At 33.2% G+C, this 144179-nt stretch overlaps 2 protein-coding genes across 2 annotated transcripts; both read right to left on the bottom strand.

Annotated features, from left to right (window-relative positions):
• Window positions 1-26584: 26584 nt before the first annotated feature.
• Window positions 26585-46095, bottom strand: LOC137398473 (sulfotransferase 1E1-like). Its single transcript, XM_068084593.1, has 8 exons — window positions 45986-46095; window positions 35577-35762; window positions 34373-34579; window positions 30767-30822; window positions 29879-30061; window positions 28753-28905; window positions 27686-27740; window positions 26585-26856 (listed from the first exon to the last, which is right to left on the bottom strand). Exons 2-8 carry the CDS (start codon window positions 35758-35760, stop codon window positions 26747-26749), a joined length of 948 nt encoding a protein of 315 aa, XP_067940694.1. The 5' UTR covers window positions 35761-35762; window positions 45986-46095; the 3' UTR covers window positions 26585-26746.
• Window positions 46096-60881: 14786 nt separating this feature from the next.
• Window positions 60882-97875, bottom strand: LOC137398474 (sulfotransferase 1C2A-like). Its single transcript, XM_068084594.1, has 8 exons — window positions 97817-97875; window positions 77092-77297; window positions 74506-74712; window positions 71514-71569; window positions 67234-67413; window positions 65971-66123; window positions 63487-63541; window positions 60882-61396 (listed from the first exon to the last, which is right to left on the bottom strand). The coding sequence occupies exons 2-8, from the start codon at window positions 77273-77275 to the stop codon at window positions 61287-61289; spliced, it is 945 nt and encodes a 314-aa protein (XP_067940695.1). The 5' UTR covers window positions 77276-77297; window positions 97817-97875; the 3' UTR covers window positions 60882-61286.
• Window positions 97876-144179: the final 46304 nt, after the last annotated feature.

Raw genomic sequence — 144179 nt, 5'->3', positions numbered from 1 at the left:
GGCTGCGATTAACTGTTGGTTTTTGAGCTTTGAGAGCTTGTAATCCAATTTCCACATGTTTTGCACCTACAACACACCAGAGTAAGGCATGGTGAATCTTTTTATACTAAATAACTGTAATATGAATTTTGTTGCAAGTCAACCTTTAAAGCAAGCACAAGGAGGAGCTTACGACTGACAACTTGAAGGAGTTGAAGGCCATGCACGAGATCAGCATTAAAGAGAAACAACCATTTAGTGGTGGAGAGGAAGTAGAAGAGACAAAAAATTTTTTTAAATGTTTAATTTACTGATGTGGACTGGTACATAAAAACAATGCTGTAGACTACATCTACATCTACAATGTATATCATTATTTATCTTCTTTGTATGGCGTGTTTTTTGTGTTTAATTCATTTCATTTTAAGTTTCGTTTTATTTAATGTTTATTTATTTCATTTTGATTTTTTGTTTTATTTTCTTGTTTAATCATGTCTTTGCAGGCGGGCCTGTTTTCTACTGCGTACATACAAATCATCGTATGTATGTAACTCATATATAACTAGCTACTCAAGATAGTTTACGCATCCACATTACTTTCTAGAACTTGCTAAAGCCCTTCCCTCTGGAGTATAAATACGTATAAACTTCTGTATGTCTGGTTACATTGCGTCTTGTACACATTTCATACAAGACTAACTACTGTACAAGCTTTTCTGGATATTTTTATAAGCACTAGCTAGCTAGCAATTGTCTGCATTGCACCAGCATTTACAGTACACCAGCAAGCACCATCCTCAATAAGTGATCAAGTAGGCTATCTTCTATATTGCAGCAAGTTAGTTTGTTTTCCTAGAGCACTTTCAACTAGCAAGAAAACTGTGTCTTTTTGGCTATTTCTGCTTTTTGGAACCCAAAAGTGGTAAATTTTACTTTTAAAACCAGTCGAAAAATTGGACAGGATTCAACCACTTCTTTTAGCCTGCTAAAAAATTCCATTTCTTTACATATTAAATTTATTTTTAATTGTTCAGTAACATAATTGCATTGATATGTCTTTGCCACTTTTCTGCTCTACTCGCTACATGTACCAGCTCAAATCATGTTACTCCAAAAGTATGTATGTCCTGTATAGTAAATAAAAAAATTTTTCGATGGCCATCAAACGGTCAAGTGTGCGAGAGACAGCTTTCAATAACTGCATCGCTCCGCCTTTCTTGTTGAATTAGATTGAAAAAGGTTTTAACAAGACACGTTATATCTTATAGTAAAAGTGAAGGCAAAACTGATGAAAGATAAAATATTTCTGATAAAAAATTGAAATTCAGTAAAATAGATAAAATACATACTAAAACTTAGTTTTAAGTGTGAGTTTAGTAAGGTAAACTTAATTGAAGTAAATTCAAAGTTTATATGTACGTCTTGAAGGTAAGAACTCCTTACCGTACCTTACTGAATTTTGTACACACATTACAATGTTGCATTTTATTGCAGTTCATAACCACTAAAAACAATACAGTTATTGTTACACAGTAGGTAACTATATTTACTAAAATTAACAGACTATTTTGTTACTAATTTTAAATATGTACACATGGTTACAAAGTTTTGACGATTTTTACCAGGGAGAAGTTTGCATTGTATAATTACAATGGTTTCTATACCCCTACATATGAATTTTTCATCGTACGATGCCAACTCTGGAACGGATCAACATTGTATCCTGAGGGTGCACTGTAGTTTATTGGTTTAAATAAAAAGATGTTCAAATTTGGTGGTAGACATTTTGCACCTTTATATTTGGTGATAATCGGTACGAGAAGAATACAAAACACTGTGTGTGAAGAGTAGTGTGTCTGTTTTGTTGCTGCAAGCATTTAATTGTTTCAGTTAGCTGATTATTGACATTTTCTCCCTTGAATACGTCATGAATAACTTTATTCTAATTTATTTCAACTCTGACAACATGTAAAATAAGTCCATGATTAACTTTGAAATAAGCGAAAAGCCTCATTTTTTGAACAAGCAAAGTCTATTTCTCAACTTGCGATTGACAAGCACATACATGTACATGTAGTTAAAAATAAGGAAAAAGTCTCAACTTTTTTTTAAATTTGGTTGCGACACAATCAGCTTGGGTAAGTGTACTAAATTTAAAAAATAAACATATCAATAATCAGAACATATGGCTTATAATAAATTTTGTCAAACAATACAATAAACAATACAATATTTACGGAAGACATAGCCCAGAAGAGATACAACATGCAGATTTTAAATAATAATCTATATTGCCACTTTACTTTCCAGGCTCAAGATTTTATTAAACAAAAAATACTCAATACATTCACAAAAGCTGCTACTATCCGTGACAATTTTAAGCAAGTTGGAAACCAGAAACCTCTATGCCAACGGTCCTCACACTGGTCATGGGAGAAAGCTTTGTAACATGAACATATTGTCCAATCATCGGTCTGATGCAGTCAAACACATGACTGCTGTTGCGTGGGATAACTCCGCTGTAGTGGTTGCAAAGCTTGGCATGATAAGTTAGAGAGAAATTCTGTATAAACAGGTCAGAGAAGTCTGACGTTTTCTCGCCAACAAGAACATGCATGTTTTTAGTTTCATGATCTGGAAAGAAAAACAATTACGAATGCTCTTAAAACTATGAAACTAACAGCTTTTCAATAATTTGCTTCAGTAAGAAAATGTTAGCAGAATAATCATTCCAGCAATCTTTTACTTTTTAGTAGATTTTAGCTTTTTTGCAATTGACTACTTTTATTGTTTTTTGCAAACTATCATGACTATTTTTTATGCTACATATCCCAACTCCTCTCTCATTTTCCATTCTCTTTGGAACTCATTCATATATAGTAGTTTAACTTATCTCTTGTTCACCCAAATTTTTTTTCATTTATTTTACTCATTCTGTAAGACTTTGGATTTTTTTGCTTAAATTCTTTTTCAATTTTATGTATATACTAGCTGTACTACCCGACATTGCTCGGGAAATAAATTTTTTTGATATTTTCAGACATAAGCCATTTCCACACCACCCAGGAGGCAGACAAATAGCGCATCACTCACTTTTTTAAGGTGGCGGGTTCTCCAGTAGGCATATAAACTACCAAAAATGTATACATTTTCATTGTAGTTTTATTAATCTTCATACGCAGTACATAGAGGCTACCTAGATGTTGTCTCAGTGATCAGAAATCATTCAAGCATATTTGACTTTTATCTAACACGCTTCCTGCGGAGTCAACCTTGCTCATGGAATGTTCTATTGTTGTATTAATCTTTTCCCTTCAATATTACCTTTTCCCTTTACTGTTTGGACTTTGTTTTATCTGTTTTTTTCTATCTGTTATAATAAAGAAGTGTTCGCAAACAGATAAGTGATAAAATTAGAGTAAAAAGATGTTAAAACAAAGATTTAAAATAAACATTAGATTAAAAAAAATTAAAAATATCTATACAAAAAAAGAGAACTTTTTTTAAATAGGACTGATTAAAATAGTTATTTCAATTCAAAGAAATAATGTAAAAATCATGGATGAAATTAGAGTTTTGTAATATTTTTGAATATGTCATTTCCACACCACCCAAGAGGTAGAAAAATGGCACATTAACAATTTTTTGAGGTAGCTGGTTCCCCAGTAGGCATATAAATCACCGAAGATGTATACAGTATTTAATATCTCAAGAATTTTATTGTTGTACACAAAGTTTAATACATGACAATGAGAATATAAATTCTCTAAAACATTTCACGAGCAAGGCAGTTTGTGCCAATCCAAAAAGCTTACAGAATAGATAAGACATCAGTAAAGGTGTTTAAACGTGATACATGTATAATTAGCAAGTAATGGTTAAATGTAGTTTGTTCTACTACAATTATTGCAAAAAATATAAATTGATAGAAATATGATATACAAAATGAAAAACCAAAATATCATGAATAATAACAATGAAAGGTTACTGTTGCTGCGGGGAATATTCTTCAAAGTTTGATGAGCATACCGCTAGTGTATCACTGAAGTGCTTGAGGGTAAACAATGTTCTTTGTCTGACCGAATGGTGAGAGAATGTATAGGCTATTTTTCCTGCCTACTCGGGATAGCGCAACATACAACTGTCCATGTAAAAAGCAAGGTGTTAGGAAGTGAATGCTGACAGTTTTGAGTGTTTGACCTTGGGATTTGTTAATAGCCAAGACAAGTGACAGTCGAACAGGAAATTGAATACGTTTAAATTGAAACGACACATTTGTCGGAGTTAGTGGTATTTTAGGGATAAACACTTTTTCACCCATCACAGCTCCGGCAAGCGCAGTAGCACAAATAAGATTTGGTGATAGATTTTTGATGATCAATTTTGTTCCATTACAAAGTCTAGGTAAATCTAAATTTTGAAGAAGCATAACTGGGGCACCAACACGTAATTGAAGATTATGAGGAGGCATACTGGCAGGCTGTTAAGAGTTTAAGAATTCTGTAGAATAATTGACAGACTCATTCTCTTCAACAACACAGTCTATGCTAAGGAATGAAATCGTAGTCCCAGGAATTTTTTCAAGAAATAGTTGATTGATGTGGTTAACAGTGTCATTTTTAGGTGCCAGAGCTACCCTTTCTTTCAGCCATTGGTGCTGAAGATAGTTTTCGTGAATATTGGGGTACACTTTTTGTAGTAAATTTTCTTCTTTGTCTACAATAAATTTGCAATTTTTAGGAAAAGCGATTAGCCCATTGTTAACTGATAGCTTTCCCTCACCAATATTTAAAAGTTGTGCAGAAAACTCCCCCAAAGCATCATCCCTTCCCAGATGCACTCTCATATTTGTCGTTAGTTTACAAACTTCTACACAGTGCCATATATAAGAATCCTTTAAGCAAGCTTTGAGTTCATCAGCTGGAGTTCTTCTAGGTATGACCGATAGGGTTGGACAAAAATTGCCAGCAAGAAGTACACATACACCACCCATAAGTTTGTCACTGTTCTAAAGGTCTTTGAGTAGGCGGTCCAGAGCTTCCAATGTTGCTTTATGTGCCATTGTGCACTCATCCCAGACAATTAATTTTGTGGTCTTTAGTAATTGAGCCAATCCAGTACCTTTACGGATGTTGCAAACAGGAGTCTCCATGCGTCCTATATCCAATGGTAGTTTAAACATGGAATGAGACATTTTTCCACCTTCCGGCAACGGAGTGGCTATACCTGAAGATGCGACTGCCAGTGTGACTTGTCGGTTAGATCTGATTTCAGCAAGCAAAAGATTGAGCAAGAATGTTTTACCAGTTCCACCGTGAGCTTTCAAGAAAAAGATCGCTTCACGTTCATCATCCACACCTTTTAAAACTTTTCCATAAACTAAAGTCTGATCAAATTTAAGGTTTGGTTTTGGCTGCTAACAAATCTATCTAAATTTGCCCTGTCATAGTTGGTTTCTCTTAGCAATTCTGTCTGTGGAAGCAGGTCTAAATCTCTGCATAGTGATGTGAATCTGATTTGCTCTAGTCTCTTACCAGAAATGTTAATGATTTTGTTTTGTAACAAAATCAAAGTTTTGTTGAAAATTTCGGCTGAACAATCTCAAGAGATCTACGGTTGAAGTTGATTTAATGGTTGACGTACATCATCACTCATGCTTTCTTTATGATTTAGCAATAATTGTTTAGGATCCGAAAGATTGCAGCTAATAAGATTAACAGTAAAAATGTTGCACAACTGAAAAGGTGAATCTGAAACTGAAGCTTCCTGAAGAGGGTTGCGTCACTGTCTGTCATCTTCTAGTAATCCTCGTTTGAGACATGTCTCCTTGAATGTTGAGCAAATGATTCCGTTGACAGTTCAAAGCTATTGAAACAAAATAGGTCCCATAAGAAGTGAAAACACTCAAGTGAAAACACTCAAGTGTTTTCACTTGAGTGTTTTCACTCAAGTGAAAACACTCTACGTTTTTTGGATGAACGGTATATGCTCTTCCCAGCGCATCTGATGCGTGTATGTGAGGGCGGTTTTTCTTGTTTTATAGATTGCCACTTTTTCTGTGCTGTCCACGTGTAGTAAGTAGGCATTTGATGATATAGTAGAGTTTGAGGAAACTCATCGTTTTGGCATGCTTTAAAAAATTTTGTTAAAGTAGTCCTTGGTGGTTCCTGTGCACGTTGTTCGATGTTGTCCTCATTGAAGTATACTTGCTGTCTATCTTCCAGATACACGCTAAGCTGTGTGTTACTGTAGGATGTCTCTGATGAATCGGCAAACCTAAAATTTTCCAAACTGCCTCAGTGCTGGAAATATATTTACCACTTTAAAAGGTTGTAACTTCATTCCTGTTATTTTCTATAACAAAAGCTGCTTGATCACTACCTTTGTGAATGTATTTGCAAATGTATTTTATGGATTTAACCAAATGACAGTATTCCACATTGAGATGGGTGTTGAAAATTTTCGATAGAATAGGGCAGTATGGCACAATCCATCTGTTGTCAATTTCTATTTCTGTGCCACACTGTTGAGTTATTGCAAAATGTCCTCCCATCCCTGGCAGCAGAGTGTCATGGATAAGTGCTTTTGGGTATTTTTGGTGCATTTTTTGTCTTTCATACAGGGAGAAAGGCGATTGAGGTTGCCACAATTTTTATGCATCATTTGATTGGTAACAATGCTGTACAGAGTTGGGTCTTCTTCTTTATCTGGAATTTTTGCGGATATTATTGTGTCGACCTAAATTGAGCGTATTTTTTCTACCAGCCATAGAAGAAGATAACAATGAGGCAGACCTTGTTTTTGCTATTCAAATGAATAAAGGAAACATTGAGAACCGCCAAAAAATTTTCCCTTTGTTAGCAAGTTGAGCAGTAGTTTCACTTTTAGCCCAAACACTCTAGCTACAATGTCATATCTGTCATGAACTGCTTGTCCATCTAGGAGAGCTTTTTTGATATCCGTCCATTTGGATTGCACGTTAATGTTATAAATAGATTCGGCCTTCCAAGTTGTCTGACATAGGTCATAGCATCCTGGACATACTCATGCATATATCGAGAGCTACCAGTAAAGGAAAAATGAAGAATGACTAATTGGCCAATGTTCTGTGCATCATCGTTTAGCATAGCGCCTCTTAGGTGAATGTAACTGCCAGTTCTAAGTCTTCTTTAGTTATGTCTAATAATAGCCAATCTTTTACTTTTAATTTTTGCTTACATGTCTGTTAGAAATTGATGGAGCAGGTGTTTGCATCTGTGTAACTGGTTTGATCCTGTGTTTCTTATCCCTATTCTAAAAGCGTAAAAATCCATGGCAGACACTGCTTCCTCTGTACTTCATTACCTGTGTTTGGGTCCACCTGCCCAATTGTAAGATGATATCCATCTTGTTCTTGCCAGTATATGATTGGGTACTGTAGCGCATCGTAAGATATATGCGTTTCAGAAACTCTTATAAGTCCAAATTGTCACTTGTGCAACACGATATCTCTCTTATCAAAGCCCTGTCCTACAATAACAATCGCTGGTTCGTCTAATTCGGGTGCTTTATATCTTCGTGCATGTTCTCCAGCTGGCCGCCTATCTGCATAAATTACCATTTTCAAACTTTCATCCGTTAAATTTTCCATAGATGTTTTGAATTCCTGAAAGTAGTTGTCGTAGCGGGAAAAAAGTCTGGCAAATCATGAACAATTCTACGTCTGACACCTAAGACATTTGGACATCTTTGATTTACTTTGTCATCAGAATTGCCCATGAAGAAAATTTGCAAAAACTTGTTGCTTTTGTTTTCAGCTGGCAAAAGCAACCACTGCAAATGATAAATCCGTCTTTGCACTTTGAACATGGGCATAAAACCTTGATCGCGGCTTTCTCTTGAAGCTCCAAAAGATTTCATCTGAAAACACTTGTTATATTCGCAAATATTAGATAGAAAGTGGCAAGAATATGCACTATCTCCAATCATTAAACTTTGCAATGGTTCAGGGGGTGCAGTAATGACTGGTATTTTGACTTTTCCATTAGCGAAACACATGCCTGGAGCTTCGTCCTTCCACTTGAGAGCTTGGCAACAGTGACAAATTTTATTTATATTTCCCATTAATCCAAAAGAATCCCTCTCATAGTTAAAAGATCAGTCATAAAAAATGTTGTGTTAGACTGTTCTTGCCAAGATGTACATCTTCTTTCAGCAATCCTTTTCCGATTACACGCTTGCCTTTGTGCACGTTGTTCATCAGTCTCTAGGGAATTTTTTGCTGCAATGCTCTTTCGGTCATTTGCTCGTCTTAGTGGACATTCCTGATCAGTCTTTGATGCTTGGAGTTTAGCTGTCCTTTCTCTGGCCTTTGCTAAGCGTTCATTTCTTTGCTATTCAGTTTCCAAAGCTCTAGCAGCGGCTTTCCTCCACCTGTCTATTCTAAGTCTTTCTTCTCTTTTCTTTGATGATTCATTGCAGGTTCTTTTCTTTGGAGACATTAGAAAATGGGTAACTTTATTAGATAACTTGAAAATACATGTATTTAACAGATTAATTAAAAAAAGACAGAATATGGTATTGTTTTGTAGTTTAAACTTTATTAGAACAATGTCTGCAAAACTAGTTAGATGAATAATTAGTATTAATAATAAAAATTGGAAACTAAGTAATAGTAAAAGTGATAGGAGAGTTAACAATCTTTTAACTTTATTGTAATTTAAAAACACAATATTCAAATTATGTTTAAACAAACACAAATCTGAAATGATAACGATAATGAAACAAACTTTAAAAGCATATATTATAAACTTCAAAAGTTATAAGAAATTTTATAAACGTAATAAGAGAATGTAAATATCTATTTATAAATGTAAATAAAGAGAGCAAGAAATAACTGATACTTGTTATATTACACAATAGTAGGCCTAGAGTAAATCTCACAGATAATCTAACAGTTAATCTTACTCTTACAGTAATCGTAGAGACGTTTGTTATAAAATGTGAAATTAATCATGAATTACTAATTTGTTAGGTTTGGAAGGAATTATGTGTAAGCTATTATACAGTGCGAGCACAGTAATGAACTTTCGCGGTTAACGAACGCAGTATTGTCTGTTGAGAAAAGGAAATTGCGCAGGTTAATATACTGGCTTGCTGTCTGTCTCTTTTGACAATTACTTGCATGTTCGAGATGCATGCTTGGGTCGAGCAGTATAGCAGAGAAGAGGTGACCCAGTTCTCATTATCTACCACTTCCGGGATTGTCAGACTAATCTGAAGGGATGCCAGTGCAACACGTCCAGTCTGACAGAGCCAGGTACCCATTTCACTTGCCCAGTGTGTGAAGGACAGAGGTGGATCTTTAACGTGCCCGCATTGTCAGTGTGGTACATGGGCCCTCCAAATTATGGTCTAATTCAAACAGGTTAATATACTATCTCGATATTAAAACAAATGTTAAATTAAAATTCGAAAATGTTCATACAAACAAAGATTTTTTAAATAGAACTGATTAAATAAGTTATTTTTTATTAAAAGAAATATTTCATATTTAATGATTGTGGATCGGAATATGAGCGTCAAGAAATACTTATAAATTAATTCGCTATCATCATAATTAAGGAAACGCTGTGTTGCTGAGAAAAGTCTGCGGAGCAACTTAAATAAATTAGAAAAGCAGCAAAACGTAGATGTGAAATAAATAGGAAGTATGTAAACTACTAAACATATATGATTTTGAAATGAGACAACTAATATAAACAGAGAAACCCAATAAAATTAGTAATTTTGTCTTAATCGGTACAACAATTGCCAAGTTTTAATTTCGAAAGAATCTATTGTTGATATACAATCGAGAATCGTTGCTAATATGGCGAGGACCAAAAAAAGCATCGCATTTCATGAAGCTAAAAGAGTTCATAGAGTTGTAATTAATACGTCACTTTGGTGTGACAACGGAAAATGATATACATGTATATGTTATGTATAAAGAGTAAGCAATTGTATGTGCTTCCGTGGTCTTGCAAATGCGAATGCGATCTTTGAGTGTTGTAGTCCAGCAAAACGTGGAATTTTAAATCCAAAATGTAATAGCTGTAGCTGGACATATCAAAAACAGACATACTTTGAGAAATATATATATAGAATTCTATTTTCATGTCATCTTTAATTTTTTTGTTCTCTCTTTCTCATTAGTTTTTTTAATAGCTCCTTGCTGTTTTGCTTTTCTGTTTAATTTTTTATTCATTCTCTTGCTTTCTACTTCTATCCCAATCTTCTCCAAATTTTAACTTATTTTTTTTCTTCATTTGCTGACATTAATAATTCTCAAAAGTATCCAGTGAAACAAAAAAACTTGGGTGTCATGAAAAAACATTGGACTAAAGCATGGCCAGTTGTGGAGTAATCCCCTTCAAGCACCAAATAGCCCAAAGCAGCATGAACACTGTGTCATTATTTTCTACATGTGATTTTTAGAGACAATCCAATCTCCTTGACATTGTTCATTGTGTGAGATAAACTGGAATAGAGCTCCATGCATAAGACCGAGAAGTACCTATACCATACTGTACTATTAGTAACTACTTCATAGTTACTAATAGCACAGTTTGGCCTGTCATGTGCTTCATTTGCTTGAATTGTTAAACAAAATAAGCTAAGAGACATCATGGAGTAATATTTTTTATATAAAAAAATTGGTAATTTTTTTCATTTATGCTTTTGATTACCACCGTGTGTAATTTTACTCTTTTCCGTCCTCCCTCATCTCCTTCCCAACATACCCATAATTTTTCTCGTTCAGAAATCCAAATTTGTTTTTCTCTGTTTTCCACTTTTTCCTTTTTCATTTTTTGCACAACTCATGTTTTTCTTTTCTGCCGATGTGTATTGCAGTAATAGAAGTACAGGTAGTGAGCTGATGTATCGGCTTCTCAATAAGGTTTCACTTTTCTTTTCATTATGAAGCCTACACATTAGTTAGACCGATCAAATTTTGATTCAAACGAAATAACCTTGTTTCCAATCACAAGCAATCAATTAAAAATATTTTTGCTGAGCGATTTCACTTTTAATCATTTTCAAAATGGGAAAATCAGATCACTATTGTCATGGCATTAAGAAACTCATAGCATTCGATCAATGCAAAAAAGCATCAAAAATTTTGTGAGAGGTAGATTCACTAAACAATTTAGACTTATCTTGTAGCAAACTTTGTTCTGAATAATATGCATTTTACAGTATCCTAGTATTTTACAGTAAATCCTAGCGATATATCAATTTTTCGAAAACCTGTTGAAAATATTTTGCTCAAACTAGCATTTTGCGCAGTAGTGAAAGAGTTAATCTTTTTACTTGTACTTCCATTATTCTTTTGATCTTCCTTCCTCTCTTTTCCTTCTATTATTTGGCTTTCAATAAGACAATTGTTCAACTGTTTTTGTCTGTTATTATTGATCACTCGCTGTTTATTTCTTAGTATCCACCATCCCTGTTAACATTTTATCTAAATCAGTTTTATTAATTTATTTTACTTCTTACTGTCAGCTGTTCTGGCATTTTTAGTTCATTTTTTCTTTTTTGATTGATTTGTTTTTATTAAAATACCTTTAGTTTTAGAAAGTATAAGGTTGACTCTATTAATGCAAAAAGCTCTTCTTAGTCAAGTAAAAGTGGTTTAAACAAAAAATAACCCATGCAATCTAACCTGCATTAAAGATTTGAGTGAAGAATTCAACACATATAATCACATAAGTTTCTTCCAAATTGATGTTCACCCACGGGTTATCTTTAAGATTTGTCCAGAAATATCCATTATGCGGGTAAGGAGTCCTATGAGTAACTAGATCAGCAAAACTGCCTTTGTATCTACTTGAAGATGTTGCCGTCTTCCCTATAAAAAGTCAGTACCTAGCATTCAAAGTGTAGTTACGATTTGTTTTATCCAAGTTCTCCTAATCTGTAAGTTGTTGTTTGCTGAAACATAACAACAACTACAGAAGTTTATAACTGTAATCATAGCAGTAATATCTTTGTATATCCAAGTCCTCCTCATCTGTAGCATGTTGTTATATCATACATAATAATAACCATATTTTTTGTAACCATGGTATTTTGACTCAGTAGGAACTCGGGAAAGAATTGGACAAGCGCAAAGGGATATACTTACAGTAAATGTAAGAGCTTCTTACCAAATGAGATGATTGTCTTTTGACCAGAGATGATCCCTTTTCCTCTGGAGTAGAGAGGCCTGGCCCAAAACGAGCTGTTGGTACTCGAACAGAGGTCAAGTCTTCCAATTGGCAGCACTGTACATTGGTGAGATGATTCATATTGACAGTACAACTGGCAGAACTCCAGGCATCTCAGAGTACATTCAATGAGTGACCTTGCAGTGAATACTTCTACAACCCTCCATGATGTGACACAAACAGAGGAGTTCAAGGCTGTAAATTGTTGTTTTTCTACAAATAAAAACATAACACTTGCCTCCAAACAATTATCATATTATTAAAAACTGATAACACTGTTTATTATAAACTATTGAGAGCTGTTTATTGAATGGCTAATATTTTTTATTCTACTGAAAACTTAAACCTTGCATAGATGAGTCATCATAAAGACCTATAAATTCTAAAATATCTACTGAGTCAATCAATTAGAAGCCGGGCTGCACTTTGAGAAGTCTTTATTACTTTTAGTATAACGTCTAACAACCCACCTTATAATTAATCAAGCCTATGCTCAAATCAGACAAATGATTTCTACCTAACATAGTTTATAAATAGTGTTTATATTCCTTACCGGGTATTAGAGCAAGCATGGTAAACATCATTGCAGATAGCAATTGCATCATAGCCACTTGCATTACGTCAGACTTTACGCTGAAATGTAAATATGGGCTATTATAGTAAAACATTATTACATCAATTAACAAAAATTACCATTTTTTTACCAAAAGGTTACCATCTTTTGATTCAGATTTTATTACAAATTTATGTAGTGTTGAAACATTATTTGAACGAGTATAAATTTGGTGAATCATCCGGAGTATGTGAAATTTAGTTTAAATTAACTTGTACATCATTGATTAAACTATTGATTAAACTATTGATTAAACTATTGATTAAACTATTGATTAAACTATTGATTAAACTATTGATTAAACTATTGAAGATATCTCCAGCTTGAAACTTTTGTCACAGCAACAGAAACAAACATTTTTTCTCAGCATCGCAGATACTTATCGGTCATACCACTATAGTTGATATTCTAAATTCATGTTTTGTAAGATCAGAAGCAGAAGAATACTTATAAATGAACTAGCATTTAACCATCAAAGCATATATTGCTTACCAAACTCCGGGAAGATTTTCAAAAGAAAATCCACAGAGCAGAGAAATTGTAACATTCTTTATATTATATATTCTTATGTAGGAACTAATTGTCGCTACCATTGCTTTTATAAACACATTTTGTTTGCTGTCTGATTATTTACAGTTTGGTCAAAATATATGTGCTGTGTTGGCTGGTGTTGTTGTTCACTGAAGTTGCTATTATAATTGGTCAGTTTTGATAAAACAATTACTGCAGCATATATAAATTAGGACAAATACACAGTCTGATATTAGTAAAAATAGCAGATATGCTAGTTGAAAATGCCTTTTGAAAAACGTTTGAAGATGAAAAGTAAAAATTTTCAAAGGAAGCTGTAGATCATTGGAGTTTCTAAATTATAAGTGTATTTACTTGGTTTTCTATATGCACTGTGATATTACATAGTTGAACATATGTTAGCTATATATACATATATAAATATATATATATATATCTAAGCAATGTGCTGGAGAAGACTCAATATGGGTACCAGTTTAAGAGTGGCACCAAGATAAACCACCTCTTCTACATGGATGACATCAAGCTGTATGCTAACAAAGAAAGGGACATTGATTCTCTAATACACCTCACTCAGGTATACAGCAAGAACATCGGAATGACCTTTGGTATTGAGAAATGTGGAAGGCTAATTCTTAAGAAAGGTCATTCTATGCTCACAGATGGCCTAAGAATGCTAAATGGTACCATCAAAGATATAGAAGAAGGGTACAAGTACTTGGGGATTATGCAGAGTAACATCAACCACGAAGCCGAGGTACGTCACAAAGCCATTACCAAATACAAGAGACGCCTTCAGCAGGTCCTACGGAGCCAACTCAATGCCAAGAACCAAGTCATGGCAATAAATACCTACGCACTGCCAGTAATAAGATATCTAGCAGGCATAATAAAGTGGACTGAGGAAGCCATCAAGAAAACAAATATAGCAACTCGTAAACTGCTGACCATGCATGGAGCACTCCACCCAAAATCTGATACTACTAGATTGTATCTTGATAGGAAAGATGGCGGTAGGGGACTCAAAAGTGTACAGCAGACCGTGAAAGAGGAAGAGCAAAGCATCAAAACCTATGCAGCCTCCATGGCCACTTCAGATAAGTTGCTAGCTGAAATTCAATCGGCTGCTCTGACAATGGAGCTTCACAGTGATGACGAGGAAACTGACTGGCACATAAAACCTCTTCATGGTGCCTACCACCGACAAATATCTAAGGTTGGTGATCTTTACCAGAAATATATGTGGGTGAACAGAAGAAACCTAATGGCCAATACAGAGTCGCTAATCATGGCAGCCCAGGAGCAAGTGCTCCCAACAAGGCAACTCCAAACAAAAATCTATCACACTAAAGACGATCCTAGATGCAGACTGTGCAAAGATGCACCTGAGACTATCCAAAAAATCATCAGTGGATGCAAGCAACTAGCAGGAAGCGCATACACTGAGCGGCATAATCATGTCGCAAGTGTTGTATATAGAAGTCTATGTGATAAGTATGGCCTTAATAAACCACAACACTGGTGGGAAGCTCTTTGTAAGGTCAATGAAAATGACCGCGCTAAGATTCTCTGGGACTTCTACATCTGGACTGACAAGCATGTGCTAGCAAACCAACCAGATATAGTAGTGGTGAACAAGGAGACCAAGAGGGCTACTATAATAGATATATCAGTACCCAATGACTACAATATAGCCAGCAAAGAAAAAGAAAAAGTAGAGAAATATCTCCCTCTTGGAGAAGAGATTGAAAAATGCTGGAATGTAAGAACAACGGTAATCCCAGTAGTCGTTGGGGCACTGGGCACAATAACACCGGCGCATAAAATGTGGCTTGACCAAATACCGACAGCAACCAACTCAAGGTGAGTTGCAGAAAAGTGCGCTATTGGGAACAGCTAAGATCTTGAGGCGAATGCTCAAACTCCCAGGTCTCTGGTAGGAGACCCGAGTTAGAGCAGAGATTACCACCCACACGGGTTAACCGCGGGTAAGGAAACAATTTATATATATATATATATATATATATACTGTATATATACTGTATATTTGATCAAATCTTTTTAATCTGCGTATATAAATCTCAAAAGTTTGTGTATCAGTTTTTCTGTTTTTCTGTCCTTCGGAATGTACAGCTATAGCTGGCAAAGTTTTGGAAATAAAACCTTGCATCCTGCTAGATTTGAACCCACGCAGATTGTGACCGCAGTTTTATAATTCAATTGTTTAACCGTGAGTCTACGAAGAAGCTAAAAATCATAGCTCTTACTATAAATGTATACATCCTTTTCACGATTTCACACCCTAAAGGCTTTATTAGTTGAAACTCTATTGAAATCTATTAACTATTTTGTTACTGAATTTATTTCTAGCTCTGCCCAAATTTTTTTCTGTTCACACAAATGTTGACATAATGTCATTAATTTTGTAGTAACTTTAGAAAGAATGAAGATATTCACTTAATTTAAAAAACAGATGGTTGAAAAGTAAATACTCTATTGTAATGAATTTGTTAAGCTCAGCTATTTCTAATAGCCATATGCATCAAGCTATTCTAGAAAGCTTTCATGAAAAGCCGATGGACTATCACATAACTTTGTATATAAGAAGCTGTAAGCCGGTGTTTAACTGGAGGGGTAAGAATATGCAACAAGAAAAGATACCCTAGTAAAATGGAGAACAAAGAGCACAGAGCAAAGAATACGGACTAAACTACAAGACTGAGGATTACGTTCTGAATCATCATTAAGATCAGGGTGGTAACATTAACTTACCTCTGTGTAGCTTTGTGTATGCGTATGTATTTTGATATTCTAACATTTTACAAGTGTAACTGTTTGAGTATTTATTTGTAAACTCATTTCAGCATTACGGTTGATTGTATGGAACTGTATGTAATTGTTGTCTGTTCATGCTTATACATGTAGATCTTGTGTGATAAAGAACCATACTCATTCACGAGTCGCCTTGCTTGCAACAATTACAGTTTTGTAGGAGAGCTATTACTCATTCAGTATAAGACAACTTGTACGCAGAACCCATTTGCAAGTGGCATAGTCATCGCAGACTTCGACAATACTATTAGGAAGTAGATAAAAATTTCAAATTAACTTTATTAAAAAACGACAGATATTTTACAAACTTTACCAACAATATTGTGCTAGAAATTTTGATAAGTCATATTTAGACTGTCACCCTAACATTCAGTTACTATTACAATTTTTCTCATGAAATACATACAGCAGAAGAGTCGGAATCACTCTATATATAGTTACTAGAGTTCTAATGGTTAAGAATTTTAGAAGATTCTACAGCTGTAAACGATTGCGGTATACCTTCTTGTCCGTGCTTTTTTCGAGGTGAACTTTTGGTTTGATTATCAGTGAACCGTAGCTAATCGCTGATTAGTCTATATCGTTAGCAACAGGTTTGTTTTCATAGAGACCAAATCTTATTTGTATATTTAAAGTGGAAGCCGAGTAATTATAAATAAACTAACGCGCTGTCTAAAAGCCGATGTATCAGCTTCCGGCCACAAAGAGAAAATAACCCGAGCCAATACATCGGCTTGCGGTAGTGAAAGGGTCAACTCTATGAAACACAATGCTTTCCCACAAATTTCTATTTCTGGTTTTCCGTAAGGTTCAATTGCTAAATCACGATCAAGACCAATAATTTTCTTGCGGACTATGGTACTATCTTGAGCAGGAATAGCCTCTACATTCTCTTTGTTCCGTCAGGCAAACACAGTCCAATATCTCATTTGTACCAGTTTTGAGAGGTACTAGTCTTGTTGAGTTCAAAGTTTGATTGAGTAGCTTCTGCTAGAACCGCAACCTTTTTATACACATGCACATTTCTATGCACAAATATTATTAATTCGTCATGTTAAGGAATTTTATTTTGTTTTCTCAGTTTGTATTAATTGTACCAAATCATATTTTATTGTAATCGTAGCAAAACAGACTTAATTTTGTTTTTACTTGTTGGTTATTTTGCATTTACTTTAAACAGTTCTATAGTTTTAATTTCTTCCTTAAATTTTGTGACTTGGGCAAAGCATTTTCTCCATAATAAAAAGTTTGAAAGTTATACTTGTTTGACAAAGTTTGAAGATCTTTAAGGTTGTTTTATTTTTTTTTTTAGATGGTTTAAATTTCACAAAAAACTTTTCCCATGATGTAAAGTTTAAAAGTGAGATTAGTAACTGTTGTTATATGTTGAACAAAAATAAATTTTTTGCACGAAGACTTTTATCACCTGAGGAGCATCAGGCATTCAGTAGTCAGTCTAATATAATGAACAGAGCACAAGGAGAATAAAAACAGGGCTTTAGAGTAAAGAGATTTATATCTCATCACTCAAACATCATGACGCACATTCCATACATTGATTATTCAACATAAAATAAAGAATTCAAACTTGACTGTGAGCTATATTACCACTGAGACTTCACTAGTTCTTATTATCTCAGTTGTGGCAGCTTACATATATTTAGTTTTGTACAACGCACGCTTGAATGATCAATTATTCATGGAAATTTTTCATTATTCATTTTTCAATTCATTATTATTATTGTGAGATGACCTGCTGGTGGTGCTTGAATATTGACTCATGAAGTCATAGAAAACTTAAATGAGGCAGAGTTTTCTTCAAATAGTCTCAGCTGACAACATAGAGTTTGATGTTTAATGGTGGCAGGGAATCGTCTACAAAAACTCTGCTGGAGTGAAATAAATGAAAATCTAAAAATTATTTTAGCAAATATTTTCTGTCATTTACAAATTTTCAAGGCAATGTGTGTTTATGTGTGTATATTTGATTTCATCAATTAGTAGAAATATAATATCAAGCAAAATGAAAATGTGGTTATAATATTAGGTTAAATAAAGTAAATGAAAGCTTAGTTCCATTTGTTAAGGTAAGATGAGGCCCACATGCGCAGTAGAACTGCAGCTAGTAGAGGCGCTAGACCCAAATGTGTAGGTGTGGAGTTATAAATGAAAGGTTAAGATTATTGCCATTTCTTTACCTAATCAAAGACATTGGATCAATAATGTCCAAAGATACCACCAGCTAATTCGAAAACTAGCCAAATTAAAAATGTCAGATCATCTTATTAAAATAGGTCAGATCATGATTTTTCATGAAAACACACTTTGTCGTTAAATCTTATGGAAATATCTCATGTCATGAATTTTCATAATGTTATGCTTAGTCATGAAGTCTTAATAAAATATTTCAGATCAATAGATTTCATGAAATGATTCTTGGTCGGAAAATATTATTAAAATATGTTAGATCAATAAATTTCATAACAAAACTAAAGATTGTAAGCTTTGGTTGTGTTAGGGAAAAAATCCAACTTCATTTCCTCCTTTGATTCAACTAACGGTGAGTACAGAGCTTACAAAAAGGCCAGTGGCTGTATTTAAATATAAAAAAGAAAAGCTAGCGCATAAGAAAATTAAAAATAAGATCTTGACTGCAAAACAGGTATTAAAAACAATATTCACTGAATGTTTCTTGATGTAAACATTGCAAATGTTTATTGTAGATTGTTAATTGTAGATTGTTAAATTGATAGTATATTTTTTTAATATTAAATCTTAAATATTAAAAAAAATTTTAATAGTAAATCTTGTTTTATTTCATGTTTTTATTTCTTGCTTTTTAATCTTTTTGACCCTAAAACTTAATTAAACATGATTTTGCTGCAAAAGTTTAAATTGATTTTATATTGCTTTTTAATTTGTTACAATTTAATTTATTGGTCGCAACCTTAATTATTATTGCAGCATGTATAACTCAACATACAATGTTATTTGTTTCATTTATTTATTTGTTAAATGTTCCATTTTTTATTATGAGTGAGTTGACTCCAGCGCAAATGCTACTTGACTTTTTAGGTTAATATTTTTTGTTTCAAAATAGTCAGCTAACATGTAATTATTTTCTGCATGTTACAGCAAACATAAAACTATAACTATGAAACTAAACTATAACTATAACTATGGTCCCATGCAAATGTAGGCTCAAACCGAGGAAGTGTTAGCATTAGTTTTCTGAGGTTTATTTTATAGGAAGGAAAAAAGGGGCCGCTGTGGTTTAGTGGTTAGTGTGCTGGCATGTAATCAATAGGTCAAAGGTTCAAATCTCAGAGGGACCATTAGTGGTGCTAGGAAGGGCATCCAGTCTCAATTACTCCTGTCCCAAACCCCATTCACAGATGTTGACAGTGTATTTAGTTCCAGGATAAATCTGGTTTGGAACAAAGTGCCATACAGCAGAGAGGAAATAAATCTTGGTTATGAGATAAACAAGTCCGAAGCTTTGATTTAAATTTACATATAGAGTTTTCACCAATGCAAAGCAAAGAATTTTATTGAGGAGAAGACGATCCACTTTTATCTCTGAACCAATTATCCCAAGCAGACGCAATTACCACAAATGGGCCTTGGCACAATTCTCACAAGCCTATGAAGTTTTAGTCTTTTTGACATCAGAAAAGAGAACATGTTATGATTTCAAGGGACTTCTGTGTGCTAAAAATAACACTAGCTATGGCTGTGCTAAATAATCCAAGTAGTCTTGTGTGATTGGCTTGTTTAACTTGGTTTCAGCCAACCAAATATTTGCGTACGAATAATCACTATGGTTGTAATGGCGACATATACAACCTCAAAATTGTGCTTAGCACAATGTTAATGTACCTTGAATTTTCGAGACAATTTTCAAAAATGTCTCGTTCAAAATTCCATGAGCAAATGGTCACAACATACACTATACCAAAATATACCATTTGCGGTTGGAACCCTTAGATGGGAAAGCTAAAAGAAGTTTTTCTAAGGAAAGCTTTATGATGAAAATTATTAGCTACTAACTTTTACAGGCGGTGAGCTTTTCTGGAGCTACAGTACATGTTTTAAACTATCAAAGACTAAAATTTGAAATGCTGTAGACACGGGTGCTAATAAAGTAAATGCTGTAGAACTGTAATCCTTTAATAAAACTTACTTATATTTATTTTTAATATATATTTTATATATATATTTTTATATATATTTATTTTTAATTTTTTTCAAGGCGCATGCAATACATAACATAATAATGTAAACAGATATATTTTGGAATAAAAAACAAGCCTGGCTATAAGGTCTATAAAATGAAACAAAGCAGGTTGATAGGTTAGATTTTATTCAAATTGAATTCAAACTCACAATGACTGTCAATATTACACAAACTATGCTCACGTTTCGAGCACTACTGTTCTTTCAATACATCAAGTTCCAATTGTTCTGTGTCAGAATTTAATAGTGATAGCAACACTAATCAAACACAGATCTCGGTTATCATCATCTGATCCAGTTTTATTGCTGCAGTTGGCTTTTGTGACAGTTAGCTCGAATAACAGTTGAAGTAATACATTAGATGCATCAACGATGGATTTGCAGATGGTGGCGTAACTAGTTTGATGTTGCTTGTTTACCTGTCAGGGTCAATCTGTAATCAATTTCTGTTCAACTTTGGTGTTCACACATAAAAAGTACCAGAGTGCTAAGTACCGGAGTACTAGGTACCAGAGTACTAAGTACCGGAATACTAGGTACCAGAGTACTAAGTACCAGGGTACTAGGTACCAGAGTACTTGATACCAGAGTACTAGGTATCAGAGTACCTAGTACTCTGGTACCGGAGTACTAGGTACCGGAGTACTAGGTACCGAAGTACTAGGTACCGGAGTACTAGGTACCGGAGTACTAGGTACCGGAGTACTAGGTACCGGAGCACTAGGTACCGGAGTACTAGGTACCGGAGTACTATGTAACGGAGTACTAGGTACCGGAGTACTAAGTACCGGAGTACTAGGTACCGGAATACTAGGTACCGGAGTACTAGGTACCGGAGTACTAGGTACCGGAGTACTAGCAAAAAACTAGCATTAAACTCGGCGACAACCAGAACTTCTTTCATTTTGAATCAGACAAGGAGAACAATCAGAACAGATGTGGTTTGTAAGAGCTCATTCTTAGGAACCAGGTGAAGTTTTGAAATCAAAAACTTTGGTGAAACAGTGAAAGGCAAGGAGCACAAGCGTGTAAAAATTGAATAAAATTGGCCAAAAAATGTGGAGGCACATAGCATTTAGGTGAAACTACAGTCACACACTAAAAAAGTGGTGTTTATTAACATGGATATATAGATTTTATGTGTGTCTTGTACTCGAAAAAATAAATTGGAGTATTATTTATTTTTCAATAATAATTATTATTTAAATATTTATTTTTAAATATTTAAAAACAAATTTTTAAATTTACTTAAAGATTCCTTAATTGCCCTTTTAAATAAACATCATGCTTTCAGTTAACTCAATTGCTTAATTTGTAAGACAATCAAATGATTTTGCTGATTGGTTTAATGCTTAAGCATTGGTAAAAAGCTACTTTGAGGGACTCTGGGTATGCTTTGGTCTAACACTTCCCAGACTTGCTAGTCTATGTGCTTGACAACTTTATTCAAGATGATGCTGTGCATCTAAACTTTGTTTTAAAGTTTTTCAGCAAAAGAAACTTGCTCTTGAGAAAGTAGTAAAATTATTATCTGATGCAGAGACATCATCTCTATCTAGACTTACGCATTCAAAACAAACAAATTTTTGAGAACATACATTTAGCTCTAAGGAAAATTTTTATGAACAATGCTAATCCGTCTAACAAATGTTTGAATACAAAATTGTCAAAATGCAACACAAAACTAACAAGCAAAATTAATAATTTGTTAGTTGATTAACAAATAGTATAAGTGTTTTCTATGATGACAGAAACAGGCTTTGATAAACAACAAATTTACAGTTTTTTTTAATGTTGTTGCAGCCAAATCTTTGCAATCTAATTGATCTAGATCGTTGATTTCAAAAAAAACTTGTCACTGATAAATTTTTTGTTGGTGTTGCTAAATGCCCATTGTCCTTTAAGCTTTCACTTGAATAATGTTCCTTAGAAAAATGCAGCACTTTTACTGCAATCACTACTGAATGCTCGACGTTGTTCAGGTGATAAAAGTCTTTGCATAGAAAGTTTATTTTTAGTTAACATATACAACATTTACCATTCTAACTTTTAAACTTCATGTGATCAGAAAAGTGTTTTGTGCAGTTCAGAATTTAGAAAAAATAAACAACTGTGAAGGTGTTTAGATGTGAAATAATTAGCAAGTCATGGATAAATAGCCTTTTCTACTACAATGAACAATTATTTGATACTGATAGAATTAATGCCAACGAAAAAAATCAAAATGAAAATCTTGAATATGTTAAATTAATAATAACAATTCTTGCATAGAAGTGTGTGTATAAAAAGGTTACTGTTTTACCAGAAGCTATCCATCAAAACTTTGAATACGACCATACTGGTACCTCACGGTACTGGTACAAACAAATAGCAATGAAGCGCGAGGGTGTGACCAAATGGAGAGAGAATGTAAAGGCAATTCCCACTCGAGATAACGCAACATACAACTGTCCATGTAAAAGGTTTTTAACTTTTAATGTTTTTAGCGATTGCCATAGAAAGAACCAAAAATTGAAGGCATGTGACGGCACATTTAAATTAAAATAAATAAAATTAAAATTAAAATTAAAATTACATTAAAATTAAAATTAAATTAAATTAAAATTAATACTAAAATTAAAATTAAAATTGAATTAAAATAAAAATAAAAATTAAAATTGAAATTAAATGACAAATTAGAATAATAAGTAATGGATAAAAGGCTTTTAAAAAACTTTTGAAAAAAATGCATAAGGTATTTACGAATAATAAAAAGTACATATTTAGCTTGAAACCTGCAACCGCGATAAGGATAGTTGAGATAAACAAGAATGATAAAGATGGCTTAGCTTAATGGTTAGGCGCGCCTGTTTGTGAACTTGAAAGTTGAAGGTTGTGTGTTCAAATCCAGTGCAATGCAGATTTATCATTCTCAGATTGTAATCGCTATAATAGTTGGATATAACGATGACAAAAAGAAGACAACATTGAGATTTACTTATATAGGTAAAACTAGTGAATGCCTGGCATTGCTCAATGGTTCAATGGCTCATTGCATGGTTTAGTGATTAGTGCGCTGACAAACACGCAGTAGGTCAGTGGTTCGAAACACAGCAGAGCCATTGATGGGTCTAGGAAGGGCATTCAGCCACAATTGTTCGTGTACCAATTCTTGTGAGCAAATGGTCTTCACACACTCTGTACCAGAATAGGTTGTTTGTGCTACCTACCTCTAAATGGAAAAGGCCGAAAAAAGAAGACCTTTTTAGGTAAGTAAATACCATTTGTCCGTAATAGAAGTTCAGGCTATATATTTTTATAGCCAAAGTTAGGGAAGCCTTGTAGCTTTTGGATCCTCATTTCTTTTGCGATTTGCTGCCATTCTAAAGAAAGGCTGAAATAGGATCTATTCATTATTTGCTGAATTAACTCTATGGATGGATTGAGGAAAAATCATCTCAAAAGTCTGGAAATGATATCCATTGGTGCTGACCGAACCCGGTTATTCATTGTCACAATTAGATGAACCAACATGACCTAGAAAGTAACCAGCACATCAATAGCTATAACTAATATTTGTCCACTGTGTGCCATAAGTTGTTACTGATCATGGTGGGTATGTTGTGTGTGAGAGATGCCAGACAACACCTGCTTGCTAATGCAACTAGATGCATATATTCATTTCTAGAACATTCTATGCTTGCTGCTAAACCTTGGATGCTAAAGTTATGAAGCTATAGTTTTTGGTGTTCCAAACTATGCAAGACTATAGCCTTAGATGACCCAAATTATGCAGAGCAAAGATTTGATGTTAACCTTTTGAACTTTGGCTTTCCTCGTTTATGTATGACAGTGTCCTTCGGAAATTTGTCAAAAAGTAGGCCATTTTGAAACATTTTATTAAATATTATATCTAAATCGGCTCATAATAAAATGATGTTTAATGAAAGAAAGTCCAGAAGAACACTGTGTATAAATAATGTTACCAAATATAAAAAATTGACATTTTTTGGGCTATAACTGTCCAATTGCAACACATTTCCAACAAAATCTAAAATGTTTGCAGTATCATCATGTTCTTCCAGAACATGTCCATCATCGTTTTCCGACTCAAAATAATCAGCGAAATTATAGTTAGTATCACATAATTTTGTATTTGCATCACAATCCTTTATTGGATATAAGCCAGAGTCGTACCAAATATTTTCCGAATATCGTCCCACATAAACTGTTATAATAACAAAGGTAGTTGGTAAAGAGATTCAAAACATTTGTTTAATGCATGTTTAAAATCTTTTATATTGTTTAATTTAAAACATTAAACAACGACAGAATACCGTTTTCCAGGGTTCAAAAGGTTACAAGTTACAAAGAGCTATAGCCTTGAATATTCAGTGCTATGTTGAATCTAATAGTCTTAGAGGCATGGAGCTATACAGTACTACAGCCTTTGATTTCTAAAGCTACATGCAGCCATGGTGTTGCATTTTTAACATAAGAACTAAGCTACTTTTTACCACTATCGGTAAAACTCCAAAAAGAACAAGGAGTTGTCTGACCTAGCAATGTACATGCTGCAAGAGAGTTGTGGCCACTTGTTAGTATACAGTCTTCCTTGCATTTATTCAAAATTGTACAGATTTAGCTACTGTAAACATGCATTTCAACAAGCAAGTGTTTGTTTTTTGTATTTTTTACAATTTAGGTTTGCTAACAATTTAAAAAATTTCTGAAAAACATAATATAAACATATAAAAGGTGTGCAAACTTTGTGATGGGCATCAGCAGTCAGCGACAGTTTGTAATAATTGTAAGTGTTATCAATATAGCTTGTTTATACAGGTTTCAGTTATGTTGGTATTGTTTTGCATCACTCTTATTATTATCACTATTATTATTAATAATAATATTATTATACATTATTAATAATAATTATAATAATAAATATTATTACTATTTAATATTACTAACAGTTTATATTGTTTAATAATAATTATTATTACAAAATAATAATAATTATTATAATAATAATTATTATTGTTTTATAATAATATTATTATAGTGTTTATTATTGTAATTTTATAATAACTATTATTATTATTAAATAATAATAGTTTTTATTCAGTATATATTTGATAACAATAATAATAATTATAATTATTATAGAAACTGTCTTCATAGCTAAGTGGTTGGTAGTAAGTCAGCCCAGGCCATAGCTTAAAGACAAAGTGCTATCACTTTAATGGTTCCTTCTACTGAAGAGCCTTTTTTAGAATTGGGACAGTTCCTAGAAGCGGTGTTTTCTGAATTATTTCAAAAGACAGTTTAGCGCCGACCTCAGAGAGATATGAGATAAGCTGGGTGGATATCATCCCAAGCACTCCAGTCACTATAGGTATCACTTTTAGTTGGACCTTCCACAGCCTTCGAAGCTCAAATTACCGCTCTTTTTAATAGTAACATTAATAACAATAATACTAATAACAATATTAATTATAATAATATTGTAATATTGTAATTATTATTAATAACATTAATAACAATTACAATAATAACAATAATAATATTAATAATAATTATTATTATTTTTTTTATTATAATTACTATTATTAATAACAATAACAATAATAATTATTATTATTATTAAATGGTTTCAACACAACATTAGCCACCATCCCCACTATTAGGTTGGAAACTAGTAGTGGGAATGGTGACTAATGCTAGTGCACCATCTACTAGGTTGTTCATCCTAACCTAGTTGATGGTGCACTAGTTGTACACCTTCAACAATACCTTCTACGGTACATTAGCTGATCTGGGCAATGCAGCTTGTTGCACTACACTGAATTTCTTTTCCTCAACACTCAAGAGTGGTATCTAATCTTTACTATAATAAGAGCCGTGTCCATCTATCCGAAGCCCGGACCAAGAGTGGCAGGAAGAAGAACTGCCTCACACAGGAGTTGAATGCACATAATCCATTTTGCAGCCAAACACCCTACCATCTGCACTATTCAGCCACTTTGCTACATCAAGCAATAATTGTGTACATAATCATTACACATGACAATCTCTCACAGCACACAGGATTATCCGCGTATGAGTCGGTCTAATCTAAGCTTTCATTCTCCACCTCCAGGTTATCATTATTATTACTTTTATTATAACATTAAATACATTTATATTTATACCTCATTCTTTATTTTAAAACAAGTTTATATTTTGAAGTATTTTTCCTATCTAATTATAACAACAAAGTGAGTTCACAACAAGGATATCAAAGCATATTATCTTCCAATAAAATCCTCACAAAAATATGCTATAAAGTATGAGAGTACAATTTGATTCACTCATATTTAAATGGAATATCTTTTCCTTTGGTCCACTCTTCTAAAAATGCATCAAAAAGCTCATTTTCAGCAACCGTGAACCCATTCTTCCAGTCTCCGACTTTCCCTGCAAATATCCCAAAATGCATGATATTCAAAGAACAGACAACTCTCCAACTTTATGCTAATTTCCTGTTTGTCCACACTATTGACTTATAAGCAAAAGGTTTGGTTACAGCTTTGGGAAACTATAAACATTCTAGTAACTTCAGCGCTTTGGGAATTGTAATATTAGACGACTTAAGTGATTATATAACCCTTTGAAATATATTATGTCTGTGTATATATGCATGAAGTTGAAAAGCAGATTACAAGAAAAGGCAGAAAACAGAGCTGCGTGGGAGAAAGTACTGAGAAAAAATGTGTATATGCATGTATATAACACATAAAATAAACACAGAAATAAACAAATTCTTTATTTAATTTACTATGTTCATATAATAGTCAGAATAGTAAATGTTTTATATGTTGATTAAACCAAAATTATCTGTGCAAAAACATTTTTCTTACCAGCGCAACGCTGTGTATTCAGTAGGATTTACTACAACAAGAGCGGTGTCAATCTAGTCAGCCACATCAAGAACGATAAAAAAAGGATTGCCTCACATGAGGATGAAACTTGGATAAGAATAGTTGTGCACATAGTTAATACAACTACCAGCGTGCTTGCTTGAATAAGTTTCATAGTTTCCAGTGTAAGTTAACAGTTTCCAGAGTGCATCGATGACTAGGACATGGCAGGGAGGACAACAAACAATAATATAATAAACTTTTAAAGATATTCCACAGTTGTTAGTCAGACCTTTGTGAAAAGGTTCTTATTACATTCTATATACACTTTTAGATACAAACAACCAAGTAGCATAAGTGCTATTCATTGCTTGGAGTCGTCTCACCTTTTCTGAACATGAGTTTGAGGGTCTTCTTCATAGTGTCTTTGTCAGTTCTCAGCTAAAATAATAGAGTGGTGTATGACGGTATTTGACATTTTGCTTATATGCTGTAATGATTATGTAATAATGGGATCTACGCTTATTGCATTATCGCTTATTGCAAACATTTTATAAAAGTATCATATACTAATTAAATATGACACAATATTGAAGTTTAGTAGTATTACTTATACTACTAATCGTGATTATAATAATAAGACTAAAAATGATAACAATAGTAAAACTGTTCTAATCATGTTAACTTGATACTTCCTTATTATTTTGCATTCGACTAAAAATTTTCTGTTTTGCTGTACCCAATATTTATGGCTCAAGTCTGATGTATCTCACTATCTACATCTACATATATATATACAAACCAGGCTAAACCTAGCTGAACCAGTTAATTGCTTTAAAAAATTAGTTTCTTGTTATGAATGTACTTTTAGTGAACCCTAATTACTATAAAACCTTTATTCGAACGCCGCCCTTAGAGAAGAGTTGAAAAACAGAGCGCCACACTTTAATTGAACGTCACCTCTAATAAAGTGTCGCTCTAAGAGAAGAGTTGAAAAACAGAGCGCCACACTTTAATTGAATGTTACCTCTAATAAAGTGTCGCTCTAAGAGAAGAGTTGAAAAATAGAGTGTCCTATTTATTAAAGGTTTTACGGTAAATAAAAGTCTTAAATAGGGTGAGTTCCAATTCTTGTCTTTGCGTTGTGTACTCAACCAAAATTTGTTCCAACTTCAGAACTTACGTTACACCAATAAAATATCTTTAAAAAGTTGAAGTCCTTTTAAATTCAGACAAGTTGATTATTTCTGTTAATCAGTTGACAGCTGATTAACAGAAATAGTTCACTCACAGAAACTTTAAAACAATTCTCAAATGGAAAACCGGTGTCTGCTCCAAACACTTTCAGTCAAAGATTAAAGTAATCTTAGTGAAATTTTAAAACTTGACAGCAAAGAAAGGTAAACTTAAGGTGGCTGCAAAGGCAGCAATTACAGGTAGGTGTATATCTAACCATCTTTAGAAGTGCCATATTGTCATATCCTTGATCTGATTTTCCTTGCTGCATCTTGTCGAAGCTGGTGACATCAGCGATCTGCTGGATCAGCTCTGGAGATCTTTTCGTGTCCATGAAGTCATTCAGTTTCTGAATCGTCTCCACAGGATTCTGAAAAAAATGATCAGTTAATTTTTACTTTGCTGATATAAAATCATTTTAATTATCTGAAAATTAAACATTTGAAGAGTAACAAAACAGTTTAGTTCCAAAAGGTTATTCTCTAGTTAATTTTATTGTTAATGTCTTTACGTGGGACCCTATGTAGTAACAGCAGTTTCTCTGTAACATCATACAATCGAGTTTCTTAGTTTTGCACTTATTGGTTAGTAAAACATTACATACAGTCTATAGTCTGCATAGAGTATTTCTTATCTGTATATTTTATATTGCAGCGTGTTAGCACTTGAAGCTGCTCTAGTTTGATGGCATTGTGTTGCTTCATGTCCACATTGGCTCAAGTTTAATTATTGATTTATTTATATATCTATTTATTTGTTAGTTGTAGATTCTTTTATGTTATTTTTTATATACTTATTTTAGGTTTTTCCCTTATTTAGCTTTTAACTATTCAATTACTAATAAATGTTTATTTATTACATTGTTTATTATATTTAAATATTTATTGAGTTGTTTGACTTTATTTCTGTGTGATTTGTTTATATTTATTTATTCATTTATTTATCAATTAATTTGTGTATTTAGCACTTCAGTTGTTTTAATCATTTGCTCATTTATTTATTGAATTTTAATTTTTTTTATATTTTATATTTATATTCATATACAATTGTAAATAAATATTGTGTTGCTTTGTTTTTAAAACTAGCTGCATTTATTTTAATATTGTTAGTAAATCTTTGATATTTTCTTTTTTATATTTGTTTTTATATTTATTTACTTTTGTATAACTTTTCATCTTTAAATATTTTAGGTTAATTATAACGTGTGATATTTTATTGCACAGAAGTTATTATGTGTGTTATAATTTTATCACTTAGCTTAAAATAATAATTTAAATTATTTAAACATGTAAAGGATTTTTGTGAACGTAAATTGGACTTTTCTAGATAAACATAAAACGTACCAGCACCAGGTCTTCATAAAAAACAACGTGTACATTTGGATTGTCTCGGAGGCTCCACATGTACTCCAAGTAGGCAAAGAAGTTGCCAAAAGGTACATCCTGTCCATACAGAAATATCTTCATGTAGTCGGACAGGTTCATTGTCTTGAATGAGCCATCCACATTTCCAACCTTCTCCCACATCTAAAACATGGTCACAATCAGCGTTCTAACCAGTTAAACTGAATTTTGTTTAAGATATTCTGAATATCAACACAAAATGAAAGAAACAAACAACAAAATATGCTAAAAACTATTTCAGCTTTAATTCAGGTAACTTCAGTACAAAATATCTTGGTTTGTTTTTAGGTTGTTTTGTGGTATTTTGATAAAACTGCATGCAAAAGATATTAAGATATGCAAGAGTATTAGCTTTTGCATTACTCAAGTCCCTTTTTTGGCAAGTAAAAATGTAATCCAGCAGACAGGAAAAGGTCCAGGCATACTGGCATCTTTGGTCTGCTGTGGTGGTTAGCCAGATTATAAGTTTATTTTTTCCAGTTTAGATAGTGGCTACAGCACACTTTCTGGAAAGTCTAGTCAAAGTCTTTGTTGAATAATTCACTTCATTCCAACAGGATGCTTAGCTTAGCCCCCCTCCCTCCCCCCTCCCCAGAACTGATGTTTCCAGTTTAGTTACCAGCGATTCGGCTCATGTTGCTGGCTGTATCGATCTTCATGGTTATCCGATAGCAGGTACAAGTACTTGACATACTATGCCTTTGTAAAGCAGGCTAGTTTGCAAGTGTTTGTTAAGTAATCTGGCAGAGATCTTAAGTCATAACATAACATGACTTGAAGTTAAGTTGAAGGTAGTAAAACAGGAAGAGACTAGTTTTAGTATCTTACCAGTCTAGATTCCATATGATAGTAAGAGAGGCAAACATCCTTTGGGTTTCGAAGAACTAAAAAAACAAATTTTATATAGCACAGAACAAAGAATTCATAATAATAAAGTGATATGCATGTAGAAAGAAAATCTACAATTTAACTATCAAATATTTTCCCTAATGTTTAACATAGATAGTTTTGCCAACAAATGTCTAGCTTTTTCATAGAATTTCATTTAAAAAAATCTTAGGGTTCATCTCCTTTGCATATAGCTGAGTTTAGCTTTATGCAGCATAGTTGCACACAATTTACACATTTACTTGTAACACCTTTTCTGTGTTCTCTCTTTGTTTGGTTTTGCACAATTGCTTACGCATTTTAATTGTTTTCTTAGTTATATGTTATTTCACACTATTTTAATATCACAAGTATATTTAGTTGAACATTCGTTGTTCATCTAGATTAGCAGCCTAAATAAGATAATGTAAAAATGGGTAAGGCCACAGTTATATCCAACTGTGCTTCAAGGGAGCAGATGAGCCTTGCACTGACCAGCCAGTAGCTCACAGTCTTAGAGACAAGCTGTAAACAGATTTACTGTAACACATCTCATGACACTGAGGAATGTGTACATAGTGGACATATGTATTAATGTTGCAATGTTCTGAGATGTGTTTGAAGCTATTGCTAGCACAATAGTGATGATGTTGGATTAATCCAATAACCCTTTTGTGTTGTTGTTGTTGTTTATGGCATAAACCCATAACCGCTCTGTCCGCTCTAACCGCTTTGTCTGCCACCAAAAGTATGCTCAAGAATTATAATATATTTATAATATATTTATAATAATATATGCCTGCATATATTATTCCAACAAATGATCTTTCCAAATCTCTGCGTCTTCTTACTCTGCCTATGCTAAATATTTATTTTACTTCAATTCAATGTTTCAAGATTTTTCATGGTTTGTGTTCTCGTTTTTTACATGACAATTACAAGTTCTCAACTCATTTCAACTTACGTGATATGAACAAATTGCATACAATCACTAACAATCATTTTGAAAATGCCATTGCCAGCTGCTTTAACAATCTTCCATCAAATATCCGTTCTCTTAGCAGAGAAAAGCATTTTAAACACTATTTGTCAGACTATTTATTCAATTTTAATGGCTAACTGTTGCTTTTTTCCCTTTTTTTTTGTTTTACTATTGTTGTATGGCCTAATTTGAAAAACATTTTTATTTGTGAAATGAAATTATTGCCAATAAAGTACTATATATATATATATATATATATATATATATATATATATTATCGGGCACACATTTTACCCTATTCTTTAACTAACAGTAAGGGCTAACCAACTAAATATGAGATGCTACTACTACACAAAACGTCACCAATCTCCTTGCACATAGCTAAATGTACCATAGGTTTTCAAAAACCATGTGCCAATGTTTTACACGTATACAAACTTTATTTTTATCGGATTTTTGTCGTAATGAGCATATATAAAAATTTTACACCAAAACCTAACTAAAAAGGCAGATATCAGTTGCTATTTATTAGTAATCATGTGCAGATTTTTTCCAGTTTTCCATAGATGATTATTGTCATAATTCATCTAATTATCACTTAAAAACTATGAATTATTAATAGATAACACGTTAATTTTAAATCTTCCCATAATTACGATCACACCTCTACATGATAGGACAAATAAATTAGTACAACATTTCACAATGGTAGACACTTAGTTAGTTGTTGGTACTTTTAATTATTTTAATAGCTAACTTTTGTATGTTTTCGAAAGCTACAAAAACATGCTCACCTTCAAACAGGCCTGAACTTTTACCCTAATAACTGACAAAAAACTATGTTTTTAATATGTCCAACTTCACCAGGTTTGAATGAGTAAGTGTGCATATTTGTCTTAGAAAGAGAAATAAAAACGTTTGTATATGTGCTCATAAAAACTGATGCTGACTAAAAAATACATGAATAAAATAAAAATGTAAAATGATAAAAATCATATTACTTAGTAAAAATGTGATTAAGATACGATATACACTTAGATCTAAAACAGTGTTTGCGTAGGTTCACTCTAAATTTTATTGTAGACAGACATTCTGATAGTAGTTTTTTCAAAACTAAGATTGGTGGGGTTTCTGATGTTATTAACTTCAAGCTTTATAACTGGTAAAGATGAACATCATTTTAGTATTTCTTGTCCAAATTTCTTTTGCATTTATGACACCATATTTCATTACCTTTCGTTTTATGCAATTTTTTGTGGTACATATATACTCAAAACATTTATATAAAAGTATTATGAACTGCCCAATAAAATTATATATATTTATTATAAATATATATATTACATATATATTGCATGTATGTTATATATAATAATTATTTATAAATAATACATATATGTATATATACTAGCTGTGCTACTCGGTGTTGCCCGAGTATTAAAAATCAGCTTATAAACAATGAGAGGTAATGAGAGTTGCCTGCTACTTGCTATTAGCATGACACACTGCCAATCAATAATTTGAGTAAGCCTACTAATAAGAGCTACCCCTCTCCGTGACATTATGCCATGACGTTGTGTCGTGACCGAAAGCAATAGCCTATTTGCTCCCATATACCGACATATATCACCTAGTGAATCTATCAAGCTCGTGTGGCTAAGTTGGTTAGATGTCGAACTGGCTTTCGGGAGATCCTGATATCAAATCTTCTGCTTTATGAATTTTTTATTCTAAAATTTCAATAGCTATAGATGGAAATATACAACGACGAACGGATGACCAACTTTGTGAAATATATACCCGTGAAACCTCTAATTGAACGCCACTTCTATTTGAATGCCACCTCCATTTGACCGCCACCCTGAGAGAAAGGTTGAAAAATAGACTGCCACTCTCCAACTGAACGCCACCTCTATTTGACCACCACTTTGACATTATTTGATCTTTACAAGCCTATAATATCAACTGATCAGTAGAAAAGTGCCCACAAAATTGTTTTAATTATAAATTGTTTACATCGATAACAAGCAATTATCAAACAGCACCAACAAACTTTGAGAAATATATCTATAGATAAATATATATATATATATATATATAAATCTATATATATATTCATATGAATATACATACATGTATATAATATATGCGTATATAATATACAGTACATGTATTTAGCCACTTATAATATATTTATCGGGCACACATTTTACCCTATTCTTTAACTAACAGTAAGGGCTAACCAACTAAATATGAGATGCTACTACTACACAAAACGTCACCAATCTACTTGCACATACCTAAATGTACCATAGGTTTTCAAAAACTATGTGCCAATGTTTTACACGTATACAATACATACAGTGATAACACATACAATACATGTACATATAATATACAGTACATATATGTATTTATGTATGTATTTATGTATATATATATGCAATTACATATATACATCCATACATATATATGTATGTACAGTTTTATATATTTATTCGTATATGTATATTTATTCATATATTTATATATATATTTATGTATATACATATGTTTGTATATATTTAGATGTATAATATCATTACCCATGACTGTCTTCCTGCCACTGAACTCTGCTGGTAGTCCTTCGAGTCTATAGTGAGTGTTCAAGACTTTCGGAGACCGAAACAGACCTTCTGATTCAAGTTTAGTCACAGGAAAGAGATCGACCATACAAAGAGTTTTGAAATCTTTTATGTACTCAGATGTACCTCGAAGTAGCATGGTCATTATCTCCCACATGAAGTTGGTTCCTACAAGTTGGAACATATTGCATAAAATGGGCTTTGCTTCAAGATTTTTGGGTGTGCGCTAAAAATAACTTCAATGACTGAGTTACTGGATAACAGGTTTCCAGCTTATTTCAGCTGTCTGTGATAATAACAACTTGCATAAAACCTCTAACAATTATTTTGGAAATATAATTGCTAGTTTCTTTAACAATGTTCCACATAATATCAGTCTGTTCTCTTAACAGAGAAGGGTATTTTAAATGTTATATTTCAAACCATTATTTTGATTTTACTGACTAACTGTTGCTCTTATAACTCTTGCATAGCATAATTTAAAAAACATTTTGATTTGAACTGAAATTATAACCAATGAAGCAATAATAAATACATTGGAAAGAATGAAGTTTAGCATATTCTTTTAGAAACTTTGGGTGTATTTACAAGAATAGGTTTTTAGTGTTCTAAGATCATTAAACCATTTCTATAACTTAGTATTAGTCTTAAAATAAACTAATAAATATAGTTCCATAATATATGTTGCTTTCTTTGACCAAGTTTTTTCTGATGAAAAACAAAACTGTGGTGTACTTTATTTTACGTATTTGGCTATCAGGAGATAAGTTCCATATCAACCTTGTACAGAGTGCCAAGTAGTGTGGCAGGCTAACATGAAAATAGAATTATTTGATTCATTGCACACTTTTGTTTAAATTTTCTGTCTTCTGACACTGAGTTTCAATCAAACTTCAAATAATTCTAAAATTTGGACATGAGCCAAAATAAAAACTAACAAACTTACAAACCTATCATAAAATCAACTGGAAAGCGTAACAAAGTATCTGCAAGACCTCGCAAAAGATTTTACAGCAATTATTATTTAACAGGAGCAAAGATAGAACAGCTGAAACTGGTATTAAAAGATTTAAAAGGTAAAATCAAGTAAATTAAATCAAAAATTAAGTTGGCTGCATAAACAAAAATTAAAAAATTAAACCTGAATGAATTAAATTTTTTTCACCATTCTTAGGATATGTTGACAAGAGAAAATCTTCATCATTCCACTTGTAGGTTTTGATTGCTTTTTTCACTTCATGGAATCCCTCCTCCTTTACTATCATAGCTGGTATTTTAATAGACTCGTCATCATTACTCATGTAGAGTCCATGAGCCTTAGCTCCTCGGGGATGTGCGGGTATTTCCATTTCTATAACATAAATCATTAGCTACCATGCAGAGATCTGGCTAGAACTCTTCCGAAAAAAAGATATAAAATATATATACATGTAATATACTATGTATTATGTATTACTGTATTATTTTATATGTATACATTGCAAACACATAAAGAAATGTTATAAATAAATATAATACAAATGTAACAATCAATATATGTATAAATATATATTAGGAATCAGATGCAGTGTTTACAGTCTCTTGCATAAAAGTATAAAAGTATAAAAACATAAAAGTGGTCAATATTAAAATTGAGCAATGTAAAATAAAATAAGAAAAAAGTTTAAAATTAAATAAGATATTTTTTTTTATATTATTTATTTTTGATGATTGTTACTTTGCAATATGAAACTATTAGTAATAAAATTGTTTTAAAGTTGACTTAAACTTTTATCTTATTTATTTTTATAAATATATAATCTATATTCATATATAGGTCTAATATATATTTAGAAAACTACATATAACATTCATAAGCCTTAGATCCTCGGGAATATGCAGGGATCTCTATTTCTGTAACGAGTATTTTAGAAGTGAATGTTTGAGTATTTATCAAACAGAAAGTGGTTGCAAACAAGCGCTTCACCAAATAGCAATTATGTGACTGAAAGTTTCGAGGTTTTTTTAGAGTTCACTGCCGGTAAAAGGGATGAGAATGAGGTAGGAAACTTTCAGCTCTTGTACCATACCCTTCACAATTTTAAAAGAATTATGTTATTATCCTATGCTTGTATTACAGGGGACACAGGATAACTTTGTCCAAATTCACTTTTGAATAAAATAAGGTTTTTTTACAGAAGAGCGCATCACAATTTGTGTGTAATTTACAAACGATACCACCTTGTTTTTTACCATCTAAAGTTTTTGTATAGAATAGTGGATGCTCTCCCACAGCCAGATATGTTAACTTATTTGACTAACACTGTTAGATTCATTATACTGAATAGTTTTACTCCGTCATGCATCATTGATATGTCTCAATTCTCATGTACCAGTTATTCATGATTTTATTTCGTACTGCTAAAATATGAACTCAACGAATGTATTTCTTATTATTTTAATATTTTTTCAAAAGAGATAAGATGTATACCCAAACCTAATTTTTTTTTCTACAGTGTAGCCTATCTTGTTTTATTAATGTTTACAGTTTATTTATTTGTATTACATATTTTTTCAACTTTTTCAAGTCCATTATTGACTATATCAATTTCATTATTAAAACTGTTAGACTCAAAAAATGAATTTTTATTGTCAGCATATAGAATTGATTTTAAATTATTAGTAGATGACACAAGATCGTTTATTAATAATGAGGTTGAACCCAAAATAGAACTTTGAGGAATGCCGCAATTTATAGTTGAAAAGCTAGATTTATAGTTTTCTATAGAGGTTACCTGTTTTTTATATTCTAAGTAGTTTTTTATCCAGAAGGTGATGAAAAGTGCATAAATTTGAACAATCTGTTTTAGAAACATTTACGTCATACGAACATCTGTTTTGTAGGCACATGTGATGATTTATCACGATAAACCACATAGATAATAGATATACAGCTCTATGTACATCGTTTTTTCTCTCACAAGTGCAGCAAGATATGTTATCTTTCAAACCGAGTTTGGAAAGTTGCCCATTTTTGACACTTTATGTTATTTGAAAATTTTTTATGTAGTACAAAGCATAAACTTAGCATATTTTTTGTTTTATTTGTAATTTACATTATAAAAGTGTCGACTGTAGTTTCAAGTCTTCCTCATTTAAATTTTAATTTTATTTTTTCAATTATGACTGACAACACCTTTTTAATTATTGATTTTATTATTTTAGTTTTGATGCATCATATTTCAAACAATGTTTTATAAAAATGATGATGGATTGCCCAAGAACAGTGTAAATATGTATAACTGAGCAGGGTTACTGCCAGTTTATCATCACAGTGTATATTAAGAGCAATAGCCCAAGTTTTTCACAAATATTTTATTGTTCCAAGTCTTTGAAATCCGAACATTTATTTTTATTTGACGCATACAAACATATTTTATTAGGTTAATTTGAGAGTCATCAATAGAGTAGTTGTCATGTAGATTGCATAACACTGAAAGCGACTAGTAAAGGACAACTCCAATTTCAAGGATACAAGCTGGACTAAATGGATGCTTATAATTGGTAACCTATTCCATGACAGATATTTATTTTGTATGTTGTAACGCTAATGTTTTAAGCTGTATGAAAAATCTAAAAAGGTATTAAATTGACAAGCTACCTTGAACTTGTGCAAGTGTAAGCAAAGTACTTACATAATCAATAGTAAACCATATTTATTCATTAATTCCAAAATTTTTATCATTTACCCACATGTATTACAAGAGTTTCTTATTTTAATTTTTCTAAAGTTTTCTAAATTTTGCAACTTTCTAAGGTTACTTAGTCTAGACCAGTTTAAGAATTGGGTCACTAAATTTAAAGCCCTTTTTGTAAGCCAAAGCACTATATAACTTGGCAAGTGTTTTTCTACACCAGATTAAACCTGGATATGTAGCTTTGTTTTCTTTTTCTATACTTTCAGTTTATATGTTTTAGTTCAATAAGTTTCAAGCATACTTACAAAATATTGAGCTGGTTGGACTATTAATTCTTGAGATATCAACAAAATAACGAGGGTATTTATTACAAAGCGAGAAATAAAAAATGGCTGCCCGACAGGACATAAGTTACTAATGGCACAATTATTGAAATTCTTGATAATGGAGGATCAGAAATAGACAAATCTAGAAAGCTGCTTTTTTTCAGCAACAAAATCTTTACACTACAACTATTTGCTTCTCGTTTCATAAAAATGTATTACGTTTCTTCAGTTTCCTCTTAAACATCACATCTATAAAAGAGTGGAAAAACAACTGACTCTATTTGATTTCTGTTTTTTTAGTTTGAGTTCTCCAAGCTTGGAGCTTCCAATGATATTCAGTTCAAAAGGAATTGTGCAACTCTCATTGCTCTGCCAGTTGATAAAAAGTTGTAAATACTGTCTGGGAACAGGGAACTTGCTGGTATGCACAATGTTAGGCTTCAAAGTATTAAAATATTTTGACAGTTTCTTTAACACATGGCAGTTTATCTAGACGAGCCTTTGCGTGTGTTGGTAGACATGGTGCTAGTTTTATTTTTTAGCTGCATAAAGTTTTTATGCTAGAGTCAGCATTAAGTTTTTTGTATCAGCTAATTTAAAAAACTGTCATAAATAATTTTGATTTTAAAAACATGTAGATGATCCTTTACTTTTGCTACCACCTATCGATGAAAACCATGTTCAAACATTGAAATGCGTCAGGGAAAAACAGCAGATTTTAAGTTAAGCCAAAAATTTACTTAAATCTTACAAAACAGGAGCCACTCTTAAACTTTATTAAAGATGATTGATTAACTTAAAGCCATTCCAAACGGAAAAATGAGCATTGTATTGCAATAATAGAGCATTCTTAATTTAACTATTTGCTGACAGTAAACCGATTTTATTTTTGTTGCAAATAAGCACAGAAATTGTATGCAATTTTGCTATTTTAAATGCTTTCACAGTCAATTCAAAGCTTTTAATATACTCTAAGATCAAAGACCTGCATGTGTATGCAAGATTAGGCCTCGAAGAGTTAGAATTTCAACACCAGAATTCTTTTTTTTGTGGTTATACTTATTTTTTACAGAGCGTTGACCTCAAAACTTTGTTGAATTAAAATGTGGAAAAGTATAAAAAACACATCTAAGTTTCAGACAGATTGTTTAATTAGAAGTTAGTTGCTATAAAAGACAAACAGACAGACAAATGAAGGCAAATCTGTTTATAGATAGAACCATAAAATTGAAAATGATATATGATAATTAATGTATCTCTTAGTTTGGTAACAAAGCAGTTAAGTTTATCAGTTAGTTTTTTATTGTTTCAATGCTTTCAGTTTCATATGCTTTTCCTTACTCATCCAGTAGAACTATTGAATGTAAATCACCCTATTTTAGTAACAACCTTAACTGGCAATTCTATTTTAAATTACGGGATGATTTTAAATTATTTTATTAAATATATGTGCACTGTTCAAACTAAAATTTACATGTATGTTAATATAAACGAAAACTTCTTTTTGCTTTCTCAATCTTACGAGGAGGTGATTTAGTAGTTAAAAATGCAAGCAATGAGATAAATTGAAACAAATTAATATTTGGACTATATTTGTTATAAGCTACGTGTAATGATGAACCTACACAAAATTTTAAATATTTATTTTACCTGTCAGCACACTTTATGAGCTCATTAGGCAGCTTCAATGGATGACTGTTACTAATAGCTTAACATCAACTCAAAAAAATGTCTGCAGGCTACAGTACCAATGCTAGAGACTTATAGATGCCAGCATGTTAGTTTTTAGTTTTCCTTATTTGAAGCGTTTTAGACATTCACAATAATGTATCTGTAGCTGGATTTAAAATTTTATTCTAGACAGCATGAGCGAATACAAAATAAAATATATGCCAATAGAGCCACGTAGGACTAGACTTTTATCGCAATAGCCGATGTGAATACGAGAGATAGAGACAGGTTGTATCACTCGTTACATCATTTTGGGTAAGTCTGGGCATGTTTTTTTTGGCCTGAGCGCTTTTACTGCGATCGATTTTTTTCGATTTTAATCTACAAATATCTTGACAATGAGATCACTTAACACAACAAACAACATATCAACTGTTAGACAAAAAAATACTTTCTTTTATAATCAACTCAAGTTGGACGCAACCACATCTTTAAAAACTAACTTTCAAAGAGTTTTAGTAGATTTTATCAGAAAGTATCAGTATTTTTCTATCATTTAGAATCAGTTTTTTATGTTTGAGGTGATCTGATTGCCAGGATGTTTCAAGATTAAATTTAATAAAATTTTATCACAATTACAGCGATAAAAAAACTTGCAAAATGATGTAACTAGTTCTTATCATTGTAATAGTTGATATCGGCTATTCATTCAAGGTGCAGTGTTATGCATCTGTATTCTGTCGATCTCTTTGTAACTATAGGTGTCATAATAGTACTTATGCTTGATTTGAGCATTTTTATCACAATCAAGTTTTATTGATGTTAATCTTGAAACATCCTGCTAGACAGTTACCTCAAACATACAAAACAATCAGAAATGATAGAAAAACACTGATACTTTCTGATAAACCCTACTAAAATTTTGTGCACATTTTATCTTTAATCATGCTTTCTTTAGTTACGCTGTTTATAGATTCTAATTTTACTACCATGTAGTTTATGAAGAAAAGCTTTCAAGTTACCTGGGAGTTATCTTTCCTTATAATAGTAATTACACAAATTTCTGCTACTTTTGAGTCATTTTTAATTGATTAAAGGATACTGAGTTTACAATAGCTGGTAAAATCACGTTTTCTTTTGAACATTTATTTAATAGTTTCATTTATTAATTTATTAACTATCATCAAGGCAATGAAAAGCAATCCTAAAGATTTACCCAGGTCGATAGTGTTGATACAGCTATAGGCAAACATTTTATAGAGAAGACAACTTTATTTTCCCTGTACTTTTTCAAAAACTCCCAATATTTTATGCATCACCAGAATGTAGCCAACTTTAATAGCAACTTTAGTGTGCAAGGCTTTTTTACTAAAGGTTTTAGAAAGAAGACAACTTCTTATGAGACTGCTACTCCTAGCAAGGTAATATGATAATTATGCCACATTAGTTAAGCATAGACATCAATAGTTATGTTTTAGCATGAACTGTTTGCATAATTATTATAGGTTCATAAATGCAAAAACTATAAGGAGGCATTCTATATAAAAATTCCATAAAAACTCCATAAAAGTTACTAACAATCACGGTAATTGGCTAAAATAGCTATTAATTTTGCCCCTTTCACTGGGCAGACACCTAGTTGTGTTTTCAGCTTGCAATATTTCTGGTAGGCACTATCAGTACTGCGTATTATTATTATTGCACTATTGCATTAATTTTTTTTTAATATTATTATTAATGCGTATTATTGACCTACTGAACAATTTTCCAAGTCTCAATGGTGTTAGCTCAGTATTACTGCTGAAATAGTGTACCATGTAATTGCTCTACAATCAGCTCAACCAGGGAATGTTTATACTAGCAATAGTGTTTCAGCAAGTATGTGACCTTTGACCCACATGCAAAAGCGCTGAGTCATTCATGATCTGTTTAGTTGCTTTTACAATTTACTGATCTGATATTGATAAGATAAATGAGAATTTGGGCATTTATTGATTGTATAGTTGCTACTTTTGTAGTTGTGCTCCTCACTTTTTACACAGAATGCTTTTGGGTGAAATAAATAGGTGAGAAACTGTAGTCAATACTGCTCATAAAATAATGGATTACATTCAGCCCTCTTCTCATTCCCTTTGGTAGGTGTTAAATCTATATATATATAAATATCTGTGTTTGTCTATCGTCTATCATTCTTCTGTCCAGTTGTAGCAACAAGAAATTACCTTCATAGTAAATGTCAACTCAGAACCTTTAAATCGTAAGGCGCGCATAACCACAAGACTAATCCATCTTTATTATCTCCACCACTCTTATTATATACAGTACATGTATGTCCTTTTCAGATTGCACATGCTGAATGCGCACTTTTTTGTTATTAATTAATATTACCTTATGCGTTTGTTATTTTATTTAACGTTTTTGAAAGCTAACTTTTAATCATTCTATCCATTTTTTTAATTTGTAATTTTCAAATTTGCCTTTTCAATGTCAAATGTTTCAATTACACTCGTATTTTCAGTTTCGGTAAGCCTGTGAAAGCTAAATACTTTTCTGTGAGCAATTGTATTATCTAGAGTAGGAGTTGTCTCTACATTCTCTCTCCATTCGGCCAGACAAAGTATCAGACTAAAAAATCCTATATATCATTTTATGTTTGTACCAGTATCGGGAGGTACCAGTATCGTCTATCAAAACTATGAATACAATGAGCTTCTGCTGCAACAGCAAATTTTCTTTATACACACACTTCTATGTACTCATTGTTATTTTTCCTAATTTATTTGAACTGCACAAAAACACTTTTCTCATGATATGAAGTCTAAAATTTAGAATGGTAACTGTCGTATATGTCAAATAAAAATAAGTTTTCTGTGAAAAAACTTTTTTATCCAGGCAACGCCAGGCCTTCACTAGTTTTAATTATACTAAGAAGCGCATCCCTTTGTCAGTCTGAAGCCAGGGTTAAAGGTCAAGATAAAAGACTGCTTTGTTTGTACAAGACTCAAACTCATAACATTTAGCATGGTTAATCAACACTCTAACACCTGCTCTAATCAACAGTTTTATTTCACTTTGCAATAAATGCATAGATAATTTATCTTGATGCGCAAACACAAGGATACAGATAAATAAAATATTAACTTGTGAGTGAAGAGTGAAAATGTATTACATGACACGTAAAAGCTTCTAGCAGTATGGTGATAAGGCAGCTCACGGAATAGGACTTATTTGATGCAGACGTACCGGTGCAAGATGTTTTGGCGATGGTTACAAGTTTAGAAATTTATCCATTTTTTGTTGTGACTTATGGCCCAACAAATTTTAAGTAAAAACAGTAAAAAAATATTTAAATTACGGCTACATTTATGCATTTGACAAATACAGTTCACGAGATCTTTCAATCAAATTTTAAGCAATACGAATAAAAAAAATTTCAACTATTTCAAAAAAAAGTTTTATATGTCAGGATTCCTAAAAAAATGTTTTTGCATTTTTTTATAGCCATTGTGTTAATTATTTACTGTATATAAACGTAAATAATTTTTTGCTGTAAAAATAGCAGTGCTAAAAAGTCTGGCACCAAAAGCTCTTGTGTCAAAAAGTCCCAAGGTCAGTCCAAGGTCAACTGCCAGTCAGCTCAAGGTAAATTGATTATCAAAGAGCAGAAGTACAAAGAGTATGTTTTTCTGTTGTCCCTATGAATATCTTATCTCAAGTCTCAGTGTTATGATTATAAGTTCATAAAAGAGATATCGTGTCTGATAAGGAACTGAACAAGTCTGACAAATAACAAAATGGTGTACACATGTAAGAAAAACTTGAAGTCAAAAATTTGTTGATCACTCAAAATATAAATCTCTGCTACGATAAAAGTTGCGACTGTCTGCCAAAAGCCACAGTTGGGGTATGGAAAAACAATTGCATGTTGTGGTATTCGATCTTGGACAATTCAGCTAAGCATCCTGACACTCTAACACTTCTGCCAATTAATAAGACAATATTGTGCAACACACACAGGTGTTGCACAATAAGTTTGCGGATGGGGATTATCCGCACACCTGACAATCTCTCACAGCACATTAAACTGCTAGAAAACTATTAATAGCAATAACAATTTCTGTATTATTTCTCCCAGTCTGTACATCTATGCTGTTAAGTAATGGTTGGCACATTAGTAAAAGCTTAGCAAAAACCTCGTCCTTCTCAAGCTAGCTGGGTATAAAAGTAGACTTTTTAAACTACCCTTCATTTTATTATGTCATCAATTTTTCTGCACATACGCTCATTCACAGAAACGCCGCCATATTTGTAGACAAACAATCGTCATTCTCGTTCACTTTACGCTATAGAATAGTATTTTTAGTGTTATTTTGAGTTTATATCAGGATTCTCTCGAAAAAGTTTTTAACTTTGCTGAACAATATTATGAACAACAGCATCATTTGCAAAACTAATTGCAGAAGCTTTGTGTTTTCAACGGTAAAAGTTGTCTACAAAGATGGCAGATCATGATAATTCACAGTCCCGCACTCATGGAATGACGTCCCGAAACAAAACGCAGGGTAGTGGTGAGCATTAATATGTTACTGCATGTAACAACCTTGTGTGATGATTTAAAAGAGGTGTGATGATTTAAAAGAGGCGTGAGATTTGGCAGTTACACACATGAAGTTCATACTTACTGTGTTTCCATGCTTCAAATGGATTTGGAGTTGCTTCCACTCCAAATCATGAAACAGTAAAATCCGATCAGATTCGACACCATTCTGCTTCGGGAAAATTGTCCGAAGGCATTCGCAGTGAAACTACTAATCGATGTCACAGAAACGATAATATCCAGTGAAGCTCTCTCCACTGGAGGTAAAAAATTCAGCATTTTATCACACTACCATGCGGATATTTTCTAACTACTATTGCCGACAATAGATTATCATGCAACGATGATTAGGAAATTACTTTGTACTTATTTTATTATGGTTTGTAGTTGCAACATTCGGCGATATCTTTTTTGTTTTGACTAAATTATTTGTGTTGTTTACATCACACTTTCATCTTGCTCTTCCTATTCAATTAAATATAGAACTCATCATCATAAAAGAGACTATCGTTCATGCGACCTCTGAACTGTATAACAAGTAGTGAATTCTGTTGCTCTTTTGTAATGTAGAGGGCAGCAATAAGAAAACAGAAGAAAATACTCAAGATATAGCAACAAATGTACGAAACGTGAGTTGAAAAGCGACCGTGACCCGAAAGCAATTCGACATCAACTGTTTCTGTTTGATGAGTACATCACTAGTCTGGGAAAAATCGATAAAGTGCAACTACGAATTGTTGGAAAGGTGAGGTGGGAATTTATTAGCAGAAATCAACTTCGAATCAATTCAAAGCGTAGAAACGCATTGAATGAAAACAAATTTTTGCCTGTAAAATGTGTTGAATTGTTTGGTTGTAAGTTAAAAAACATTAAATGTTGGCAGTATCTTTGTTTATACTGACAAGTTTCTTGAGATAACAAAGTCGGATGATCAAAACAATAGCTTTTTTATGATAAGAACATTGACCCTCTTTCTGTCTGTCTGCCAGTCAGTTTGTCTATAGCCAGGATCAAAAAATAAGATTAAATATTACTTCGAGCGTGACTTGAATTCACAACTTTCACCTTTGATGACTAACACTTTACTACTGGTGCTGATCAACCACCTTCCAAAATTATAAAATTGTTATGCACATACTTATACTCTGCGTATTATTGTCACACCTGATGATCTCTCACAACACTCGAGACTGCCAGGGCACTCAATCCAATTAAAAACAAAAAATAAAATGAAATATAGCTTAAAATATGAAATAATTATAATTTATGACAACTTCTGAAACTTGTAAAATCAAGATGTTACCTTTATATGTAGGAAGACTGCAGATGATTTACACACACTAAGGCTTCAGTTCCTCTAGCTTGACTGCATTGTCCTCCACTTGTTTTGGTGGAAGGTGGGCGGAGCATATAAAATTGTTAGTGGGCGGAGTCTACAAAACTATTTGTGGGAGGAATCTATAAAACTGTTAGTGGGCGGAGTCTACACAGCTAATAGTTAGAAAAGTCTACAAAAGTTTTAGTGGGCGGAGTCTACAAAAGTCTTAGTAGGCAGAATTTAGAACGCTGCTTCAATCATGAATAATTGTTTTGTAATCAACATGGCAGCAGTAATTAATACCAGTTGAGAAAGAGCTGTCATTTTATTTAAGTATTCCCAGAGCAGTTACAGCTAATAGCAAATTGTCACCAGATCGCTACAATGTAAACTAATCCCATACAATGAGCACTTTTAGGCGCTGTAACTAGGTAGAGTGTATCTTCTGTACCACACGGTTTGAGGTCGAGTGTCGATGCAAGAGGCAGCATTATGTTTAGCACACTTTTTAATGAAATTGAAAATTGGTGCAATAAGTTGGTTTTGTTTTAGAATATTTTGCATTAGACGTGTCACATCGACAAGTAATGATAGAGACGGAAAAGCTTTTTAAAATTTTTAAAGGTTACTAGAATTATAAGCCCACCATTATACTCATTCCTTTTATGACAAATAATATAATAACATTGGCAATGATATAATAATATAATATATATAATAGTACAACAAATAATTTATAATATAGGGGTAACTGGTAAAACTATATATATAATATTACATTGAATTATTGATAATATACAGTGGAACCTCAGTTCTCAAACATAATCCATTCTAGAAGGTTGTTCGAAAACCGAGTTGTTCTAGATCCAAAACATTTATTTCTATTAGAATTAGTGTATATAAATATTAATCTGTTCCAAGCTGAAATAACAACATTGGTAAAGTACTCTTTGTACATTTTACAACATAAACTGTACTGTATACTACATACTACAAAGAACAGCGATTAAATCTCGATCACTTTTATTTTTAATAAAAAAAATTTCTTTCTAATTTGATGAAAACATAAAACAAAAAGTAAACATTTTATATGTTGTGCTCTTACAACATTGAAAACATTCTAGGTTAAGATACAATACTAAAAACTGCAGGAGTTGATAATGAAACAGCAAAAAATGCAACAGATCAGTTACATCAAAAATTTTGTGAAAAAAAATACATGTATAATCAGAAATGGCACTTTTACTTCACATATTTGAAGAAGAATCCTCCAAAACAATTTAGGGTAACTCGACTAGAGTAGTTGTCGCCCTAGCAAATCTCTTCGATAGAGGCATGTCGTCTTACATTGTTCCTTTCTTTTTGTAAAAAATTCATGAAGCGTAACTTCCTTCTCCCTCTGTTAACAAATGTTTCCATGCTGTTTCTGGAGCTGTTCCGAACGTTTAATTCCAATGCGCATGCTCCGGTTTGGTCGAGAATTAAATTTATGTTCGAGACCCGAGACGAAAAAATTTCAATTTTTTTGGTCGAAAACCGAATTGGTCGAGAACTGAAGCATTCGAGAACCTCGGTTCTACTGTAATGGTAAATAATAAAATAATGTATATAATATTACAACGAGTAATTAATAATATAATGGTAACAAAAATTAATAGCATAATTGATAGCATTATATAATATAGAATGTTATATAATATTATAATGTGATGTAATATATTATTATGTAATAATATTATTATATTATTATGTGTAACATATATCTTTATTACTCATATCATTGGTCAAATTAAAAGAGTAGAGAACAGGTAAAGCTTTTTCTTTAAAAACATGATTGAACAGACAATAAAACCTTAGCATTGTATCCATGTCAAACATTGATGTTTGGAACTAGCATTCTATGTAGCTGCTCTTCCAGTACAATGGTATATTTACTATACATCATGTTATAATGCTTAGACTTGGGTAACCAAATGCCATATGTAGGGTAGTCAAAATAGCAGTGTTCAACTAAACATAATATGCATGTATTCGAGTCCAACTTATTCTCAGAGAGACAAATCATGGCAAGTGATGCCAAACTTTAAATACTTTAGATATGATATAATTTTTGTGCCTTCGATCAGCAAGGATGTCTTAGGCGTTGTGTGAACAAGTCCTCGGAGATCAAGTATTATATCTGCTTAGCTTACTGCATGCAGAGGCTGTGTGTGTTTTAAAGAGAATTGTTGTACGAACAATATGTCTGTGATCTTGATATGTCTGAGTCCAAGGGCAAAAGAAACCTTGACGATTGGAGCCATGCCCAGTTGCTATTTAAGGATGAATTTCATTCCTGTCACCACCAGTGCCTCTGTTAGGAATTGAACCCTGACCTGTTGTTTGTAGGTCAAGGGTTTTAGACCACTAGGCTACCGCTTTAAATGTACCCTGGAAAGACATGTGTCACAAATAGCCAAAGTATATCTATCTCTAAATAGGCTATGTGATAAGCATTTAGTCAGTTCTACACGTGTTCATAAGCTTGGAGTTATCACCTATTGACTGCTTTAAGCGATGTTAACCTGACAGGGTAATTACGTTATGTGTCAGTTATTTGGAACAATTCCAATAACATATTTTATTACTTACCAAGCTTATTAGTTATAAAGCATGCTGTCCTTTGTTGAGCCATTACAAGACTTCGTGTCATGACTTTAAACGATACATTGCCACACATACGACTCTTAACATACCTTTACGTTTTCTATTGTTGTATACCCTCACGTACCGTAGTAACACAAAAATTCCTCTATTTTTCCTAAAACTGTGAGAGGTATGCCCATGGAATCCGAATGTTTGAATAGTTACCACTTGTTTAACTACTACAAATATGACATCCAAAAGGTCTGTAAGGGTTCATCTCTTATTACGCTAACCTGCTAATTCATTATGCTAGGTGATGATAGGGTAAATGTGTTAGACAACCTGAACTGTATCGACCAGCCTCTCTTAGCTGATTGGCTCAGTTTCAATGCTATTCTGTGACTCAATGACATCATAGTAAATTAAGCAATAGTAGATTTCTGTCTTTGGAAAAAAATTCAGTTGTGTAAAACATGCTGAATTTGTGAAAAGCGAGAATTGTGAAAAAAAGTGAAAATTTGTTATTTTGTTAGTTCAGCATTTTGAAAGCATCTCCAACGTTTGCTCGTAAGTTTTTTATGTTGACAAAAATGCCAAACTACAATTTTACTATGACTAAAGAAATATTTTTTTGCTCTCACAACTTTCACCTTTGATAACCAACACTTTACCACCGGCACCGATCAACCACCTTTCAGAATTGTAGAATGATTGTGCACATATTTATTCTCTGTGATGTATCTCTCGCAGCACACTAGACTGCCAGTTTATTTGTACTAATTAAAGACAAAACATAAAAATATAGTCTAAACTATAAAATTAATAGAATTTATCCACGATCTCCTTTCGAACATCTCACGAATATTTTTGAAAACCATCAAACGAGCCGCAGAAAAATTCTATAATCAGGATAATTCTAATTTTTCTATAAATATCTGCGAGGCCAAGGAAAAACATCTCAATTATTTTCCTTAAATCAGAAAAAAACTATATTTATATTAAGAAACCTAATAGCCATTTATTCAATTGGCATTGTCTGTCTGGTAGTTGATATAAACGCTATGAATTTCCCCATATTCAGCTAATTTCATGCAAGTTTCATGTGCATATATATCCTTTGTGCGTTCCAGCAGGTCGGTAAACATATTTGGTTTGAAAACTCTGTCTGATTTTTGATAACCAGCATCTTAAACACTCACCTGCAGACTATCTAATTGACAATGAAAACATTTCCAGAATCACTTATTGCCACTTCTCTCTAAAATTGTTAGTTTCCCATTCAAACAAGGCTTAACCAGTTACAGAGTAATTGTTATAACATCTTTCATCTATATAAATCTCAAATTTATCATCTTTCCAGTCATAGCTACATGTATTTAAATTTGGGAATGAAAAATCTGCATCATAGATGAATTGATCTCAGAACTTCCTGTTCACCAGACCAGCAATCTAATTCATTACACTACCATAGCCTAGCTGTTAGCACATTCATTACATCGGTTAAAATAAACCAGCTTAAAGCTATTGGGGTCATTAACTAGCAAGGTTGACAGTTAATAGTAATGATTGAGCTGTCAGCAATCACGGTAATTGTTTTAGTATAGGTAAACTGGCTGACCAGACAAGTTACTCAATTCAATAGGTAATTGTTTTATAAATTGGGCGTTCACCTAGTAATAATATAATATCTTCATCCAAAATTTTTCGTCAATCTTTCCAGTAAGGCTACTTGCCATACAGCCTTCCTTTGAGCATGAAAAGCTTATTTGATGATGATATGGCAAATAACGCAAGGAAGAACTTGTCAAGTCATGTCACTGGTATGCATAGAGAATTTGCACTTCATTTTTGCAGCGTCATCTCTACTGCTCCACAAATGTTTATATGTGATACTGTAACTATATTCCTACTCACTGTTCTTTATTGGCATACCTGATGATCCCTTGCTGCACACAAGACAGCCATAGTACTAGTTTATATGATAATAGATATCATGCTAATTATCAGCTCTCCTTCATTTGATAAACGCTTATGACCAGCTTGGCTCATGTACGACGCAGCATCAAATTGAATTAATTAATCTAGTCAGCTTCTAAATTTCTGATGTAATTTAGAAATGGGAAGAATAATAAAAATCATTACGATTTGGAAATTTCTCACATGCGAATGCCTTTAAAGAAAGCGTGACACGTGATTTTATTAATAGTTTAACAGTGATAATTTGATCATATTGTTTTTAATAAAACTTAATTTATATGGACCTATTCTGATCTGTTTCATTTTCATTTCATTAGCAATTCGTAACTGTTGAATAATTAGTCTAAAAAAAAAATATATAGTTATGATAATCTGTAGAGTCGCATGTGTAAGTGTTTTAATGGTAAGAGCTTCTAGATCAACATAAAGCTACCGATTGCTTCTAGAACATTCCATGAGACTCTCAGCATTTGATTATTCAAAAAAATGCTTGGTTCTGTATTTAGGTAAATTTTTATTTGCAACAAATGTGATTTGATAGTTTCAATTCAGTTATTTCAGACCTTGAAGATTTTCAATTTGCTGATTCTAGCGGCTTTGTCACAAAATGCGAAAAATGCGGAGAGCTACACCAACAGATGGCAATTTTTCTAGTTACACAGTTTAGCTTATTTTAAGTTACGGTGCTCTGTTTACACACGTGTATAAATGCTGTCACTCTCTATGCTGTCAGCAGTGCTATGTTGGGCAGCAGTGAGATGCTGACCAACATAAACTTACTTTCACCTACTAACAGACAATTACCAATTTGCCATAAAGGGATAGTATTCTAACGATTTGAACTTTGGAGAGTAACTTGAGGTGCTGCCAGTGCTGATGGTTGAAACAGCAGCTTGAGCTTAAATAGAGCTCGGCTTATTATGCGCAAGAACATTAGGAACAAAAACTGTCTATATAAAACATACAAATTATTTTAATACTTCTCACAGAATGTCATTTTTCCCTCTCTAAATGGTGAGAGTTCAGCAAAAGACTAAAGTCATATTTATTATGTCTAGTGCATTTATGGTATACTAATTGTAAGCCCGGCACTGATAGTGATTTTTAATGTTTTCAATCATAGCCGCAGCAAGCTTCAAGTAACCTACACTACTTTTGTAACAACAATATAGGAAACCGATCATTGAGGGCAATTGTCCTTAATGAAAGGAATACGTTAGGTCAAAAGTGCTAATAGCACAGAAATTATCGATTAAGCGTAGCCAGTGATTGGCAAATAAACGAAAGAATTATATTATTATTTCAACGGCGGTGTGAGTCATCACTAATAAATAGCAAAACAATGGTGATAATTCATTGTAATAGTTGATTAACTCGATGTGAACAGCAAAAATAATGTTAATATTGATATCATAGCCTATCGTGATTAAAATGACTTACTACAACAATTCTTACCAGTGTCAGCTCAAGAATTTGTTTCGAGGTAAAACAACATAAACATCGATACTGATGATAAGTCTATGAATATTGGTAAATAGCTTGCGATGTGTATTAGTGAACGTTACTTGGGTTTGTTGTTGTGTTTTTAATTTGTAAACATGAGGTGCACTGCATACATAATGATTTAGTTGAGTGTTCGTTGCTACGTTCTCCACAGCAATCTCCTTCACTTCAGTTCTGTCATTCTACTTCATCCATGCATTTGAAGATTTACTTTTTATTTTATAATCAGACGGGGAAGAACCAAAAGTTTGAGCTGACAATAGGAGATTTGAAATTTGAATGTCATAATTGAAAATAACAAATTAAAAGATTATGTGATTAATTTGGAAATGACTTTCAAAATTTTGTAAAAAGCAAAATGAACACAAAAGGTAATATTAATCAGTAATAAATGGTTTATATCCATTTAGCAATTAAAATACCATGAATAAAATAGCCAAGAATCTTATGAATGGCTTAGGCTTGTGGTTAGGTTTGTGTACAAACTTGTAGTATCCATCTGGCACAAACCACATTTGTCATTGCTAAAATCTTGTTGCTTTAACTGGACAGATGACAAACTGAGGTATTTACACATGCAGGTGAGTGTTTAAAAGGCTGGTTCTGAAAAACTAGCTTGAGTTTTAAAATCTAATATTTTGGTGACCTGTAGCCTCGGCATGGAACAAAATTATGCGTTTGAAGTTTGGAGGAAATTGGCAAAAAAATGTGAAAATGCAGTGTTTACGCAGACAAACAGACAGAAACAATGATAAAGTGTATTGGTGTTTAAAGTATGGGTATATGGTATAAAGTATATGGGTGTTTAAAATATGGGTATATGGTATAAAGTATATGGGTATTTAAAATATGGGTATATGGTATAAAGTATATGGGTGTTTAAAATATGGGTATATGGTATGAAGTATATGAGTGTTTAAAATATGGGTATATGGTATAAAGTATATGGGTGTTTAAAATATGGTATATGGTATAAAGTATATGGGTGTTTAAAATATGGGTATATGGTATAAAGTATACGGGTGTTTAAAATATGGGTATATGGTATAAAGTATATGGGTGTTTAAAATATGGGTATATGGTATAAAGTATATGGGTGTTTAAAATATGGTATATGGTATAAAGTATACGGGTGTTTAAAATATGGGTATATGGTATAAAGTATATGGGTGTTTAAAATATGGGTATATGGTATAAAGTATATGGGTGTTTAAAATATGGGTATATGGTATAAAGTATATGGGTGTTTAAAATATGGGTATATGGTATAAAGTATATGGGTGTTTAAAATATGGGTATATGGTATAAAGTATACGGGTGTTTAAAATATGGGTATATGGTATAAAGTATATTGGTGTTTAAAATATGGGTATATGGTATAAAGTATATGAGTGTTTAAAATATGGGTATATGGTATAAAGTATATGGGTGTTTAAAATATGGGTATATGGTATAAAGTATATGGGTGTTTAAAATATGGGTATATGGTATAAAGTATATGAGTGTTTAAAATATGGGTATATGGTATAAAGTATATGGGTGTTTAAAATATGGGTATATGGTATAAAGTATATGGGTGTTTAAAATATGGGTATATGGTATAAAGTATATGGGTGTTTAAAATATGGGTATATGGTATAAAGTATATGGGTGTTTAAAATATGGGTATATGGTATAAAGTATATGGGTGTTTAAGATATGGGTATATGGTATAAAGTATATGGGTGTTTAAAATATGGGTATATGGTATAAAGTATATGGGTGTTTAAAATATGGGTATATGGTATAAAGTATATGGGTGTTTAAAATATGGGTATATGGTATAAAGTATATGGGTGTTTAAAATATGGGTATATGGTATAAAGTATATGAGTGTTTAAAATATGGGAATATGGTATAAAGTATATGGGTGTTTAAAATATGGGTATATAGTATAAAGTATATGGGTGTTTAAAATATGGATATATGGTATAAAGTATATGGGTGTTTAAAATATGGGTATATGGTATAAAGTATATGGGTGTTTAAAATATGGGTATATGGTATAAAGTATATGGGTGTTTAAAATATGGGTATATGGTATAAAGTATATGGGTGTTTAAAATATGGGTATATGGTATAAAGTATACGGGTGTTTAAAATATGGGTATATGGTATAAAGTATATTGGTGTTTAAAATATGGGTATATGGTATAAAGTATATGGGTGTTAAATATGGGTATATGGTATAAAGTATATGAGTGTTTAAAATATGGGTATATGGTATAAAGTATATGGGTGTTTAAAATATGGGTATATGGTATAAAGTATATGGGTGTTTAAAATATGGGTATATGGTATAAAGTATATGGGTGTTTAAAATATGGGTATATGGTGTAAAGTATATGGGTGTTTAAAATATGGTTATATGGTATAAAGTATATGGGTGTTTAAAATATGGGTATATGGTATAAAGTATATGAGTGTTTAAAATATGGGTATATGGTATAAAGTATATGGGTGTTTAAAATATGGGTATATGGTATAAAGTATATGGGTGTTTAAAGTATGGGTATATGGTGTAAAGTATATGGGTGTTTAAAATATGGTTATATGGTATAAAGTATATGGGTGTTTAAAATATGGGTATATGATGTAAAGTATATGAGTGTTTAAAATATGGGTATATGGTATAAAGTATATGGGTGTTTAAAATATGGGTATATGGTATAAAGTATATGGGTGTTTAAAATATGGGTATATGGTATAAAGTATATGGGTGTTTAAAATATGGGTATATGGTATAAAGTATATGGGTGTTTAAAATATGGGTATATGGTATAAAGTATATGAGTGTTTAAAATATGGGTATATGGTATAAAGTATATGGGTGTTTAAAATATGGGTATATGGTATAAAGTATATGAGTGTTTAAAATATGGGTATATGGTATAAAGTATATGGGTGTTTAAAATATGGGTATATGGTATAAAGTATATGGGTGTTTAAAATATGGGTATATGGTATAAAGTATATGAGTGTTTAAAATATGGGTATATGGTATAAAGTATATGAGTGTTTAAAATATGGGTATATGGTATAAAGTATATGGGTGTTTAAAATATGGGTATATGGTATAAAGTATATGAGTGTTTAAAATATGGGTATATGGTATAAAGTATATGGGTGTTTAAAATATGGGTATATGGTATAAAGTATATGGGTGTTTAAAATATGGGTATATGGTATAAAGTATATGGGTGTTTAAAATATGGGTATATGGTATAAAGTATATGAGTGTTTAAAATATGGGTATATGGTATAAAGTATATGGGTGTTTAAAATATGGGTATATGGTATAAAGTATATGAGTGTTTAAAATATGGGTATATGGTATAAAGTATATGGGTGTTTAAAATATGGGTATATGGTATAAAGTATATGGGTGTTTAAAATATGGGTATATGGTATAAAGTATATGGGTGTTTAAAATATGGGTATATGGTATAAAGTATATGGGTGTTTAAAATATGGGTATATGGTATAAAGTATACGGGTGTTTAAAATATGGGTATATGGTATAAAGTATATTGGTGTTTAAAATATGGGTATATGGTATAAAGTATATGGGTGTTTAAAATATGGGTATATGGTATAAAGTATATGGGTGTTTAAAATATGGGTATATGGTATAAAGTATATGGGTGTTTAAAATATGGGTATATGGTATAAAGTATATGGGTGTTTAAAATATGGGTATATGGTATAAAGTATATGAGTGTTTAAAATATGGGTATATGGTATAAAGTATATGAGTGTTTAAAATATGGGTATATGGTATAAAGTATATGGGTGTTTAAAATATGGGTATATGGTATAAAGTATATGAGTGTTTAAAATATGGGTATATGGTATAAAGTATATGGGTGTTTAAAATATGGGTATATGGTATAAAGTATATGGGTGTTTAAAATATGGGTATATGGTATAAAGTATATGGGTGTTTAAAATATGGGTATATGGTATAAAGTATATGAGTGTTTAAAATATGGGTATATGGTATAAAGTATATGGGTGTTTAAAATATGGGTATATGGTATAAAGTATATGAGTGTTTAAAATATGGGTATATGGTATAAAGTATATGGGTGTTTAAAATATGGGTATATGGTATAAAGTATATGGGTGTTTAAAATATGGGTATATGGTATAAAGTATATGGGTGTTTAAAATATGGGTATATGGTATAAAGTATATGGGTGTTTAAAATATGGGTATATGGTATAAAGTATATGGGTGTTTAAAATATGGGTATATGGTATAAAGTATATGGGTGTTTAAAATATGGGTATATGGTATAAAGTATACGGGTGTTTAAAATATGGGTATATGGTATAAAGTATATTGGTGTTTAAAATATGGGTATATGGTATAAAGTATATGGGTGTTAAATATGGGTATATGGTATAAAGTATATGAGTGTTTAAAATATGGGTATATGGTATAAAGTATATGGGTGTTTAAAATATGGGTATATGGTATAAAGTATATGGGTGTTTAAAATATGGGTATATGGTATAAAGTATATGGGTGTTTAAAATATGGGTATATGGTGTAAAGTATATGGGTGTTTAAAATATGGTTATATGGTATAAAGTATATGGGTGTTTAAAATATGAGTATATGGTATAAAGTATATGAGTGTTTAAAATATGGGTATATGGTATAAAGTATATGGGTGTTTAAAATATGGGTATATGGTATAAAGTATATGGGTGTTTAAAGTATGGGTATATGGTGTAAAGTATATGGGTGTTTAAAATATGGTTATATGGTATAAAGTATATGGGTGTTTAAAATATGGGTATATGATGTAAAGTATATGAGTGTTTAAAATATGGGTATATGGTATAAAGTATATGGGTGTTTAAAATATGGGTATATGGTATAAAGTATATGGGTGTTTAAAATATGGGTATATGGTATAAAGTATATGGGTGTTTAAAATATGGGTATATGGTATAAAGTATATGGGTGTTTAAAATATGGGTATATGGTGTAAAGTATATGGGTGTTTAAAATATGGTTATATGGTATAAAGTATATGAGTGTTTAAAATATGGGTATATGGTATAAAGTATACGGGTGTTTAAAATATGGTTATATGGTATAAAGTATATGGGTGTTTAAAATATGGGTATATGATATAAAGTATATGGGTATTTAAAATATGGGTATATGGTATAAAGTATATGGGTGTTTAAAATATGGGTATATGGTATAAAGTATATGGGTGTTTAAAATATGGGTATATGGTATAAAGTATATGGGTGTTTAAAATATGGGTATATGGTATAAAGTATATGGGTGTTTAAAATATGGGTCTATGGTATAAAGTATATGGGTGTTTAAAATATGGGTATATGGTATAAAGTATTTGGGTGTTTAAAATGACGGTTCTCAAGAGTGAGGTAGAACTATGAGACCAACTATTTTGGCAACCTGTAAGAAGGCGCAGAGCACGTGCGTGTGAAGTTTAGTTATATCAGTTATAACGCCAGCTTTATATACAGTTGATCAAGCTCAAGGAGTTAGAGAGATCATCTAGTTGTATATTACAATTCTGTTCCAGACTTATACATTAAACCTGAGAATGTACATGTATCTACAACATAACAAAACCTAAGCTTGTGACCATAATCCTAGTTTACATTAAACGTATTATTTTGTAACTGGTTAAGACTTTTTGAAGGAAAAACTAACACTTTTAGAAAAAAACTTCCCATGATTCCGGAAATGTCTTTCATTTTCAGTTAGATAGTCTGCAGGTGTGTGTCTTACAGATGCTGATTATCAGAAACCAGGTGGAGTTTTAATACCAAATATGTTTGCCGAGCTGGTGGAACGTACGAAAGATATGTACACAAAGTTTTCATGAAATCGGTTGAATATATGAATCGTAAACCCTAAACCTAGTTTAGGTTCGCAAAATATGCTTAAAATGCATCAACAATATTGATGATGATAAGAATAAACAAGTATTCACTTTTAGAGTCTTAGGGAATATTATTGAGCTTAAAACACATACAAACTGGATAAAAACCCTGTAATTATTACAAGAGTATGGAATCACAACTCCGAATACAAAGTAGCAATTATGAAGGAGAATATAATTCTTAATTGTATTACATTCTCACTAGACTTTTATGTTTATTATTAACATAGATTTCAAAAATTCAAATCTATCATATAAACAAACCTACATGTATGTGCAAAAACTTGACCTTTAAAACTATATTTATTTTAATAAATCTTATTTCGTTGTGTGTTTGTGTGTGCGTGCACATTTGTCTCTGTGTGTAAAGTTTGCATTGCCACTTTTTTGGTTTATTTTATTCAAACTTCATGAACATATATTCTGTGCCTTCTGCCAGGTCACTAAATTGTTTGGTTTTAAAACGCATCTAGTTCCAAAGAACGAGTCTCTTAATCAACCACTTGCTGTTTATCTTATAAAAAATAAAAAAACTTTTAGTCAATGTCGGGTTATCCTCCAGCTGTATGTAGAAAAGCTAAATGAGTATGCATTTTTTGCATATTCATGCAAAAAATGTTATGCACCAATTTTATGAATTTATGCACCAAAATGTTTTTTTTTTGCAAGTTTATTTTAGAGTTTACTTTAGTTTTATTTTGTGAAAAGTAGTTTAGGTTGGACTGTTCATAAGCAAAAAGGTGGAGAGGGTGATAGATATACATGATATGGTTTACTTTTGCTAAAGGCTTGTTTACATTATGTTGTTGTTAATACATCTATACATTCTGAGTAGAGGTTTTACAGTAGTTGCGGTCCATGATAGTGCAGACAACTTCATAGTATTAATACAGTCACTTTTTTATAGACACTTGAGCTGATATAAAATATATAAAAATTACTGCGTCAAAGTGATTCTACAGCTGTATTCTGTGGTAGTACACACAACTCCATCTCCAACTCTTTAGACCAGCCAGTCTTCCATGAATATTAAAGTTGGTGTAAGGTATTAGTGACCTGAGATCTATTGGTAAGTACACGATCAATACAATCAATAAAATATTAGTACACTTGCAGCCTAGTGTAATAATTAGCTGCATTACTATTTTCCAATATTGCAAGGTGGTTGAATGGTACATTATTGTAAAAGCAAACCAAGGGCTCAGAGTTCAAAACCTGTTAAACGCAATCTTTTTTCCAATACTCTCAGTGTGGCTTCGGATGAACGGACGCAGCTCTTATTATCGTAAAGATTAAAAATGTTGCTTGTAAATCTCCTATAAAAACGTCACAACTAGAATAGCTTCCATAGAATCAATTGATTTGCAAGCTCGATGCTCAAATCTTGTGATGAACCGCTTGACCAGTTTGGATTTCTGCCGAGAAAGCAACACATGCTGATGCAATCCTTTTGACCAGGTCTGTTGAAAGACAAACACTTGTTTTGTCTTCTTCTCTTATTATTCGCTCTATACATTGGAAAGACAAGCTAGAGTTTGTCTACATAGAGACAACAAGGTACCGTTTGGGAGTTACCGTAAAACCTCTAATTGAACACCGTGGGACTTTATTTTTTCAACCATTTCTCTCTAGTGACGGTCAGTTGGAGGTAGCGTTCATTTTTAGGTAGTTAGAGATTTTAAGGTATTCTTAAATATTTTCCTGCTGTATACTTAGCCATGAATGAAATAAGTTGCAACTTTTGCGTGTTTTGAAAATAGGTGTTTGTTCTAGCCTTAGTGATGAAAAATCAGAAACTTTGACCATCTGATCAGCAGTGATACCACAAGCAAAAACAAACTAAAAAAACACAGTGCTAAACACAATCTTCCAGGATAGGATAAGCCATTTCTTTCTAAAAGTTCGAGCGTCTATGAAAATTTTGCTGTTCCCCAATGTTGGAGATGGAGTCATCTGTCCAACCATACAATGAAAGCTTTACTTGGAGTACTTTTTAAAAAAACTTTTCACCAATGGATGCAAAATTTGGGCAAATTCTAGAATTTACTCACTGAAGTCGGTTTTAGCATGCAACATTTTTAAAATAAACAACATGGTACTTCAAAGAGACCTTCTATTATTCACTTCTCTTTATATCAGCTCATGCGTCTATGAAGATTTCGGTAATGTAAGATGTTGGATACGGAGTTGTCTGCACTACCATGAAACTGAGCATCAATTTGAAGATGAACTTACACAAAATTTTAGTAGATTTTATCAGAACATATCGCTATTTTTTATCATTTACAGTAATTTTTTTAATTCGAGGTGATTTGACTGCCAGGATTTTTCAAGATTAATATGGTAAAAAATTAATAGCGGTTAAAAACAATCGAAAAGCGCGATTAAAATGGCTATAGTTGCAAAGAGACCAGCAAAATCGAGAGGCATAACTCTGCAACTTCAACGCAATGGCTGATATCAACTACAGCAATGATAGCAACTAGCGACTTCACTTCACACGTATTTGTCTTCTGACTGTTTTAACTGCGAATAAAATTCGTCAGTTTTTATCTATAAACATCCTGCCAATCAGATCCCCTCTAATATAAAAAACAATCGCCAGTGACAGAAAAATACCAATACTTTGTGATAAAATCTACTAAAATTTTGTGCAAGATTGATCACTTTTTCACAAAATTTTCAACATCGAATATAAATAGAGTAAAACTTTAGCACATTCTAGAGTTCACACGCTGAAATAAATTCTGAAGCGCAATATTCTCAGAACAACGCTGTAAACGAGGAAGTAATAGGAACAACGCTTGTGAGAATAGCATCTATATTTCTCTATAAATATCAATCAGGAAGAATAAACAGTCAAATGTTGCATAGACAGTAAACCACTACCACAGGGTGTGCTAGTAACAGATAGAATACCAGAGGTTAGTATTTTAGTCAACTAGTATGCTGCATGCATATGTTCAAGTGTTGGTCAACAGCTTACAGTATATCTATAAACACCAGAGAGTTAACTACTCTATATTGCTATTAACTACATGTTAACATATGTTAACTATATGTTAACTATATGTTAACATCACAGAGTTGATAATATTCTGCGTATAAACATCAAAGTATAGATCAACAACTTGCTGTATACGAAAATTAGTTTGCCAGTCAGTGTTCCAAAAAATGTCAAGGTCAAAATGATGATAGAATAAGTGTTTAAACATAGATAAAAGGTATATCTTTTCCGCCGGTCCACTGCTCCAAAAAGGCATCGAAGAGCTCATTGTCAGCGACAGTAAATTGGTCCTTCCAGTCACCAACTTTTCCTGTAATAATTGTCAAATCATCTGCATGAGTGTCGTAATGGTTAGAGCTTTGAAATCAACATGATGCTACAGCATGTTTCTAGAACATTCCATTAGACTCGCAGCGAAGGAAGGTTTTTGGTAAGCATTTCTAGAACATTCTGTAAAACTAGCAGTAAAAAATTTGTTAGTAAACGCTTCTAGAACATTCCACTAGACTGGCAGAAAAATTCAAACGATTGGTAAATGGTCCCAACATTCACTCTGCACCCGGCCCTATGCATATTGAAACCTAAACGAATGTTGGCATGTTTTGTTATGTAAGGTGACAATACATACCTCTATTCACTTTACTCCATTGTTTTTAAATTTAAATTCGTAAATTCTAAGTTTTTGCTCTTTAGAATATAATGCATTCATTTCTATTTTCTATAATTATTACATGTATTACATTGGTCTTTTGAGCTGGCGAATAGATTAAAAAAATACATTGTAATCTCGTAGGACCATTTTCTCTAACATATGAATTTTGGTATGCAAAGCAAATAGTAAACTACCATAAAACCTGTATTTGAACGCCCCCTCTATTTGAGCGTCATGGCGTCCAAATAAAGGTCTTACAATAGTTTATGTTTTACATTTGGCTAGTTCATACAATAGCTTCCTACCTCTTGATGGCAGAAACAAGAAATAATTGTGTTACTGTTCGTCTGCAAACATGACAACCTTAAACTATTGGCCACTTCTATGGATACACGGAAAATAATTTACAACTTTTTCATTACAAACTTTTTAGCAAATATACTTATCAGTTTGGTGAACTTGCTAAAAATAGTTGTAGATTACTGGTTGGAGATAAATTAGGAATTGTCTTCTATTGATTAAACAACTGAAAATAATACTGTACAACTTACTATTACGAACCATGCAACTGCTTGCCTTGACACTATTTTTTAATAATAATTTTATTAAAAGGTTAACTCATTCACTTTTATAGCAATAACATTACTGATTAATTGCAGTTTCAATAATATTTTGTGTAATTTCGACCGAATACCAGGTTTTTATCAATATTTCAAAGTGCTGAAAATAAACAAAAATACTCGTGAGCTTCATATTGACCCGAAACAACCACAATGCAATATAATTATATTATAATCGACCATTTTTTAAACTAGACTATCTAAAATTGTCTGTTCAAAATCTTTGATTCGGGAGGTAGGGCTTATGTAAACCAATGGCTTCCGACAAGAGGTAATTTTTATGGACAACTTTTCTAATTTCCTAATTGTGTGGAAGCAGAATTTCTACATCGTGCATTCCACAAGGTGTGCACAACTCCCACTCCACAGTGTGCACAAGCCAATTGGTGTAATTTATAACCAGCGTTCAAACGTTAACGAGATGTGCATAAAATATAATGTAATTTTTGGGGGTCTGGAATCTGCTTCGACCTTGCGTTACATTTATCTGCCATGATGGGTACCCGTAACATAGAGAATAGATTAAAATTGTATTAGAATGGCGGCCAACAGAAGTGCTTTTGTTTCGTGTTCATGCATTAGCTAATCCTCGGCCAATCGTTGACACCATAATTTATGTCTATTTTACTGAGAAAAGACCGCCTTCTGTCACAACTTGAAGCTTGAATCGGGTGTGTTTTGCCTTCAAAACCAGTTTTGGTTCCAACTTCAAATGCATTACTGAAAAACTAAATACCTGATTATATTATATTGGTGTGAATCTTTACTATAATGAGGGTCGAGTCTGTCTGTCTGTCTAAAGCCCAATGCTGAGTAGGTTAGAAATAACAATTGCTGCAGGTGGGAATCAAACTCAGATGTTTGGATTTCAAGCCAAGCGCTCTACCATCTGCACCACTCAACCACCTTTACCATCTGAGAATAACTGCGCACATAGTTATTACATACGATGTTCTCTCACAGCACACAGGACTGTCAGCGTACTAGCAGACGGAATTTTAATTTAAATGCTGTCAGTCAATCATGAAGTGGTTTACAAATAGGTTTCAACTAGTCGTGAAAAACATTTTTGAAATCTAAAAAAAATTGTGTAATCAAAACTCTCCAAGTGAAGAGAAGACGACTCACCTTTCCTGAACATAAGGGATAAGGTCTTCTTCATCGCTGTAGCATCCACTCTCAACTGAAGAACAAAATAAAATAGTTTTTGTTACTCATCGTAAATACCAGTCTACAAAATTAGACTGACTGTTAAAACACCCTCACAAGCACACACTGGTATTGGCCAACACGGTAGACAAAAAACGTGAATTTTTGTGTTGCTACTTTCAAATAATTATTCAACATGAAAATATAGGTAATAGAATAGTAGTCTTTAGTATAATAGCCACAGAGGTTGGGAAACATTCAGCTCTGCCAGCGGGAACAAAGGAAAAAGCCTTTACTGTAAACCACAGTTAAGGCCCATGCACACTATCGCTCAAATCAACGTTTAGCTGTGTGATGGACAGCAACAATGAGCGGTTGGCTGTAGGTGATCGCTAATCAGCAACCAATTAGAAATTATGAAACTGCATTAATGATATCTTTGTTATCTGTAATTATCTGATTATGTAATTCATCACATAGTTCTTCGCCGTTTTTTGCAATGTGATTTTATACTAATCTTCAGAACGGTTGAAATTGAATCCGATGCGGTCAACAAACAGCCAATCATGATGCTAACAGTTGTGGCCATCGGTGTCAAAAGTTCAACATGTTGAAAGTCCGATCATCGCTGTTAAGGCCGTTTATCAGCGTTTCGTTTTCAGCATTCATCATCGATTATGTGAACCGTGAATTGATGGCATCGACGAAGCATCGCGGACATGTCGGAAAAGTTTGCAGCTGTCAAACATTTCCGATATTTCGCCGAGCATCAACGACCGCCTTTCAAATGTGGACTATTTTTTTATTCCAGCCCACGAAAACAAAGAGGTTTCTTCGTGAAAATATAAAAAGATAAATAAAACATTACATCATGGAGTAATATCATCGACGATCACTGAAGTATTGTGGCATCAACGCCGAAATACGGCGATATAGTGTGAACCCGCATTTAGCAACGATTACATTGGCCACTCATCGCAAATTATGTCATAGCAGCCTATCGTTGAGGTCCATCACAAAGCAGCTAATCAGCAATTTGAGTGATGGTGTGCAGTGAGCACGGCCTTTACAGTAAAATCACATTAGCTTGTTCCACCAAAGTAAAATGAGAAAATCTGATAGCTGCATCCGCTCAACTTTCTTTCGAAAAGTATAAACAAAACCATGAACTGAATTCCTAGTAGCACTTTCTTTGTATCCAAGGCTAACATTTAATCTCTGATTTTTTCCTACACGCTGTAGTGGAAGCATGCCAAGGTTTTTGGCCTATCAAGGATCAAAAGGCCTTTGTAAAATGTTAGAGTCGTCTTGTCCTACTCCTTATCAGAATTCAATAAAACTGGTTTAAATTCACCCCTGAAAATATGAATGCAGACAGCAATGACTTGAAAGGGATGCTAAAGTTGTAGTTGTCTCATCTTACTTATGATTACCAGCTAACTCAAACAATAAGTACAAAGAAGGCGATATATAAGTCTACATGCTGCGTTAGAAAATGACTTAATCTAGCAACTGAAGTTGTTAAGTGTTCAGTCAATTTGGGTTGTCAAGTCTACCGCGTCCTTTCTGTGTCTCTAAGATAAAATAACACAAACATTTTTATTATTGATTGCTACCTTAGTTTTAAAATATAATTTGAGTTTTTGCAGTTATTCTTCACATAGGTACATAAAAATCATTCATTTTAGTGCTCTGTGATTAAAGAATTTCTTTCTTTGGTTTTTGGCTCTGGAGTAAAATCAACACAATGTATATTTATAAAATACATTTCATCTAATTCAAAACTTGAATTTGTTTGACCTTGGACATGGAAAAGAAGCTTGTGAAAGTCTAAACGTGTTACTCACTAATAATCACATAAAAGGAAATTTTCTTGTTACGTAAACCTACTTTTAAACTTTTTAACATCTATATAATTATGTAAATCTCAAAATTTGTCGTCGTCTGTCTAGCAATGAAAAGTCTGTATCGAAGAAGATTTGATCTCAGAACCTTCCGTTGAGCTAACCTCCAAGCTAACCCATTTTGCTACACAGGATGCAATGGATTCATTGAGTGATATGAGTCATTATCTGGGTTAAATTATCATAACAGCCCTGCGTAAAGCACAATGTCACTAAAGCTTGATCTCACGGTTCTTATTAGTAGGTTTAACTATACTATAATAGCTTACTCAAATTAGCCAGTGGCAACTACATTACCTGATACTGTTTATAAGCTGTTTATTAATACCCTCGCAAAGCCGTACATTCTGCTAGCTCAGAACTCAAATACTCAAAGGTAAATAGCTAATACAAGACACTAGCGTCTCAAAGTTTATCTTCAATAAACTTATCTTTAAAATCAATAATATCGTTATTAATAAAATAATAATAACGATATTGGTTCATCAATAAACCAATATCTTCAATAAAAGAGATTTGCAGAAAAAGCACCTATTTGAACAAAAGAAAGACAACTCACCACATTCAGCAGAGCTGTGTTGTCATGACCTTGTTGCGATTTTCCCTGCTGCATCTTAGAAAAGGTCGTAGCGTCAGCAATTTGAGCAATCAGCTCTGGAGATCTTTCAGTGCCCATAAACTCATTGACTTTGGTGATAGCACCAATTGGGTCCTGCCAAGGTGAAACAACACTTAGTATAGTCTCTGGGTATCTTGAGATGACTTAAGATAAAAATCTCGACTGCAGAACAGGCTACTAGATAGTAACAATGGTTTGACAAGTACCGTAAAGCCTTTATTTTAATGCTATGGCGCTTTATTTTTCAACTTTTCTCCTATAGTGGTGTTTTATTAGAAGGAAAGTTAAAATTATAAAGGATGGCACTGTATTTTTCAACTAGCTCATCCGAACTTTGGGAAGATAAATTTAACTGCTTTACATACGAAGCGATGCTAATGTCGCCTATATTATGCACTCTCCTTCTGACGAAGTGAGATTATTGCCGTCGGCCTCAGCATTTGAGCTAAACAAATTTACATATACAGTGGACTCCCGTCATACAAATTTAATTTGTTTCATCGTTGTTGGCATCGTAAGGCGAAAATATTGTGTAGAGAGGTATCAAAGCCCATAGCGAATATCTAATGCAAACATCCCCTGGTAAAAATCATCAAAATTTTATATATATATATATGTGCTTTACATATTAGTAACAACATAGTACATTAACCTTATTAACCTTAGTTATATTATGCACTCTGACATAACAAGATTAATGCTTTTGGCCTAAACGTCTTGCTAAACAGAAAATTAAACAAGAAACTACTTTGTGTAAAACTTATTAGCCAGATACAGTTATTAATTATTTTGATGGTATTGCTTTCAAAGTTGTAACAATAACCATAATATTTTGGAGATAAAAAACAGACATTGATAAGTCATAACAAAGGCTTCTATTACGTTATGCGGTGTTCCTGAAGTGTAATCACATCATTCATCAAAATGCTTTAGAGTCTTGTGGTCAGTGTGTAAATCATACAAAAATGGTATTATGGACAAATCTAAAACAAACCATAAAAATATACCTAAAATGTTACTCAGCGCCGAGTTTGTGGGTAATCCTTCAATAATACTGTAAAATACAACTACCCTCTACGATGGTCTGCACAACAAAAAGTCCTGGCATGCATAACAAACACTTTTTACAAGTAAACACAACTCCCACATAGCCTAAGTCCCCTAAACATAGCTCTCTTATTCTTCATTCTACTGCATAATTACCTTTATCAGTTCCTCATAGAAGACAAAGTGGACATTTGGCTTGTCCTTCAGGGTCCACATGTACTCGCAGTACTTGAAGAAGTTACCAAATGGCATATCTTGTCCGTAGAGAAAGATTCTCATGTACTCTGGGAAGGTCATCTGTACCACATTACCTTCCTCTCCGGCTTTCTCAAACTTCTACAGAATACACCGATATGACAGTCTAGTGGTACTAGCATGCCTTCTGTAACCATGAGTTAATAAAAGTGGTTGCACTTTGAAAGGTCAGGGTTATCGGAGGTTAGAATTGTCCATTTCTAGTGGCAATCGACTGTAGCATCGATCAATCATACATATGTATGGTGATGGTTTTTTCTAGCCCAACATCTGACAAACCGTTACATCAAAAGTACATTTGTTTTCTCTTTGAACCTATTTATTCTATTTATGACTACCTTACGATACCAATTCTATTTACAACTACATCAGGATACAGATTCTATTTATGACTATTTCAGCATACAAATTATATCTATGACTACCTCAGCATACAAATTCTATATATGACTACCTCAGGATACAAATACTATTTATAACTACCTCAGGATACAAATTCTATTTACAACTAACTCAGGATACAAATTCTATTTACAACTACCTTGGCATGCGAATTTCCAACATTCCATGTAAAACTTAAAGGTTGACTTGCAACAAAATTCACACTACCGTTATTTGATATGAAAAAAGTCACCATGTCTTACTCTGTTGTGTTATAGATGCAAAATATGTGGAAAGGTGATTACAAGCTTTTAAAAGCTAAAAAACGAACAGTTAATCGCAGCCACACGAGACCGCCGTAGTTTGGATTCTCTTTCCAAAACGGCTCAAATGTGATGTAGTTGTGGGATATGGTTTCTGTTTACACTTTCATGCAACCTCATTCGTCAAAATATTTTCACAAATACACTTCACGCATTCAACAAAACCATGTCTATTGTTCTTAAGCGTCTGTTTTATCGTCATTGTAATGCTGTCACTTTTAGCACTGATATCTTATAACTTACCGTAAAAATTTGTTTAACTTTTTAACCTTAGCTCGAAGGAGTACATATCATTGTCTGATAATCATGACGAGCCTGTTAGTCACCTGTGATAATCAAAAAGTGCTACAAAAATTATTTGCGAAGTATTGGGTCACATGATCAGATTATGACTTGACGATTAAATCAAGCCGAAACAAAACTGTAAAGTAGCGAGCATATATATTTGATATGGGGTCTTCGGTAAAACCCCAAGTGTTTGTCATAAACTAGTGGTACGATAAGTTTTATTATATTGAGTTTTTTATTGGCCTTTCAATTCACATGAGAACATCACGTGACAAGGCAATAATCAACTGTAATGACTACGTCAGAGAAATAACCAGATTCCAATCTACGGTGGCTTTTCGTTTTTGAGCTTTTAAGAGCTTGTAATCACTTTTCTGCATATTTTGCACTTACAACACAACAGAGTAAGACATGGTGAATATTTTCATATCAAATAACTGTAATTTGAATTTTGTTGCAAGTCAAACTTTAAGTGCCATAATTGCACCATTAAGTGATTTACAAAATGGCAGAACCCAACAAATAAAGAGGTTTTGTAAGCACCCAAAAAATTTAAAGTTTAATCCAACCATTTTGCTTTTCGTATGTCTATCTTCACAGTTGCTAGGTACCAGCTGACGAAAACCAATCAAAACAGTTGAAGCTCAAACAGGCCTCAAGTAGCAAACATATTTTTAGAATAATAAAATAAAATAAGTCATAAAATAAATACTACTGGATAAATAATGCTGCCTCACTTAGTTACAAAATATTATTTCAAGGACTTTCGAGAAATGCCGCTTGTTAGAAATTACTTCGGGCCAAATATTTGGTTAAATGTCACCTCGAATGCTGGAAATTGATATGCTGAGATAATTTTAAATAGAATTTTAACAGAATTTTCAATTTATGATTTTATATTCCATTTTAAAACAAACCAAGAAATATTAATTTTATACTTAAAATGTTAAATTTTAATGTTAGAGTCTAATCTAAAAATATCTTAAAATTAAATTTAACAAATGTTAAAATAACTACATGTTTCTAAAACCAGATACATACAGAAATTTTCAGTTGACTGGGTAGCAATAAAAACCATTGCATGGCCTGTAAAAATTAACTTCCTTCATGATTTAAACCCAAAAGGCTATTCTAACACAACATAATTCAATTCTTCTTTTCTTAAAGCTAATACGAGGTTTTTATTTTTCAAAGCCAGAAACACCAGTTTAACTGCTATATTCACTATAGCCTTAGGAGATTTCACTCAAGAAGTTAGCTTCCCCTTACAATTACACCAATTTGCATGCGCCTTTCCTTGATATCGCTTCCATGGCCACCAAGTTATACCGTGTAACATAAAAATAGGAGCAAGTTTCACCTACTTTAGCCTAATTATTATAATGTTTGACATTAGTCAAGGAGGGGGTTGACACAGCCTCAACAGCACGGTGAACAATAAGATGAATGAGCTATTCATTCACAGTAAAACTAGATGTGGGAACTAAACATTACTGGATTAAACTTAAATTCTAATTTAAATTTTAAATTCAACATTGCTGAATTAACTTGCTGCATTATAAAGACTGAAGGCAATTTACAAGAACTCTTTCAACCATATTATTAGTGCCGCACGATAAAACGATATCATTTGAAGTGACGATGTATTTCAGCAGATGATTTTATATTTAATCTGTTTTCAAATTGACATGAATATCAAAACTGATATTTTATCAAAATACCGGCTTACTTTATTTTGCAAAACTGGAGTTGTCTATTCTCCTTATTGGGAAGAGGGGACAACTCCTATGTTTCAACCGATATTAGCCAATATTTTTTTATATCGTTCTTGTTAAAGCCTAACACTATATATCGATAGAAGACAACTCTGATGTTGGATAGTTTTCGATATTCAATATATTTAGAGACCAAATAATCAAATGTACATGCAAAGATATTGTGCAGCACTACACATATCTGGCCACAAGCTTTTTCTTAATATTGAAAAGATCATCAATCATGTCTAAACATGTTTTACTGATAAAGCATTATAGGGAGACGAATATTTTAATTAACATTTTCTAACATTTAATTAACATAATTTTTAATTTCAAAATGACTCACAAAATATTACGGGCTCCTACACCCCTTTATATGACATTTTCGCCTTATGATGCCAGCACTGGAACAATTTGATACAATATGGCGGTGGTCAACTGCATATGATTATTTTCAAACTATAGTTAGTTCTAATACATGCCTACAATTTATGACAGCTTCTTTAGATAAACTATCGACAATACTTGCATCTATACAGTGGACCGTCGCCATATGATTTTAATTCATTTAAGTTTTGGCATCACAAGGCAAACATTTTGTATAGAAGGGTATTGAAATTCACATTAAATAAATAATGCAAAAACACCCTGGTAAAAATCATCAAAATTTTATATATGCACGGTACATTTTAAAAATTAGTAACAAAATAATATGTTAACCTTTGAAACTATAGTTACCTACAGTAACTTACAGTAACTTACAGTAACTTACAGTAACTTACAGTAGGTAGATTTAGTGGTTATGATAAAATGTAACATTACTATGTACTATGTACAGTATGGACTGTAGAACTGTATGAACTAACTCTTACCTTCAAGAAGGACATAAACGTAGGACGTGTAACATAAACGTTGAATTTAACTTAAATTAATTTACCTTACTAAACATTTACTTAAAGCTAAGTTTTATTATGTATTTTCAACTATTTTTATCACTAAAGTTTTATCACCTATCTGTTTCCGGTTTTATTTTCACAGTATCTAATAACGGCAAACTGAGCGAGATAGAGCTCATTGTAAAAGGAAGTTCGGTGGATCGCAGAGTGGCAGATTAGCAGATTATTGTTATTCCAATGTGATCAGCACACCAAGCGCCAAACTTGAATTTCAAGTGAAATTTTGTTCATGTCGTATGGAGAGAGCAAAAAACCATCGTGTTCTACATCGTAGGGCAAAAAATCGTATAACAGGGTGATCATGACCCGAGGAGGACACACTGATGACACGAGGGCACACTGTAGGTATGAACTGTTCTTATAACCTCACATGTTATTGAAGTTCGAACAATCTCAATGTTTAAGAGTAACTTCAAAAGTTTCTACTAGTCTGGGTACCTCACTGCACACGAACTTGTAACATAATCCCCACTTACCAGCTTAGACTCCTGATGAAAATAAGAAACGCAGACATCCTTTGGGTTCCTCATCACTAAAACAAACCGAAACCCGGGCTATAAAATCAGCTAAAGAAGACCAAACATTTGAGTGCACTTCTTGACATCCTCAGGCTAGATGTTTGCAGGACTCGGTTAATCCACAAAATGGAAATGACAAAAACCGGCGAGTCAAGCGAGTTTTGTTACTCACAAATTTCTATCAAATGTTTACTCTTTTCTATTAAATGCTTGCGTACGATTGGAATGGAACTTACGAATGATGTGCAAAAAATGCCAGGCAAGCTACTCCATTTTAAACATTTTTCATACTTCAGTTATTCCTATTCTGATTTGAGCAATTCGCTATCACCGCTGGCATAGAACTACCTATCTTGTTTGACAAAGAGACAATGTTAACCCTTTGCCTGGGGAAACGACAAAAATGTCGTTCATCGGTTTCGTGGAGAAATGACTTTTAAGCCGCTTTCGGTAAACATTTATAAAGCTGTCGCCTAGTAACATCAAACAAAGGATATGAACTCTAGACAGTTTTAAATATCATCAGCAAGATATTAGTCGACGAATTACAATATAAAACGAGTATCTGAGAGGCGTTGCCTTATGCTAAAAGCTAAAGAAATTGCGACTCTTTAGAAAAAAAATGGAAGTTGGAAAAACCAGTCAACATCGACTCGACATTCCAAACGCTACAATAAAAATGTATTTAATCCTGCAATCCTTTGTGATCTTTTGTCTGATCAGTATAAAAAATAATTCAGATGATAGAAGTGATGTAAACTTTTAGGACTTTTGAATATACAGAGAAAAGTGATCGTTATGGTAGCTAGCACGGCTACGATGTAGCGTTGGGACATTCCCGAAAGGAATGATTCCAAGCATTTCATACAGAGAAAATTGTACATAGTTTTAGCTTATTTGTATTAGTACATATGTAAATGAATGTTTACATATAAAAGATTTTGTTAAAGGTTGACTTGCAACAAAATTTACATTACAGTTATTTGCTATCAAAAGATTCACCATGTCTTATTCTGCTGTGTTGTAGGTGCAAAATATGTGGAAATGTGATTACAAGCTCCTAACTCTTTCGCTACTGTAAGCCGATGTATCTACTTTCGCAGTAATAGAAGTACAGACCGTAAGTCGATGTATCGGATTATCAATAGGGTTTCATTTTTCTTTTCATTACGAAGCCCCCACATAAACTAGACCAATCAAGATTTGTCTCCAGTGAAACAACCTTATTGCTAATCACGTGCACCTAAAAAACCTTCTGGCTCAATGTTTCCATTTCTAATTGTTTTTCAAAACGGGAAAACCACATCGTTTTCATCATGGCAAGGAAAAACACATCGCGTTCGATCACCGCAAATAAAACGTAAGAGATTGTACAAGAGTGGAATTCACTTTATACTTATCTTGTAGAGAATTTTGTTTTGAATAAGATGCACTTTACAGTAACACGATATCTGCTTTTATTCTCGAGATATTGCTTAAATACTAGCGCTATATAGGTTTTCCACAAAAAAATTCGTTTCAATTAATTCGGGCAGAATATTCATTCGGTGAGATTTTAATGCGATAGTGAAAGAGTTAAAAGCTCAAAAACGAACAGTTAATCGCCGCCATCATGAAACTGCCATAGATTAGAATCGCTTTCCAAAACGGCTCAAATGAGACGTAATTGAACAAGATGGCTTCTGTTTACACTTTCATGCAACCTCATTCGTCGAAATATTTTCACAAATATACTTCACGCATTCAATAAAACCATTTCTATTGTCCTTACGCGTCTTTTACATCATCATTGTAATGTTGTCACTTTTAGCACTGATATCTTAAAACCTACCATGAAAATTCGTTTAATTGTTTAACCTTAGCTCGACGGAGTGCATATCATACTCTGATAAACATGAGGAGCCTGTTGGTCACCTGTGATAGTTGAAAATTGCTGCAGAAATTATTCACGCTGTTTGGCAGGAAGTATGGTTCACATGATCAGATTGGGACTAGGCAATTAGACCAAGCCGAAACAAAACTGTTAAGTAGCGAGTATCTATATTTGATACGGGCTCTTCGGTAAAACCCTAAGTGTTTGTCATAAACTAGTGCTATGAGAAGTTTTACATTGAGCCTTTTATTGGTGTTTCAATTTATGTGAGACCATCACGTGACAAAACAATAACTAAATGTAATGACTACATCAAAGAAATAAACTGATTCCGATCTACGGCGGTTTTGTGATGGCTGCGATCAACTGTTCGTTTTTTAACTTTTAAGAGCTTGTAATCACATTCCCACATATTTTGTACCTACAACGCAGCAGAGTAAGACATAGTGAATCTTTTGATACCAAATAACTGTAATGTGAATTTTGTTGCAAGTCAACCTTTAAGCAGCTTTGAAATCCAAAAAACTTGCATATTGAGACTGGCTTTATCTACATGTAGATGTAGATCGTTTTAGGAATTGCCTCCCTTGAGTGTGGCTAATAAAAATTAATTATAGTACCTTTATGTATTTTGTCTTTTTCTTTGTGTTCTAAGCATTTTTGTTGTTTTTTTATTTAAATTAAACATAATCATTAAATTAAACATGATTAAACCTTCAATAGAAATAAGATTCAGTTTGAGATTCAGTTCAATGTATGTCCATAGAATATGTATGTCCATAGAATATGTATGTCCATAGAATATGTATGTCCATAGAATATGTATGTCCATAGAATATGTATGTCCATAGAATATGTATGTCCATAGAATATGTATGTCCATAGAATATCGATTTTATTGAATTTTCAAAAATAAATTACACGACTTTCGGGTGTTTTTGCGGAGCTTTAACTCAGCCAGAGGGTTAACCCATAACATGCGAATGTCCGTTAGAACACTTATCACACAGAAAATCCAGGTGTGCGCAACTCCAAATACACACCATGCCCGTCATGGAAACAGTGAGACACACATACCCAGAACAGTTTTCTTGCCATGGAACGCAGCTGGCAGAGCCTCTAATCTGTAATGAGTGTTGAGGACTCTGGGGGAGGGGAACAGGTTGTCGGTATCCAGTTTCGTCACAGGAAACAAGTCCATCATACAAAGAGCTTTGAAATCCTGGATGTAATCTGAGGTGCCTCGGAGCAGCATAGTCATGATCTCCCACAGGAAGTTGGTTCCTATGAATTTATGGGCGTTTTAAAGAGCACACAACTTCCGCATATTCCATGATTCTTTATATTAACTATCTACAGTGGGCTTGAATCAGATAAAGCAGTTCACTTTTAAGCTATATGAGATTATGACCATAGCTCTCAACAAAGTTTTACTGATTTATGATTTTGTCATCAACTATTTAGGCACAATTTATTGATCAGCTTTGTTAAGTTCAATGTCAAAGGTCACACCACTGGTTCCTTCAGTATCTGCAGGCAGCATCCCTGGGCTAGAATGTAAAGTACTGCAAATTTAAACTTCTGAGCTACCATGCAAATTTAGTCTCAAAAAGGTAGATTTTAACACATAGCCGGAAAACCAAGAAGAAGATTAAAACCGTGGATGACTTTGGAAAACAAATCAGCTGCCCCAATAATGTCTTTTGTGATGGAGCAAACGGACAAAATGGCCAAACAGCTAATGAACCGCACTACCTTTCAGTTCAACTACAAGCTTTTAAGAGAATACTCAATTGAGATACAGGTGAGGATCTCAATTTTAATTATATACCCCTTCCAATTTTTGAGAAAGTGCAGCAGTGTTTGCCCTAAACAGGTACACAAAGGTACATGATAACAAAGTCGAGTCTATTGTTGGTGAATACATGCGTGCCTCGTGATAGATCATGAAAAGATATAGCATGAGAGCTTCATAAATAATATGTTTTCAAGCTATGATAAAAAATGCTTACTTTATAACAAAGCGTTCGGTTAATGCTAAAAATAGTTTTTTTATATTTCTTCGTGGGCCTTCAATAGAATGATTAGCATGTCAGTAACATTGTTTTGAAGCAGCACAAAGAGGACAACTCCAAATTAATAAATAAGTGACACAACCAAAAATGACCCAAACAGTAGAACAAGGAAAAGTTTTGTGAGTCGATGTTAGCCTTTCACGCAAATACTAGCTGAGACACTACTATAACAAAATACTTGCATTATAATAAACACGTTTTATCACAATCAATAAAGCAATTATCGCGTTGGTCACTAAAAGCGATAGTAAAGATAACTCCAAGTTTTGAATATGTGTAAGATTATACTTATGGACATATCGCATCCCAATAAGCAAAAGATGTGTTTTCAGTATTTTATAACCAAATAAGAAATATGAAAGTGGCTTCCCTATATATACTGGTCCAAGTTTGTTTGTCTAGGGTATGATTCTTGTTTTGGGTACGGGAAGTGTCGGGTTCAAATCCCAATCAAACCAACAAAATCTTTAAGACAGATCTGAAATTGCATTTCAATATACAGTCAAACATGGATAACTCGAACTTCACGGGGCCGAGCAAAAGTGTTCGAGTTATCAGAGCGTCCAATTTATCAGAACACTGTCACAAGTCCATGTATTTATTTATTAGTAGATACATGTACATATACAAACTATAATGTAAATCAAAAGCGTAAATGGCTTGTTTCAACTTAAATGCTTCTAATGTAAAGTTTAAAACTTTTTATCAAAAAAATATAGAGATTTTTCTATCACTTGAGACTGGTTTGTTGTTTGAGGTGATGCTATTGCCAGAACGTTTTTTTAGATTAAAATTGACAAAACTTGATCGTTGTTGAAATGCTCAGAAGAAAATACATCTTTTTATTTTGAGCGTTTTAACCAAGGATCAATTTTGCCGATTTTTCTTGAAGTTTATGCGAAAGTTACCTCACTTTTCCTTGCTTCCGATGAGCCATCGCTAAGCGGATGTTTGTTAAAAATCAAATTTCACCAAACCTTTAGAAAAGTCATTGACAAAAAATATTTTGCCGATTGTGGTAATAACGACACCTATGAATTAAGAAAAGTTGAGGTTTACCTCTATGGCATGGAATAAAGTGATTTTCTAAAGCGATAACAACCGCTTCGGTAGCCGGTGGGCAAAAAATTGTTCGAGTTAACCGAGTTAAGGTCGAGTTATCTAAAGCAATTTATCATTACGTGGGAACGGACCAAAGAAACCGTTCGAGTTAACCATGTGTTCGAGCTATCCGAGGGCGAGTTATCCATGTTTGACTGTATATGCTTTGTTGTTTGGGAAACACCGCTAAAAAGTCAGATTTCGTGTTATATAAAATTTTTTTTTGGCTTGAGCGGGATTTGAACACCAGACCTCTAGCACCAAAATCAAGAATCATACCCAAGACCATCAAGCAACAAATTATGTACATAAAACTGATTTGTTGAATGTAGCCTATACCAAGCAACAATAAAGCATATGCTGAAACACACTTTTAGAACCTTCCCAATGGAATTTTTTTGCTTGACTGGGATTCGAACCTGGGACCTCGCGCATTCAAACAATTATTGAAACAAGAACTTGTTTCAAATTTTGCATCAACTTTTACCATTCTTAGGATAACTAGCAAGAAGGAAATCTTCATCTTTCCACTCGTAAGTCTTCACAGCATTCACGACGGCCTTGAACCCTTCCTCTTTCACGACGAGAGCAGAGATCTTTACGGATTCATCTTCGCTGACCATATAGCAGTTGGTGACGGTGCCTCCTCGTGGATGTGGTGGTACCTCCATGTCTACGTGACTTGTTTACTCTCTAAGGAAGACAAGTCATTGCATGTGAGTGAGATCAAAATGATGGTCTGCATAGTTAGGTTAGCGAATCACTATGTTTCCATTGTGCACATGATGCAAATCATGATTTGTGCACTTGTTGAGTTACATCACCATGTGTATCAACGGACATTCCCGTTACCGCGGACTAATGAGGGCTAATTTGTTAAAAATGATAAGGATTCTATGCCAGAGATCATAGCTGTGCACTCCGACCTCGTCAAATCGACATTGGAATGATTGAAGTGTAAAAAATATTTAAAATAGAATAATAGCTTGCGCGGCATTTTCTTCGCAACAGCGGTTTCCATCTTTCGCAAGCAGGAAATATTCCATAAAGATTTGCGAAGAACTTACTTGACTTGCGCATTTTTACCATTTCCGTCTTGCTAATGACGCAAAGTTGCAGATTAATCCCATCATGGAAACATAGCGTTTTTGAGCCTCATTTCATTTCCTCAAAAAATATGGGAGTAAGAATTTTATTAATAGAAACAACTGTATTTTACACTGTATGACTTTCTAATTATTAACACTACACATTTATGTAACTATTTCAGCAGTTTACCTCAATCTGCAGACGATGTTTCAAACAAATGATGGCAAGCCTGAGCAAATTTTCGACCCTGCACCTGAAATCGCTTTTCAACAGGAAAGGATTTGTACATGGTTAAAGTTTCATGAGTGAAAATAGATGTAACAGCACCTGATCACTACAACAGAGACAGCAAAGAGAAGGAAAAAGTGGAGAAATATCTCCTACTCAGCGAAGATATTAAAAAATGCTGGCATGTAAGAGTAACTGTAACTTCAGTAGTCGTTGGAGCGTTGGGTGTAATAACATCTGGACATGAGATGTGGCTTGGTCAAATACTGGCGCCAATCAACACAAGTGAGTTGCATGAAAGTTGCACTATTGGGAACGGCTATGAATCGTGAGCCAAGTGCTCACACTCCCAGGTCTCTGGTAGGAGACCAGAGCTCAATGAGACATTACCACCTACTTGGGTTAACAGAGTGCGGAAATAATTTTATATGTATTTATATAATAATATATTTCAGAGTCCAAACTACCTAGAGAAATAATTAATCCTTTCGCAGGCAAGTTGTTTGGGGCTATTTGAGACCCCCCTGGGCAAATTAATTTTTCAAAATCGATTTTAAAAAATCATTGATACACTCTTATTTATGATATTGTATACATGTATTATGTTTTTTTGATACAGGTAAATAAAAATAAACATGTTCAAGTCAACTCTTCATATAACTGTTTCTCTAGCTATGGTACTTTTGGAAGCATTTGACCTTGTAGAGACCTAAACCGCAGTCTTGACACCATATGCTTATTCGCGTTCCTCTAATAATAGCCTTGCCTTTGCCTATAGCTTTTGGAGGACGCCATGACAGTAAAAAAAAGTTTTTGCACACTGAGAAAACATTTAGAAAGCAAAAACAAAAGCAGAAACAAACAAAATTTCCCTATTTTATTAAAATAAGTTTTTCTTTTGGATTTTTCATTCGTTTAGTATTGCAACAACTATCGTTTTTTCTTCTTGAAACGGCTTATTTTTTATTGCTAACAAAAGTCAATTATTGTAGTTTATTATTGGTAAAAAATTAAACAAAAAGGCAACTAGCTAACCAGAAATCATTTTATAAAAAACGTTTGTGAGGCAACATAATAGTCGCTCTGCCCACTAGCGTTAGTATCGCAAAATGACAAAAATGTCGCAATGCCCGCAAAAGGGTTAACGAGATAGGCCTTATAATTGTAGTTTCTAAATATAAATGGAAATACTTGTTGTTACACTTTAGTAAGAGTTCAGTAGATCGCACGCCTAGAGCCCAAGTAGCGAGAGATTGGTTTAAACTTCACCTAGTCTATGTTACACCGCATATTGCTATCCCAATATCTACCTCTAGCTCTGCATTTATGTACAATTTATTAAACTGCTTTATCAAGTTCTTTGTCATAAGTTACATTAGTGGACCCTTCGGTATCTGTGGGCAGCATCCCTGGTTGCTACGAACCCAGCAACCAGTCGATGCCATCGACTGAACCAAAAAAAATTATATAGCGATTTTATTTTTAAATGTTACAATTTTAGGAGGTGAATACAACAAACCGCAAACACATATTTTGCACGATAATTACTCTAAGAGTCTGTCGTCCATCAATTTCACTTGGTTGTTTGTTACGCTCAATAAATCCAGAATTATTATGTGACTAAAATAATATGTTGTTGTCGATTTACATCAGTTGGGGAAGACAAATAGGTATTGTAGTTGAAGGTTGACTTGCAACAAAATTCACATTACAGTATTTGATATCAAAAGATTCACCATGTCTTACTCTGTTGTGTTGTAGGTGCAAAATATGTGGAAATGTGATTACAAGCTCTTAAAAGCTCAAAAACAAACAGTTAATTGCAGCCACACGAGACCGCCGTCGTTTGGATTCTCCTTCCAAAACAGCTCATATGGGACGTAGTTGTTACAAGATGGTTTCTGTTTACACTTTCATGCAACCTCATTCGTCGAAATATTTTCACAGATATACTTCACGCATTCAATAAAACCATGTCTATTGGTCTTATACATCTATTTTATCGTCATCGTAATGCTGTCACTTTTAGCACTGATATCTTATAACTTACCGTAAAAATTTGTTTAATTTTTTAACCTTAGCTCGAAGGAGTACATATCATTGTCTGATAATCATGACGAGCCTGTTGGTCAACTGTGATAATCAAAAGTGCTGCTGAAATTATTTGCAAAGTATTGGGTCACATGATCAGATTGCGACTTGACGATTAAATCAAGCCGAAACAAAACTGTAAAGTAGCGAGGATATATATTTGATATGGGGTCTTCGATAAAACCCCAAGTGTTTGTCATAAACTAGTGCTACGATATGTTTTATTATATTGAGTTTTTTATTGGCCTTTCAATTCACATAAGAACATCACGTGACAAGGCAATAATCAACTGTAATGACTACGTCAGAAAAATAACCAGATTCCAATCTACGGCGGCTTTTCATTTTTGAGCTTTTAAGAGCTTGTAATCACATTTCCACATATTTGGCACCTACAACACAGCAGAGTAAGACATCTTTTGATACCAAATAACTGTAATGTGAATTTTGTTAAAAATCAACCTTTAAAGTAATCTTAAGAGATATTTTGGCCACTAAGTGACCATGTTTTTTCTAATAAAGGCCAAAAGGTCAATTATAAAATCTATATATATTCATATTGGCCAAACTACAAAGTATGTTGACTTCTCCACAAAGACGCTTTGAAAAGTAGCTCATCTGTATGGGAAGCTAACCATTGCACATAAAAAAACTATTCTATAATCACTAATTTGGAATATCAGAACTCCAAGTTTGCTAAATTCAACAATTGTCAGATGTTAACTTAGCCAGGTATGACTAACATACCAGTTGGGTTTATAGGTCCATTTTTGTTCAAATGTTTCTGAAAACATTTTCGTTTAAATTTATGTTTAGGTCATCGCATATTGAAAAGGTAATACAACAATTAATATCAAAACAAAATGTATATATATAATTATTATTATCATGTTTTATATAGCCTATTATTATTAATTAATGTATTAGTAATTACTTAATACTAACTATATATATATATATATATATATATATATATTAATTATTATATAATATTTATCTTAGAATGAATAATAATTAATAATATCATTAACATTATGATTTTCCAAAAACTACCGAAAAATAAAAATTTAAATAGTTGGTAAACTGCCGTTGAATGGTTCGCAACTGCTTTTAGCAAAAACGTTGATTTGATTGTTTAAAAACAGGCAAAGACTAGATTTTAGCTACTAATCTTATCAGCAAATAAGCTCTTCAAAGAAGTTTTCGAAATAAAGACAAAACGTATCAAGAGAGTAAAATGATATGGGCTTACCACTTCCATGCGAGATTGTATGCACATTTTCCATTCCACAAACAAAATCTCTTGATTTTGGAATATCGTTCAACAAAGCCCAAATCAAAATGGTGAGGTGGTCACCATTTCACCAAAAAATCAGAGGTGTACCAAATAAGAACACATGAAATGAGTAATTACGCCATCATACCAAATGCCATTTCGAGGAGCATTTCACTGTTACACGCTTGGTATTTTAAACTCATTCATGCAGGTATAAAGTTTAGCTTTGTATGTCTGACGTTCAAACACCAAACAGCAGCACGCTACTACTAACTGGCCTGTATGGCATTTAATTAAACTCCATGCAACACGCTTAATAATTTTATAGTGGTAACTTAATTAGCTAAGAGATAGCTGAGATAATATATTGGCCGGTCAAAGTGACTTACATAATTTACGTAACATAGTTTAAATAATTCATTACGCTGTTGTCGTTTGCAAACGACCAATGGCATAACCTCCATAGGCAATCGCTTCAGAATGTTAAAACTGTCAAGGCGGTTCCCGCGGCAGAAGCATTGCCGGATGTCGCTTTCGAGATAACAAAACGGGCGCGCGCATCTTGGGTTTCCCAAAGTCACAATTGTCCAATGAGATGACTTCACGTTGTGCAATCGGTTGCTTAGATACATTTAGCACACCATCAGCCCGCTGAGCAATGTTTACATCCTTAGCAAAAGCTATCGGTGTGGGCATAAGTTAAAAATAACTTTTCTAGTAACCGATGAAGTAATTTTATAAAGACAAAGGTGAACACCTTTGTCTATATAAAATAACTCCACTTTTAAGTTTAACAGTCAATCTATCACTTGTAGATGTGAGACAAAATTGTTAGGATTTGTTTTGACAGATTGACTCTCTTGGAGCAATGATATACAGGGGGGCTGTATATCATTGCTTGGAGTAATCATGTCGACCCTATTTGTAATAAGGTCACGAAGTCATTGACTCTGCTCCAGTTTTGCAGGCCATACAGAAACTCAAAATCTGCCATTTATAATTTATTATCAGTTTATATTTTGCCATATTATTTATGGTATCCAAATTTATTATAATCCAGCTCCAAAACATGTCACAAAGAATTTATTTTTGTTGCAAAAGAGAGCATTTCGACTTACTGCAAATCTACATCATATTCCTGCATATATTATTCTAACGAATGATCTTTGTAATGTTTGCATCTTTTTACTCTGCCTATGCTAAATTTTTATTTTACTTCAATTCAAGTTGAGATTTTTCATGGTTTGTATCCTCGTTTTTACATGACAGTTTCAGGTTCTGATTGGCGATACAAATGCATACAACCACTAACAATTATTTTGTAAATATTATTGCCAGCGGCTTTAACAAACTTTTATCTAATATTCGTTCTCTTAGCAGAGAAAGGCATTTTAAACACTATTTGTCAAACTATTTATTCGATTTTAATGGCTAACTGTTGCTTTTTTCTTTTTTTGTTTTATTATTGTTGTATGGCATAATTTGAAAAAAAAACATTTCTATTTTTGAAATCAAATTGTTGCCAGTAAACTACTATATATAACACTGGCTAATATTTTTTTATACTGTTCACCCAAATTAGGTCTAAAAGCTGTTTTGTTTAATAATATGTACTTAGTCAAAATCTTTTTATAGATCAAATCAAAAACCTTGACATGCATGACAATTTTAAAAGTTTATGCTGAATTAAAAGTCATAATGTACAAACCAAAAAAATAAATAATCCAAAGTACATACCGTACAATCTCTATTTGAACAACACCTCTAATAAAATGCTACTACAACGTCATGGCATTCAAATAGAGGTTTTACTGCATTTGGTTGAACTGTCCAAAAACATGTTACATGATGTTTTCTATTTACAATATATGTTTTGGTTTTAAAAAACAAGACTCTCCATTACTACGTGAATAGAGAGGGTGTTTTCAAAACTAATTCTAAGCTCATGCTGGGAAGTAATCTTTCAAGATTACTGCAACGCATCAAAGACAGCTTATATCAGCATCAAAGCCTGGCTAGGCAGCTTAATAACAAAGCATAGAAAGAAATTATGTAACAACAAATTATGCCCATGGCCGAATTACTGCAATTTAAATAGCTTGGACACTATGCCTGACCATCAGCATCTGTTTATTAAACATATTTGATTATCTGTTGCGGTTATGTAACTCAGGCCGGTGTTACATTCCCAGACAATGTCAGGCCGGCTACGACTATCTCTAGTGTTACACGCTACAAAGTTTTGTCATATTTTTCATCTTCGTAGCATGTAAATGGTTCAAAATGTCGCATCTTTGAATCTTCAAAGTGATTCAAACCTCCGTTTCAAGGGGGGTATTTTTGAAAACATCGCAGCAACAACAAAGTACTGCGTATCATGCAAACATCGATATTCGTATTATTACACAAATCTTTGCGATCGGAGGTTGTGTTTTCATCGTTTTCGTTAGTGACGTCCTTACAGCATCTTTGTTTCTAATGCATGTGTTTTAAGAATATTATCTTAAAAATAAATATTAATTCCGAAATTTAAAGAAAAATTTCTCACACTGCTTTGACATTTGGCTCTAGACACATTTTAGAAGTTTCAGTCGCAATATAAATTATGCACCCCATTGTAGATAAAAGCGCAACAGACTAATATAGAAAACGACGAGTTGTGCGACAATTTCTTTGTAGCCCGTGAAATCATCAGCTTCAAATAATTGGGAGTTGTGCGACCACTTCTACATATCATGTAAATTTGTCTTCCTCATTCCTACGATCAAAACCACAACATCAAAGCACAAAAAACCGTAGCATGTAACACCAGTGAATGTTTTCATGACAATTAACAGGCCAGCTAGGACTATGTTTTCATGACGATTAACAGGCCAGCTAGGACTATGTTTTCATGACAATTAACAGGCCAGCTAGGACTATGTTTTCATGACGATTAACAGGCCAGCTAGGACTATGTTTTCATGACGATTAACAGGCCAGCTAGGACTATGTTTTCATGACGATTAACAGGCCAGCTAGGACTATGTTTTCATGACGATTAACAGGCCAGCTAGGACTATGTTTTCATGACGATTAACAGGCCAGCTAGGACTATGTTTTCATGACGATTAACAGGCCAGCTAGGACTATGTTTTCATGACGATTAACAGGCCAGCTAGGACTATGTTTTCATGACAGGGTATGATGATTAATCTGCAAGTTTGCATCAATTTGCAAGTCAAACGAGTTTTATTACTCACAATTTTTTATCGCATGTTTCATGTTTGCAAAAATAAAAATGGCTTTTTCCATACAGCATTCTAATGGCTTTTTCTGGGGATGATGTGCAAGAAAATGCCTTACAAAGCTATTCCATTTTAAACATTTTCACACAGCCATTATTATTTCAATTTGAGTAGTTGCATTGTGCTGCTATGACCTCTAGCAGAGAAATCATTACCTTTCTTAAATGAGCTAAATGTTCATATTATTCCAGAAATGTGAAGAAGCTGTTTAAAACTGACTATTGCCGGTAGATAATTTGGAGATGCAAATTTTGTGAGGCATTTCCAAAGCAATAAGACTGTCGATACCAGCAACTTGTATTAACAAAGTTCTGGATTAATCCGCAACATATGAATGTCATTTAAAACACTTATCAGATGATAACTCAACGTGTGAACAACTCCAAATTTATATCTTCCAAGTCATGAAAACTCTGCATTGAAAGGAAGTGGGTGCGATGTCGGCAAAACTTGTGTGATCTGCACTGGTGAAAACATTTGAAATCAACCTTACACACTTCGAGTGCCCCCTGGACCATTCGAACGCAAGTGAGGTTATAAAACGCAATCTATAAATAACACTATAGATACAAACATGGTTGATGACTCATCTAAAAAAATGATCTTAGATTGTAGACATGTATTAGAAAACTAACTATTGCTCAAAAATAATTATATACAGTGAACCCCCACCATATGACATTAATTTGTCTCAGTGTTGGCATCATAAGGCAAAAATTTCTTATAGGAACCCATAGTTACTAATTATCTAACGCACACACCCCCTAGTAAAAACATCAAAATTTTAAATATGTATCGTACATATTAAAAACTAATAACAAATATTTGTTAATATATTTTGTAGGCAAAAATAATCCCCGTCGTAAGCCGAGAAAAAGCGTAAAACTAGCGGGTGCATTGTACTACATATTTTATGAGTCGGTTTGCATAAATAAAAATGATTGTCTCACTATAATGCTTTATCTGTAAAACAAGTCAAGACACCTGCTTGTTGATTGTTACAATGATAAGAAAAAGCTTGTGGTTAGATGACATGATCAAAACTGTTCTTGTAATTTGTCTTAACCTATACAGTAAGTCATTCGCGTTTGGTTCCAGCCAGCCGGCCGTAAGACGAATTAGAAGTAAGTCAATTCTGCATATTCTGTCGATTTTGATCTAACTTAAATGAATTTAGTTTACTAAACACATGCTTGAACAAAGTTTTAGTATGTATTTTAGTGAACTTCAAACTTTTGACTAATGTTTTATTATTTATATGTTTGCGAATCCGTTTTTACCATAAACGACAATACTAAACTTGCTGTGACGAGCAACGTATATCCCTTAATAACGTATATAATCATGACACAAATTGCCAAATTTTAATTTTGAGATAAGTTATTGTTGATATCGTGTGGCAGAAGAAGTTCGCCCTAATGTGTTGATATCATGTGGCAGAAGAAGTTCGCCCTAATGTGTTGAAATCATGTGGCAGAAGAAGTTCGCCCTAATGTGTTGATATCGTGTGGCAGAAGAAGTTCGCCCTAATGTGTTGATATCGTGTGGCAGAAGAAGTTCGCCCTAATGAAAATATAACGAAAAAGCGTAACAAAAATAACGAAGAACGACTTTTGCTACACCCTATTGTTCAGCCAGCTGTTGAGGTTGTGTCAACTCTTTCCTGCCTTTCGTCAAGCATTATAGGAAGCTGGCTGTTAATAACTTCATGCACACGAGTCGTTATAGTATCCTACACAATAATGCATGATTGCAACTACTAAAATAACCTTTGAGCTAAAACATCCCGTCAAACAAACTACAAACCTAAATGAAAGAAAAACTAATTAGGTGCCTAGATTTTAGTAACAAAATTTATTAGCAAAAATTTTGCAACTAATTTTTAATTTATTATAATAGAGCACATATATAAAAATTGGATGTTTTTATGTCAATGATTGTAAAGTAAGGGTGCTTTTGGATTTAGATATCGTAAAACATCTACACGGTGCAGTATTGTTTAACCCTTTTCCATTTAGTGGCATTGTAGTAGAAGTGGCGTTCAAATAAAGGTCTTGCAGTATGTGTGTCAAGAGCAAAGCTGCTAAATAGAATGGGTTATGTAATACCAAGTGGGGCATGTGATACGCTCTATGCGGGTTTGGAGTTGCGCGCCTGCCGAGTTACTGTGTGATAAGTGATTCAATAGATACTTTTAGCCTGGGTAACGGTTCGTGGACACTTATCTACAACTTAAGCATGTTGTGGACTAGTTCGCTTCATTGGAAAAGATAAGGAATTCTTTGGGGTCATAAAATAAGATCGAAATGAAGTTAACATTAATGAACTGTCTTAACGAAGAGACGGCTTTGTATGCATATTATGACCACAGGCTAAAACAGTTAATAAGAAAACTTTTAGACACTTTTGAAAGCATATTTATTCTAACCAGGATTTAAAAATGAGTAGGGGGCGTTGTCGAATCACCCTTTGAGCGGCATGAAGACACTAAGGCTAAACCAATAAATGTAAAGAGATAAACCAACTCCAAACGGGATGAGTGATAAGAGTGAAGTATTTTATCACTGCCGGTTAGGAGCTTTAGCGAATGGAATTTGATAAGCTTTGAAACATGAAAGATAACTATACTATGCAGTACTGCACATTTACAGGGTTTCCATGCTTTGAATAGACTCAGAGTTTCTTCCACTGCAAATCATAGAAACGGTAAAATCCCAACGGAAATACCGCAAATTCGCTTTGCTAAATTTATGTGAAGACATCTGCAGTGAGACTACTATTTGATGTTACAGAAACACTCACTGCAAATGGACTTGAATTGATAAAACCCAGTTAAGCTCTTCTCAGTAGAGGTAAAAAAAACTTTGCACATTTCATCATACTACCCCCCCCCCCCCAGTATATTCCAACTATTATTGCTAACGAAAGGTTGGTCATACGACAATGATCAGATAATTACCTTTTTATTTATTTCATCGCCTTATTCATTAAACAACCGAACCTACCGATTGTGCAGATTCCCACTACACTGGTGCTGCCCTCTTCCTTGGTTTAACTCTTCTAGCATAAAAAAACTGTTTTCACTAAAAATGATTGTCATTCATGCGACTTTGAAATAATAATTGTATTGCCGATAGTAAATTATGTTGCAATATAATAATAACTGTTGTAATCTAGATAGATAATCATATTATTAATAATAAAGAAAATGTTGATCCGGTATCCTGGCTGAGTTAGAGCAACAAATGTATGAAGTTTGAATTGAAAAGTGACCTTGACCCGAAAGCGGGTCTAGTATAACAAGTTCTGGTGGGGAGTACATCGCTAGTCTTGGAAAAATTGAAAAAGTGCAACTCCGAATCATTGAAACGTTAGGATACGAATCCATCGGCAGAGGTCAACTCTGAATCCATTCGAAGTTGGATTCAGAGTTGGATCCGCATTCCCCCTTGAACCTTGAACCTGAGCATTCAAAGAAATGATCTCATTCAAACTATTAAATCTCTGGACTGGGTAGGTCTAGGGAGAGATGACTTACATCAACTGGTAGGTCTAGGGAGAGATGACTTACAGCAAATTAAAGCTTGATGTCTTAGCTTAATATGCTCGGTGTTGCATAGGTATTGAAAAACAACTAATAAAACAGTGGCAGGTAATGTAGTTGTCTGCCACTTGCCATTAGCCTGGCTAATTTGACCAAGCTACATGTAGTTATTTAAACTTACTAATAGAGCCGTGAGAGCAAGCATAAAATCACGTTGCGCCATGCAGAACGGTATGCGTACTTTCACCCACATAGCGACATATATCGTCCAATGAATCCATCAAGCGCGTGTAGCTCAATGTGCTAACTTTAGCATATTGCCTGAAGATTGATAGGTTAAGAGATCAAATTCAGCACAAAGTGGATATTTATTTCCTAATTTTTAGTAGCTATACCTAGCCTGACCAAACGATAGACTTTGAGATTTGAATGGACAGATTATTTTCATTTGTATCCCTTCAATGGTGTAAGTTTACCTTTAAGTACCTCTTACACTAATTTCTTTTACACTCAATATTTTAAGGCTTCTCTGTATTTCTCGGCAGTTTTGAGAGCCATGCAAACACATCTATTCTCGAGTCTCACGCAATAGGACAGCTGTTATGCTTGACTAGGAATGGAAAAGGTAGCAATGATCTCTAATCCCTTTCAAGCCTAACCTTGTATGTATATACATGCAAGTTCCCTGATCCTAGACCAATCTTAACAACTTTACATCAACCCTGAAAGTACTTAGAATAGCATAATTCCTTTTGAACTGAATATCATATTAATGCATTAAGCTTGTAAAACTTTAAAAGTTGACTTGCAACAAAATTCACATTACAGTTATTTGGTATCAAAAGATTCACCATGTTTTACTCTGCTGTGTTGTAGGTGCAAAATATGTGGGAATGTGATCACAAGCTTTTAAAAGCTAAACAACGAACAGTTAATCGCCGCCGTCAAGAAAACGCCTTAGATGGGAATCCCTTTCTAACACGGCTCAAATGGGACGTAGTTTGAAAACGATGTGCTTCTGTTTACACTTTCATGCAAACTCATTTGTCAATGTTTTTTCACAAATATACTTCACGCATTCAGTAAAACCATGTCTATTGTATTTATCTATTATTATATTGTTTTTAGCAAGTTCCCAGAGTCTAGACCATATTAACAGTTTTCCATCAACTGTGGAAGTTCTTAGAATCCTTCGTTTTTCGTGATGTCATTCTATCGTTGTCTGTCATCTTTATGGACAACTTTTATCGTTAAAAACTCAAAGCTTCTGCAATTAATTGTTGCAAACAATGCTTCGTTTGCAAATTTTTTAATTTAGTATCAACACAACACTGAAAAATACTATTAATCAAGAAAATAACGATCGTTTTCTACAAAGATGGCGGCTTTTTCATGGGCGAGCGCATGCGCAAACAGGGTGATGGCGTAAAATAAACGATGGATTACATAATTTCTGTTGAACTGAATAGCATATTGAGTCTTCAAGCTTTGAGAACTCAATGAAAAATTGTTTCCGATATCTCAAGAACTAATACACCAGCCGACTAGAGATCTTGCCATTAGGCTCGTCATGTATATGACGAGTATATCACAAAAGCATGTATATGTATATGTATATCACAAAGCAATCAAATGCTTCTAGCCGGTTGGAGGATTAGTTCTTGAGATACTGCTGAAATACTGAATTAACTTCTAGTCAAATGAGAAATGAAAAATATCTGCTGACAGAACAATTGTTTCTAATGATACACTGATTGAAGTTGTCTTCTCTCACTGATTAAATTATTGATAATAAAGACTCAAAAATAGACAAAGTTAGAAAACTTCTAATAACAAAAGCTTTACACTAAAACTATATGTTTTTCTATTCATAACAAAAAGTACACACTCTATCAGACTCGGTGCACTGCATTCATTATGTTTCTCCAGTTAAATCTAAAACATCACTTCCTTGGAAGAGTGAAAAAACCATCTACTCTTTTTGATTTCTGTTCATTTCATTGAGTTCTACAAACTTGGAGCTTCGTGACGATATTCAGTTAAAAAGGAATTGTGCTATTCCAAGTACTTTCACAGTCGATGTAAAGCTGTTAATATGGCCATGGATCAGGAGACCTACTTGTATATGCAAAGACAAAAAATAGAGTTGAAAGGTTTTTTCTCCTTAACAACAAAAGCTTTATACTAAAACTATTTCTATTCATAACAAATACAGACTCTATCAGACTCAGTGTACTGCAACCATTATGTCTTCAGTTACTTCTAAATCATCACTTCTTTGAAAGAGTTCGGAATAAGGAATATTTTCTGTATTTGATTTCTGTTTCTTTCATTGTGTACTACAAGCTTCGAGCTTCAAATTGGTATTCGGTTCAAAAGGAATTATGCTATTCTAAGTGCTACACAGTTGATGAAGAGTTATTACGAGGTCTACGATCAAGGAACCTACATTACTGTAAACATGTATAAATTATGGCCTATTCCTGTCATTAGCTTACCATTAAGTTTTACATACCAATGAGAACTCACCAGGTGTCTGTCATGAGCATTAACAAACAACTTGGAATTTGTTTCCTAGCAAACAACATTAGACTGTTTAAATGCTCCTTGGTTGTATGCATATTGATAAGGGATGAAGGAGTGCCAGATGCCTGCATCTAGCTTCGCATCGTAAAAGCAAACATTGTCATGAACGCCGATTATTAAAAGGCTTTTCTTCAAATAGTTAAACCGGATGTTGAGAGTTGAAATAAAAATTTTAAAGCCCGAGATTTTTTTCGGAAAACTTGAACTTCGTTCAGTTGTCTTATTTTAGATTGACTATTGGATATTGAATATTGGCAGCTGAAATGAAGTCAGATTGCATATCAAAATGTATTTCGTTAAAGTCCAGTAAACGAGAAAAAGGAAGGAAATTATGTACATGTTTAACTTGGGAACATCATCTCACTCCGCACTCTCTAAAAACTTTACCTATATATAGTAAGGGCCGCGTTCGTTCATCTGAAGCAATGCTAAGGGCATTAGAAAAAAGATTGCACTGCATGGAAATTAAACTAAGATAATTATACTCTCAGCCGAGCTCGCTACCTGTGGATTGCACCAACGGCTGCCTATGGATAAAAAAGATTAGTTGTGCACATATCTATTACATTCTTATGGCACACAGAACTGTCAGAGTATTAGTAACACTGAATAAAATAGCAGTAATACAATACAATAGTAACACTAAATATAACACTGTACAAACATACTAAACAGTTTATATTTTAACAAAGCATACTTTATGTGAAGTAATTTAATTTATTTTTTGGCAAAAAGCTGTCAGATAATCATGCTTTAGGCTGGTTCACACTATATTGCTGTATGTTGGCATCGTTCCTTTGGCGTTCATCGTTGATTATGTGGACCCGGGTACTGATAAGCAATGCGGAAAGGTCGGTAAAGTTTGCAGCTGTGAAACCTTCCCGATATTTCAATGTTTCACTTTCATATTTACAATGTGAACCTAGTTTTGGGTAGTCTTGCGTGATTTACTTATTTTTGTTTATGATAGTCGCTGTGGGAATAGTATTTTATTCAAGCATGCAAAAACAAAGCGGTTTTCTAAAACTAAAAAATTAAAACTGAAAAATGAGAACACACTCTGCCACAGATAATTTCCTGATGCAAACGCGGATGGGTTTGTGATAGTGCGAACATTGTTATCATCGATGATTACAGAAGTATTGTGGCATCATTGCCGAGATCTGGCAATATAGTATGAACCTGCCTTTAGATTCAATACTGACTAACAATTAGGCATGAAACTTCTTTAGCTAGTCCAGACCCGTATAGCTTCACAGAGTCCCGCGACTAAAACCGGAAACAAAAGTGTTTGTTTCCAAACAAACCCGATCGACATACTGATCTGCAATGTAATATTCATACCTTGCTCTCAATACCTTCATTTTTTGCATTTACTTTACTTTCTTACAAAAAACCTATTAGTAGATTTTTGTAGGAAATTTTGTCCTCTTTCAAATAGTGTATAATGAAACAATTAATTTCAGAGCGACTGCCGATGGGAGTAATTTTTGTTGGATTAATGTTGCGGCTTCTCCATTATAACTTATATAAAAATAGTGGGCGCGGCCTATTTGTTTGGAAACGAGCGAGCTCCTATATACGCTTCTGTTGGTCCCGGGACTCTGTGAAGCTATACGGCTCCGAGCTTGTCAAAACACTGATACTCTATCAAATACTTGATGTATATTCGCCTCAATGAAACTTATCAAAATGCAGCGTAAGCAGTGACTTTGAAACAGGTCAGTGCTTACGCTGCAATGATTTGTATGTTTGTACAAACACTGTTAGCTTGATCTCTTCAACATTATAGATAACAATTTCAGTATGATTTCCAGGCTGAGTGGTCAGTTGATCGTTTTAGAGGTTAACTGCTTCTACTAAGGTGACTGAGCAAAACTAACTTTTGCTAGGCAATTATTGCTGCCTAGCACAACTGCTGCTGAGCAAGTATGCTGCTTTTACTCAGCTTTGTATGCTGCCATGTGACTCAATGGCATACCTCTAACTAGAGTACAACAAGTCATCAGGCATTATGTTGCTTGAGAAAATGTTCTAAAATTTTGCAAGGACTGCTATAGTAACCTGGATTTTTTTTAAATTGTGCCAAATCATGAACATACTAGAGAAGGTTATAGCCTGTTCACCAAATTTCTTTTTTGCAAGCTTTGACAGTTCATAGAATGGGTTTCGAATATATCACAAGCCGCCTTGAATTAAAAAAATGAATAGTTAAGGGTTGTACCCTCTTTTAGTTTCAAGTGATTGTACAAAAGCATACATTTGTTATCCCAAATGTTATGTTACTAGGCCATATTTATGTGTATATTTCTTTGAAATTGGATTACAATTTATTCATACCTCAACATTTGATCCGAAGGTGTCAATTTTTTTGTAACTCAATGCAGTATTTCCCATAAAAAAATAAATACAGATTAATTCGTTTCAGTATTATAAAAGAACCATTTAAAGACAGTGTACTACGACTACAATGGAATAACATGTTTTAATTGTCGTAATGGTTATTGTTATTCAAGTGTAATCATTACATACACACTCACAAAGTAATAAATACCTACATGTATTTAGTAACTATGATCTGCAAAAAATGTAACATTACTGTGTACAGTACTGTATAGAGTTCATACCTTCCAGACTGGTGTATGAGAGACTTGACAGCAACTCGTTTGATACACAAAACGTTTGTGACGTTAGGTAACATAAGATATACCTTGAACTTAACTTAAATGAATTTAACTTACTAAACACACACTTTAAACTAAGTTTTTATCCTTTACGAAACTTAACTCTAATTTTGTTTTCGTTTTGATTTTTATGAGCTCTTTCCTAGTTTGGGGCTTTTTGCCTCGCTGTCACCTTTAGCCAACCCGATTCAAACTTTTTTAAACTTACGAAAGACCAAGCGATGTTGTTCTCAAAAGCGACCTTTGGCATACTTGGCGACAACCGGCTTGTATGCTTGTTTCTCAAATTTGTTTCGTATCTCAAGGTGAAAGCTCGCTCAAAATTTTGCTCTTATCGCGATTCTGTCATATGGGTCGCGGTCACAGAAACCAAGGTTAAGTCGCAAATCACGAAGTTGAGTTATCCGACTTTGAAGTTGCACTAACTGAATTTATAATATTGGTAACGATTTTTGTAACACGTGCATCTGGACCAATCAATGAGTGATCTGTCTGAATCTGAAGTCAGTTTAGCCAATAGAAGTCTTTAACCCTCGGAAAAACCCTTAAAACCGTTGCTATGCTAAACAGGAAGTACTGAAAAATGGCGTTTGATAAATATAATCGTTTTCTTTTTGCCGATTTTAAAGATAACTTTGACATTTTGGACACTTATAATGAGTACTTTGGTATTCCAAGTGATGTCAACAGCAGCGAAAGTAAAGGGAATTACGATGATATTTTCCTAACAATTCTTACAAGCTTATTACAATACTTAATTGTAAGAATAATTATTCGATTTTATAAGATTGTTTTCAGATTTAATTTTAAGAACAATCGTTCGAGTTTACAAGATCGAAGTATATAACGATTGATGGTGTGCAATATGTTACGGTTGTTATTTTTCTAAAGATTTTGTTGATGATTTGGCTGTGCCCAATATCGCGATACTGCCAAGCCGTTTTTAATATCTGCAAAATTAAGTAATACAATTTTTTTATGAATATAAAGCTATTTCTATGACAACCAGCTAAAATCTGTTTAGATTTTTAAATTCAGCATTATTTTTTTAATATAAATACAGAAATCTAGATAAATATCACAACTTCTTGATAGTTGTTGCTATGACGTTTTAAAATGTAAACAAAATTGTGCATTGGTTTTCGTTTCTCAAACTTTAAACCAGTTTTTTCGGAACTATGTTTTCGCACTAATGGTAAAAGTGCATTCAGTTTTTTGACCACAGAATCTGCTGTAATTAAGCTAGAATCAATTTTTTTGCAAAATAGCTGTGAGAAATTACTCCTTCTGCCAGTGTAGATAACTCTAAATCTTATCATCCCGACTTGACCATGGTTTTTGTGATCATGACACATATGTTGGGCACTCGTATGTCAAAGTACAACTGTATTAACTCGGCTCCATCAGGCAGTGCAACTCCTCATTGTATAGAAGTTATCTTACCACTACTAAAACTGGCATATTTTATTTCCAATTTAGAAATCAAGTGCAAAAAATAAAATATTTCACTTATATAGAATTTTTTTTATTATTTTTGCTATCAGTACTTTTGAAGAAACTTGACATTAAAATTGCACTATTTATAGCCTGCTGACAGCAATTGCACTATTTATAGCATGCTGACAGCAACTAGTTTTTTTTTTAGCAATTTTGACAGTTTATCAGCATATCAGTAAAGCACAAAACATTAATTTTCACAATGCAGCAGAGCATTTCGTATTTTATGATTCACCTTTGGTTGTTACCATAGCAACAAATAGCATAACAGTTACTGATGTCAGCTGAGCTATGCATTAATGTGAACTTGTACAACTTTCACAAAGAGCAGATGGCCTTGAACTAGCTTATTTTAATAATCGGCATCTCTTGGCACTACTTACTAGTTTGTTGTTACTAGTGTAAATCTACTAACTTCATATGAGCTGGTATTAGTCTGTCACAAGTGACAGTGCTTGACATCTAATCTATAGCGCCTTAGGCGTTTCCGTCATAGACTTATAGATAAATAGCCTTCTCCTTACCTATATTGTTAATATTTCCACTAATAATAATATAACATTCTATTATGATATCACTATAAACCAGTAGCCTTACCAGTACCCAGTAGCATTTGTAAACAGCCATGCGGATATATGCTTGTTTTCCAGCCGTTAATATTTCTGACACACCCTACGCAATGTCTGAATACCGGCTGTCAAGGTTCAGAGTGTCAATTCATATGTATAGGTGTGAGTGTATGTGACATGTTAACAGTATGTGTATGTACATTAGGTAACTATTTTACCAGGCATTTGACTAGTATCCTATATGGGGCACATTTATCATTACCAGCAAGCTTTGTATAAACAATTCCTAAAGTTGCCATTTGTAGGTCAGTTTTAAATATTTAGGTCACCAGTTATAATTACCTTACTAATGTTTGATCAACCGTGACTAAGCACATACTTTGCACACATTTCTAAAAGTGAACATGACTGGTTTCAGTTAGTTTTAACTTGTTATTTAATTGAAAACAGTGTCTTCATTCATACAGCTTATGCACGTGATGTCTGCATACACCCGTTTCACTTAGGCTACAGGCACGTAGCACATTACACTTACTAAGTTTTCACACAGTGATACACCCCTATATGGTGCTGCAATGTCGTCTTGAAAACAGCCATGTCACTCTCATTTTGTTATAACTCAGTATTGCTGTTTGGAAGTGAAACACAAATGCGGGTGCACCATCTTTTCGCCATGGAAACGGCTTTAGCGACCAACAACGTTGCACTTGCGCATAGGTCATGCTTCTCTGTTGCTTCATTTGCAGAATCTTTTGTTGTTGAAATGCTCTAATTTATCGGTTTTTACTTGAAAATAATGAAAGAGAAGGCTGTATGGATCCTGAAAGTGAAACATTTATTGACTACCAGATTGAGTATGCAGAATCATAAATAGTAAAAGGCAACAAAATTTGGATTTGTATGTAAAGATGTTGAAATTGCTAGCCAACAATAATTTTATTAAAATTTTATTAACAGTTTAGTTTAATTAATTAAATTTAATTAAATTAGTAGTTTGGTCAGCTCTTGATCTCTTAAAGTTAAACCATGATAATTGGCATCGCACAATCATTGCCATACTATAGCAACTAGGAAACATTTACGACTTTTCATCACGGTTAAGCGTTTCTGCACTGGTGTGTCCGGGTGCCACCATACTATCACTGTATGGAAACTTGGTACCAGATAATTAAAAAAAATTATGCAGTTGTTGCTTTGTAGGGCCTTCTACGCAAAAAATTCCATATAACGTAAAGTGCCAAGTGGAAGCAACTTCTCAAATTTGATTTGAATAGTAACATATCTCGCCGCAGTTATGAAAAAATGGCGTACGTTGAGTGTTATATTTACAACTACCAAGACATTTCAGTTCGTCGTGATAGATCGTCAGATGCGTCGACAAAACAGAGTAAAGGTAGCATCGCAATTGTTAATCAATACTTATATAGGCGATCGATTGGTGCAGTTGTCACAGCATCGGTTCACCAATCTGAATATTCATAGGCTCTGGGTTCACAGTCCCCATTTTTGAGTAAAGCCTATAGCAGGTTAAACCCTTGTGAGAAACAAGATTTGGGTTTTTAACCTGCATATTATAACTAACATTGAAGTAGTAAAATTCCCTGCTGTAGTTTTTAAAGCTATAGAAAATTTAGCTACGATGATATCAGTGCAAAAGGCAAATGACTGACACAATAATGTTAGTACCACTTCTATACAAATATCTATTTGACAGGATGACTATTGCAAGGCAACACTCGCAATCAATCTTGTTATCTGCTAGCTTCAATCATGGCATCGTAAAAAGGTTTTTACCTTAAGTCCATATTTGTCCTTTGAAATGTTTAAAAACCGGTTGTGAGAATCCCATTTTGTTTTCTAAGGAGGAGACAATTCCATTACTGCTTACTAGCTTGGCTTCTTACCACTTTTTGATGAAAAACACAAAATTAAGGAATGAGCAAAGTAACACTGTTCAGCAATAATGTGAAAAAAACTGTAGCTTGTGCACCTGAAACAATAACGACAGACGATTTTTAAGTTAATTGTCAGTGAATGGATTATCAGACCTTTTTTGGTGTTTTTTGATACTCGTTTGAAGGAAATAAAAACGCTTTTTAATCAGCAAAGCTAGCTTGCTATCACTGTTATGCTCAAACTAACAAAAATATTACGTTACAAAAATACTAATCAACAACAGATGACAACACAATTTAATCTGTACTGTTAACCCAGTAAACTTATGGTATCATCAGACAACCATTAGTAATTGTTTCTATATGAACAATCATAATGCATGTACTGTAACTTATGACAACTCTGGGAACTTTCGTGTAAAGGCGTATAAATAGCTATTAGCACTATAACGTAACTAAGCTTTACCTGGATGGTTGCAACGTGCAAGCGCTGTTTGCAGTCCAAGCTGGCTGGGCACTGGCTACAGAATACCTTTACGTTAAGACTTGCGTCTGCGAGCTTTCGAGTGGGGGCGGAGCTTGTTGATTAAACTCAGATTAGACTGGCTATACGGAGTGAAGCTAATATACTGGCGTCTAACATCAGCAATACTATTCTTTTTGAAACTCTGAAGCCGTTTTGGGCGTTGCGTCACTTGTCATATAGTAATGCGGACTATAATAGGAGTCGTGTCTGTCGTCTGTCCGAATCCACGTTGGAGTTTGGGAGAAAAGAATGCATTATACAGGCTTTGAACCAGTGACTTCCCAATCGTGAGACCAACACTCATACACATGCACTTATTGACCACATTCTGCCCCTTCAGAATAATTGTGCATATAGCTATCATTTCTGCTTTAGCTACTGCTGGTTCACACTATATCGCCGTATCTCGGTGTTGATGCCACAATACTTCGATGTTCGTCGATGATAACAATGTACACAGTATCACAAACCCACCTGTGTTAGCATCAGCAAATACTGTGAGGCAGTGTTCTCCTAAAACTTTTTAACTTTTCGCAAAGAAACCTCCTCTTTTTTGCATGCCTGAATCAAATGCTAGTCCTGCAGCGACTATTATAAATCGAAAAATTCACGCATCATCAACCACGAATTACTATCGCCGAAATTATTCGCATTGTACAGGCAATGGTTGACACTCGGCAAAATATCGGAAAAGTTTGACAGTTGCAAACTTTCCCAACGCATCTGTGTTGTTTCGTTATCGATACCATCGATTCACGGTTCACATAATCGACGATGAACGCTGAGAGGAAAACGCCGTCATACGGCGGATATTGTGTGAATCAATCTTTAGCTGCGCACGGGTCTGCCAGCCTTTACTATAATGAGCGCCACTTCCGTCCCCCAGAAGTCAAGGTTAAAGCTTTAGGAAAGATGGTAACGATGCATCTTAGGTCGGTACAGCCTGCATACAACACGTGTGCAAGGCACATACAAGGCACTTGCAACGCACAAACATTGCTTATACCACGCGCATACACTAGTATCACAACGCACATACAACAGTCAATAGAAAATAAATAGAACACTTTTTGTAATGTTTTAGAACTGTTTTATTAACAGACTATAAATGTAAATAGAATATTGAATAATAATATAATATTATTACTACTATTATTATTACACATTAATATTATTATTAATATTTATAATTTACAACGCGCATACAACGAACGCGCGTTTTATGCGCATTGTACCAACCAAATATGCACAATTACCAAAAAGATTGCTCTACACGAAAGTAGGATAGCCTACCGTAGAAAACAATTTTCCAAATTTCCTTAGGCCCAGACTTCAAAAGGTTTTTAATTGCGATTAAAAATTATTGCTGGCTTAGGGTTAACATTTACTGATTACGTTAACAAAATGCTTATTTTATTACAAACGCGTTCAATGTATGTTGTAAGTGTTACTTTTTGAGATGCCTGTGAGTAATTGATAGTATTATCAAAAACAGCAACGAGAAGATAACTCCAAGTTTACTGCTATCCTTTATCCATTTCATTTGAGATTGTTTGGTAGATGTTTACGTTTCTACAGCAGGAGTAGGGGAACTGAAACATCTTAAAATTCTACCAAGTAACACAATGTTAAACAATCATACTTTTCCTTTATGGTAAGTACAGCAGTCAGAGTAAATTAAAATTTACCTATTATATTATAATTTATCTTTACATTGGCAATAATTTGATTTCAAACAAAAATATTTTACAAATTATGCCATATAAAAGTCGTAAAAAATGGCAATGGTTAGCCAATAAAATCAAATAAATGGTTTGATTGGCTAACTATTGCTCTTTTTTTCTTTTTATAATATTCTTGTATGGCATAATATGAAAAACGTTTCTGTCTAAAATGATATTTAATATTTTGTTTCTTTATAAATTTTTTTGTAAATTATAAATTTTACAATTTTTTAATTTACAAATAATTTTGTTGAAATAAAATTAACTTACCTCTCAAATTACTAATCAGCAAGATGTAAAACTTGATCTGCATGTATATACAGCTAATTCCTATGATGAGAAGAGAGCAGCTATGACCTACACAAACAAACCTGACCTACAAACAGCAGGTTTATCTCTGAATATCAGTGCATTCAATTCAGAATTGTCCTCTATGCCAAATCAGCTGGCACAGTTGCCCAAGAACAGAACTAAAGCTCTTCAGGTGAAAAATATATGTATACACAATCTCCAGACAGGGAGTCATCTCATCTTTTCAAGTACAATTTAGTGGAGCTTAGAGTTACATATGAACAGTATTAACTCCATTTTTTCTGCAGATACCTAAACAGAGCATCCAACTTGGAATTTCCCCCTCTACACATCACATGCACAGCCACCCAGTTACAGGACTAGAGTTGTCTAGGTGGAAAATATACTTGCATATATCCACTGACCAGACAGGGAGTTATCTCATCTTTTTAGTATTCCTGGTAGAGCTTAGAGTTATATATGTACAGTATTTATTCTATCCTTTCTATAAGTGTTAAACACACCATCACTACTCTCCTAATGACTAGCAAACGTGTTAAGGTTATGATATCAGGTTAGCCTTTGTACCTTTTCAACATATTTTTAAGTATCAATAATTGTATAACAGTGTACACTTTAAGCAGAGAGGGAGCAGGTATGCCTGAAGGCCGGAAGGCAGAAGGCTGGAGTTCCAATCAAAAATAGCAATCAAACCTGCATCCGACTGTAAATTGCTTTCTGCATCTGCGTAAGTATCAAGCTCTTGAGACTTTATATTCCTCACATTCTTACCTGAACATACATGTAGTATTAAAAAGATTGCTATATGTAACTGAAGTCATATGAAGTCATATGGAGTCATATGACTCCATATGACTTCACACAGTGTGTGTCCAATCAAAAATCTAAAAGTTTCTGCTTGCTTTTTGCACGAACTTCAATATTTGGTGTGCCTTCTGAATCTTCACTGACCTACTTATACATACATATTGAGGTCAGTGTTGAATGTAGACAATTCTAATCTTTACTATAATAAGAGCCGCATCTGTTAGTCTGTTCAAAGCCATGCCAAGAGTAATAGAAAAAGTATGAATCACAAGGGAATTGAACTCTATTATCCAGCTTTGTAGCAAACATCGAAATAGGGTGGATATTCTCTGTGTTTTATTGGCATACCTGTAGATCACTCCTAACATGCTAGTATGCGAGGGTACTAGACTACAAGGGTACTAGGCTACTAGGGTACTAGGCTACTAGGGTACTAGACCACTAGGATACTAAACTACTAGGGTACTAAACTGCTATGGTGCTAGACTACTAGGGTACTAAACTGCTATGGTGCTAGACTACTAGGGTACTACTAGGGTACTACTCTGCTAGGGTACTACATGCCACTTGAATGTTGAAATTAATAAAACCTTGAATATTTAAAATGCAATGCTTCAGAGATATCATTAAATGTTGACTTGCAACGAAATTCACATTACAGTTAAAGATGTAGTTGCGTCAAAAATGAAATTAGGACCCATAAAAGGCTAAAACATCAGCTACAATTTGATGCCATTTTTGTCTTTGTAGACCAACCCTGTCCAGAGATATATGCGTTTGAATGAGGCCCTCTTTTAAAAAGCTCACGTTCCAGCGGGTGCCAATTTCGTGACGTCACTAGTTTGTTTTCTGAAACGAAACCACGAGCGATAAATATGAGGTCGCTCCGTTAGCCAATCACGATCGCGAAATTTTTATATAGACCGTAATAAATGTTATCACTCGTAAAACGCGTTGTCTGTGATCTCGAAGATTCTCCTAATTAGAGAATTCATTCTCATTACTCGTTACTGATTCAACGCGTTTCAACAATTACTAAGTTATACATAGTTTTAAAATGGCTTCAAGTTCGAGCGACCGCTACTCAGAGTTATCTGAGCAACGTTTAGTAAAAGATTAGAGTAGACAGCCTATGGCCAAAGCTGACAGGCGTCAGCAGCGTTTTGCTGCAGAAGAAGACAGAATGGAGGTAAATTAACTTAGAGTCTTCTATACTTTAGTAAATGTAATATTTTTTATAGTCATAAATACATATACTAATTAATAAAATGATAATTCTTTGCTATCTCCAATCATCGTTTCATAGCTTATCTGCCGTTTTACCTAGCTATAATATTTTTTTCGAATTTTCTTTGGTAAATTAGAGTCATGATTACAAATTATTTTCACTCGTAGGAAGTGGGTAAAATCGATTGATCATTGCAAATCTTTAATTTCCAGAACCAAAGCTTCGAATCGTTGGCTTGGCGTACTTGTGCCTTTATTAAATGTTTATTCGTTTTTAAAATTACACTCGCAATTTATTTAACTCCCAATTTGGAAGCTGTCAATAGATACGCTTTAGAATGACATATCTATGAATGACATATTTATTGCATCTTCTTTGTTTACATTTACTTGTTTTACTGATTACAGAATGTTTATGTCGTCCCACCAGCGGAAGAAGCTTTGTCAGTGTGGAAACTGCTATAAAGGAGAAAGCAAGACTTGAATGCGTGCTGGATGATGTTTTGTTTGAGTTTGTTGCAGTAGATGAATTTGTCTTATTGTATCAGCTAATACTATGTGAGTGGCCACGACTTGATGAAGATTTTTAATAAAAGCTTTATGCCGAGATGAAAATATTTTTGCTTGTAAAAATTATATAATAAAATAATATTGTTGAAGATAATGCAAAACATGATTTGCAGAATATTGTAGTGAATCGGGTATGGTATATGGGTGTCCGCAGAACTGGAGAATGTGAGTTCAAATCCAGTTTGCAGCAGACTTCTCATCCTTAAAACTCTATCCCTGTCTATATTCTTTTCAAAGAGGTGGCTTGCTTATTTCACTTATTTAGTATTCGGTAAGAATACTACTATCGGTAGTAAGAAACTAGTACGTAGGCAATAGGTAATAGGCGACATAATGTGGGCGGGGCTTATGGGAGGCTGTATATCGTTTATATGGGTAGCTGCAGAACTGTGCTGATACAAAGACCGCGTTCTACATAAAGTGACTAGACAGAATTACCGTAGACCGGTAGAATTGGTAGTCGGTACCCAAATGTTTACACAACATTTGGAGAAAGTGAGTAGAACAAACTTTCAATTTTCGTTATTTGAGGCCTTTTAAACATTCATAATAATGCATCTGTAGCAGGATTTAAAATTTTATTCTAGCCAACACGAGCAAATACAAAATAAGATATATGCCAATAGAGCCGCGTAAGACTAGACTTTTATCGCAAATAGCCGATGTGAATACGAGAGATAGAGAGAGGTTGCCAAACTCGTGACATCATTTTTGGCGAGGCTGGGCACGTTTTTGTGGCCTGAGCGTTTTTACGGTGATCAGATTTTTTCGGTTTTAATCTTCAAATATCTTGGCAATGCGATCGCGTAACACAACAAACAACATATCAACTGATAGAGAAAAAAAAAGCTTTCTTTTAAGATCAACTTAAATTTTGACGCAACTACATCTTTAAGGTCCAAACACACAAGGTGATTTTATCGCGAACATCATGAGGAGGGCGGAGATATTGCTGGCGCGTGCATAAACACACTTATTTGGTATCAAAAGATTCACCATGTCTTACTCTGTTGTGTTGTAGGTGCAAAATATGTGGAAATGTGATTACAAGCTCTCAAAAGCTCAAAAACGAACAGTTAATCACGGCCATCACAAAAAACAACGTAGATTGGAATCAGTTTATTTCTCTGGCGTAGTCATTACATTTGGTTATTGTATTGTCACGTGATGTTCTCACGTAAATTGAAAGGCCAATAAAAAGCTCAATATAAAACTTATCGTACCACTAGTTTATGACAAACACTTCGGGTTTTACCGAATACCCGTATCAAATATAGATGATTTTTTATATTCCTTGCGGTTAATAAATTAGCAAAAATAGTTTCTGTTTGTAGTTTCATTAGTGCGTATTGCACTCAAGCTAGTGCATATTGCATGTTCACTAGTTAATATTGAATTCAAAGATGTGCATATTGCATCCAGACTAGTGCATAATCTAATGTTACCGATCTTGTGCTAATTAAAACCCTTATACATGTAGCATATTACAATTTAACTAACTGTTGATGCATTTAAATAATATTTGTGTGCATACAAATTCAAAAAATGCAAACAACAATGTAAAAAAAACTTTGTTGTATTTCCGATAACCACGCGATTAATGTTTTTTTCAAAAATGCTGTTTTTTGGATGTGTTGCAATGTTGAATATTCTTTTGCTGATATCCACAGGAGAAGCTTTAACAAAGTTATGCATTGCGGAAAAATTATTTCTCAAAAAAGTGTCAAAAAATGTTTACTGCAAACACTGATAAAGGTCAGCCTAAATTTTAAAAGAGAAATATTCTTCCTTCGCCTGTGTCATTTCCATAGACGTACTCTATTTGAGGCATCGGCTTCTTATGAAAGGCAAACACAGCAAAGTAAGCCATAACACCTATGGCTAGTACGTGCATTCTGATTGTTCCACTCATAACCTTGTCAGCTCTTATCTGTACGGTGGAGTTACAAGAGTAAATTCTGGCGAGCCGCTCATAGCCTTCGGCGAAGACACTGATAGAACCATTCCGGTTGGCGTCACCACCCACACCGCAGTCCTCATTCATCATGTATAAAGGAATTTTCTTGCCGTTTTCGTTGTAGAAACAGTCAGATATCGCGGCGGTTAGTTTTGATGAACCAGCAGATTCCAAAGCAAAGTTTAGCATAGAATCTTCTGAAAGTCCAGACAGAGTGAAAAGTAAATTTCCTTTTCCATTCTTTACTTTCCCGACGCCGCACAGTCGTGTCCGCACATGGCTTGATCCCTGCAAGGGTATGTCACGATGTTTGATGGTGTCACATTCTACAGAAAGGACAGTTTGGCGTGTATGTAAGCATACAACATCTAAATGTATGACTTCTAAAATTCTGCTGTATCCAGCTGCTCGAATAGCGCAGGTCAAGGTCTCCTCGCTCGCCATGAAAAGGCTTTGTGAAGGGGGTCCATTGGCGTCTGTCGAAGGGTCAAGCTCAGCAATTTGAGGCGTTGATAAGTGATTTGCAGGTACATTCATCTTGTCAATTTGATAGAGGTTGACGCAGAGCTTTGCTGCATAGACGATGACCAGAAGCTTTTGTTTTATGTCAAGTGGCTCCAAAATATAGACTTCGACACACGACTTGCAAAAGTATTGATCTATTTTGGCCATTTCGTTATCGGCCGAATCTTTAACCATTCTTACCTCGTCGGTATTCAAAACACCTTTCTGTTTTGTGACATTCAAAAAGTTGTCAGGTTTTCCATCTGCCGTTTTAAGGTAAGTAACTTTATCTTCACCTACAGTTATCCTCCCAATTGAGTCATCATTAGTAGTAACGCTGCTCACGTTTTGTCTTAGCCCCGTCACATAGCATAGACTGTTGCCTTGAGAGTCGATTATTTCCATGAATCCAAAGTTGGACGTATCTTGACACTTCACCAACATAAGTACCTCGTTCATACTCGCAGAGTTCATTAAAGCCAGAACAGATGTCCTCGAGTCGGCATTAGAACTCACTGCTCGGAATCTAGCTGTAACGAGGTTTTCCAGAGATAAATCCTCCATCACGTTTTACACTTATAGATTTGTTGAATTAAGACTAGTTCTACTAGCAAACTTAGGTATTTAGTTACGTGCAAATATTTAAAATTACTAAAGTCTTGATGGAATTTTCATTTTTTCAAAAGATCTGACAGAAATCTATTACAAGACTTGTGCACCGATTACGTATTCCAGCTCACCAAACTTCCACCAATCACATTAAAAAACTTTGAACTGCTTTGCTCGTTTCTGCTTTCGAAAGGGCGACTATGACGTTTACAGTTATGTTGACTTGACTAATGCGATTGCAGACTGGCTGAGGGTATAATTACCCTTTGGTTAGCTACGGCCAACTTTCTTTATGCTTGGGGTTTGCAATAAGCTATAAATTTATTTTATAGCATCTTATTTACGTTATTATTGTATTTTATGTTCAATTATTGTTTGAATTACTATTCCAAATAAAATATTCAAACTATTATTATTTCAATTATTATTATGTGCTTGTAGTAGTCAGGATCGAGTAGTTATATTGACCTGTATGCTGACAGTCCCGTGTGCTGTTAAAAATTGTCACATGTAATAAGTATGTGTACAATTATTCAAAATTAAATCCAAAATTATTCCATGAGATGGGTGAGTGATGCAGTTGGTAGTGTGTTTGGCTGAGAACTGAAAACACAGGTTCGATCCTTGCGTGTAGCAAATTTTTTTCTTAATGCTTTTAGCCTAGCTTTAGGTTGTCAGATTGATAAACAGGGCTCTTATAATAATCTCAATAATATAATATTATAATATTATATATTATTATATAATAATCGATTCAATCTCTTTGCTTCATTGGCACACTTGACAGTCTCTCACAGAACTCGAGATAGTCAGGTTACTACTACATTTTACTCTATTATGAGCTTTGTCTGTTTGTCCAAAGCCACGGTTTAGGGTTCAGGAACCTTTTTGACTGAGAGAGCCAGAAAACCCACATGTTTCCAAATTTAATTCTAGGAGAGCCATATGTATATTTTGAAACTCGAAAACATGAAACGGAAAAAGAAAGCCAACAAATTTAGTATGTGTGAAGAATTTTAAAGTATAAAAAAACTGGATTTATTTTGAACAACAATATTCAAATAACAATTTTTTTCGTTCAGCCATCTTTTGGTTTGAAGTGTTTACCTTTGCATTTAAAAATCACTTGTGTGGTCTTTGTGCGGCCTGCGCAGACTGGAGTACAGAAAGCACTAAAAACTCTGCTGCTCTTATCACAGCAAAAAGTTGTAAATGAAAAAAATATTTTTATTAAATGAACGTCATTTTTTATTTTGTTTATTGTTATTGTAATGTCAGTATTGTTTGTGTTACTATGTTAAATAATTTAACAGCAAAGTTATGATTTATTTTTCTATTGATTTATCAAAGAGCCAGATGTAATTATCAAAAGAGCCACATATGGCTTGAGAGCCATAAGTTCCCTACCCCTGCCATGGTTGAAGGTTGGGTAGAAAGTTTGCGTCGTACAAGAGTCAAATTTGTAAAGATCGTTTGTTTTACAAATTTTGTGTGGAAGTGCAAATCAATGCAACCAGGAAAGGCTCATTTGTATAGATGCATTGAAACTGCCTTTAAAATGTACTTGCACAAAATTTCAGTTGATTTTATCGGAAAGTGTCTGTATTTTTCTATCATTTGTGATTTTTTTGATGTTCGAGGTGATCTGACTCCTAGAACTTACAAAGATTAAAATTGACCTAAACTTGGTTGCCCCTATAAAACGCTCAGAAGACAAATATGTACAAAATGATGTCATTAGTCTTTGTTGATGTCAATAGTTGATATTGGCTATTGCGTTCAAGTTGCAGCGTTATGCATTTTTATTTATTTGGTCTCTTTGCGGTTATCGATGTCATAATTGCACTTTCACTTAAACGGAGCCTTTTAACCTCAATCAAGTTTTATCAATTTTAATCTTAAAAAGTTGTGGCAGTTGAACAACCTCAAACATTAAAACAATTGCAAATGCTGGAAAAATACTGATACTCTCTAATAAAATTTACTAAAGTTTTGTGCAAGCTCATCTTTAACCCTTTCACGCCTGATCTCGAATGTTTCGGGATAAATTTTGAGTCACTCATTTGTTTAGCATTTTAGCTACATTAGTTTAATAATTCACCAAACGAATTTTAAAAGTCTGAGCATCATTTTGATACCCAATATGTAATTGGACAATAGATTTCTGACTAACAAATTAGGCGATAGATATAAACTGCTCTGAAAGTTTGTTGATTGCCGTTTTGGAAAAAGTTTATCTGGATGATGGCAAACTTTTTGCGTGAATCAGACAGATGTGGTAATAAGCTCAGGTGAAGAGAATAGCAAGAAAAGTGATGTTAAGAAAAAAATGAGAACCTTTCATGGACGAGGGTAAGTTTTAAGTGGCACTGTATAGAATGCTAGAAAATACTGATAATCTCTGATAAAATCAACACAAATTTTGTATAAGATCATCTTTAATAATCTTACCGAGCTCAGGTTGTTGATAGTAAAATTCCAGAACTCGACCAGAATTGGTTTGTAAGTTTATGCATATCTTTTTACTAGTTTTATAGACTTTAAAGTTCATCACTTGGCAAACATTCAGACCTATTTCTGTCTATTGACTTTCCTCTGAAACTAGAACATTTATTCTTAAAAATGCAATAAATTTTAATAGATCTTGAGATAAAACTAGAGTGGATGCTTGGATCATTTAAACAGGAATGCTCTAGTTGATGAAATGGACTCGCTGTAACCATGTTTAGTGTTGTAAGTTGCGTTAAGTTGCAGCGTTATGCATCTAAATTCTCTCGATTTCTTTGCGATTGTAGACATCCTAATGGCACTTTTTTGTAATCTTAACGTTTTAACTACGATTAAGTTTTGTTCTGATACCGTCCAAACTTCACACGCATATGCTTCATGCCTTTCGGCAGGTCGCCAAAATATTTGGTTTTTCTGATTTTTCTGGTTTGGACGGATTCCTGACACACAGGCTATCTGATTAAAAATAAAACTAACCCCTGGCAATGTCGCACTTTCACTCAGTCAGACTCACTGTGCTTGTGATTTTAATTTTCGATCGGCTCTGGCAACCACTCTAAATAGTGACAGTGCAATTGAAAACGATAGGGTTGGTTGTTGAAACCAAACAATAATAAACTATAAGAAATTCCATTAAATTAAAATCATAAATTAGAGTAAACAAATAAAATATTGCGTGTTAACCCTTTAAACTCTGGCCGTTCTCGTCAATGCGTGTCAGTAACCCTGGGCAATTTGTTCAACGATCTGAAGTTTTTAAACTTTTATTAAATATATTTAAATATTTTCATAAAACAAAGATATTTGATAAAACACTTGTAAAAAAGTCGGGCAGCCAACAGCAAATGTCATCAAACAGAGATTTTAAAAGAGAAATGTTCGTTTTTCTCCTGTGTCATTTCCATAGAAGTACTCTATTTGAGGCATCGGTTTCTTATGAAAGGCAAACACAGCAAAGTAAGCCATAACACCTATGGCTAGTACGTGCATTCTGATTGTTCCACTCATAACCTTGTCAGCTCTTATCTTCGCGGTGGAGTTACAAGGGTAAATTCTGGCGAGCCTCTCATGACCTTCGGTGAAGACACTGATAGAACCATTCCGGTTGGCGTCACCATCCACGCCACAGTCCTCATTCATCATGTATAATGGAATTTTCTTGCCTTTTTCGTTGTAGAAACAGTCAGATATCGCAGCGGTGAGTTTTGATGAACCAACAGATTCCAAAGCAAAGTTTAGCATGGAATCTTCAGAAAGTCCAGACAGAGTAAAAAGTAAATTTCCTTTTCCATTCCTTACGTTCCCGACGCCGCACAGTTGTGTCCGCACATAGCTTGATTCCTGCAAGGGTATGTCACGATGTTTGGTGGTGTCACATTCTACAGAAAGGACAGTTTGGCGTGTATGTAAGCATACAACATCTAAATGTATGACTTCTAAAAATCTGCTGTATCTAGCTGCTCGAATAGCACAGGTCAAGGTCTTGTTGCTCGCCATGAAAAGGTTTTGCAAAGGGGGTCCATTCGAGTCCGTCGAAGGGTCAAGCTCAGCAAATTGAGGCGTTGATAAGTGATTTGCAGGTACATTCATCTTGTCAATTTGATAGAGGTTGACGCAGAGCTTTGCTGCATAGACAATGACCAGAAGCTTTTGTTTCATGTCAAGTGGCTCCAAAATATAGACTTCGACACACGACTTGCAAAAGTATTGATCAATCTCGGTCATTTCATTCTCGGCCGAATCTTTAACCATTCTTACCTCGTCGGTATTCAAAACACCTTTCTGTTTTGTGACATTCAAAAAGTTATGGCGATTATGACGTTTAAAGTTTCAAAGATATCGACAGAATAGAGACGCATAGTCATACAATTTCACCGCCATAGTCGCTATCAGCTACTGCAATCATAGCAACTAATGAAGCCATTTCGCACATATTTTCTTTTGAACGTTTTAATTACTATCAAGTTTATTTCGTTTTAATCTTGAAACATCCTGGCAGTCAATCATCTTAAAATTAACAACAATTTCAAATAATAAAAATACCGATACTTTCTGATGGTCTGCAATTATTTTGTGTAAGTTTGTCAATAATAAGTAAGTTTGCAAAAATATTAGTTATCCGCTTTTCCACTTTTACCCCGAGACTCTACGGTGAAATCTAACCCAGGGCCCTGGTATTTTTCAGCGCATTGCAGTCTCCTCGAGTATACCTCTTCTAATGAGCTTAGGCTATCTATTGTCGGGTTTAGGAACAGCGTGTTTCACAGATCTGTTGGCTACTAAGTTATCATACTATGATATTGTCCCTTTAGCAAATGCTTGAAGTACAGTAGTGTTCAATTGCAAAAGTTCTTGACATTGGAGGTCCTTGGTTATGAGTACTGCTGGCTATAAAGCTAAAGTTATAACAGTGACAGTAGTAGCTTTAGGTTTTATCGAAAGGGCATTTTCTAGCTAAAGGTTTTCTTTAAAAGAGTAAATTTTGACTTGGCTAATGCGATTGCAAAAGACTGTGTGTTAACCCTTTGAACCCTGGCCGTTCTCGTCAATGCGTGTCTGTCAGTAATCCTGGGCAATTTCCCTCACGATCTGAAGTTTTTAAACTTAAATTAAATATATAAATATATTTTAATGTGCTTATAATACAATGAATATTTGGTAAAACTCTAGTAACATAGTAGGGCATTCTAGAGCAGATCTCAGCCAACAGAAAAAAACAGTATTTCACCATTATTCGGGCTGGAATTACTGAAGGCTGTACGATTTTAATCAACTTGTAAAAACATTTACAGTAGTATTATATAGAGCACATGTTCATCATAACTTAATAACTCAAAATATACAGGCAAATAATAGTTAGTACCATAAAACTCTTTATTTGTATCACAATCATTTATTACCTACCTACAAACGAATGAGTCATATCAATTTTTTAGCGATATTGCTTTAATAAAATTTGTTATTATAACAAAGAAATTAGATAAAAAATATTTTTAAACTGTTACAAATGGAAGTAAAGTTTTTAGTCTTACATTCTGCGCAAAAGTTATTTGATTGGTTTACGGTGTGATTCAGAAACAGCATATGTAAACAGAGCCATGTGAATGCCGGTATTCCGGCTGGTAGGGTTTCTGACATACTCTACACAATGTTGGCATACCGGCCGTTAGAGTTCAAAGGGTTAAGACCTACTATGCTCCAGATTCTTCAGTAAATACAAAATTGGTAGAAATCACAATAATGACAGCAAAGATTCACAAATAATACGGATTTCAAAGGGTTAAGACCTACTATGCTCCAGATTCTTCAGTAAATACAAAATTGGTAGAAATCACAATAATGACAGCAAAGATTCACAAATAATACGGATTTCAAAGGGTTAAGACCTACTATGCTCCAGATTCTTCAGTAAATACAAAATTGGTAGAAATCACAATAATGACAGCAAAGATTCACAAATAATACGGATTTCAAAGGGTTAAGACCTACTATGCTCCAGATTCTTCAGTAAATACAAAATTGGTAGAAATCACAATAATGACAGCAAAGATTCACAAATATTTAGGTTTTGAAAAGTTTTGCTATGTGCAAAAAGTTCTCAGTTTATGATGAATGGTAAAAGCTCTTTTACATAATTTACAATTTTATTCCTTAATATTATATTATAGTATATTATCAGTTTAGAAGCAATAAAGTTCTAACCATGTAGTAGTATTAATAAGCTACAAAGAGATCTTTTTTTTTGTTTCGAAACTTTGTTCAACATCTGAAGTTCCTATTGGCATACACATTGTATTATGTAATATACACTACTAAATAATACTACGTGTATGTAATATATATAGGCTACACATGTGTATATGCCAATAGGAGCTCCTATTCGGCCCAGCGGTTCTACTCGCTGCAGTGCTACTGCGCATGTGGGCCTCGTTCTGCCTTAACAAGTAAGAACTAAACTTTCATTTATCTTGTTTAATTTAATCAATATTATAATTGTTAATATTGTCAGTATTATAATATTTAATTGATGAAATAAAATACACACACAATATAAAGTATAGGCTAATAAGATAAGATTCAACATCATGTAATATAACATACAATTATTTAATACAACATCATGTAATATATTATAATGAAATACATTATTTTGTAAAATTATACACTATAATAAAAACAATATAACATCAGGAATTCTAATGTAAAATAGCATAATGTGAAGTAATAAATAATTTACTAAAATATGATATAATTAAGCTAATATATTTTAATATAATTTAGTATAATATTATAAATAAATTATAAAAAGTCAAAGCGAGTTCACAGATGAAATCTATTTAAAAAACCTTGATTCAGAGACTGTAGAATTTAGGCAGTAAGTGGTTTATACTAGAAATTGCTTTGAAATTAATAGCAAATATATTTGTAGAAGTAAAACTTTGTCACTTGCATTGCTGACATTATTAAATCTGATGTCATCAATTTGAGTTAAAAACAGAACATTCCCTGGGGGAAAATAGAATTTCTACAAAAATAAATAATCACTAAATTAAATCGACAAATTTAAACATGGCTTTCGAGCGAAGCACAGCCGAAGTTGTAATTGCATTTTTTCGAATGAGGTAAGAATGATTGTAGTTAATTAATTAAGTTTTTATAAAAAAATTTTTATTGAAATATATAAATTAAAATGCTATGTTAAGTAAAATCTTATCCAAAACCAAATTTTATATAAAATACAATACTATGTAAGTATCAAGTAGAATATAAACAAACTGAAATTTTATATAATGTAAAAAATTGAATGAGGTGAAGTTTTATCCACAATAAATGTTTTTATAAAAGTTTTAAAAGAAATACTTTGTCATCTCTTGAAAAATTCATAAGAATGATCAAGTGCAAAGCTTTGCAAAAGGTTCTGGTCTGACCGGGGGACTGACAGATGGTCTGACAGATGGTCTGACAGAGGGACTGACATAGGGACTGACAGAGGGACTGATGAATTTGTTCAATGATGACACTGGAGATTATTCTCTGCATTGCCAATTTCTTAAAATATTATTACTGCTAGTACAACATCAGAGTATTAGTATATTGAATTAATATTGATCATATTCTACCATTAATATTAATTTCATTATTAATATTATTAGTTTTATTAAAAACTAATTTTACTTTCTAGAAGTTTAGTACTTGAATACTTAGGTTGTTATTATTATTATTAATATTATTATAATAGGTTTATCACATGTTAGGCTGGTGTTGTTTTCTGTTACCCACTTAGTTTCACTATGCTTAGATGAACTGAACTTTCCTAAGGATGTTAGCCAATCCTAACAGGGATGTATGTTGTAGCAGCGTGTATTTTTTCACAACATCTCAGTGGAGACTGGAATAATAATAATAATAATTATTATTATTATAATAATAATAAGTATTATTATTATTGCCATTATTGCTATTATTATTAGATATTATTCTTGTTATTATTATCATTACTTATCATAATCATATTATTTATAACAAAATAAAGTTTTTTTCAACGATATGATTAACATTATTCTTATAATTTGTTTTATTTGTTATAATAAAACAACAACATTATTAAGTAAATGTAGATATTTTAAACTCATATTTACTTTTCATGTTCCATACAATTAAAAAGATTACTTTTTGAGCAAATCCGCTGGCAGTAAATAATTTCTAAATACATATACTAAAATAAATGTACTATCGAAATGTGCTACTATTATATATTATTATATATTATTATATATTATTCCAGCCATAATATTGGTAATAAAATATTGAGGTATTTAGGTACTACTATTTTTTAGAGTTGAATAAATTAATGCTGTATATTACCAGGACCTATGAAACTTCTACTATTCTACCATGTTTAAAATTTGACATATTTACTTTTCTTCATGTTTACAGTTGAAGGTGCATGGGTATGATATTTTTACAATGGGCTATCTTGCCATATTAAAAACTAAACTAACCTACTGTTTGAATTGAAAAGTTGTAGTAAAGTTTGTCAAAAATTCTCAGTATTTTCAGTCATTTGAGACATCTTTGATGTTTGAGGTGATCTGACTGCCAGGATGTTAAATGATTAAAATCGACAAAACTTGATCACGGTTAAAACACTCAGATCAAGCGAAATTATAGTTATATTGTCTATAATTGCAAAGAGACCAACAAAATAGAGAAGCATAACGCAAATCGTATGCAACAGCTGATATTAACCGTAGCAGTGATAACAACTAGTGATATCATTTCGCCCATGTTTTTCTTCTGAGCGTTTTAGTTGCGATCGGGCTTTGTCGATTTTAATCTTGAAACACCCACGCAATCTAATCACTTTAAATATTAAGAAAACGATTGGAAATTAGAAAAAAATACCGATAATTTTTAATCAAATCTTTGTCTTTAACGAAGCCAAGATAAACTCGTCGACTTTTTTATCATTTCTGATTTTGTGCCATGTTTACTTCCTCGGCATGTGTGCTTTTTTACATAAATACTTTTCTCCGTCTTTATCTTCCCACAATGTTTACTGTTCTTACACTGTCTCAAGGTGTCAATATTCCAAAGGATTGCTGCTAAGCTTATAGCTGACAAGACTGCGTAGCTATTTATACTGTCATTAATTAGACTAATACTTGACCTATGGGGTCATGAGCTGGTGTTAAATCTACCTCGGCAGGTGTTCAGTAAAACACTGGATTGCAAAGTACTGTAAAGGCGTGGTCACACGATCACCGAACCCACGTATGATCGGTTCGGTGGCTGTTTCGGTTTGGTTCGTGGCACATGTCACACGGCATCCGAAGTCACTTCGCTTCCTAGATACCATACGGAGACAGGAAGCTGTTTCATTGGTAGTTTTTATGCATTTGAGTTAAATATTTCTATTGTAAACCAAAAACCTTGATGAACAATTATAAATTATAATTGCGCAGCAGATTTATCAGAAGATCGTTCAGCTGCTCAAAATAAATCACTTGATACAAAGATTTTGCCAACCCTTTCCATCAACATAATTATATTTTTTATTAACATATGAATGTTTTTCTATGCTGAGTACATAACAAACAAAAACACTCTTTATCATAGTACTGTGGTTTTACATAAATAAATCAGTCAACGATACTTCATCAGGATGAATATGACACATTACTTTTATTCTACACGAAAGAAAATCACAACCATTCTCTTACATTTATGCAACACAATCACAAGTGCGGGTGAGTTTTGTCATGAATTGCTTCATGTTGTTTATTAAACGAAATAAAAGTATCGTCCCATTTCTTTTTAACTTTGCTCACACGCACATAAGGAGAAATGTGACGTGTGCTCGCTAGAATTTTAACCAGCCAATAAGAGCAAGAGTTCGGGCACGAAATTTCGAGCAGGACCAAAATGATTCGTTTTGGCCAGAAATGTCTTCGGCCAAACTTTTTACAGCTGACAGCGACGTCGTTTTGCGTCATTTAGTTCGTTTCGGCCATCGTGCAACCACGGCTAAACTGAACTTGTCGAACAGCCCTAAATGAGTGTCATGCGAGTGGAAACATAGTGACTTGTAAATTCCGTCACATTATATTTTCAATATGAACTACCTTGACCCTAATCTTTTCATATTTGAATTGAGAGTGATAAGGTCGACCTTCTATTCGTTCTTGTCAGTCATGTGATTTTCTCCAACTCTCGTCTGCTGTCTGTTTTATCATGCTTGTCTTTTCCATTCACTGCATCTCTCCTTGCTCCAGAAGATTCTTTTGCAAAGAGTGTTATGAAATACTCTTTATTCCATTTTAATTATTCTTGCCTGCCTCAAAGCACATAAATCACATTATCTTTTTAATATATAGTTCAATACAGCAGAGTCTTGGCTTTTGAATGAGCCTATATTCAATACACAGAGAATAATAGAACTATGAAAAACAGGTTGTCAAAAGAATGTCCTGCAATAAAAAAACACTTGGTTGTGGTTCCAACAATGTGATGTCATAATTATTATTCAGCATTAGGTAATCGATCCCTTTCGCTGCCATTGAGGCTGCGCTTTTCTGTGAAAATCGGTGCTGTTAAACCCAGAAAGCAATAATAATAAACTAAAATTCTAGATAATCAAAGATGCCGGGAATCATGCTAACGCCGACTAATACAAACACATGTTCTGGGTTAATTAATTATGCTTCAATAAATATACTGCTGTTGATGAAGGTAATGAAATCACATTGATTAAATTGTGACCTGCAGTTGCGTGGCCCTAGGACTATATGTCAATCTCACTTTCGAGATCACGCATTCTTTGAAATTAATTAGTCTCAGTTGTGCCCCTCAACATCGCAGTAAAAAGAGAGTGCAGCGCATAATATCATCGGAAAACATAGTATGGTGCTTGGAATCTGAGTTATTTATCATAGAAATAATCTGTACATAGAGAGCTAATGACACTGATTCCTTTGTCATCTTCGTTGGTTCTCTGGAGTTTTCCTACCTTCACCTGCCTCTAGCGTCATTATCGTAGTTGATAAATATAAGCAGTAAGAAATAAAATAAGCGGTAAAAGCACACATCACCGAATATGAAAGTTGTGACTTCACAATTTTCGAGCTTATACCATTATAACATTGGACATTTCTGCGGTAGAGCTCTAGGGGTATCTTATAAACGCCAACCAATGTCTGTCTCACCATGTCAAACAATGACTCATACGAAAGCCAAGGCTCTGATGTATTGAAATATATGATAAAAAAATTATGTAATTTATGTGCTTTAAGGTTGGTTCCCACTAGTCACTATGTGTCCTTGACTTGAATGCGTATTTGGAGCTGTGGCAAGTTGAGTTACTTTGCAATCTAGTGTTTCAATGAACAGGCGCACGATGTAGCATTTAACGCCAGCACTTGAACCCATAGGTCGAGTATTAACCTAATTAATGACTATAAATAGCCAGCGGTCTTATTAAGCTAATCGAAATGGAAGCGACTGAAGCATGAAAAAGTTTACAATGGAACAGCCAGCGATATTTTAATGTGATATATGCAAGTATAATGGATTTAATAAAAATTTGAGAATCGAAAAACACGCATAACTTGCAGATTTATGTCGTTTCCATGATGCGGTAGCTTGCAGATTGGCTCAAATTTGAGCATCATGCGCGTCATGGAGGCATACTGATTATCGCCATATTGAAAAGGAAACTGCCGGCTCCTTTACTCTCCACAAGACGGTCAAGCAATAACACCAAGTCAAGTGTTAAACTCCAATGAAATATATATATAGACAAGCTGTGCTACTTGGAGTATCCAGAGTATTAAAAATCAGCTTAAAAACAATGGGAAGTAATGAGAGTTGCCTGCCACTTGCTATTAGCATGGCAGATTGCCAATGTAAAGTTTTAGTAAGTTAACTAATTACCATGACTTACTAATGCAATCACTCTGCATGGTATGCAAAGCCGTTGGGTATGTGCTCCCATATAGCGACTTATATCGGCATGCTAATAACTCCCTATCTGTGGCCTATTGGTTCGGACTGATAAATGGTATGGTCCGGGATCAAATCTTTTTCGGTACAAATCCTTCAGTCAAAGATTTTATTAGTTATAGCCGAAGTGACACACAGATCCACATACACACATACTTTGAGAAATATGTACAGTATATAGGTAAATAGATATACATCGGTATGCATATAAGATTGGCAATAAATCATATGCAAACATGCACAGAGTGTGCGGGTACAGCTCTGCCTTTACGAACACTTTGTGATCCTCTCACACCTTTTCCTTTTTTTAAGCTCTACCACTTTTTCTTTGTTCTGCATTTGCTTTTTTATTATTGTCTTCTCTGTCTTCTCAGTAGTCCGAGCTTTCTTAATAGTGAATGGGCCTTTTCCTGTGATTGAAAGGCTCAGCCCGGTAACTGGGGTGACTAGGACCTCAGTTTCCACAACCCTGGAGCCTGGATGGCTGCTATTACACAGTGCAGTGTGGTCCTCTTTGCGATCATTTGTCGATTATGCCAAGGCATAATCAAGGCAAGGCATTATCGAGGCAAAGTGAATACTTCAATAAAAGTTTGTGGCTGCCAAACATTTCTGAGAGCTTGCCAAGTATCCTCAACAGCCTGTGCACTGTCGATAGTGACTGGCCTTCGTGGATTACTTGGTCCATATTTTTTATCACAGTGGCTGTGAGACTAGCGTCTCATCGCTCTCTACTGCTTTGTATAATGAGAACACTACGCTGTAGAAATTTTGCTGATGTAACTTCGGCTGAGATTGTGAAAGTTTGAACGATGATATTACGACCGATCACCAATGTATTGTGTGACCAGCCTCAAATTCTTTGTGACTTCTTCCAATCTATGACAGTTTTGTGATGGCGACGATTAACTGTTAGTTTTTGAGCTTTTAAGAGCTTGTAATCACATTTCCACATTTTTTGCACCTACAACAAAGCAGAGTAAGACATGGTGAATCATTTGATATTAAATAACTGTAATTTTTGTTGCAAGTCAACCTTTAAGATGCAATGACTAAAATTGCAGAAATTGAGTCCAAGAGCCGAAGTTCCATTGTATATAATCAGTACAAATATCGCCAAATTTTAAGTTCGAAATAAATTGTTGTCGATATCGTGGTGCTGAACAAATTAGCCCGAAAGAAAAAAAAATGGAGAAGCATCGCGTTGCATATACTTGGATTGCAAAAAATTTCTGAACAGAGGCATCGTAACTTGTGGACGCAAGGCTAAAATAATTAGCGCACGCATAGTGTATGCGGTATAGGAAAACTTCTTTAGTGGCCATTCTAGCTCAGTGGTGGAGCATCTGGATAAGAAACTTGATGATGTTATTTGTCGTTGTAGTTGTCCAGAGTACAAATCCATCATATTGCAAAAATATCTTTATTCCAAGATTTTAATAGCTATAGCTAGAGGGGTATACATAGTTTAAGAAATATATAGATAGATATAAGATACATCAGTGGGTAGATAATCATTTTTTTGTAACCATATAGATTGTTTTAATAAATTTCTGTTGCAACACTTTATAACATATGGTACAAAAATATATAGTATTGTACTATTATTAATAGGACCTACTTATATAATAAAATAATAAGTTCAAAAATAAATTATTGTTCTCAAGTAAGATTTTATTACTTCACTAGAACCGTTGTTACTATTATTACGGTGTTACTATGTAGTATGTTATGTTCAATTATATAAAAATAAATACCACCATCAAATTATGTAGCTATGATATATGAGCAAAGCTACATGCCCTTATGTAGCTATATTATTTTACATTGCCTTTTATTAGTAATATGGAAATTTAATATATTTGCATAACAGTATGGTATACCAACTAAACTAACAATAATAATGTTATAAAGTATATTTTTATTGTTAATTAATACAAAGAATATGTTATTAATTGAGAACTCATTAAGGTTTAGTTAAAAATCTGAAAATAAAATAGTATTTATTTTTTAAAAGTTAATGATAAATATTTAAATAATAATAATAACCTTTATCGAATTCACACACAATTATTATACTTTTGTTATAGTTATTTTATTTTTTTTGTATTTTCATTTATGAATCTTCAAATTTTTTTTAAACACCCCCTGATAAGAATCTGCCGTTAGGGTCAATGCCGTTCTTACTATATCCTACACCTGATAAGAATCTGCCATATCCAAGTGCGATTTCAAGTCTTGTTTTATTTAAAAATAATTTTTAAGCTAAAATTTTTGTCACAGATTAGCCGAGGAAGGTCTACCGGGACAAGATGAAATTATTGACTTCAGAGATGAGCCGGTGATGGCCACAGAGGTGGGAAGGAGGGTCAGTCAGAGTCTCAGAGATTACCGTAAGTACAAATGATTTTAAAAATGATCAAAAATAATTTTATTACTCTATACTTTTTTATTTTTCAATAAATGGCTTTATAATATATTTCATTAATTTGAAAAAAAAACTATATTATAATTGTTTTCTAACAAATTTCATTAGATTATACTTCAATATTTTTAAAATCAACATCAGTACATTGTTTTTTATTAGATAATATTACATTAAGTTTCACTATATGTATATCATCTGTCGTCTGCCTGCATTTAAGCTATATATATATAGTCTAGATAGATGTGCTAGTCTATATAGCTATTGATATTTTGATACTGAAATTCCGCATCCTGATGGATTTGAACATACGACCGGTAGGACAAATTAGATTGACAAGTTTCTTATCCAGAAGCTCTACCACTGAGCTAGAACGGTATGGTGATCAAAGAAGTCTTCATATACCGCATACACCATGTGCGTGCTAATTATGTTAGCCTTGCGTCTATGAGTTACGATGCTCCTGTTCAGAAATATTTTGAGACCTAAGTATACGCAAGTGATGCTTCTTTGTTTTTTTTTCGTTAAAATTAGTAATCGATCTCAAACTTAAAATTTGGCAATTTTTGTACTGCTATTATATGTACGTTACCAAAATATATACGTTGAATTGAAATTTGGGTAGTTTAAATACTTGCTATTTATTTTACATCTACATTTAGTTTGCTACTAATTTATTCCAGCTGTTATAAAGACTTTTTCCTAGCTAAATTCTGTTTTTTAGATTTTGATGTAGTACCTTGCGTTCCACAATCATTACATACAAACAAAATCTTTGTTTGTTTAAAAACTCCTTCACGTTATTTCTTTTAGTTAAAATTTAAATATCTTTGTTTGTGTGAATATTTTTCAATTTGTTATTTAACATTTATTTTAATAGCGATATAGTATGTTAACAAGCGCAATTTCCTTTTTTCAACAGACGAATAAGACGAAGTTTCACAAAAGTTCCTATCAGTGCTCACTTCAAATAATATATATATCTAGATTTACAATCTCTTATTACATTCATAAATTTCTTATAATTTTTGAAGTTTATAATATAAGTTTTTTTACAGTTTGTTGCAATATCGTTTTTATTTCAACCGGCATTTTTTAAACATAATTTGAGTATCGTGTTTGAAGTTTGAAAATTATTAATTTTTCTATCACTGTTATTATTACTTAGTGTCCAGTATTTATTATCAATATTAATTTTTTATTCAACCATTTTTGGCAGAAACTGCTCTAATAAAATTTCAACTACAAAATACTACCATATTTTCTAATATTTTTGTATTAATCTGTTAAATACATGTGTTCGCAGAAGTTACAAATTGTCTAATGCCTCCAAAGAAAAGAACCTGCCCTGCACAAAATCATTTCCTCATGATATGAAGTTTGAAAGTTACAGTTGTTTGACAAAGTTTTAAAATCTTTGCAGTTGTTTTTATTTTTCTCTTAAATTATTTCAACTACACAAAACACTTCTCTCATGACATGTAGTTTAAAAGTTAGAATGGGAAATGTTGTTATATGTTATATACAAATCAATTTTCTGTCCAAAGACTTTTTTATTTCTCGGACATTGCCGGGTAGCACAGCTTATATTTATGTATTTATACTTGATCATAGTTCCATATTACAATACATTACTGCATGTTATATAATATTCTGTCATATTAGGTTATATTGAACTATATTGCAAAACTCTGCATTCAAATGTTTGCTTTATATTATATATATTTTATTATTTATATCGGATAATCTTATTTTGTACTATACATGTTCAAGTACTTTATAGTATATTATATGCATAGTACGTTATAATATAACATGATACATGTAGTTGTAAATGTATTAAGTTATACTATAATGTACTATGTTATACGATGTTTTAGTTATTCAAAGAGCTACTTTAACTGTTCCAGAATCATTTCATATCAGTTGGAAATATTTTGCTAAGCTATGTATGCAATATTTTATTTATATTACTTATTTGTAGTAAAATGTATTTATATTTATTATTAATCTCTTGTTTAGACAGAAATACAATTCTAGCTTGGTCAACTAGACAACTTTCTACAGTGCAACCATGAATTGAAATTCGTTAAAGATATATCTATTTGATTTTTTAAAATTTTTGCTGGAAGTAAAAAATGACAACCAAAATATACCAACAGCTTACCTATTATAGCCAACATAACTAAACATAAAGTAAATCTATGATAAACACAACAAATGATACCATGAAATCTCTAACAGGTGAACTCATCAGAACTCGGGATGAGTACACGCGAGAGTATGATGATTTCGTCATAAGACATAATCACATTCTGTCAAACGAAGAAGCACGGGAACGCTACCAAGCGTTTATGAGAGCACTCGAACAAGATAATATCCTTTCATGGGAGTCAATTTTTGTTGTAAGTGTCTCAGTTAAACATGAATGTATGTACGTATGTATGTATGTAGAACCTTTTATTTGCATTGATAAACATCACAAAAACAATGTCTTTGCAATGAGACGGTGTCTCAATAAAAGTACCAAACAGAAGGCGATAGTAAACCATTAATGATACCTGCCAAGAATAGTTATGGTTATAAGTGAGGAGAATCATTCTCACAGGACATGGTATTTAAAGAGGAGAGTACATTGTGCTATATTATATTTGTTTTCTTTATCATGCCATTTATTGTATTAAACAATAAGCGCACCATTTTTGTTAATCATTATTAATTTTATGAATTAAGTAGAAACATAATAACAGCCATACTACATAATATATTATTACCAAATAAATTTATTTAATGATGTTAAGTTTTAAAAAGGATATAAAGGCCTGTGCACACTATCGCTCAAATCAATGTTTAACTGTGCAATGTACTACAACCATTAGCTGTTTGTACCTCATCACCAACGATAAGGTGTACATACTATTAGCGATTAGCTGTAGGTGACTGCTAACCAGCAACCAATTAAGGTGTACATACTATTAGCGATTAGCTGTAGGTGATCGCTAACCAGCAACCAATTAAGGTGTACATACTATTAGCGATTAGCTGTAGGTGACTGCTAACCAGCAACCAATTAAGGTGTACATACTATTAGCGATTAGCTGTAGGTGACTGCTAACCAGCAACCAATTAAGGTGTACATACTATTAGCTATCAGCTGTAGGTGACTGCTAACCAGCAACCAATTAAGGTGTACATACTATTAGCTATCAGCTGTAGGTGACTGCTAACCAGCAACCAATTAAGGTGTACATACTATTAGCGATTAGCTGTAGGTGACTGCTAACCAGCAACCAATTAAGGTGTACATACTATTAGCGATTAGCTGTAGGTGACTGCTAACCAGCAACCAATTAAGGTGTACATACTATTAGCTATCAGCTGTAGGTGACTGCTAACCAGCAACCAATTAAGGTGTACATACTATTAGCTATCAGCTGTAGGTGACTGCTAACCAGCAACCAATTAAGGTGTACATACTATTAGCTATCAGCTGTAGGTGACTGCTAACCAGCAACCAATTAAGGTGTACATACTATTAGTGAAATTACATTAGCGATATCATCTTTGTTATCTTTAATAATTTGATTATGTAATTCATCACTGGTGTAGTTCTTTGCCATGCTTGCGAATATGAATTGACATGGATATTCACAGCTGGTGAAATTGGAGCCGTTGCGGGTTAACAAACAGCCAATTAGGAAACTAACAGTTGCGATCTTTGGTGTCAAAATTCAACATGTTGAAATCCCATCCCATCGTCGCTAACAGCGATCGATGACGTTGGTCGCTCATCGCAAAATTATTTTATTGCAGCCCATCGTCGGGGTTCATCGCACAGCTAATCATCGATTTGAGTGATATTGCGCATGGGTCCTTACAGTAAAGACACATTAGCTTGTCCCACCAAAGTGAAAGTGAAAGTAAAATGAGAAAATCTGACAACTTCAATTGCTTAACTTTCTCTCAAAAGTATCGTTATAGACAAACTTTCACAATATATTACACTAAAATATACCATAACGTAACAAAATAAAATATACTATAGTATAATTTTATAAGTAATATTGTATTAAAATGCTATTGAAGCCTGTAGCTTAGCCTCAAGCCGAAGCATCCGACTGATGTCAGGGTTTATATTGTGCCGGGTTCGAACCTGCGCCAATCACTCATCTTCTAGGTTTTTAGAATCACTGAACTAAATGTTAAGCGATCAAGTACCATTTAATAAAATATTTAATTTAAACCTTAAAATCAGTCAGACAAGCAGATAAACCGACAGATAGACAGACAGACAGATAAACTCTGACCGTCCATTGTGCCTGGGTACCAACCAAGCAGCAGGTCAGTGGTTGTAGTCCCATGACAGGATACAAGGAGAGTATCATACTTTTTCTACTATTACCCGCACCCCTATATAAGCCACACCTGCTTTATTTAAAAAAAGATAACTAAACAATACATAGGCTGCAACTTTTGTATAGGTCGCAGAACTCATGAGGATGCTTATTAGCCTGGCAGCAACTTTGCAGATTAAAACGAAACATTGCCGTTAGGCACTGCTCCATATTAACGGGCGCTTTTAACCCAGTGCCTAACAGAACAGTATCGTGAGGCATTGTTTTACTTTTTCTTTCATCGCTAGAGGCGCACTAACCGGAGATTCTGGTTAATGCGCCCTAGCGGTGAAAGAAAAGCCACAGAATAGCTGCAGCCTTTAAATAAGTTGCATGGCTCAAAACATGGGAAAAAGTAGCGGCTAATAGTTCGAAAAGTACGGTATCTGGTCTCCTATCGCTCAAACTATAAGGGAAACAAGTTTCTACTAAGGCTAGCTCATCACATAGTCAAACCTGCCTATAGCAGACAAACTTTTATTTGCGAATTAAAAAATTTTATCTTTCTTTTTCCAAATTAAGGCGATAATCATGACTGTTGATACAGCTATTCGGGCTGACATATTTGGGCTGCAATACCATTCTAACAACATCATCTACTTATGCATCAAAGGACTAAGCTCCAACCGTGTTGGACGATTTATTCAAGAAGAGGGCGGCTGGGTAAGCACTTCTTCTAGTCTCAAAGTTACAGTAATTATTCCTGTTTTGCTCTTTGTAGAACTATTCCACTTGGCAAATAGCTAAGAAAAAAAGTGAATACAATGGGCTGCTGAACTTGTTTAAGAAATCAATGATCATTATATTAATAATCGATAATAAATCAATAATCAATATGTTAATAGTCAATAATAAATCAATAATAAATAATATCGGACAAAGAAACTTACATTACAATCTACATCATATTCCTGCATATATTATTCTAACGAATGATCTTTCCAAATATTTGCATCTTCTTACTCTGCCTGTGCTAAATGTTTATTTTACCTCAATTCAATGTTTCAAGATTTTCATGGTTTGTATCCTCGTTTTTTACAATTTTTACATGACAGTTACAGGTTTACAATTCATTTCAACTTATGTTATATGAACAAATTGCATACAACCACCAAAAATCATTTTGAAAATATCATTGCCAGCTGCTTTAATAATCTTTCAACTAATATCCGTTCTCTTAGCAGAGAAAGGTATTTTAAACACTATTTGTCAAACTATTTATTCGATTTTAATGGCTAACTGTTGCTTTTTTGTTTTTGTTTTACTATTGTTGTATGGCCTAATTTGAAAAACATTTCTATTTGTGAAATATATAAGTGTATATATATATATAAGTGTATATATATTCGAGACCGATGCATTGTAGGCTAGCTGTAAAACACATTGCATATTTCCATTGTTCTCTCCAACATTATTGACATGCACGACTGCATATGTGTATGCAGTCTGATCAGCACACAATTTTTAGTAGATTGCATATTTGGAGTTGTTTTACAGTATGAAAGACAACTCTCAATAAAACTATTGCTTCATGTAAATCTGTTCCCGAACACGGGTAATACAGCTAGTATATATTTATATATATATATATATATATATATACTAGCTGTGCCACCCGGTGTTGCCCGTGTAATAGAAGAGTCTTTGGACAGAAAATTGATTTGTATTTAACATATAACAACATTTGCCATTTTAACTTTCAAACTACATATCATGAGAGAAGTGTGTCCGTGTAGTTGAACTAAATTAAGAGGGAGATAAAAACAACTGTGAGGGTTTTAGAACTTTGTCAAACAACTGTGCCTTTCAAGCTAGTAGCCTAGCATAATGCCACTAGAAAACTCCATTAAACTAGTTAATAAGGTTAGGCTTCCAATGACTGGTAAGCCATGAATTTGAGTCTTTATTGTTGTCAAGCTCAGCTGTTCTAATAATAGCTACAGCCGGATTTCCAACAGACAGACGGAATTCCAACACACAGACTTTGAGAAAAATATATATAGATATAAGATATATATATATAAGATATATATATATATATATAAGATATATATATATAGATATAAGATATATATATATACATATATATAAATTGTTTTCTCACCCCGGATACCCTGTATGGGTGGTAAATTCTGCTCTAACTCGGGTCTCCTACCAGAGACCTGGGAGTTTGAGCACTCGCCTCAAGATCTTAGCTGTTCCCAATAGCGCACTTTTCTGCAACTCACCTGAGTTGATTGTTGTTGGTATTTGGGCAAGCCACATTTTATGCGCCGGCGTTATTGCGCCCAGTGCCCCAATGACTACTGGGATTACAGTTGTTCTTACATTCCAGCATTTTTCAATTTCTTCTTCAAGAGGGAGATATTTCTCTACCTTTTCTTTTTCTTTGCTGGTTATATTGTAGTCATTGGGTACTGCTATATCTATTATAGTAGCTCTCTTGTTCTCCTTGTCTACTACCACTATATCTGGTTGGTTTGCTAGCACATGCTTGTCAGTTTAGATGTAGAAGTCCCAGAGGATCTTAGCGCGGTCATTTTCATTGACCTTACCAGGAGCTTCCCACCAGTGTTGTGGTTTATTAAGGTCATACTCATCACATAGGCTTCTATACACAACACCTGCGACATGATTATGTCGCTCAGTGTATGCGTTCCCTGCTAGCTGCTTGCATCCACTGATGATGTGTTGAATGGTCTCAGGTGCATCTTTGCACAGTCTGCATCTAGGATTGTCTCTAGTGTGATAGATTTTCGTTTGGAGTTGCCTTGTTGGGAGCACTTGCTTCTGGGCTGCCATGATTAGCAACTCTGTATTGGCCGTTAGGTTTCCCCTGTTCAGCCACATATATGTCTGGTGAAGATCGCCAACCTTAGATATTTGTTGGTGGTAAGCACCATGAAGAGGTTTTGTGTGCCAGTCAATTTCCTCATCATCAGGGCGTAGGTCCATTGTAGGAGCAGCCGATTGAAATTCAGCTAGCAACTTATCTGAGATGGCCATGGAGGCTGCATATGCTTTGATGCTTATGCTCCTCCTCTTTCACTGTCTGCTGCACACTTTTGAGTCCCCTACCGCCATCTTTCCTATCAAGATACAATCTAGTAGTATCAGATTTTGGGTGGAGTGCTCCATGCATGGTCAGCAGTTTACGAGTTGCTATATCTGTTTCTTTGATGGCTTCCTCAGTCCACTTCATTATGCCTGCTGGATATCTTATTACTGGCAGCACGTAGGTATTTATTGCCTCGACTTGGTTCTTGGCATTGAGATGGCTCCGTAGGACCTGCCGAAGGCGTTTCTTGTATTCGGTAATGGCTTTGTGACGTACCTCGGCTTCGTGGTTAATGTTGCTTTGCATAATCCCCAAGTACTTGTACCCTTTTTCTATATCTTTGATGGTACCATTTGGCATTCTTAAGCCATCTGTGAGCATAGAATGGCCTTTCTTAAGAATTAGCCTTCCACATTTCTCAATACCGAAGGTCATTCCGATGTCCTTGCTGTATACCTGAGTGAGGTGTATTAGCGAATCAATATATATATATATATATATATATATATATATATATATATATATATATATATATATATATACATATATATATATGTATATATATATATTGAAACAATATAACAAATTTTTTATTGGAAAATATTGAGGATATAATAAACTTTTGTGCATAGAGCTCATCTCCTTATTGGCAATAATTTTAGGAATGTTTTCAAAATTGTACCATACAAAAATCATAAAGCAGCAAAAAGAAAAAAGGGCAACAGCTAGCTATTGTTTATAAGTTTCAATATTTTAGTCATTAGATATTAATTACATACAATAAATATTCAATATATACGCAAAAGTAATGAAAATTTATTTCGCAAAAATTTAAGTTTTTCCTAACATACAACATTTATCATTTCAACTATTAAACTTTGTATCACGACAAACGTGTTTTGGGTGCAAATAATTTTAGAGAAAGAATAAAACAGTGAAAGGATTTAGATGTAAAATAATTATATGTGATGCTAAATATTTTGTTCTGTTACAATGAAAAATGATTAATTATATTTGATAGAAATAATACAAACAGAAAAAAAATCATAGGTTAAAATAACAAAATACAGCAACAGCATCCATCAGTATCCATCACTGGATAATAGTACAAACATAAAAGTGAGGCTTAGGTTTTTAGTGTTTAGTGTTTTTAAAAAAAACCAGAATTGAACGAGTGTGTCAGAAAATTTGAAATTGAGATGGTGCATTTAAAAAGGACAAAATAATTAAGTAATGGTTATAAGGCTTTTAGAACATAAACAAAACACACACAAAAAAAGTAATATTCAAAAGGAAAGGAAATACAAGGAAATAAAAAGTGCATATATTTAGCTTGTAACCTACAATTGTGATGAAATAAGAGCAATAAGGAGGATTTAACATGGTGGGTAGAACCTCTACTCGCAAACCTAAAAAGTCTACGTTTAAATCTTGCAGAAATTTATTTTTGGTTGCTAGATTTAAATTACAGGAGAAGCAAACGATGACAAACAAACATTGAAATTTACATACTAGGCTTCCATGTTTTGAATGGAATTGAAGGTGACCATTTCCGAGTAATTAACACCTTACTTTTCCAACGATTCGAAGTTGCGCTTTATCAATTTTTTCAAGACTAGCCATGTACTCCTCAAACAGATGTTGTTGATGCAGAATCGCTTTTGGGTCACAGTTGCTTTTCAATTCACGTTTCGTACACTTGTTGCAATATCTTGAGTATTTTCCTTTTGTTTCCTCATTGCTGCCCTCTATATAACAAAACAGCAACATAATTCACTATTTGCTGTACAGTTCAGAGGTCGCATGAACGATAGTCTCTTTTATGATGATGAATTCTATATTGAATTAAGTAGGAAAAGCAAAATGAAAGTGTGATATTAACCCTTTGAACTCCGGCCGTTTTTGTCAATGGGGTCTGTAACCCTGTCCAATGATCTACAGTTTTTAAAATTTTATTAAATATATCTAAATGTGCTCATAATATAATGATATGTGGTAAAATAGTAGTAAAAACGTCGAGCAACTCACAGAAAATGCCATCAAACAGAAAAAAAAGTACTTGACCATTATTCGGACTAACACTATAAAAGTCTGTACGATTTAAAAACTTGTAAAACATGTACAATATATATATATAATAGATATATATATATCGGATTCATTGAGCACATGTACATTTACTTTAAGACTCAGAATGCACTGGAGAATTATAGTTAGTATCATAAAATGTTTCATTTGCATGGCAATCATTTATGACCTACCAACAAACGAGTCGTATCGATTTTTTTCACAATATCGTTAAAATAAAGTTTGTTAATATAACAACGGAGGTAGATAAAGATATATGAAAATGTTTACAAATGGAAGGGAAATTTCTTGCTTAACATCCTGTGCAAGAATTAATGTGATTGATTTACCCTTTTACATGTACTTAGAAACAGCTTTTGCAAACAGAGCTATGTAAATGCCGGCATACCGCCATTAGGGTTCAAAAGGTTAACAATATAATTTAGTGAAAACAAAAATGATATTACAGGATGCTGCAACCACAAACCGTAATGCAATAAATAAAAAAGTAACTATCTCATCATTGTCATATTATCAATCTATCCGTTAGCAATACTAGTTACAATATACCCGTGTAGTAGAGTAGTGAAATGTGATAAATTTTTGTACCTCAACGGGAGAGAGCTTCACTGGGTATTATCAATTTGAATACATTCACGGTGAGAGTTTTTTCACATCAAGTAGTAATCTCACTGCCAATGCCTTATACAAATATTGAGAAGCAAAATGGCATTGATTCCATTTGAATTTTTTCCTTTCTATGATTCAGAGTAGAAACTCTGAATTCCGTCAAAGCATAAGAAATTCTGTACCAGACTAGATGAATGCCCGCATTGGTTAATAAAAAAGTAGATTAAAATAAAAAACAGCTTTTAATAATTACATTACCTACTACATTACCTGTAACTGTTTATAAGCTGTTCTGATTACCCATGTAACACTGAGCTTTCTTTTTAGTGAGGTCGTAAGCTGTGAGTCCAGCTGGTAATTGCTACGTGTGACGCAACATCGTTATTCATAGTTTAACGATTTAACCAATTTAATGAATATCTTGACTTTTATTAATCGCTAAGCTCAGTTGGACATCCAGTCTAATGTATACGCCTTGCCATATGCAGAATGGATAATGCTGGTACATCTTCATACTGGTACAAACATAAAAATGAGATACCAGACTTTTTTAGTCTGACACTTTGTCTGACCGAACAGAGAGATAATGTAGTGACAACTCCTACTATAGATAATGCAACTGTTCACTTGAAAATCATTTAGCTTTTACAGATTTACTGAAACCAGAAATATAAGTGTAACTTAAAATTTAATATTGAAACGGCAAATTTTAAAATAACAAATTAAAAAAAGGATCTAAAATAAGCTTATACAAAAAACAAATGCAAAAAATAATATTAGTTAATACACATAATGTAGCCTTTGTCATACAACATAAATTCATTTGGGTTTGTATCAGATAATTACTATGGGTTTCTATACCCCTCTGAAATTTTTGCTATTTTAACAATTGTTTCACATTTAAAATTAAACACTCTTACCACTGTTTTAATTTTTTCCTAGTTTATTTCAACTGCACAAAATTTTTTTTCATGATATGAAATTTAAAAGTTACAATGGTTTGAAAAAGTGTGGAAACTTTAAGTTGTTTAATTTTTTCTTTTTATTTATTTGAACTGCACAAAACACTTTTCCCATAGTATGAAGTTTGAAAGTTAGAATCGTAGCTATTGATATATGTTAAATAAAATAAATTTTCTGCTCGAATACCTTTTTATTACCTGCACAACCCTATCAGCTTGTATCACTATATAACCATCTAAAGTTGCATCTGATGAGAGCACACCTATGCCTCCTTGCAACAAATCTGTAATGATTAACTAACAGCGAAATTTATATATATATTTATATATGTGTATATATATACACACACACACAACCATATATATATATATTATATATATATATTATATATAAGTATAAATATAAATATGTGTATACATATATATCTATATATATGTGTATATATATATACGTATATAAATGTATATATGGATGTATATACACTATATACCGTGAAACCTTTATTTTAATGCCATGGCGCTTTGTTTTTCAACTCTTCTCTCATAGTGGCAGTCAAATAAAAGTGGCATTCAATAAGAGGTTTTATGATAAATTTATATGTATGTATAAAATACATTATAAATATGTATATAAATATATATTAAAAAACAAATAGTTTGAAAATGTAAAGAGTTAAATTAAAACAATAAATCTTTGATTAGATTTATAAACAATGTTTACCATCAACTTCAAATAACTGTTTTAAACTGGTTAAAGATTTTCTGCTAAAATATCAAAAGATTTTGTGAAATGTATCTTTAGGTATTTTACAATGTTTAGGCATTTTGCCCACCCTTTGACATCGAGGAATGGAGAGAAATAAATGCGCGTGAAAATGAGTCACAATTCAGACAGCTTATGCGTGAGTTCTGGACTGAAGTGAACACCCTCGGAGATTTGATGCAAAATATAGCTGAACGAGCCATGAGGACAATACGTAAGTCATATGTACTTCTCTCACTTTTTACACTAAAATATTTGCTGCTTTTTGTTGTTGCTTACAGAAAACATCAACTCCTAATGCCAAAATTATGAAATACTTGATACTTCTAGTTAATCAAAAAATAGAACAGCAAAAAGTTCCTTTCATTCGACCAATTCAATTTTACCAAAACAAACAATTTGAACAGTAATTTTACCGTAAAATGGTTTGAAACTTTTTATTCAAGTCTAAACTATTATTTGATGTGAAATTTTGCTACGGATCCCAAAACCTAACAGTGATAAATCACAATTAAAACTTACCGGTAATAGTAAATCCCTCTCTCCTACCTGTGATAGCAAGCCTCTCCCTTCTACTTGCGATCGTAAGCATATTTCACTTGCGATAGCCAGCCACTCCCACTTTTAATGGTAAGTGACTCCCTCTTTTAATAATACAGCTCTATGAATATTAAACTCAACCCACTTGTAATGATAAACTCCACCTACTTTTAATGATAAACTCCACCTACTTTTAATGATAAACTCCACCTACTTGTAATGATAAACTCCACCCACTTGTAATGATAAACTCCACCCACTTTTAATGGTAAACTCAACCCACTTGTAACGATTAACTCCACCCACACTGTAATGATTTCACTTGCTTGTAATGATACACTCTATCCACTAATAATAGTAAGCTCCACTCACTTGTAATGATAAACTCCACCCACTTTTAATGATAAACTCCACCTACTTGTAATGGTAAACTCAACCCACTTGTAACGATTAACTCCACCCACACTGTAATGATTTCACTCGCTTGTAATGATACACTCTATCCACTAATAATAGTAAGCTCCACTCACTTGTAATGATAAACTCGACCCACTTTTAATGATAAACTCCACCCACTTTTAATGATAAACTCCACCTACTTGTAATGATACACTCTATCCACTAATAATAGTAAGCTCCACTCACTTGTAATGATAAACCACCTACTTGTAATGGTAAACTCCACCCACTTGTAATGATAAACTCCACCCACTTTTAATGATAAACCACCTACTTGTAATGGTAAACTCAACCAACTTGTAATAATAAACTCCACCCACTTTTAATGATAAACTCCACCCACTTGTAATGATAAACTCCACCCACTTTTAATGATAAACCACCTACTTGTAATGGTAAACTCCACCCACTTGTAATGATAAACTCCACCCACTTTTAATGATAAACCACCTACTTGTAATGGTAAACTCAACCAACTTGTAATAATAAACTCCACCCACTTTTAATGATAAACTCCACCCACTTGTAATGATAAACTCCACCCACTTTTAATGATAAACCACCTACTTGTAATGGTAAACTCCATTTACTTGTAATGACAAACTCCACCCACTTTTAATAATAAACTCCACCTACTTGTAATGATAAACTCCACCCACTTGTAATGACAAACTCCACCTACTTGTAATGGTGAATTCCACCTAACTGTAACAGTTACCCCTTTCCATTTATGGTAATAAGTCCCAACACTGATCACAATAACCTTCCATTCATAATAATGAATTCCTTCCACTACCATTTCATTTGTTTAAGATTTATTTAAGATGGCTTTAAGTATAAAAGGTGAAGGCCGTTAATAGTATCAATGAAACAGCTGCTCTGAAGCAACACATTGATGCAGCGACTATAATGAAACTCAAATATAAAGATATAAAATTGAATCATAGAGGTAGTAATACAATAGCAACAGTAACAGAAAAGTTGTAAAATTTTGTCATTCTTACATTATTTGGTAGCTGTATTTATTTAATTACTTTTATCAATTCAGTAAGTTTGAAATAAAACTTTGCTAAGTTTTATTATATGTTAGCATGGTTTTACATCGTCAAAGCACCTTACCTACGGTGACATCAGTACAGCACCTCACTTATGGTGACATCGACAAAACACCTTACCTATGGTGACATCAAGACAGCACCTCACTTATGGTGAGATCGACAAAGCACCTTGCTTATGGTGACACCGACAAAGCGCCTTACCTATGGTGACATCGACAAAACACCTTACCTACGGTGGCATCAAAAAAGCACCTCACTTATGGTGACATCGACAAAGCACCTTACCTATGGTGACATCAAAACAGCACCTCACTTATGGTGAGATCGACAAAGCACCTTGCTTATGGTGACACCGACAAAGCACCTTACCTATGATGACATCGACAAAACACCTTACCTACGGTGGCATTAAAAAAGCACCTTACTTATGGTGACATCGACAAAGCACCTCACTTATAGTGACATCGACAAAGCACTTTGCTTATGGTGACATCGACAAAGCACCTTACTTATGGGGACATCAACACGGCACCTTACCTATGGTGACATCGACAAAACACCTTACCTATGGTGGCATCAAGAAAGCACCTTACTTATGGTGACATCGACAAAGCACCTTACTTATGGTAACGACAAAACAGCACCTTACCTATGGTGTCATCAACACAGTACCTTAGCTATGGTGACATCCACAAAGCAGCTTATTTATGCGGACACCAAAAACTCTGCAAAAATATTATTTCATACAAAACTGCATACCAAAATGAAAGTCACCGAATAAAAGTTTAATATAATATACAATCCATGTTTATATATTTTTGATGTCGATCAAACTGTTCATGTCTGTGAAATCTTTGTTTGTTCTTTAGCTTGGGCACCCTAACAACTTGAATATTGCAGTTTATAATCGATGACATACTAACTAATCCAAAGCTTTACCAGCAATAAACGATATTTCTTACAAGAATCACAAAAAACATGGTAAATATCATATACATTTTATTAATCATTTACATGTTTATAAAGTAGTTTACATGGAGAAATTACACATATAAATGTGTAATTCTCCGTTAATAGAAAGTTTCTCAGTTGTTCCGTGAATGCATGCTGACATCAAGCCTTGTGGTTTAACCATTTGAATCCCGGCTGTTCTTGTCAATGTGTGTCGGTAACCCTTGGCAATTTGTTCAACGATCCAAAGTTTTTAAACTTGTATTAAATATATCCAAATGTATTCAATCAGCATCAAACCGAAAAAAAAAGTATTTCACCATTATTCGGGCTAAAACTATAAAAATTCGTACAATTTTCAAAACTTTTAAAAATATTTACAGTAGGATCGTATCCATCAGGTACATGTTCATCCTCATTTCATGACCTAAAATATACTGGAAAGTTATAGCTTTATCATAAAGTTATCTAAAATTCTTTATTTGTATCACAATCATTTATGGCCTACCAAAAATAATATTAAATTATTTAATAAATATAAATAAAATTAATACAAATTGATAAAATTTTATAGAATTAAGAAAATTTTGTTAATAAATTTAATTAATAAAATAAAATTTATAAAATTTGTTATTTTAACGAAAAGAGTAGATCAGATGATTAAAAACTGTTACAAATAGAAGTGAACATGTTAATCTAACATCCTGTTCAAGAGTTAATTTGATTGGTTCACGCTGTTACTTAGAGACAGCCTTTGTAAACAGAGCCATGTGAACGCTGGAATACTGACCGTTAGGATTTTTGACACACCCTACGCAATGCGAGGATAACGGCATTGGTTAGGTGTGGATTCAAAGGGTTACCATTTTAATATGTCTGCAATATCACCATTTTATTAATAAGATAACACAAAACAAGAATAACATTATATAGTACAATATAATGCAATATGATATAATAAATATATTATATCATATAATATAACATGGTACAATATAATATTACATAATGCCATACATTACAATGCAGTTTAACCCTTTATTGCATAAAATAATATAATGTAGCCTAATACAATATTGTATGGTATAACATAATACATGTACATATAATAAAATTATTTTGTAGTATATTTTAATTTTTGTATTTTGTATTATTATAATATGTTATTTTATATTTGTTATAGAACACATAATAATAATTTTTTAATCTTATTAATGTCATAATAGTATCCGTAAATGCATATCTACGGTATGATATACATGTATAATACAAGTATTTCTCTCAAGTAGGAAAATTTGTCGAGTTTTATTCTTTACCATTGGCTTGAGATATTTTTTACTCAAAATATTTTAGCTGCATTGTCAGCATACCTTTTAGCTGCATTGTCAGCATTCTTATTAGCTGCATTGTCGGCCATTGATTTAGACTCTCAAGAAGCACAATTTTCCCTGGAGGAAAAAGAAACTTTAAAAAAGAGCAAATAAAATAGACAAAAGTAAACATGGCATTTGAGCGAAGCACAGCGGAGGTGATCATTGCATACTTCCACCGAAGGTAGGAATTATTTTGTAATTCATAAGATTCCATCTCCTCATCCCTGTCTTAGTACTATAAATAACTAAACAAATGCTTGGCGTTGCACCGGTACTAAAAACAGCTTTTAAACAGTGGCTGGTAATTTAGTTGTCTGCCACTTGCCAATAGTATGTTGAGTAAGCTAGTATATATATAGCAAAAATATATATATATATACTAGCTGTGCTCCCCGGCGTTGCCCGAGTAATTAAAAGGATTTTGGTCAGAAAATAGATTTGTATATAACATATAACAACATTTGCCATTCCACATTTCAAACTACATATCATGAGAAAAGTTTTGTGCAATTGGAATAAATTGAGAGAGAAAATAAAAACAACTGTAAAGATTTTACAATTTTGTCAAACAACTTTTAAACTTCATATCATGAGGAAAGTTTTTCATGCAGGTCAAATAAAACGACTATAGAAAGGTTTAGATTTAAATGTGAAATAATTAGCAAGTAATAGCTAAATTAAGCCGGTGTTGTTACAATTACAATAAAAGATGACTCGGTAATGTTACAATTAATATGAACTGAGAAAACAAAATAAAAATCTTGAACATGGAGAATTAATAATTACAATACAATACAGAGACAATATAATTGTCCACGCGAGAAGAATTGGCCTTGACCCCAGATATAGTAATCGAACCTTTTGAAAAAATATTTCTAAACAGGGGCATTGTCACGCGTGGCCACAGTAAAATAATCACTGTGCGCTATAGCTATAGCCGGAATGACAGACAGACATACTTTGAGAAATATATATATAGAAGTTGAACTTTCACAAAATTTTAGTAGAGTTTATCTGTATTTTTATTATTTGCAATCATTTTTGAGGTTTGATGTGATTGGACTGCTAAGATGTTTTAAACTTAAAACAGTAAAACTTGATCACAAATTAAAACACTCAGGTCAAGCGACAGCGCAATTATGATGTCTATAGTTTTAAAGAGGCTGAAAGAAACTAGAAGCGTAATGCTGACTCGATATGTAGCGTATATCAAATATAGCAACGATCACAACTAGTGATCAAGTTTTATCATTTTAATCTTAAAAGATCCTGGCAGTCAGATCATCTGAAACATAAAACAATTGCAAATTATAAAGATACATTTATACATCCTGATAAAATTTGGTGTAACTTCATCTTTGAAGTTATTATTGTAGTAATTATTGAAAAGCTGTTGACAGTCTTTTCAGCACTAGAGCAGGCATATTTTTAAATTAATTTAATGAAATCTAGGTAAATTTTAAATTTAATTAAGTGTTATTAATTTTTCAGTTTAGATTGAATAAAATTTGAAAATTAATAAAAAAAATTTGAATTTAAAATTTATTAAAATTTTATTAAATTTTAAATTTAACAAAATTTTCAAATTTGATAAATTTTACAAATACAATTACAAAAACAGAAATAATAGAAACTCAGCTTTGTATATAGAGTCACATAAAAAATTTGCTATGTGCTGGTCTTGAACCTGTGACGTGATTCTGTTATTGAAGGCATCAGTACAGTAATTACTCTGATTATCGAAAAACAAAATACAAACCCAGTTGCAACTTTTTAACATTCGTAAACTAAATCCGTCATGTAGCAAGCATCTGGTTATCTTTGCCTACAAATGTTAGAAGTATAAAAACCTTCTAAATCATGGATTTTAATATAAATTCGCTTTCTCATGTACCTCCAACTAGACCTATCTAGATTGGTACTTTGCGTCACCCATACACCAGAGAAGCTATTTTTTGCAATATGGAGGCGTGAGAAACTGTAGCCCAAATAGCCCAAATATTACGCACTATAAGTTCTGTAAGTGCAGGTATAATAGGGTGATGATTTGCTTTTGCACTAAAGGTATAAAAAAGTCAAAAATGAAAAAACCGTACAAACAATGTTTGTTTTAAATCATTTTTTGACATGCATGTGAAATTTTTTTTATTGTGATATTCTTCTCAATCTTGCTAGTGCTAGTAATAATAATTATTAGATAGATCTATAATTTGAATTAACCTATAATGATATATTGACTTCTTGATCAAATATAAGTATATGTCACAGCATATCTTTAAATTACAGAATAAATTCTCTGATGTATATTTATATACCACACATATTTATTATTTTTTATTGTTAGAATAATTATTTCATTAAAATATTATTTTCGCTTTATTAAAATATCATTTTAGTTTTATTAAAACAATTTTGTTTTGATAAAACAATTTTTAAAAAATTATTTGATAATTTAATTAAATAATTTAATTTTATTGTTTACATTTACATGTAAGTAAATTAAATTATTAAATCAAATTTCATTAAGTGATAATTTTGATAAAATTATTATAAATATATTTATATAAAATATCTATCAATTTCCAATAGAGTACTCTATAAATCTACCATACAGTAGATCACTCTATAAATCTGCTGTAGATCAATCTATAAATATCAAGTAGATTACTCCATGAATATCTATAGATCAATCTACAAACCTGCGTCAGATCACTCTATAAATATTCACAGATTACTCCATGAATATCCATAGATTACTCTATAAATCTGTTGCACATCGCTCTCTAAATATCCAATAGATTACTCTATAAATATCTAGTAGATTACTCCATGAATATCCATATATAACTTTATAAATTTGCTATTGATCACTCTATAAATACCCAGCAAATTACTCTAAGAATATCTATAGACCACTCTATTAATCTGCTGCAGATCACTCTATAAATATCTAGCAGATTACTCCATGAATATCCATAGATCACTTTATAAACCTACTATAGATTACTTGATGAATCTGCTATGCTTTTCTTTTTGTAATGCCTGATGAAACTTATTTTCAAACAGTCTGACCTATAAAGAAATTTCATCTTAAAAAACTATCTTATTAAACATTATTATTGTTGTTTTAAGTTCGTTGTTTGTTTATAGACGGGAAGATCACTATGGGTTGGATCTAGACCGATTTGACTACGAGTATGAAGGTGAACCAGTACAATTAACAGAGGTCGCGAGAAGGGTCTCTGAAAGCCTTTATAATTATCGTAAGTAAAACATGATCATACTTGTGAAGGCTGGTTGCGATGTCTTTATTTCCAGCAATGTTGAATATCATAGAATTTTTAACTCTTTCGCTACCGTAGGCCGATGTATCAGTTTTCGCATTAATAGAAGTACAGAACGTAAGCCGATGTATTGGCTTATCAATGGGGTTTACATTTTTTTCATTACGAAGCCTACATTTTAGCTAGGCCAATCAACTTTTATTGCAACTATTCACATGCAACCAATCAACCAATCAAACCAATCAACCATTCACATGCAGCCAATCAAAAATCTTTTGGCTCAAAATTCCATTTTTAATTATCCTGTATTTTCCTTAACGGGACAACCAGATCATTGTTGTCATGGCAATAAGAAACTTACAGCGTTTGCTCAACGGAAAGAAACCGTCAGAAATTTTGCGAGATTTTGGGATTCACCCAACATTTTAATACTTTTTTGTGTGCAGAATTCTGTTTTGATTAAGATGCATTTTACAGTAAAACAATATCTGTACTAGTTCTCGAGATACTGTATTACTTAATTATTAGCACTACATCAACCTTTTAAAAACCTGTTTTAATTAATTTGGTTAGAATTTCGATTTTAGTGCAGTAATGAAAAAGTTAAAATCTAAGCTGCGATCAACAGAAGGTGCTGTTGCCAGCTGAAACATTGTGTTTCCAGCATTGTTTAGTATCGTGTAGTTTTTAAATAGCAGATGCGCACACTACACTATCTCTGGTTAACCAATCAAAATCGTTTATATTTGAATTATAGCACTTCAAACTATCCTAAAAAGAAAAAGATTTTTTCTTAGAAAATCCTGTAAAAAGCTAATATCACATATATTATTCATTTATTTTGCAAGTTTTTTGATCAACTCTTTTATGCAACTAAAGACGTTTGCAGTATACACAGCTAAAATTTTTGTGGGTATTAAAAATTGATGCATTATCGGTGACTAAACCTTAACAAGGTGCTTTCATGAAACCAATGATATACAGCCCCCACAAGGATAGGCGACGGGCATCATATCGACGGGGCTTAATGAACGAGCTCTGTTGGGATAAATCCGAACACGGCATCTGAAAAAACAAGAATGCTAAATAAAGCTCCTTGTAAATTTACAGATATTATGAATAGTGGTTATTTTGAGGATCTGTTGGTTTCATTTTGTTGTCAAATACTGTAAATATAGTTGCCCAATATTGTCACCGTTATGATCAGTAATTTGCCATTCACAGCAATCACGATATTAATATTCGCAATCGTAAAATAGCTCAAATTCGGTTTTATATTTAGATTTTGAGTATGAAAACTAAACTCCACAGTTTTGTCGACTGTCCCATCTTATTGGCCAGGTAAAACAATGTGACAACGATGAAAGACTTTGTCATCTTATATTAGGGGTGGCAAAATATTAATTAAAAACTAGGAAAAAAAGGGCTACTGACTGAATGAGCTAATGGAATGAAAGTGTTTTCCAAAACCTAGCAAGGCAACGCGACCGCCCCGCGAGAATTGTGTTAGCTCCGAAACCCAGGCTAGCATAATCCCAACAGAGCATGATCATTAAACCCCGACCATATGATAGCCGTCGCCGGAGCTTGGGGAGCTGTATATCATTGATGAAACCTAAGAATTACCAGTAAATTTGCTAACCTCTCATTATCTACAATTAATTTAATGGTGTGACAAGAATAACAGCCCTTTATTTACTTTATTATGTTATGCTATATTATAAAAAATATAATAAGTCACATTAAATTATATAATATTTTAAAAAATATATTATATAAATAATATATAAATATATATCATTTTTATGTTATTCATAAATATTACTTATTCATATAATTATAAATGATATATAAATCCATATTATATTAAATATTATACTATAATATATTGTAAGTTATAGATATTATATAATAATATATATTATTATATATTATATAATATATAATGATGTATATACTATACACTATATAATATCAATATGATATTAATTATTCTCATTTATATAATATACATCATTTATAAAAATATTATCACTGTAATAATGAAAAATAATATATATTATACATGTATATATTTAACACATAAATAATAATATATATACAATTTATTTATATACATGCAACTATAAACAAAAATATATATTTACATGCTATATAACATATTAAATATTATACTATGGTATAATGATTATATTATTTTATATTATATTATACTATGTTTTATTTATTGTAATACTAACAGTAAGCTCAGTGATTGCCAGTATATCTTATATTCTCACTCTGATAGCCTCCAGGTGGGTGCTTAAGTGGCTGCCTCTCAAGAATGAGATGGTTTTTCCAAATCAAAATTTTTGGCAACTTTGTGAAAGGCAAAAGAAATATGTGTGTGAAGTTAGGACAACATCTGGCATAAAATATGAAACACAGTGTTTACGCAGACTAACAGACTAACACAGGGTGGAAAAATTGTGATTTATTGCTATAAATATGTACCACCTACATGTACACGTATAGTCTATGAATACCTTATATAAATGATGACAATGATGTCTTATTTTTTTCTAGTCAATACATGCATTCGTTCACAAGCGTTTACATTGCTGAGGGATGCCTTTCCCACTTTAACTGATATTTGCAGTACCAGATTATTTTGTTCTGTTATTCAATCTTCTGTTTTTATATTTATTTTAGTTTATTGTACTACTTACATCTATCAGTAATGTAATATATAACTAATAGTTCATCTCATGTGTTACAAACCAACATGAAGTTGATTTTTGTATGCATTTTCACTATTAAGTAAAGATAATATATTTATTCTTATATCATTAAAAATATATATATTAATTTTATACAATATAAAAATAATATGTTTAGTATATGTTGTTTTTATATTATGTATAAAAATAAATATACTCATTTTATATACTACCAAAGTAATATGTTTAAATTATAGTGTTTTTATACTACATATAAAATAATATATTTATTTTTATATGTATAAGAGTATTATTTTTGTATACTATAAACACAATACATGTATGTTTAAATTATATTGTTTTTATATTATATATAAAATAATATATCCATTTTTATATGTATAAATGTAAATATATTATTTTATATATAATATAAAAATAATATGTCTAATATATACTATTTTTATATTATATATGAAAATAGTATCCATTTAGCTATAGATTTTGAATTTAATCGAGGAATGACCACAGTTTTACCTTCAAGTATAGCGAAATTTATATTTTGCTCCTGAACAGATATGATTGCTTTTTTCTTTGTAGTACAGCACTGTTTCATACACTACAGTGCTGGCATCATCGCTGCCTTTTTATGTCTTTGCCCGATTCTGAGTTGCAGTTTTTTGAGTATGCTTTTGTGTTTTGATCTTGCTCTCCGAGGCCCACGACTAATTTAGCTAAAACTCTTCAACAGGGATGGTAGTAAAAGATCAGGATGTGTATCGAGCTGCATACAGAACTGCTATGGAGAGAAATGACTTCCATCTGACATCAGAACAAGCAGAGGAGCGGTATAATGAATTCGTACATGAATTCGAGCAAGAAGAAAATGTTAGCTGGGAGTTCTGGTTCATGGTAAGTTGTGAAACTAGTCCAAATATCAACAAGCTAATCATGGGAAGACAACTTCAAGCAAATTTAATACTTTTTATCAGTTCCTTCAAAAAGGTGACAACTCCAATTCTCATGTCTTATGTGGTTGGATCAGTTGTGCATACCGCTTTAAATAGCATGATAGGCAAGCAAAATTGATATTACATTATGTTAGGTTGCGAGTTAGAATCCTGAAGCAGGATGTCCTTTTTCCTAATCTCTGAGCTTGGCTTCGAACGAAAGGACGGAAAATTAGATGAACCCAGCTTTTATTATAGTACACACTCTATCATATCACGCAAGCGGGAGTACTAGAGCTGTGGGAAATCAGAAATAATTGGCAAACTATGACAGATCATGTTTGTTTTAAATAAAAATCTCAAAAAATTCATATAAACAATAAACTTCTATATTTGTTTTCTAAAAAAAATAGTTTTTTTTATAAAACAACACTTCCTTGTAAACAATATTTTTGCTATTCCTTTTAATGCAATATGAATTTTTGCAACTGCCAGCTACAGACCGAACTGTAGATGTTCATGCGATTCCTTCGAACTGCTTTCTCAGTGGTTGTAGTCTAGGCTTTTTATAAACATGGCATAATTCATAATTTGTAATCACAGTTTTTTTAATGCTTTACTTGCAAATTTTTGGCTATACGAATGTTTTGTATGATGACATCTCCTTAAATGCTGTAAGAGCGCCTCTAAATCTGTGAGGTCCCTACAATATTGTAGGAGTGTCTACCGTACATATTTGTGAGGTCCCTACAATATTATAGGAGTGTCTACTGTACATATATGTGAGGTCTCTACAATATTATAGGAGTGTCTACTGTACAAATATGTGAGGTCTCTACAATGCCCTAGGGATGTCTACTGTACATGTGATTTCGCTACAATGTTATAAGGGTGTCTATTGTATATGTGATGTTACTACAATGTTATAAGGATGTCTACTGTCCATGTGATGTCCCTACAATGTTATAAGG

The sequence above is a fragment of the Watersipora subatra genome, chromosome 6 (assembly GCF_963576615.1).
Source record: "Watersipora subatra chromosome 6, tzWatSuba1.1, whole genome shotgun sequence".
Taxonomy (NCBI): Eukaryota; Metazoa; Bryozoa; class Gymnolaemata; order Cheilostomatida; family Watersiporidae; genus Watersipora; species Watersipora subatra.
This window is presented reverse-complemented; position numbering and strand designations above follow the sequence as displayed.

Coding starts and splice junctions, on each gene's coding strand:
- LOC137398473 (XM_068084593.1), bottom strand. CDS start 35,760: ATGGAAATACCCGCACATCCCCGAGGAGCTAAGGCTCATGGACTCTAC. Junction 30,823..34,372: donor TGGCAGGAAGACAGTCATGG/GTAATGATATTA, acceptor TTGTTTTTTTAG/TTCTTCGAAACCCAAAGGAT. Junction 26,857..27,685: donor CAAACTCATGTTCAGAAAAG/GTGAGACGACTC, acceptor GGATATTTGCAG/GGAAAGTCGGAGACTGGAAG.
- LOC137398474 (XM_068084594.1), bottom strand. CDS start 77,275: ATGGAGGTACCACCACATCCACGAGGAGGCACCGTCACCAACTGCTAT. Junction 71,570..74,505: donor TGGCAAGAAAACTGTTCTGG/GTATGTGTGTCT, acceptor GGTTTGTTTTAG/TGATGAGGAACCCAAAGGAT. Junction 67,414..71,513: donor TTCATCAGGAGTCTAAGCTG/GTAAGTGGGGAT, acceptor TGTATTCTGTAG/AAGTTTGAGAAAGCCGGAGA.